Below are 144,179 nucleotides of genomic sequence, written 5' to 3' on the forward strand. Positions count from 1 at the left end.
AGCAAAGTCAACTTATAGGAGTGTTGAGAATTTGTATGATCAGGCAAGAGATGTTTACAAGCCCATTCATAGGTTCCCACACATCTTTTCTCTCATCAACTATAACTACATTATTCATTAGTTTATCTTCAGATTCTACTCATTACGTTAAAATCATTTAGGATTCCCACTGATTGTTATGATTGTTCGAGTGTGTAATGTTTTTGAAACATTCAGGTATCATTGCAAACAACCTCATCTCACTGTAGATGAATATGCCAATGAACATGTCAAAGGGGAACTTGATATAATTCTTGAGGATAAGAATATTGTTATGAGTGTAGTTTAGTTTTCAATTCATTTGAAGAATAAATGGGACTTGACGATATTCTGAATAGCTTCTAAGAATCACCTACATGCAAACACCTGTCACAAAAAAAGAGAAGCAAAAGCTATGGAGGCTCGAATTTGCAGATCCATAAATGAGACATTCCTTATGAGAAAAAAGAGAAATTGCTATTATCAAAAGTAAATTAATGTTATAATTACAAAGAGAGATCGCCTCATAAAGGAGATCAAAACCCTAATAGGTAACTAATCTAGGTTGCATGATAATAATTAATAAAAGAATTAAATATTTTATGCCCAAATTTTAGCTTAAGTAAACTAGAGATAATAAGTGACTTAATAATTAAATCAATAAGATGTAATTAATAAGAAAAAAAATTATTACTCTAATAGTTCGTAATTTATGAAAAATGTCTTTGGAGTTTACTGATTACCAATCAATAACATTGATTGGTTGTAATAGAAAACCTCAATGGAAAAATTTTTAGTGTAATTTCATTTGGAGGGAGTTGTCAATGTATCATATTTTGTTTTATGCAAAACAAATTTATCTGTCATGGTCATGGAATTTTGTGGAATTCTATTTTCCTTTCAATATCATATTTTTTTTACATTTATAAAATTTCTATTTGTGCTTCATATTTAAAAGTCAAAAAATGAAAATTTTTGAGCCATATGATCCATAATTTTAAAGATCATTGTATTCTTGACTTCTATGGGTGAGCTTGAATTTTTCAAAACCAAACAGTTTTCTCTGTATTTTTTATGCTAAGTTTTTTTTGGAAACTTCCATAATTAAATCTATTGTTCTTCCTTCTTTTGAAGGCTATGAAGAAAGGAAACCATTGTGAACATAGATTCTTTCATTGTGTACTTCTAAATATTTCTTTGAGTTGAAACTCCATTTAATGTACATACATGGTAATTTCCCATCAACATACTAAACCAAACACAAAATATTTCTCACAAAAATAAATTTATGGCCAAAATTAGTGCAACTATGGCATCTACTAAATTGCATGTGCTAATTGCATTGGTTCTCTACAGCAATATGATTTATTGTTCAACACAAGGTAATTCCTTGAGAGTTCTTACATATTAAGCTTATACTCGGGTTATAATGATTGCATCATAGGGTGTGTTCTTCTGGCTCACCATTGATGGAATTTTTCATGAAGGAGGAGTTGTTTCAACTTCCTTTCCTGTTTCTTTAGTGTGGAGTTGCATTACCCACCTCAAAGATTTCAAAAAATTATAACAACATAATAATATAATATTCTGAATTTAACAAATTATCTCCCCACGCATCTAATCTAAGTCATGAAACTTTTTTTATCTAACCAAAATTGAGGGTTGGTCGAAACATGTTTCCTGACTAATTTTGCTAGTTGTGTAAGATGATTATAGCCATGGGTTTCCCCAATGTAAAATCCTATCAACTAATTAGAGTTTATGAGCCCATATTCCAACTTTTTGTGTACAAGGATGTCAACAATAATGGCCACAATTTTGGCATTTTCATTTTCATTTTAGTCTGGACATCATCTCTCACATTTTTATTATAAATTTTAGATGTTTTTCTTAAAAGGAGGAGGATTTTTATCGATCATCTTTTAGCTTTTTCGATTGGTTATTGGTTCATTTTTGTACCACTATTAGGACATTTCATTAGAATCGCTACTAGAAATTTGCATTTTTGAGTGACTATTGGTGCAAGAACATAATGGGTATACGACGACACTATTGAAATTCTACTTTTTTACTACTTTACCTCGACAATCTCTATATAGAGAGATATGTGAATACTCAAAAGATGAAACCTTACCTTTAAACTCTCAACTCACCTATCGAGATACATCATAAAAGTTGAAGAAATCTTACTTACAATTTAAGAATTCTACATACACAAAGTTAGCTTAGGCAACTACTAGATCATCTCTCGTAAATGATGAACTCGTGAATTTTGTGGAAACTAGAAAAATTAACATGTGAACAATTGTTAAATTTTATATTTACTTATAGTAGTTCAGTCTCTATGAGAGGCAAGTCCTTTCCCATGTCCACAAAGCAAAAATAGTGAGAATCATTGGTTAGCAGGTAAATTATTGTAAGTCATCATTGGACAATAACTAAAATTTCTAAGCCTTAGAATAATCAATTTTTTTCTTTTCTTTCGTTCACTTAATGATAGAGGCATTGAGCAATATTCAATAAAGGAAAATGACATGAATAAAAATGGTGAACTCTAGTAGAGACAATTCTATGAACTTTATGTGAGCTTAACAAATCAAAAAATACTATGTACATTAACTTCGAGAAGTTTTAAAATTTGAAGGGGTGTTATGCACTTTTATAAAAGTGTTTCACGTAAGTCTTCATTGGACAACAACTAAAATTTATAAGCCTTAGAATTTTTTTTTTCTTCTTCTTTCTTTTGCTTAACAGTGGAGCCCTTCAGCAGTGTTCAATAAAGGAAATGACATGCATAAAAATGGCAACTTCTAGTAGAGCCAACTATGAACTTTATGGGAGCTTAACAAATCAAAAAATAGAATGCACATTAACTTCAAGAAGTTTATAATTTGATATTGGTTCAGGCTTATCTATCACAGTTCCCAAGTTATAATATCATGAACAGGCCTACCAATCAATCTGCACATCTAATTAGCATCAAAAGTTAGGAAATGTATTAAGAATCACTCTTGTAAATTGATCAAACAGATTCATCATAAGCTCAAATCTAGAACATGACATGTATCTAACCCTTAGAATACATCAGTGAAATAAATTTCTCATTTTGGTCAACATGGTCGAAGTTATAGTCAATCAAATTGGGCTACTGGTTAACTATCATAAAAGGCAAGTGGGTAGTTTTAAGTATTTGCAAATGGATTTGGCTTGGGAAACTTATCAAACATATTCATCATGACCTCAAATTGTAAACATAAGGTTTCATTTATGACTATAATGCAATGGTATGACCATTAATTCAAAATACTCACCATGTCATGAAATATTTACCGTCAAACAAGGCTTCCTAGATTTATATGCAAAGTGCAAAATCATGACAAAGATAAACACCCAACTTCGAGGAACTTAAAACCATATTAAAACTTATCAAAATGACTTGAAATATTAAACATAAGTTCTTTGATATACATACTAAACACTCCCCAAGTGGTGAATTATGACACTTTACAAGGTACAATAAATTCAAATGTAAAGTAGCCCTCTCAACTTTGTTTAACACTTTGGCAAAAATGCAAATTTCTCAAATGCTCAGAACAACACCTCACCAAATGACTCAAAACTTCAAACTAATGACCAAAAGCATGTGAATGTATCAAATGAAAGGAAATGAACACTTGAGACACATGATTTGACTCAAAATGACATTTAGCTACATATGCACAAAAAACATTTATAGGAGCTAATTTTAGCAAAAAAATTCAAAATGGTACTCAAAAGCCTCTTGCAAATTTGAGTCCCAACATAATGGAGTTTTTTTACAGTAAATCCATTGAAGGAATGAGGTCCATGACCACTACATTTTCATATATTTCTCTTTCACTGGCTTTTTTTTAGCATTTTTTTAGTTAATATTATGAATTATACAACTTGAAATATTACAGAAAGAAAACATGGGCTTCATGAGAACAACCTAAACTACAACCATCTTAATTTGTGTTTTTTTATTTTCTTAAGGGTCCAAATTTAGTAGAAGTTTTATTTTTCTCTCAAGAGTCTGACAATCTGAACCACAACCATCTTACTCAATTCATTCTTGAGTGGCTCAAGAGCTCAAACATTGTTAGGATGGGATCAACGAACACCATTTAGAAAGCCCTAATGCCCAATGGTAAAACCATTGTCATCAAGAAGCTCTAGAATAACCCTAAAGAAGCCCATCGATATCAAAGGGACATTCTTAAAGAGGTTGATGTGCTCAATAATGTTAGGCACAAGAACATTGTGTGTCTTCTTGGTTGTTGTTCCAATAATGAGACTTCTCTTTTGCTCTATGGGTACATGCCCAATAGGAGTTGTATAGATCTTCTCCACGGTAGAAAAATCTAATTTCATTTCCAATTTGAGGAACCAAACACATAAAAATATATCTTTACACTCATCTTCTATGTGAACCAAACGGTTCAACTAAAATCCCAAAAATCATTTTCAAGATTTGCAAATTCTTGATTTGGCTAATTCAAGATTTGTAGATATCTCAATTTCTACAATTCCACAAAACAAACAAACTCGAAAGGTTAATTTTTCTGCAAGATTGAATTTTTTATTTGTATTGTGTATTGAATGGATTTCTTGAAGTAGCCTAACATCCTTAATTACAATTTTATCATATTTTGCAAGTTAGTTTGAGATGTTGAGTTGAATTATGCATGTTGTAGGCTAAAGAAGAGCACCGTATCTTATATGTCACCTCTTGAAGATTTTTTTCTTTATGTACCTTTGTCTTCTAAAGAAAAATGGGTTGCATGGATCTTTATTTTTTTTCAAATTTATTGGGTTGTATGCACAATAGATTATTGGATTGAATTGTCTCATTTTTCTCCATCTTTGAAATCTACTCTACTCCATGATGAGAGATACAAGGTTCATTTTCATAACCAGTTTGGGGTATATGTCTCTATTTGTAGCCCTCTTTTCCTAGAGGAGAATGCAGATTTCTCTATTTGTAGCCCTCTTTTCCCAAAGGAGAATTCAAATTGATTTATGTGTCATCAAAGTTAACTAGATGGCCTTTAGTCTCTTCTAACTTGAATGATTTACAATTTAAACATGTTTCAAAAAACATGTAGTTTTGGAAGCATCTCTTGCAAGGTTAGTTATTACTATGCTTTGGAAACATGGAATGAGTTATATTTTTGTATTTTCTACAATCAATTATAAAATAAGATATTTATAAATGGCTTTGGAAGATAAATCTCGAAGAGATCTAAAGATTTATGTTGGTATTTTTTTTTGCTTTCTCCCGAGTCTTCTATACTATTAATTTGAGATTTATTTTTTTCAATTATGTAATATTTTATTATAGAAGTTTTTTTCTTGTACATTTGAGTTTTTAAAATTCAAACTCTTATATTTTTTGTTAGAATAAAAGAAAAATATGTGAAAGTTAGCCCACTACGGTTTAAGTCTTGATGAGTGTAAGGATCTAACATAAAAAAGGGATAAAGTTGAGATTGTGCCCCAAACAAATTTGGCAGAATGGATACCCCTTAGTCCTTCGCTCTTAGTTGAAGAGTATTATCTATTGGCTCATGCTTCTATATCAAGTAGCTAAAAAGATTTCATGGAGGACCTCCATAAAAAAATTGTGGAAATTTATTCTTGTGATCAAAACCTCATTATTATTATGTCCACTTTCCTTCCCCATCTTCAACATTTTCTTCGTAGTACAAAACATACCACTCCTATCAACTTACTATATGTACAAAAACACTCAACTACTAGTTAATTTTAAATTTTTAACTAAATAATACTTACCGTGGAGGCATTTACTAGAAGAGATAGAAGGGCTAAATTTATAGATCTAGGGTAACTAGCATCACAGAAGTGTGGACGACCATCGGAAGCTTGGGCATCATCCGATCATGAAGTCCATGTATTTTTTTCCTCATTTCAACATTGCCTTTCTTTTTGTACTTATTTATTTATTGCACGTGTCAACATGTGCAAAAAGTCTGAGAGAAGTAAACATGTACATTATGTGGTTAGAAACACATGTTTGAATAATGGGTAAATGTGTAAAATAAATGGAGAAGTGCACAATGAAAATTCATGGAAGATAGAGCTCCACCGAGCCATTATACAAAAGATTGAGAGATTTCAACTCACACGTCAAATATTAGGTGACTGGGAATTATTTCATTTAACATATTTGTTCTTCCTCAACACAATAACTTCATGAATCTTGATAAAATGAGTCGCATGAAAAGACACAAGAATAAATCTCTTCTTTTGTAGTTTCAGATATGTCGAGCTCAAGAAATTTAGTATGAAAACCATATCATATATGTACTTTGGAACATCCTCTGCACATACAACATCCATTCTTGCAATATATAGTCTATGAATCTCACTTGGAAAATCTTGCATGAGAAGATTGTCTAACATGCAACACTCTAGCATTCCATTTCCCTCAATTTTTTTGCTTCTATCCTTTCTTTCCCATGTTCTTTATTACTATAAACCTTACAACATTCTTCACTCTTTCCTTATCTAGAATCCCATCTGAGTGCCCACACAATTGGACTCCAATACCCAACTTTATAGCCAATTTAGAATTAATATGTTGATCTACAATAATGAGTAACATATCAATGTGACACCCAAATTAGTGATACTTTTGCCTTTGAATCTCAGAAGATGTGGAGGAGTGGAAGAAGCAGAGATGTTTCCTTAAACATCTCACCCACTGCTTCAGTCCTTTTGTCTAGTTTCCAATAAAAGCTAAAGAATCCTATCTATTTTTTGTGTCGTAACTCCTCAGTTCTTCATATTTATGGAAAATAAAACACCTGTCTGCTCAAAATATATGTTGCAGGAAACACTCATTAATGTCTAATCCAAACATGGATTGAATGTACCTATATTGAAAAGGGGTAATAGAAACAAGGGATTGACATGAAGCAAAGTCAACTTATAGGAGTGTTGAGAAATTATATGATCAGGCAAGAGATGTTTGCAAGCCCATTCACAGGCTCCCACCCCTCTTTGCTCTCATCAACTGCAACTACATTATTCATTAGTTTATCTTCAAATTCTACTTGTTACATCAAACTCATTTAGGATTCCCACCAATTGTTATGATTGTTTGAGTGCGTAATATTTTTGAAACATTCAGGTATCATTGCAAACAACCTCATCTCAGTATAGATGAATATGCCAATCAAACATACGACAATGAACATGTCAAAGGGGAACTTGATATAATTCTCAAGGATAAGACTAGCAATCACACCTTAGTGTGCAATAGGTATGTTGTAGATGTATGAAAGATCATTTAAGTATTTATTCCTTTGCATGTATCTTCCTCTCATCCTTTTTATATCCTATTATCTCTGTATCGATATATCTTACCATCTATATCTCCTCCTCGTTATCTCTCCCTCTCTATGTCACCCTCTACATCTCCCTAAATCTCTTTCTATCTTTACCTCTTAATGTATCTCTATATCTCTATATGAACATCTATCACTCTATATTCATCTTTATCTTTTTCTCAAGAGTCTAAAAATTTGAACCAAAACCATCTTACTAGAGTCATTCTTGAGTGGGTCAAGAGCTCAAACATCATCGAGATGGGATCATCAAACACCATTTAGAAAGCCCTGATGCCCAATGGTGAAACCATTGTCATCAAGAAGCTCTGGACTAACCCTAAAGAACCACCAACATCAAAGGGGCATTCTTACAGAGGTTGATGTGCTTGCTAATGTTAGGCACAAGAACATTGTGCGTCTTCTTGGTTGCTATTCCAATAATGAGACTTCTCTTTTGCTCTATGAGTACCTGCCCAATAAGAGTCATATAGATTTTTTTCATGGCAGAAAAATCTAATTTCATTTCCAATTTGAGGAACCAAATGCATAAAAATATATCTTCCCTCTCATCTTCTGTGTGAACCAAATGGTTCAACTAAAATCCCAAAAATTATTTTCAAGATTTGCAAATTCGACATTTGGCTAATTTGAGATTTGTAGATATCTCAATTTTTACAGTTCCATGAACCAAACAAACCCTAAGGGTTAATTTTTATGCAAGATTGAATGTTTGGTTTGTATTGTGTATTGAATAGATTTGTGATATTGCTATTAGGATTTAGCCCTGTGATTTTGAGTCAAACTCATTGACCCATGTTTCATGAGTAGTGATTCAATATGAATCCATCTCTCTTGAGAATAAATGGAAAACTTAGCACTTATTGGATCTAGGTGATGCTCACAGGAGTGAAGCACCAGGACTTCCCGGGAGGTCACCCATCCCAGTACTACTCCAGCCTGAGCGTGCTTATCTACGGAGTAGCCTAACATCCTTAACTATAATTTTATCATATTCTGCAAGTTAGTTTGAGATGTTGAGTTGAATTCTACATGTTGCGGGCTAAAGAAGATTATCATATCTTATATGTCACCTCTTGAAGATTTTTTTTTATGTACCTTAATCTTCTAAAGAAAAATGGATTGCATGGATCTTGATTTTTTTTCAAATTTGTTGTGTTGTATGCACAATAGAGTATTGGATTGAATTGTCTCATTTTTCTCTAATCTTTGAAGTCTACTTTACTACATGATGGGAGATACAAGGTCCATTTTCATAACCAGCTTGGGGCATATGTTTCTATCTATAGCCCCCTTTTCCCAAAGAAGAATGTAGATTGATTTATGTGTCATCCAAGTTAACTGGATGGCTTTTAGTGTCTTCTAACTTGAATGATTTGCAATTTAAACATGTTTTTAGAAGCATCTCATGCAAGTTTATTTATTAGTATGCTTTGGCAACATGGAATGAGTTATATTTTTGCATTTTCTACAATCAATTCTAAAATAAGATTGTTATAAATGGCTTTGGAAGATAAATCTAGAAGAGATCTAAAGATTTGTGTTGGATTAATTTTGCTTTCTCTTGAGTCTTCTATACTATTAATTTGAGATTTTTTTTTTTCAATTATGTAATATTGTATTATAGAAGTTTTGTTCTTGCACATTTGGGTTTTTAAAAATTCAAACTATTATATTTTTGTCAGAATAAAAGAAAAATATGTGAAAGTTAGCCCACTGTGGATCAAGTCTTGATGAGTGTAAGTATCCAAAATAAAAAAGGGATAAAGCCAAGATCATGCCTAGATGAATTTGGAAGAATGGATACCCCTTAGTCCTTGGCTCTTAGTTGAAGAGTATTATCTGTTGGCTCATGCTCCTATATCAAGTAGCTAAAAATATTTCATGGAGGATCTCCATTTAAAAAATTGTGGAAATTTATTCTTCTGATAAAAAACCTCATTATTATTAAGTATTCCTTTGATCAAAACCTCATATTATTATGTCCACTTTCCTTCCTCATCTTCAGCATTTTCTTTGTAGTACAAAACATACCGCTCCTATCAACTTAATATACGTACAAGAGAACACAACTGCAAGTTAATTTTAATTTTAAAAATAAATAATAATTACTGTGAAGGAATTTACTATATGAGATGGAAGGGCTAGATTTATAGATCTATGGTCAATAGCATTACAAGAGTGTGGATGACCATCAAAATCTTGGGCATCATCTGATCATGAAGTCCATGTAATTTTTTTCCTCATTTTAACACTGCCTTTCTTTTTGTACTTATTTATTTATCGCACGTGTCAACATATGCAAAGAGTCTAAGAGAAGTAAACATGTAGATTATGTGGTTAGAAACACACATTTGAATAATGGGTAAGTGTATAAAATAAATGGAGAAGCGCACAACGAAAAATCATGGAAGATAGAGCTCCACCGAGCCATAACTAGCTTATATATACCTATATATATTAAGCCAATAGTAATCATTCTCGAGGCACCTATTTTTATTTAATACCAAGGTTATTTTAATCAAAGTTGGGATTTATGAAAATAAAAATAGGTGCCTCAAGAACGATTACTCTCAGCATAATATATATACATATATATAAGCTAGTGGCAGTTGCGGCGCAATAGGAAAAACATTTACTTTTATTTATATTTTGATAAGGTTATTATAAAATTGTTAATTAATTTTTAATTAGAGTTGTATAAAGTTACTATAAAATTATGCTTCAAAACAATTTTTTTAATTTAATATATGGAGTTTAATTTAGATAAATAATAATAATTTTATTTTTGGGATATTGTAATGTAAAATGTTATAGTCAAACATAGATATATGGTTAGGGACAAAATTACCATTAAAGTTAACATTAACCTTAGGGATAGAATTAGGGTTAGGGTTTGATGGAATGTTCAAAATGGGAAGAGTGCTTCTGAGAGGGGGGGTGAATCAGAAGTACCATACTTTTCACCTTTTTTAATCCTTTAAATCAAATAACTAAAAATAAATTGCATGCATGTAAACATATTAAATGAACATAAAGTAAACACATGCAAGTAAACACATGACACCAAATTTGGTAACCCAAAAATCCTCCAGGAATAAGAAGGTAAAACTAGGGTGGGGATGATACCCACAAAAATTATTGCAGCAATAATTGTTTGACCACTTCTAATGGTCTACCCTATTAAAGGCTTTACACTGTATCAATAGTGACCTAGTTAGAGGATCTACAAACACTTTACATGAAGTGTTACCCTGTTAAAGGATTTACAATAGGTTGTTAAACCCACCTAATACAATAGGATTTTCAATCACCTTCTCCAAAGGTTCTCCCACCTAGCTGTTAAGCTAACCTATCAATGTAGGATTTTCAACATCTAATACAATAGCAAGAAAGTATTAGAAACCTTTGACCTAATTGTTCACAATCTCCAATTGTTGATTTCAAGTACTTGATCTGCTCCTTCTAATCTTGATCCTTTGAGATCTGATATCTGATCTTGTCCATTGTCCCTTGTACTATTTTGATCAACTGGATATGTAATTGTTGCTCTGTTCCTCTAAGTCTTTTACTTTTCACATTGAATTTCGCTATAGTTTCCCCATACATTGTTCTCATCCACATTCATAATGGGGTTTTCAACCTCTTTTTAAAGATTGTGAAGACTTAGGGTTAGGTATGGATCTACGATCCATATTGAATCTTAAGTTCTCGCTCATTCCTTGCATTTTTCTTATTGGTTGCATGCCTTCTCCATTTTTCTGATTGGTTGCATGTTGATCGCATAGGAAATGTAAAAGATTCGATCTTATCCTTGTTCACCTTCGAAATCCTTCTATTTTGGCTCCAAAAATGGTTTACATTTGAGTTTGTGAGGGCACAAACTCATATGCTAATTCTGTGTTACTCGACACATACTGGACTACTGGTGCTCAACACATATACTATCCTAGTTTGCTCGACACCTATTACATTCTGTCTTGCTTGACACATGTATAGTTTTGGCTCACTCAGCATATGAAGCATTCTAACTTGCTCGATATCAACTGTGACTCAGCACCTATATATCACTCGACGTCTATTGCTTATTCGACACCTAAAGTCACTCGACACCTGTTGAAATTCTGACTCGACACCAACTATGGCTCAACATACATAGTGTACTTGGCATCTATAGTGAAATTGGTTAAGAGTGTTGACACTCAAATGTCAAAACTATTCTAAGACTAACAATCTCCCCCTTTGACATGAGTATCAAAAACACTTGACATTTATTCATCTGTCCTTATGAGTACCTTATCCACAAAATTTCAAAATTTATTCAAAATACCTTGTTACTCCCCCTAAGCTAATTGTGCCTTGACATTCTTTGCAACCAAAATTCTGTGTTGATGTGCCTGATACTCTTTGTCTTTTGCCCTGTTCCTATATTATGTACCTGTGATCTATATCTTCCATATGATTGCCAAAAAAATTGTATCTCCCCCTCACTTTGTCTTTTGCTTATCTCCCCATTTTTGCTATCAAAAAATTATAGTATTTTCCCCCTTAGTTATATCAAACTATTATATCTCCCCTAAAATGTATATTTCCCCCTTTTTGATACTAATGTCAAAGGGTTCTAAGGAGTAATACCATACTTAGCCAAAAAAATATTATTTACCTCCATTATTGTTTTCAGAGCTGCATCCCAATTATCCAAAGCTATGTCAAGTGACTTTTGTTGGATGGCAGTCTCTACAACAAGGTGTACAAGTCCATCCAATGTAGAAAGATTTGGATCTTTCTTTAGAACTATTTCTGCATAGACTTGTTCCTTGTGGAGGACTTCCAAATGTGGGGTGATAGAGGATTGAATTTGCATTAATTTAGCCCTTATATTGGCTTCCTCTATTGTGAGTACATCTAACTCCCTTTGAGTGTGAAGCGATTGTGAAAAATGCTTCTCACTTTGAGTTGGATCCTTTGGCAGTTGCATGCTAGAAATTTTCAAATTTATTTCCAAGCTCATTATTCTATGAGTTGTTTCATGTGTGAAGTTGGAAAAATCACACAGTTTTATGTATAATGAGAAAATGTTCTCAAGTACAAATTTGACCTTGTTTATTTTCTTGGCCAACTCAACTTGTTCAAGTGTTATACCACTTGATATCTTTTTATTTACCTTTCCTTGAAATTTTCTTTCTGACCATTCCATGAGTTTAGCATTAGTATCCTGGTCTTCATTGGTCACCTGGTCAACTATATTTGATAGTTGCACCACTATGGGCTTTGATTCATTTGGTGACTGCAAGTTGAAGGCATCCATAAAGAGTCCTTAATGTCGTGTAGTGATTGCTTGTGTTTGAACTCTTTCTTGAGTATTTCCTGCCTCATCCTTTTGTCTAATGCATTTTGCATCTCATTGATTTGTGCCATTGTGATGGTCTTGGAATCATATGAGGGTATTACAATATCTTTATCTAATTCAGGGTCTCCATAGTGAAGTACCCTCGCCACTCTGGTTGACCTCAAGCCTAGAGTTGAGATTTGTAAAGGTGTGACTTTAGTGCTTGGCTTGTGAAGGGTCTTTGTAGGAGTGCCAGTTTTTGGTAGTTCTACCAATGTTTGAATGGTGGCCTGCTCCTTTTCTTTTGAGGTATCCTCCTTCTCATCTGACTTTCTTTCGACTAGACTCGGCTTCTACAATGTATCTCCTACTGTTGGAGGTGGTGGAAGCATCAAAATTTTAGTGCTAGTAGCTTTATAAGTGAAAGGTGGTTCTTGTGTTTTCACCTTTTCTCTTTGTGGTGTTGCTACTGCCTTCTGTAGCTCATCAACACTCACCAATATAGGGCTTGTACATAACTGTGCCTAAAGAGTAGATTGGTGAAGGATCTTGGAGAAATCCTCTGCAGTTAGGGGACTAATATTCTGAGCTGATTTATTAAGAACATCCTCAATAGTTATTGTATCTGCAGGTGTGATGGTTATATGAGGTGGACTAGGAGGTGGCATTTGTGTGTCTTGCACACTCTGTTCCTCTTCTTGTTGTTGTTCAGTTGTTGCCATAGTTTCTTCCTTTTGTGTTTCTTCCTCCTCACCCTTTTCTTTATCCTCCTCAACTGTCTTATCTTCCTCTTCTTTCTTCTTTTCTTCTTCAGCTCTTGTTGTTGCTTCCTCCTCCTCCTCTTGCTTCTCTTCCTCTCCTTTCTTCTCTTCTGTTTTTTTTTTCCTCTATCTTTTCTTTGGCACTGGTTTCTACCTTATTTGCTTCCTCTACCTTGTCATCAGTTATCTTATAAATTGTTTTCCACAATTGTGTGGATTTCTTTACTACATCCTCAATCTTGTTTTGAAGGATGTTGAAAGCTCTATACTTAGGTGCAAATTTTCCACCATGTTTCTTATTTGCCTTTTTTATTTGACCCTTTGTTATGCTAGGCTTTACTTGAGCCAAGGTAGATTCTCTAATCTCCTTTTCCATTTTTAGACAATAATGTCATTTATTCTCAACTATCTCATATAGTTCCTTGGGCATGGTATTGTCAAGCTCTAGAGGTGTGTTTTTGAATTCTGCCATCATGGCATGCACAGATTCCTCTATTTTATTTTGCTTTTCCCTATTAAGCTTATTAAAATCAAGAGTCTTTAAATCATTTAAATCTGCATTCTTAACTTTTTCACAGAGTTTATCAATTGCAGACTTTGGAGGATGACTTACCACTCTAAATTGGTTTTGGTCCTCTGATTCTATTCTCTCTTCATCATCTGTATTTGGCTATGCCACATACTTTTTTCTTTTCTTTCGCTCTTCAGTAGGCTATTCACTGGCCTTCTTCTTCTCATTTGATTTTGCCTTGGCCTTTTGTGTGGAGGCCCTTGTAGTAGCCCTTGTTGCTGGAGCTGGCTTGGGTTGAGCTGGCTTAGTGACCTTCTTGGGTTTGGGCTGAGCTGGAGGTTGTGTTTTTGCCTTTCTCTTCTTTTTCTCGGTAGGTGTAGGTGCTTCCTCAACTTCTTCTTCCTCAACACCTTCCTCCTTATCTTCTCCTAAACCCTGGGTCAACTCTATTGGGTCTTGCCCTTGATCTTCTTCTTCTTCACCACCACCTGCTTCTCCTTCAATGCTTGCTCCAAATTTCTTCTTTATTTTCTTTACTATTTTATCTTTCTTCTTGATAATAGAAGTTGTCTTTAAGTCTATCTCAACCTTTGATTTGACAACATCATATGTGCCAAAATGAGGAGCCTTCTTGTCTATCTCTTCTGCAAGCAATGTTGTGATTTTTGTTGAGGCTTCATCTATATCAAGCTCATATCCAAATGGCCTTAGCCATCTTACTCTTGGTATTGCTACCTGGATGTAGGTGTTATCAATGTCAACCAAGAAGCATATGTCATTCATGTGCTTTTCCACTAGGGAAACTAGTATTATAACCCTTTGCTTCATGGATTTCTTAAAATCTTTAGAGTAACTTGTCATTTGTGCCTCAAAATTGTCACCCATCTAATCAATAAACTCATTGATTTGTGTAATTGCAGTTTTGTTGGGGTTCCAATTCACCTTTCCTAGAGAAGGAAACTCTTCCATAACATAAAAGAATATACACATGAGAACTGAACCAAATTTACATTGAACACCTTTTGATCTCCTTATTGCTCCTAGGTTTTCATTAATTTGTTGCAACATAAGTTTAGATAGGTCATATGTGTGATCTTTCCTTACTAGCTTATAGGCTACATCAACTGTTATACATGACACACTGTTCAATCTGTTGGATTGGTAGAATTTATGAAAAATTAATCTCACAACAAAGTCTAGAAGAGGATTGGTAACAGTGTCAATAGTCATACCCCTCTTATTCCATTTAGCACATGTATTCCTCTCAATGATCTCTTTGGAATCATTGCACAGGGTCTTAGGCCAATCTAGGGTTGGAAAACCCATAACCCTATGCACTATCCTTTTTGTGATCTTTATCGATCCTATTTCTAGCCATAAACATTCATTGTGAATTCTACTCAAAACAATCTGTATCCATTCAATTTTGAAACCTGTAGGATAAACTAGGGCATTGGTCAAACCCTTCTTCTCAACTATTTGGAATTTGTCCTTCAAAATCTTGTTCTTGCATAGTTTACCATAGGCTTGGAATATTTCTAGGTCACCTATTCCACCTATCTTTCAATTATAACATTTTCTCACATCTTGAACCATTACAACTTTAGGTGGTATGACAGACAATGCACCAGCTGGGTCATTTCTATAGGTGACTTCAGGGATTGGCCTAAATTCAGATTGTTTGACCTTGTTGCTAACTAATTGAACCTCATAACCTTCCTTTCCTTTGGAGTTTCTTGAGCTAGAAGTCATTTTACCGAACTAAGGTTTAAATGTATTAAAAACTTTAATTTTGTGTAGCTTGGCATTTGGTAAATACCTTTAAATCGACGAATCTATGCTGAATTGTTGTTGAAATCTGTGCAAATGGCTTCAAGGTTGTTGTTTGATCACTTCTTCACTCTTCTTGTCTTTTCTTTGTGTTTGAATGGCATGAAAATGATCAAAATTTGACCTTATACCTATCAAAACCTAGCATTAAATGCTTCGTGCATATAGTTGTAAACTCGACACTTAAAGGTTTCACCATGACTCGGATCCCATTATATTTCATTTATTCAGCTTCCACTAGATTTCTATTTTACTCGACTTCCATTGGCATATTTCAACTCAGTATCAACCATCAACTCGGTCGCTATTAAAAATTCGGCATCCATCGGAGCTTTACTCGGCATCTGAGGATAGTTCAATAGCATTTGCAAAAAATTCAAATTTTGTCTTGGCATCTTTTGCTCATGCAGATTTCTTCTTTGTAGTATTCCTTTGTTCTTTGGGACTGATGTATGATATAACTTTGTATATCAGTCCCATACACTCTACTTTTGCTTAGTTGGATGAAGTGTGATCACTTGACTTTTTGGGTTAAGTGATCCCTCCATTTGATTTGTCGCACTCATCTTTCTTCTTCCAAGTCTTGTTCATTTGCCCTCTTATTTGTTCAACATCAACCTTCTCTTTTCCTTTGTTGACTTTAGTCTTGGGTGCTTTTGACCTTGTTGGGTAGTTCCTACTGATATGTCTGGTCTTCAAGCAACTGAAACATGTGGTTTGACTTAACCATCTACTATAATTCCCTCTAAAATGTGTCCTTATGCAATTTTCAGGAATGTGTCCATACTCCTAACAATAGTGATAGCTATACCTGGTGTTGTAATCCTAGTTGTAATGATGACCATGGTTGTTTCCCTTTGCAAGCTGATTAGGTGTCCACATAGGCTTTGATCTGCATTCAAACACTCTATGTCCATTATTTTTGTAGTTGTAGCAATGACCTTCAAATCTTGGTGTCCTCATGGTCTTGATTCTGCATTCATGTGTTTGACGTCCTTGTTTCTTGCACTTGTAAAAAAAGCTTGCATTAGTAGGCTTATCATGCTGAAGACTATTCTTGCTCCTCCACACATAAGAGGTATGTCCCTTTTTACCACAGAAATGACAAGTAGGTTTAGTATTTTTACCTTTGTTACTCCTTTCTTCTGCAGTCTTGGATGATTCTCCTTGCTCAGTGCTGGTGTAACCAAGTCTTGAAGTATCATTACTAGCTCTTGGTGATTTTACTAGTTGCTCAAAGTACTTTATAGCTTCATTAGGTTTGTTGAAGCTTTATGCTATCTCCTTCTATCTTTTTAATTAATTCTACAATTGATCATTTTGTATCTTCAATGTATTGATCTCAATGTCTTTCATATTTAGCTCATGATGAGCATTCATCATCTGGTTTAAGGTGTCAAACTTCATGTTTGAGATTCTTTCAAACTCAATTGTCTTCTCCTCCAATCTATTGGTAAGATTTCTCTTGTCATCTTCTATCATGGCCTTGTCTTCAATGGCTCTCTTCTTTTGTTCAATCACTTCACAAAGCATTATGGCTTGTGGTTCTTGTTCAAGCTTGAGTATTCTAATTTCTTCAGCTTGTGCTCTATTTTTCTCCATCAGTTCTGCTATTGATGCATCAAATTCCTTGGAATCTCCATTTGAAAATACTTGTGTGGTATCAATCTCTTTGTAGTGTATGTCATTTTCATCTATGGCTATCTCCTTCCTTCTTTTTAAGAACTTTCTCAATTCTTCTCTAGCTTCTTCCACTTTTTGTAGAGCGAGATGTACATCAATCACCTAATTGTCTATGATCTTCCCAAGTTTGAAGACTTCCATCTTCAAACCTTTTTTCTAAGTTGTTATGCTTCTCCTTATGAGAACTAAGCTCTGATACCAATTGTTAGAATGTTCAAAATGGGAAGAGTACTTCTAAGAGGGGGGGTGAATCAGAAGTACCACACTTTTCACCTTTTCTAATCTTTTAAATCAAATAACTGAAAATAAACTGCATGTATGTAAACATATTAAATGAACATAAAGTAAACACATGACACCAGATTTGGTAACCTAGAAACCCTCTAGGAATAAGAAGGTAAAACTGGGGTGGGGATAATACCCACAAAAATTGCTACAACAATAATTGTTTTACCACTTCTGATGGTCTACCTTGTGAAAGGCCTACCCTGTTAAAGGCTTTACACTGTATCAATAGTGACCTAGTTAGAGGATTTACAAACACTTTACATGAAGTGTTACCCTATTAAAGGATTTACAATAGGTTGTTAAACCCACCTAATACAATAGGATTTTCAATCACCTTCTCCAAAGGTTCTCCCACCTAGCTGTTAAGCTAACCTATCAATGTAGGATTTTCAACATCTAATACAATAGCAAGAAAGTATTAGAAACCTTTGACCTGATTGTTCACAATATCCAATTGTTGATTTCAGGTACTTGATCTACTCCTTCTGATCTTGATCCTCTGAGATCTTATATTTGATCATGTCCCTTGTCCCTTGTACTATTCTAATCAACTAGATATGTAATTGTTGCTTTATTCCTCTAAGTCTTTTACTTTTCACACTAAATTTCACTATAGTTTCCCCATACACTATTCTCATCCACATTCATAATGGGGTTTTCAACCTGCTTTTAAAGATTGTGAAGACTTAGGGTTAGGTATGGATCTACGATCCATATTGAATCTTAAGTTCCTGCTCATTCCTTGCATATTTCTTATTGGTTGCATTCCTTATCCATTTTTTTAATTAGTTGCATGTTGATCACATAGGAAATGTAAAAAATTTGATCTTATCCTTGTTCACCTTCGAAATCCTTCTATGTCGGCTCCAAAAATAGTTTACATCTGAGTTTGTGAGGGCACAAACTCATATGCTAATTCTGTGTTACTTGGCACATACTGGACTATTGGTGCTCGACACATATACTGTCTTGGTTTGCTCAACACCTATTACATTTTGTCTTGCTTGGCACATGTATAGTTTTGGTTCACTCAACATATGAAGCATTCTAACTTGCTCGGCATCAATTGTGACTCAGCACCTATATATCACTCGACATCTATTGCTTACTTGGCACTTGAAGTCACAAGGCACCTGTTGAAATTTTGACTCAGCACCAACTGTGGCTCGGCATACATAGTGTACTCGGCATCTATAGTGAAATTGGTTAAGAGTGTTGACACTCAAATGTCAAAACTATTATGAGACTAACAGGGTTAGCATCAGGGTTAGGGTTAGGTTTTGAGTTATGGTTAAGGTTAGGTTTAGAGTTATGGTTATGGTTATTGTTAGAGTTGTGGTTAAGGTTCGGATTAGAGTTATGTTTATGGTTAAGGTTAGGGTTATAGTTATGGTAATGGTTAAGGTTAGGGTTAGAGTTATGGTTAGGGTTAGGGTTAAGGTTATAGTAAGGCTAGGGTTAGGGTTCAAGTTAGTGCTAAGGTTAGAATTAGGGTTAAGGTTTGAGTCAAGATTAAAGTTAGGGTTACGGTTAGGGTTAGAGTCTAATTATGGTAGAGTTGGATTTAGGGTTAGAGTTAGGGGTAGAGTTATGTTTATGGTTAAGGTTAGGATTAGAGTTATGCTCGTGGTTGAGGTTAGGGTTAGTGTTATGGTTATAATTAGGGTTAGGGTTAGGGTTATTGTAGGGCTAGGGTTAGGGTCAGGGTTAGGGTTTGAGTCAGGGTTAAGGTTAGAGTTAGGATTAGGGTTAGGGTTTGAGTCAAGATTAAAGTTAGGGTTAGGGTTAGGGTTTGAGTTAGGGTTAAGGTTAGAGTTATGATTAGGGTTAGTTTTTGAGCTAAGATTAAAGTTAGGGTTATGGTTGGTTAGAGTCCAATTATGGTAGAGTTAGAATTAGGATTAGAGTTAGGGGTAGATTAATGTTTATGGTTAAGATTAGGGTTAGGATTTGAGTTAGAGTTAAGGTCAAGGTTAAGGTTAGAATTAGGGTCAGGGTTAGTGTTAAGGTTAGGGTTAGGGTTAGAGTTAGATTTAGGGTTAGCATTAGGATTAAAATTAGGGTGAGGGATAGGGTTTGAATTAGAGTTAGGGTTAGATTTAGGGTTATTATTAGGGTTAGGTTTACAATTAGAGCCAGAGTTAGGGTTAGGGTTAGAATTATAGTTAGGGTTAGGGCTAGGGTTAGGGTTAGGTTTAGAATTAGAGTTAGAATTAGGATTAGGGTTAGGTTTAGAATTAGGGTTACAAATATAGTTAGGATTAGAGTTAGAGTTAGGATTAGGGTAAGGGTAAGAATTAGGGTGAGGGTTAGAATTAGGGTTACCAATACAGTTAGGGTTAGGGTTAGGGTTAGAATAAGAGTTAGGGTTAGAGTTAGAGTTAGAGTTAGAGTTAGAGTTAGAGTTAGAGTTAGAGTTAGAGTTAGAGTTAGAGTTAGAATTAGAGTTAGAATAAGGGTTAGAGTTAGAGTTAGAGTTAGAGTTAGAGTTAGAGTTAGAGTTAGAGTTAGAGTTAGAGTTAGGGTTAGAATTAAGGTTAGGATTAGAATTGGGGTTAGAGTTAGGATTAGGGTTAGGGTTAAAGTTAGCATTAGGGTTAGGGTTACAATTAGAGTTAGAGTTAAAATTAGAGGTAGTGTTAGTCTTAGTCTTAGTGTTAGTATTAGTGTTAGTATAAGAGTTAGAGTTAGAATTAGACTTAGAGTTAGTGTTTGAATTGGGGATAGGATTAGGGTTAGGGTTAGGGTTAAAGTTACCTAGTTAGATTTAGGGTTAGGGTTAGAGTTAGGATTGGGATTAGGATTAGAATTAGAGCTAGGGTTAGAGTTAGAGTTATAGTTATATATATAGTGTTAGGGTTAGGATTAGGATTGGGGGTAGGTTTATAGTTAGAGTTAGGCTTAGGGTTAATGTTAGGGTTAGGGTTACAATTAGAGTTAGAGTTAGAGTTATAGTTAGGGTTAGAATTGGGGGTAGGGCTAGAATTAGGGATAAAGTTAGAGTGGGTTAGAGTTAGAGTTAGAGTTAGAGTTATAGTTAGATTTAGGGTTAGAATTAGGGTTAGAATTAGAATTGGCATTAGAGTTAGAGTTAGGGTTAGAATTAGTGTTAGGGTTAGGGTTAGGGTTAGGGTGAGAACTAAAGTTAGAGTTAGAGTTAGGATTAGAGTTATAGTTAGGGTTAGAATTAGGTTAGGGTTAGGGCTAGAATTGGGGTAAGGGTTAGAACTAGGGTTAGAGATATCTAGGTTAGGGTTGGGGTTAGGGGTAGAATTTGAGTTACAATTAGAGTTAGAGTTAGGATTAGGGTTAGGGTTAGAATTAGGGTTACAAATATAATTAGGGTTACATATTGAGTTAGAGTTAGGGTAAGGGTAAGGGGAATAATTAGGGTTTGGGTTGGGGTTAGAGTTAGGGTTTGAGCTAGAGTTAGAGTTAGAGTTAGAACAAGCGTTAGAGTTAAAGTTAGGGTAAGAATTAGGGTTAGGGTTAGGGTTAGCACAAAGGTTTCAGTTAGAGTTAGGGTTACAATTAGTGTTAGTGTTAGTGCTAGTGTTAGTGTCAGTGTCAATGTCAATCTCAGTGTCAGTGTTAGTGTTATGGTTAGAATTGGGGCTAGAATTGAGGCTAGGGTTAGGGTTAGGATTAGGGTTAGAATTAGAGTTAGAGTTAGGGATCAAGTTAGAGTTAAAAATGGAGATAGAGTTGGGGTTAGGGTTAGATTTAGGGTTTGGGTTGGAGCTTGGGTTAGATTTAGGGTTAGAATTAGGACTATAATTAGGGTCAGGGTTAGGACTATAATTAGGGCTAGGATTAGAGTTAGAGTTACATATAGTGTTAGGGTTAGGATTAGTGTTATATATAGTGTTAGGGTTAGGATTAGTGTTATATAGAGTGTTAGGGTTAGGGGTAGGGTTAGGGTTAGAGTTAGGGTTAGTGTTAGGGTTAGGATTACAATTAGAGTTAGAGTTATGGTTATAGTTAGGATTAGAGTTAGAGTTAGGGTTAAGGTTAGGGTTAAGGTTAGAGATAGAGTTGGAGTTAGAGTTAGGGTTAGAGTTAGAATATGGGTTAAAATAAGGGTTAGGTTTAGTGTTATAATTAGCATTAGAGTTAGAATTAGAGTTAGGATTAGAGTTATAGTAAGGCTTAGGGTTAGGGCTAGATTTAGGGTTAGGGTTAGAATTAGGATTAGAGTTAGGGTTATAAAGGGTTAAGGTTAAGGTTAGGGGTAGAATTAGAGTTAGAGTCAGAGTTAGAGTTAGGGTTAGGGTTAGGGTTAGAATTAGAAATAGGATTAGGGTTAGAGTTAGAGTAGTTAGAGTTCAAGCTAGAGTTAGAGTTCAAGTTAGAATTAGAGTTAGAGTTAGGGTTTGTGTTATTATTACGGTTAAGGTTATTTTTGGGTTACAAATCATATTAAAGATGATGTTAGTGTTATTATTACACTTTACCTTTTTTTGGTCGATAATAAGTTTTTTTAATATTAATATAGCAGTATTACAAAAATACTTACAAGATTTTCTCAGCTTTCGACATCACATACTTCCTAACTACCAAATTCAAAGCCCTTTACATATCTATTTACTCGTTTACAAAAAAAAATAAACTTTCCTATACATAATTACTTTATCGAATCCCTCAGACTGACAGTAATTGATGATCATTGGCGATCAACTTTGTCTATAGCCATGCTTGTAGATATATCTTCTTCTTCATCGATGGCACCATAAAATCCTTCCCATCTCAAAACTTGCATAACTTTATCATTGTTTGGCTTTCTTCATCACCTTCGCAACTTCCTTACTTTGTTGCCTTTGGTCATTCACCACCAAAACACCAAAAACTATCTCAATATTGCCCAGCTATTTCACATCTTCATTCATCTTCCACCCTAATCCAAAATATTTCCCCTACCCTCCCCCCCCCACCCCTTATTCTTCTTGCTCCAGCGCTCCTCTTCTTCTTCGGGTAATTTATGAAGAAGCCTTTAATTTGCTATCTAGTCTCCCCCAAAAATAGTTCAATTTCCTTCTTCAAAGTAGCCCAAGCTTGTTTTGCTTTCTCCTTATACATTTCCTTTTCTACACAGTCGGCCACCATAAAAAGCCATATCTTCCTTTCTGTCGGCCTTCCTCATAGTCTTCAAAGCACTCACTATAATCAAACCCCTTGCCTAGCCAAACCCATTCCAAAAGGAATTCCATCCCTACAATTAGATCATCCTGGAACAAATTTCTCATCACCCATTCAACTTCCTCAATCGGCCTCTCAATTTCCAACCCCCACACCATAACGATGGTTGCAATGTCAACATTAATTTTCTAATGATGCTTTGAATTCTAGAAAAGTTCTCCCACTGTCTCTTTTATCATCGCTATTAATCCAGGCGTTGGGCACTTCAAAAGTAGTTTTAACAGCTTGTCCTACACCAGCCGAAATAAAGCCTTCTACTGGTGGCTAGTCTGAAAGGTAAATGTCGCTTCCATATTCTCAGATTTTTATTCCTTACCCACCTGTCACAATTACTATTTTTGGTGTTTTACTGATTTATAATTTTTTACTACCCACTTCCTCAAACGACTGAACCATCATTACTTCACACATTCTGACTTGACATTTTTGCATCATTTCTCTTTATGATTGTCATCCTTAGGTGATTCTCACAATCTTTCTCCTCATTTTTTGATAGTCCTATTAATTACTTTCACCCGCCGTCACTTCTATCTTTCACACAAGTTTCTCATCTGCCCTGTTACTTGCATTATATTTATTATTAATTTTTCAAAAACCACCAACCATTACTTCAAACAATTGTCTCCTCAAAAAACCCAACGGCTACAAAATTCATAAATAGGGTTGCCATCCTCTTTTAAGCTGGTTACCCATTTTGATAAGACATTTGCTTCCCTATTAGCTTCCCTAAACACATGATAGATTTTGAACTCCTCAAAAGTCTTTAACTCCTCTATGATTGATTCCAAAAAAATTAGATGCCATGCCTGGATTAAATTTTTACTAACTACTCACTACCATGGAATCACCCTCTAAAATAATCTTCCTCCCTTCACATTTTTTCACACATTTTAGGGCTAGCATAGCAACTTGAAACTCTGCATCATTATTTGTGCCATCCTTTAATTTTAGTGCTCCATAAGCCACTATATTCCCCAGACTATCTCTGACAATACACCCCGCTCCCGAACTTCCCCTGTTCCCTTTTGAAGCTCCATCAAAATTGACTTTTAGCCATCCTCCCTTAGGGACTTTCCATCTTGCTTCCACTCTTTTCCTAGCCATGGGATTTGTCTATCTTATATCTCTTGCTCTGCCCATTTTTATCCCTAGCCATTTATTCTAGATTACCATATCCACTTTCATAAACACACAATTTGACGGATTTTTACTAAAGATAGCTGCATTCACCACTTCTTCAATAAAGTGATCAATTCTTCTTATCAGTTGTTCTAAAGTATCTGCTTTATCTTGAAAGATTCACCTATTTCTCTCCTTCCACACCTCCCATATCACTATTAAAGGACTTATTCTCCATATACATTCTAGACAATTCTTCTTTCCTCCCCTTGGCCATGAAATAAAAAAGGCCTTTAAAGAGGGACTCCATGGTCCTTCCCAACCTAATTTCCCTTGAAGATGACTCCAACATTGTTTTGCCATCTCACAATTTAGCAATAAGTGATCCACATTTTCTTCCTCCCTTCCACACATAATTTTTTTTGTAGGTCCTTGAAAACCAAATCTCCTTCTCCTTTCCCCTATTAATATTCTCCCTTGGATTGCTAACCACGTGAATATTCCTGCCTTTGGCAGAATTTCCTTACTACAACAGAAGTCTCCTGCCTCAAAGCTATCATCTGTCCTTGAATCTAAAATTTCATAGTCCACTTTAATTGAATATTTACCCATGGCTATTGCACACTAGCTAATCCTATCCTCCTTACTTAAAATGCACACCTTCCTTCCTTTGAAAATCTCTTTCAAAGTAAGTTGTCGTCTTTCAAAAATCCCTTCCACTCTCTAGTCTCTCCATTACCATCTTTTCCCAAATACACCATCCACTTCAAACATACAATCTCTCACATTACTCCCCCATTTGCCACATAAGAGTTTCTTTAGATCTTCATCACCAAATTCCTCCTCTATTGATTTATACCCATTCCATGAATCTTCCCAAAATTTTGCCTTATTGCTATTCCCCACTATCCAAGAGATGTGATCAATGATGACATGTCGACAAAAAATTCCAAATTACTGAGCCTTTTATTGGATTTTGAATAGTTAGGATCCTTTGATTCTCATTATAATCGAAATATTTCACCTTTAGTAATCTCATCCATAATTGATCTTTATCATTTTCCGATTGCCACACCAATTTAGCCCCTAATGCTAAATTCATTGTACTCCAATCTGTTATACCTGCCCCTCCAAATTTCTTAGGTTTACAATTTTTTTCCCATTTCAGTAAGGGTCATTTTTAATCCTCCCCTACCCCACTCCAAAAAAAATTCATTTTCTTTTCTACTAAGTTAATCACCTTCTTTGGAATCTTTAAACACATCATTGAAAAAATAGGGACTGCTAAAACTACTGATTTTAACATTAGAATCATTCCTGCTGAGATTAGCCATTTACCTTTCCATCCTTCCATTCTTCTAAAGCATTTCTCCACTAATTCCTTCCACGCTTCTCCTTTACTTTGTCCATGGAATAAGGGGATCCCTAGATATTTTCTTAGGAGAGCTCCTTGCCTTATTCCTAAAATCCTTCCAATATCTCTTCTCTTTGAGAAAGTGGTATTAAAGAAAAATATTTCAGATTTTGCCCAATTAATCTTCTGTCTAGTTATAGCCCCATAAATTTCTAAAATTATTTTCATGACTCTTGCTTCTCTTTCTGAAGCATCACCTATGAGGAAAGTGTCATCCATAAATAATAAGTGTGAGATTAGGCCCACTCCCCTTGCCACCTTCACCCCCTTCCATTGACCCTTGGATCTTCTTTCTGTAATCAGTCTACCTAAAACCTTAGCTAGAATTATAAATAGAAAAGGGGATAAGGGATCTCCTTGTCTTATCCCTTTCCCTAATTCAAAAAATCTTGTGGGCTTCCATTAACTAACACCGAGAACCTAACTGAGTTTAAACATCCTTTAACCCAATGAATCCATTCATCCTTAAAGCCAAATTGTTTTAGGACCTTATATAAAAAAACTCTATTTACCTCATCATAGGCTCATTTAATATCCAACTTTACCATCATTTTTTTACTCAATTTTTTTTTTCTCTAACCGAGTGAATCATTTCATGAGCAATTATCACACCTTCACAAATTGATCTCCCTGGAGCAAAACCACTTTGTTCTTCTAAGATTACACAATTTAGCACCACCTTTAATCGATTTGCCACCACCTTTAAAATAATCTTATACACTATGTTGCATAATGAAATTGGTCTAAAATCCTCAAAGGATTTATAGTCCTCCTTTTTAGGAACTAGAGCAATGAAGGTGTTATTTAAGTCTTTAAGAACAAACCCCCCTTTTCTAGATTCCTCAACCATTTCCCATATTTCATCCTTAATACATTCCCATATTAGCCTAAAGAAACTCCCTATGAAACCATCAGGTCCTAGGCTCTTATCCTTCCCTAAACTCCATAATGCATTTTTCACTTCTTCTTTTGAAACTTCAGCATATAGCCTTGCCTTTTGTTCTTCGGTAATATATTTTTGAATACTACCCAAAACCTCTTCCTCAATCTCCTCATTCCCCTCCTCCATTTGGCCTCTATCCTTGAAGAAATTAACAACTTCTTTTTTTATCTGAATTGGATCATTTATCATTTCACCATCCACATTCTTTATTGAGAAAATTTTGTTGTGAATCTTTCTAATTTTAATAAAGTTATGGAAGAACTTTGTATTCTTGTCCCCTTCCTTCAACCACATTTCCCTAGATTTTTGCCTCCAAAACAATTCTTCCCTTAACAGAATCTCCCCATACTCCAACATTAGTCTCTTTTCCATCACAAAACCATCCTCCATCATTCCATCTTGAATTATCTTCTCATTTAATAATTTCAGATCCACTTCCAATTCCTCTTTTCTTTTGAAAATATTATTGAAAGACTCTTGGTTCCACACCTTCAATTTTCCTTTGATAAATTGAAGCTTCTTTAAAATCTTAAAAGCCATATTTCCCTCTCTTTTAGGGGTTTCCTTCCACCAACATTCCACCATTTCTTTGAAACCATCTACTCTTAGCCACATTGCTTCAAACTTGAAAGGACATCTATCTAGGGATACTTCCTCTTGTAACCTCAAACTAATAGGAAAGTGATCAGAACCATGAACAGGTAATAACTCAACTCCATAGACCAATCAACTTTTGTCCAATCACCTCCCAAGAGGAACCTATCCAATTTCTCTACAATATTGACAAAACCTTATTGTTTATTATTCCAAGTGAAATCACCCTGCCTAAAATGCACATTAATCAGTCCATTGTCCATGACAAAGGATGAGAAGTCCATTTGCAACTCAGACCTTCATCCTCTTCCCCCTTTTTTCTCCTCTGGGTATAAAATTGCATTGAAATCACCCCCTATAATAGTTATTTCCCCTTGTAAAATTTTCAACATATCAGTAAGAGTTTTCCATAATTTCTTCTTATCTCTACTTTGAGTTGGACCATACACATTGATAATATTAAATTCATATCCCAACTATTTTGAGAACATTTTCAACCATTACCAATTTTTTTTTGGCTTGCATCAGAATTCCCCTTATTGTTTCTTTGTCCCAAAGAATACGCAGTCCTCTCGATGCTCCCACAGTAGCTTCCCATATGCTATCCCATTTTCTAAACTTATTTCTCCAAACCTCCACATCCTCCATCTTAACTTTTGTTTCTTGCAAAACATTATATTTGGTTTAGCTTGGTCCAGACCTCTTCTGACCAAGCGGATTTTGTCAGGGGCATTGCAGCACTCGACATTCCACGAGAGGATCTTCATCCCTTCCAAGAGGGGTTCTTACCCCTTCCCAATTTCAATTTGCTCTGCCCTCTTGCACTTCCAGCTATCTGTAACAAAGCATTTATTATTCTTCTCCCCCTTTTTGGCTTTCTCTAAATGAAGCTTTATGTTTTTTACTTTTTGTTTTCTCAATAGTTCTCTTTTCTTTAAGGATCATGTTTTCCTCCATTCCAAAAAAATCCTCATCATCCTCTTCCTCCCCTACATCCTCCATCCCGTTCAAACTCTCCTCAAAACTAGATTCCCTTGATTTTCCTTGTAGATTTCTTATAGGAGATATTTCAATGTCCCTAAATCCCTCCTCTATCTCCCCATCCACGTTTCCTTTGTAACCAGTTAAATATCCTTCACTCACCTCCCATTCTCTATTTATTTCAGCTCTTTTCTCTGGTATTTCTATTAACCTATCTTCCCTATCTTGGGGTTCCAAATTCACTTCCATTTCCTTATTAAACACCTCCACATTTCTGTCCCCCAAACTTTCCACCATCCTCTCATCACATCTATCCCTACATCCCTCAGCCAATCCACCCTCCCTTACTAACCCATCCTGTTCTGCCTAACTCTTTAATAAATCCTCTATGTTTCCCTTATCCCTTTCCTTTTTTTCATAAGTTTTTCCCCCAACCTCCCATTGCATTTGAGCTACAAATGTAAACTCACCTTCCCCCCCCAACATTTTCTTGACAATTGTTTGCCCTTGGTTTTTCCATCATGATGTTTTCTATCTTTGCTATATCTTTTTTCCATTGGGATTCCTTCACCCCTTTTTGCATCTTCAAGTCTTTTTCCATCTCACTTGCCCTTCTAAAAAGCCTTTCTTCTAGCTTTTCCTTATCGTGTCCTTCTTGTTTGCACTCTTTTGATTCATGTTCCTCACACAAACAAAACTCACACACCTTTAATCCTTCCTCTATTGAAATCGGTTGTCTCCATACAGCCCCCTCCACATAGATTTCAATCATTTCTAGAATTGGGTGACAATCTCTCTACAATATGCAAATCCTAGGGAACATTTGTAGAGTTACCTTATCCACCATTTCTACTACTTTGATATAAGCTCCCAGTTTATTACCTATCATTCTGTAGTAGTGTTCTTGCCAATATTCCTAAGGCAAGTTTCTAAGTCCTATCCATATTGGGAATTCCTTTATGGTCTCCTTGGTTGGGTCAAAAAAATTTACCCATTTTTTCAAGTAGAATCCATATCCATCCATGAAATAAGGGCCACTATTCATTATCCAATCTCTATCCCGTGCAATATTAATTGTAACCATGCAGAACCCATTTTCTAGAGTTTTGAACTCTTTCACTTCATCCCATTTCTTATCACACCAATCCTTTATCTTTTCTATTTCTAACCCTGGCCCTCCCCATTTGAGAAATAGAGCATCTATTTCCAGAAACTCACCTTTTGCCTTAATTGTGCTCTCATCCAAAATAATCTTCTCCACCGTGCAGCATGTCCATTACTAATCTCTCATTGTTTCTTGCTCTTGGTTTAATTCCACCACTTGCGGTCTTCTTAGTTTAGATGCTATATTTTCAAAATCCACTTTCCTGCCTAAATTCATTGATGTAAATCTTTGCACCGAGTGCATCCCTTCACCATTCCTATTTAACTTGGTGTTCACCTTGTGCCAATTCTCTTCTCTATTCTAGTCCAATCTTCTCCATTGACGACTATCTCTGAGACTACCATAACAATTTTGCCATCTTCCATTCTTATTTCCCCAATAAAACCTCCCTTCATGCTGCCTGAAAGGTTCCCAACCTCTTCTTCCTCCAGCAGACCAACCAACATTCCCCATCCTATTTTGAAAACCTCTCTGGTCTCCCACCTGCCATTGCTTCTCCATTCAAGCTCCCACTCCCTTATTACAGTTTACCTTAGTGTTAGGATAACTGACAGGTTAAATTTTAATGTGGGTTAGTTCTATTATAGTGCCCATGATTAGTATTATTGTGATACAAGTTATTAACCTTTTTAATAATGTAATCTCTCTCTCTCTCTCTCTCTCTCTCTCTCTCTCTCTCTCTCTCTCTCTCTCTCTCTCTCTCTAAACCCATTAATATATCCCCCCCCACTATCTAAATACACCCTCTAATCTCTCTCTAGTCTTTAGATACACCCCCTAATCCCTCTCTCTAATCTCTAGATACACCCCCTTATCTCTCTCACCCTACTCTCTAGATATCCTCCTAATCTCTCTCTCCCTCTATGCTCTCTAGATACACCCCTAATCTCTCTCCCCCCCCCTCTCTCCTAGCTCTCTAGATACACCTCCTAATCTCTCTCTCTCTCTCTCTCTCTCTCTCTCTCTCTCTCTCTCTCTCTCTCTCTCTCTCTCTCTCTCTCTCTCTCTCTCTCGATAAACCCCCTAATCTATCTATCTCTAGATACACCATCATATGAAAATCTATTTCCTTATCTTTAATATCTCTCTCTACAGAAAACATGTCTCTATAAGAAACATAATATGAGCTCTCTCTTGTCTACAGATATTCTCTCTCTCTCTCTCTCTCTCTACATATATGTATGTATGTATGTATGTATATTATCACTTATAAAAAACATAATATTAATTCTAATTACTAGTACAAATAGGGCTACGTTAAGGTATATAATTTACTAAATGATTAGTACAATCATATATAGAGGAAGAGTTAGAGTTAGGATCCAAGGTTTGCAATTTCATTTATATGACACTCAAGGTGTTATGGTTAGGGTTAATAAGTGGCTAGATGTTACACTAAAATAAGGGACATGGTTAAGGGAAGTATGAGGTTTAGGTGTAGTGTTGGAGTATTTGGAGTACAACTATGGTCAAATTTGGGATATATGTTATACAAATGACTCGAATAGTGGAAAAATTTTAATTCATGAAAGGGAAATTATAAGTTTAAATACAACAATTTAGATGATGTAAAAAGTGTGAAAGATTATATAAGAATCAATTTTATGGAAATTATTTCTCCATGATGATGTGAGAACATTATATATTGTTCAATTTTTAATAATGCTAATGCAATTTTTATTACAATGATTATGAATTGTAATCAATAAATATGCCTATCATTAAGGACGTCTATTTAGACTTATGATTTTCTTTCTTAATTAACATATTTAGTAGCCACATCTATTAAAGAAATGTTTTGTACAACAATAAATTTATTTTGTCTTGTTCTCTTCTTCATGAAAGTTACATAGAACAATGGGGAAACAAAACTACCAATACAACTAATTAGAAGTAAAATTTTGAAATCGGATACAAGAATGAACTATATACAAAAAAAAATTCTCTATAATGGTGTAAACACGTGTCACATTCTTCAATGATTAGGATTCTTTTGCAACCTTTATTCGAACAATGATTGTGAAAGACTTCTTTCATCATCGAAGGAAACCCATCCACTTTTGTAGATGTGTCACACATGAATTTTTATGCATCTTCCATATGCATTACTTCCATTTCCTCAAAATATTCAATTAGAAATATTGTGTTCTCCACAACTTTAATTATAGTTGTGCACATCTCTTTAATTATTTGTAGGCATTTGTCAAACTTGGTCTCAAAGAAATCTTTTGAGGTCATTGAAGTAGTCAGGCAAGTATCAAGTAATGTTTGATTCTTTGTTCGAGGCATCCATAACTCAAATAGTAACCTGCAAACTTATAAAAAAAACATCAACATGTAGAAATAATCAGAATGCAAAAGTATTAATAGTTAACATAAATTCTTTCAAATGAATAATGTTCAAAATAACATAAATATAAATCAAAACTATTTTTAAAAAAATAGTTAGATTGTAATGTTTTAAATATGGTAGCATTGCCTTCCACTTTTCAAACATTACAAACATTAATATTTATAAAAATCTATATATACTATGAAAAATATTTAATAAAACACATACATATTCTAATTATATAATACCAAAATATAAACTAAATATATAATTCATTTATTTTAAACTAATCATTAACTTTAATAAAATGCAAATTTTATTGATAAGGCGACCTTGCCATCCACATTAATGATAAAATATAATTATGAAACATAAAAAAATATAAATATTTTGAAACATGCAAATATAAAACTATTATGAAACATACAAATCTAAAACATGTAAACCAAAAGCATTTTGAAAAATGCATATGTAAAACTAATATGAAACATGGAAATATAAAATTAAATTAAAACGTGCACATTAAAAATCTGCAAATGAAATGTAACATCAAATATCTATATCAAATAGATTTTGAATCAATTTTAATTCTAAATCTAAATCAAACATACAAGGCTAAACTATATGAAACTTATTGAAAATGAATTTTAAATCAAAGGAGAATATTACAACTAATTTTGAAACTAAATCTACATTTTTTTATTTTATGAATAGACCTTTTCCATTAAATTAAAAATTTAAAGATACATATTCATAAAAAAAGGGTCGAGGGATACAGGATCACCTTGCGAGTTCATATGGCCCAAGGCCAGAGATCAACCATTCATCAAAAAAAATATAAAAATAGAAATATAAAACTTTAGGCTACAAGAGCAGTGCCAGTCGAAGGAGGGTCTTTGTCATCAAAACCCTATAAATCCTTGGGGTTAGTGGTTGGCTTAGGGGGAGCCTAACCATCAGCAATAGCAACAACATCTTTATCTTTATCTTTATCTTCCTCGGCCCTAGGAGGAGAAATGGCTAAATCCAGCCGGGGGAACACCCACTTGGGGTCATGGGGAGCATACGGCCAACCCGCATTAGCGGTAGCAGGGGGAGCCACCAGGGACCAACCTAAGCCTAACCTCCAAGGAGGTGAGGTTGAGTGATGATGGCCATGAAAGCCTCCATTAGGAGAGCAACGATGAGGTTGCGACCTGGGGGTCTACGAGCAGAACCGCTCCAGCCTCTTCAATGACTGCGAGGAGTAAATACATAACTAAATCTAAATCTAAATACAAAACTAAAAATAAAAATAAAAATAAAAATAAAAAATAGAAATCTCACATGCAAAAAATTACTCCAAAACTTTAATCTACTCCTCAAAAACTCTAATCTGCTCCAATAATCTCCATCTCTTCCTCCCTGTAAAAACACAAAATGAAAATGAAATAAGGAGCATTTGTTTTATAACCTATGAGAGACTCCTCATATCCCCCAATAGATGCCTTTTGACATTCCATGAATTTGTTTCAAATTCCCCCACTCCCCACAAAAAAAAGCATATTGAATGTGCATGTAAAAATATATTTAACAAAAAATAAAATGTTTTATATTTAAAAATTTAACAAAATTATTTCAGCCATATTTTTTTGGGTTCAATTTTTTTGGCCTTATTTTTTCGGGTCCTAAATTTTGGCCCTAATTTTTGGGTCTTATTTTTTGGCCCCTTTTTTGGGCCCTATTATTTCAGAATCCATTTGGCTTAGTATTATTTTGGCCAACTATTATTTTGAGATTTTTAAAAAAATTTATAATTCAATAATCATAAAATATATACTAAATATATGATTCATCTACTTTAAATAAATCATTAACTTTAATAAAATACAAATAGTATTGATATGGTGGCATTGTCATCCACATTAATGATAAAATTATACTTTGAAATATGAAAATATAAATACTTTGAAACATGCAAATATAAAACTATTATGAAACATTCAAATCTAAAACATGCAAACCAAAACTATTTTAAAATATGCAAATCTAAAACTAATATGAAACATGCAAATCTAAAACTAATTTGAAACATGCACTTTTAAAATATGCAAATGAAAAGTATTATAAAATATATAAATCAAATAGATTTTGAATGCAAATCTAAATCTAAATCAAACATGCAAGACTAAACTATTAAATGCAAGCCTAACCAATTTTGAATAGAATTCTAAATATAAATGAAACTAATTAAAATTGAAATCTAAATCAAAGTAGAATATTATAACTAATTTTGAATCTCAATTTACATCTAGATCTAAATCTAAATGACAATCTAAATAAAAAATAGAATCCTCACCTGCAAAAAAATTACTCCAAAACTTCAATCTACTCCTGTTCAAAAACTCCAATAATCTCCATCTCTTCCTTCCTGCAAAAACATAAAATGAAAATGAAATGAGGAATCTTTGTTTTATAACTTGTGAGAGGCTCCTCATATCCCCTAATGGATGTCTCTTCAGATTCCACAAATTTGTTTCAAATTCCCCCACTCCCCACAAAAAAAAGCATGAATGTGCATGTAAAATTATATTTAACAACAAAAAGATTATATTGAAATTATTTCGGTCCCTTTTTTTTAGGCCCTATTTTTTTCGGGGCATATTTTTCGTTCCCTATTTGTTCGGGCCCTATTTTTTTGGGCCTATTATTTCGGCCAACTATTATTTTGGAAATACTTTTTTATTTTATGAATTAATAAGTTAATATTTAATTTAGAAGTTTGTAATTACTCCCTTTTCTTTTTTATTGACAAGAAATCTTGACATATTCTTGTGCTAGGCATTAGTGCTACCATTGTGTAGAATGCCTCTTGGCATAGTTAGAATAACTTAGAATCAATATATTGATTTGTAGTAATGGGCTATATATAAATGTGATGCCCAAATTAGTGATACTTTTGCCTTTGAATTTCAGGAGATGTGGAGAAGTGGAAGAAGTGGAGACATTTCCTTAAACATCTCACCCACTGCTTCATTCCTTTTGTGTGCTTTCCAATAAAAGCTAAAGAATCCTATCTATTTTTTTTTGTCATAACTCATCAGTTCTTCATATTCACAAAAATAAAACACCTAGCTACTCAAAATATATGCCACAAGAAACGCTCATTAATGTCTAATCCAAACATGGACTAAATCTACCTGTATTGAAAAGGGGTAACAGAAACAGGGGATTTACGTGTAGCAAAGTCAACTTATAGGAGTGTTGAGAAATTGTATGATCAGGCAAGAGATGTTTGCAAGCCCATTCACAGGCTCCCAGCCCTTGTTTCTCTCATCAACTGTAACTACGTTATTCATTAGTTTATCTTCATATTCTACTTGTCACATCAAAGTTGTTTAGGATTCCCACTGATTGTTATGATTGTTTGAGTGCATAATATTTTTGAAACATTGTGGTATCATTGCAAACAACCTCATCTCAGTGTAGATGAACATGCCAATCAAACATATGCCAATGAACATGTCAAAGGAGAACTTGATATAATTTGCAAGGATAAGAATATTATTATGAGGGTGGTTTAGTTTTCGATTCATTTGAAGAATCAATGGGACTTGATGGTATTCCGAATTAGCTTTCATTTTGGTAAATAATTTTAAAAGAACTTATCTAACAAAATGTTTTGTGTTGATGGACATGGATAATTGGTTTTTATTGGGATTTTGTATTAATGGAGTTTTTAAAATTCTAATCATGTACAACATGTTTTTCTATATTTTTTGTTTACGTATATGGATAATGATTCTTTATTAGTGCTTGCTGGTAGGTTAAGTACTTAAAGAGATCAAATTTCCACAATCCATTGTATTGTACTAATATGTTTCTAGATTCGATTGTGTTAAGATTTTTATCATCAATGTTTTGAATCGCACTATGTGATCCATCATCAGGATGAAGAGCAAGAGATGCAAAACAAAGTAGGTTGCAGATAATGGCTAACCCAAAAGATAAAGGGACCAAGGCATGAAAGATAGAACACACTCGAGGTTGAAGAATGAAAAAAAAGAAAAAGAAAAAAAGAGAGACAATAATAGAGTAGATAGAAGGACAAGGGGCCAAAAGGAACACATTCCAAGGACAAACCTGGAAAAGAAATAGAAACTAAAAAAGAATCAATTGAATAAAGTGTTGATTAACAAACGAAGATATCAAAATTGTAAAAGAACATGTAAAATGAGATAAAACAATGAGTGTGCCTTAAATTATAGATTGAAGAAAGATAACAAGAATGTATCATATATACATAGGCAAAAGACGTGAAAAGGACAAAGATGATAAATACATGCTTGTATATATGTATGTATATATATACATATACATGTGTGTGTGTGTGTGTGTGTGTAATTTGAACTTATGCATTACATGAAGTTATAGGAACAAGTTATATCAAGTACTCAAAAATAAAGATCAATGTAAAACTAATAATAAATCTATTTAAAATAAGAAATTAAAAATAATTAATAGATTGTGATAATTAATATTGATGAGGTGGAAGATAAAATGATTGAAAAAATAAAATCTTATCAACTTGTCATAAATGTGGAAAAGATAAAGTTGTAATTAATACATTCATTAATGCAAGATGAAGTTGTTAGAAAATATTTGTATTTTTTGTTGAAGAAAATTAATTTTCTCCCCCGCCAAAAATAGTATGGACCAATAGAATGGATGAAAAATGTGATTTATAAAATAATGTAATATTAGAAAAAGATATAAAAATTTAAAATCTCATATAATCTTGTAAATTCTTTGATTTGATTGGTTAGTGTTAATGTCATATTTGCATTGACATGAATGCATAAGTAGAACTAATAATAATAATAATAATAATAATAATAATAGAACTATTAAAATTTGCACTAATCATCCTAAAGGGAAGGGTGGTGCTGCCTTGCTTATTAATCCCTACTGCGGAAGATATATTAATTCCGTTGGAAGCTTCCCTTGTAACCATGTGGCTTGGGTTGTAATTGAATTCAATGGCACATCTTTTGGAGTTTGCTCCATATACACTCCCAATGAGGTTAAAGAGAGAACCATTCTTTGGGATTAGCTTCATAATCTAGCCAACATACCCTGGATTCTGGCTAGAGACTTTAACATGGTTGAGAATCAAGATGATAAGTCTGGTGGTCTTCCTTTTGCTTGGAAACATCAAGAGAAGTTCTATTGGGATCGTTGTAAACATAAACTTAATCTATTTGATCCTATGGAAGGGCGTAGAAGGGATACTTCTGGCCTGTGGTTTACATGGTGTAACTTTCAACAGGGGTCTAAAAGGATTTACTCCAGGCTTGATAGATTTTATGTTAAATCCCGACTTTTTTTCATTCTCTCCTAACCAACAACAATCCCCTGTTTTTGCTTCTTCCTCTACTCTCTCTGATCACCTTCCTATAGTTGCTCTTATTAACATAAGGAATGCTCTAGCTCCTAGCGCTCATCATAATGAAGAGTTTATTCTTAACATATCCTTGCTTAATGATCAGGATACTAATATTGTTGTTAAGATGGTTAGGTCATTCAATCTTATTAATAATTTCTCTTCTCAAGTTGATAGATGGAATAGAAATGTCTCCTCGTGGAGGAAAATATTTCAAACCTTAGGTCAAAGAAGGGCTAAAAATTACAGAAGAGTGGAAAATGAATTGAATGATCGCCTTCAATTTGCTGAATTAGATGCCCAAGCTAATCCCTCCTCTATATCACATATTGAACGTGTCTTTGCTGCTAGAGATTCTCTGAGGAAGCATCAACATATTAAAACCATTGGAGCCTCTATTAGAAGCTGTCAACAATGGTTGAAATATGGGGATAAAGGCTCCAAATTCTTCTTTAATTACCTTAAGCAAAAATAGAGAAAAGAGAAAATTGATACAATTGTTATGGATAATCAGGAGCTTAGTGATATCAATGACATTGCTGCTGTCTTTGAGCAGTTTTACAAAGCTCTTTTCAATTCTGAAGAGAACAGTAATGCCAAAGATCTTAGGAATAAATGCAAGGATCTCATTCCTAAAAAAATTGTTGAGGGTGATGTCTCCATCCTTAGGGCTAGGATATCAGTTTAGGAGATCTCTAATGCTATATCTGCTCTTAAAAAGGATAAAGCTCCTGGGTCAGATGGCCTCCCTACTGAATTTTACAAATCCAATATTGATTGGATTGCCAAGGATCTATTTGATTTATATTCAGAAGCTTATGATCGTGGCACTCTTGGTAATTCTATCAATATGGGGACTATTAAGCTCATCCCTAAAGATGGAGACAAATCTCTAATCAAGAATTGGCGGCCGATTACTTTGCTTAACCTTTCATACAAAATTCTGGCCAAAGCCTTGGCCTCTTGGCTTGTTAATATTCTGCCCAACTTCATTTGTCCCACCCAGACTGGTTTCATCAAGGGACGCTATATTCTAGAAAACCTTGTCACCAGCTGGGAGTTAATGGAGTGGGCTAAGTCCTCAAATCAGAATTCTGCTATGTTTCTTTTAGATATTGAGAAAGCTTATGATCGAGTCAAATGGGATTTCATCCTTTCTATCCTTCAGGCCTTTGGATTCCCTGATGAATTTGCTATATATATTCAAGTGTTGTTTAAGGATTCCTCTACTAGAATTGAAATTAATAGTTTTTTATCTAATCCTATACCCCTGTCTCGATCCATTCGACAGGGATGTCCTCTTGCTCCTGCTCTCTTTGTTATTGCTTCTGATGCCTTGTATTATATCCTCAGAGATGATACTATCTCTCCCAAAGTTAATGGGATTTCCCTCCCTAACAACTCAGCTTCTTAATATCCAATTTGCGGATGATACCTCGCTCTTCCTTGAATTATCTTGTCTTAATATTCAGCGTCTTAATCTGAAACTCGAGTTGTTTGAAACCATCTCAGGTGCTCGTATATCTAAGCCCAAATCTATCATGCTTGGATGGAAAGAGGAACCTCCAGATTGGTTTCTCCAATTTGGTTACTCATGGGGCAGACCTCATAAGATTGTTAGATATTTGGGGGTTCCTTTTTCAATCTCCCCTTCTCTCAAAGACATGTGGAATTGGGTTAAGGATATAATTATGAAGAAACTCTACAAGTGAGATAATAGGGTGCTTTCGCTTGCTGGTAGAGTGTAGGTGTGCCAAAAAATCTTGTCATCCTATAGTATATACTTTTCTTCTGTCTGGATGTTTAGTAATTACCAACTGTTTGAAATTCAGAAGGCCATTGGGAGATTCTGATGGTTTGATGGTAAAGGTAATAGGAAGAAACATGTTGTTAGATGGAGTTGGTGTCACATTGATAAGAAGTCAGGTGGTTTAGGCCTTAAAGACCTTAGGATTCAAGGGGTTTCTCTTGCTGCTAAGTGGATTTTTTAGGCTCTTGATGGTCATGAGCCTTGGAAAATTCTTCTTAGAAATAATATTCAATCTAGATTTCCTAAGCAAGCTAAATATTGGAAGAACCTTCCCTTTGCTAATCTTGTTGCTGGGATGTTCCCTGTCTCTGTTCAAGGCTCCATGGTTTTTAAGTCTATCTGGAAGGCTTGGGAGTTGGTGAGGGGCTTTATTTATAATTCTAACTTCGATAGCAATAATTCTATCCACGGTGAATGTTCTATCTGGTGGAATCTGAAACATAATGGCAAGCCTCTTGCCATGACTCAAGGGTGTTCTGCTAAACATTGGAACAATCATGGTATCAAGAGCTTTATTGATATTTTGGAGAATGACAACCTTGCCAGTTGGCAAGATATTAGGCTTAAGTTCAATCTTCCTGACTCTCATAAACGTACCTATAATATGATAGCTAATGCTTGTCGCCCTCTCAATCTTCCTCGTAGATGTGATGTGGATTCCCAATATTCTTATATTTCCGTTGGGATGATGGATCCCTCTTACATAAAATCAAAGCTAAAGATATATATAAGGTGCTTAATAAAGATCACTCTATTTTATCACACCTGAATACCACCTGATATATGAATTTAGACTCTCTTGAATGGCACAAAATCCTTGACAGATTCTGGAAGTCTCGTATTCCTCCCAAAATCTTACATTTTAAATGGCAACTTCTTCTTGATAGACTTCTTATTGAAAATCAAACTGGTGATACTGACTCTTGTTCTATTTGCAGGGTTCCTGAAAATTTAAGACATATTTTCTTTACTTGTCATTTTGCCAGGATTATATGAAATTTTTTTGGAATATCTATAACTGATCATGTCTCTGTGCTGGATACTATTCTTGGAAACATATCCAGTCTTAAGAAGGATGCTAACTTTTTTTGGAATATTCTCTCTTCTTATATTCTTTGGTTTATTTGGAAAAGTAGAAATGAGGACAAATTCCAATATGTTGGTAGATCCCTTACTTTGTTTCATTTGAAACTCATACGCTTTAAGATTGTCTCGCGGGTGTGCTGCATTATGAAACTTGAAAAAGACAAACTGAAAAGATTTCTCTGTGATGGGCACGCTACGATGTTCATCTACGAAATGAAGCATGGGCTGGAATGGGCCAACATTATTGATGACCAGGCTGCTTTTGAAGAAGTCCTTAAGCGACTGATTAAGGAGATGCGATATACTAGAGGCCCTTTTTCTGATAGACTTGATTTTTTTGCTCATATTCTTGAACGAAAGAAAGCTGTTTGGATGGAAGGAGAGCTAGGATGGACAACATGGATTGATGATCGTGATGATACTCTGGATTAGCTTATCTAATTTTCTTTTTTGTAATCTCGCTGAAATTGTTACATATTGTGCTAGTTGATTGATCATGGATTACCAGTTGAACAAGTAGGTTGAGGTTCGCCTCCCCTCTCTTGATTTTGTACCTATCTTTTTGAACTATCGATTATTTAATTTAATAATAATTTATATATCTTTTAGAATTGAATTATTTTTTTTTTGTAGTTATTTTCTATACTACTTTTTTGATGTAAAATATAATTATTAATTTAATATTAAAATATATATTTAAATTTTAAATATATTTAAACTAAATGATAAATTGTCTAAATAAAAAATATTACTAATAATAAATGATATAATTTATAAATTGTAACACTTATCATTTATACATATTACAAGCACTATTATAAAATATAATTAAAAAATAATAATGTTTAATTTATTTTTATAAAAGTAAAATAATAGTAATAATTTATTTACTTTTATTAAAAAATCAAAGTTTTAAAAAAATTAGAAATTCAAATACAAAGATATAATATATTGAAATTATATTGCCATCGAGAATTAATATTGATTATACATATTGTCTGAGGTAGAAGATAAAATGATTGATTTTTTTTTTAATTAACTTGTCATGAAAAAGATAAAGTTGTAATTAATGATGTATTTATAATTAGAAAATATTTGTATTTTTGTTGAAGAAAATTAATTTTTTCCTCCTCCAAAATAGTACGAACCAATAGAATAAATAAAAGTATTCGTGCCCAATAAAGGCACATTTTCGTTGGACAGACGTTGCCGTTTTGATTCACACGATAGCCTGCCTATATTCGAACCGAAAACAATTAATTGTGGATACCTAGTAGCGGGAAGAATTTTATGTGTTTTGATTAACTACTAGAAGTGCAGTTGTGGAGTTAATGGCACTCTGTCCTGTTACTCCTGTTACTCTTCCCCTAGTCAATGTAAATATTTCTACTCCAAAACCCCAAAAACTTAGCGGCAGTTTGTCTCCAGGGACAATTCGTTCATTTCTGAAATGCGGACGCCTGGCAGTTTCATCTACGCCGCGAGCTCTCCTTGTAAGTTCCTCGTTTTCAAGCTTCCAATTAAGCAGTCTGTTGGCTGCAATCTTCTAGTGCAAAAAGAAAGAGAGACTCAGGTTTAAAGATAGCAACATTGTGTAAGCGAAAGAAATAATCTCCGTTTAAACAGTACAATGCAGTTTAATTAAGAGAAAAAGAATAGTAATGAAGGTTGGAGTTGTAGGGAGAAGCCGGGCGGAGAGAGTACACATCTGTGTTGATTGTACCAACGGGAGTGGGGGCTACCATTGGGGGCTTTGCAGGGGATGCTCTTCCTGTTGCTCGAGCCATGGCGTCGGTTGTCGACTGCCTTATTTCACATCCCAACGTAATATTTTCTTGCCACTGTCTTTCATTTATAATCTTGGAATCAAATACCTGGTCTTGCTTAAGGGAATTTAAAATTATCTGTATCCGGTTTTCTGTTTTTAGCTATTTGTAGATTGGATTATTGTGTTATTTGCGAACGCGATTAATGCCTTAAATCTGCTGAACTGCTCTACATTAGGTTTTCATGGATGGGTTGGTTTAATTTCATGAAATTTATTTTATACTTCTAAGTTCCTAATGTACTGTTCATTCTCTTGCGAGATATGTTCTTGCTCATGAAACATGGCTCAATGAGTCGAGTAAAAAACTATACTGTTAAGTTAAATTCTGATAGTAATATCATAATTTGACTTATTTGGGAAATATCATAATTTGACTTATTTGGGAAATATCTCTTACTTATTAGTTGCTGAGCTAAAAGGCTCTATAGTGAATGGTACACAAAGCACAAGACTCGCCGAAGGTTTTGTCAATGGGGTAACAAAAAAAGTGGGCTTAACATTGGAGGAAACTCCATTACTAAGCATGCTTGAGTAGAGTACTAGTGGATGGGTGACCTCTTAAGAAGGCCTAATGCTTCACCTCTGTGAGCATTGTGAAGGTGCAATGAGTGCTAAGTGTACTATTTGTTCGCATGAGAGATGAGTTCTTGTGAACCACTACTACTCATGAAACATGAGCCAATGTTTTTGACTCAAAAATGACATGGTTGAATCTTGATAGCAATATCATAATGTAATGACATCCATATTCGTTTCTTTATATTTCTTGCACTGTCCTTTTGGTACTATTGTTCTTCCTAGGAAATGTCTCCATGGGGCATGGACATGATGGAGAAGTATACTTTTTTGAAATAGGGTATGTGAGCAAATGAATAAGGGACTATGTTAAAATATAGTCATGCTCGTAGTTTTTGTTTGGCCTAAAGTGGAGAAACATGGGGCAAACCTACAATTTTTTTGAATTTTTTAGGCAACTCAAGGACCTATTAAAGTGGGCCTTATTTTGGCCCTTACCTTCATAACTAGGACACAAAGGCTATCAAGGGTTCTCCCAACAATGTTCTCCTGAAATTAGTGTACACATCTTTGAGGGTCCTTATAACTATGTTTTCATGAAATGAGTATACACATCTTGTTGAACTTGTTTGCTTTGACAAAAAGATTGTCAGACTCACTCCATAACTTTGCCAAACCTTAAAAGATGTCTTTGAAGATGCCTTTTTGTTTATCTATTTCCTTATCATTGAAGAGTGGAAGAAGATGCAACCATGCCTTTGCACTCTGTATGTGCTATTAGTTTATTTTCTATTGTAGTGAAATAAGGAGAGTGACACCAAAAGGCTGTAGTGCAATTGGTTGAGCATTTTGGTGAGGGTGATGGTACATTCCTTGAATACACCTCCCACTATGGTTCACAACATTGAAAGTATGATTTGAGGAATGAGGTTGGCATTGTGCCCAAATAACTTTGTGGATTGGATACCCTACAATCCTCAACTCTTAGTCAAAGATATGTCAGCATATGCTTGTGATCTCATATTGGGTATAAAAAATGGGCATGTGGATTATATAAAATCCTCCAAAAAAAAAGAAAAGAAAACGAAGGGGCTATTTGTTCAAGAAAATAAAGTAATATAAAAATACAAAATACAAGATTAGAGATAAAAATAAATTTAACAAAGACAAATTAAATGTAGTCATTTTTTCCTAATTGATGGTAGTAAACCAATAGTCAAAATTATAATGTAATTATCATTTTTTGCATATACCTCCTTTAATAGATTAGTGGAGGAAGTGTATTTCACACCTTAGCTTACTTCCCTTTGATAGTAAAGCATGATCAACTCAAGTGCTAGGTGTTAGGACCAGGTTTTTCAATCTAATCTTATTTGAGTGGGAGTTTGTGTAGAAGGAGATCTTTTAGCAAGAAAACTCAAACACATTGAGCATAAAAATGGAGAGGTTCATTAACACTAACTTTAATTTGTGAGCTCAATATTGAGGATATGCTTGTAGACAAATATATGGATTGCCACATCCGGATCCAAACTAACTGTAATGTCATGGGCCAATTAGGATTTGTTGCATAGAAAAGAAAAGGGCATTACTAGACTTTGTTTGACACATTTAATGTTCTTGAATATACTTGAAGAACCCACCACCTAAGGTCTTATTGTGACCTTTGCACACCATCACCCCATTGCAAATGGGGATCCCTTCTTTTTGTTGTGTTAGTTTTATGGTTTTGACAATAGAATGTCCGTTTGATCTCCATAAGCTCCTGTTTTACATTGAGAAGTGGGTAGGCTTCCAAGTCTCCAAAGTTGCAAATATGGATAAGTCGTAATGTTTTGTGATCATTAGGGTCAAGCTATAAGGTTGGCTAGGATTTGGGTAAATCTTCCTAAGTATCAAAATGTTTGGATAGTCAATTGTTTTTCAATATATATTAATGCCATATTTTACTTGTAAATTTGGGCTAAATGATCAAGTCATGCAAGAAAAGTGCAAATTGCTTATGGGGATTATTTTTCCATCAAATTTGGACTATTAGTCCCTACGGAAATCGTCTTTCTGTTAAGTCTTGATGAAAAGTTCTTATTGATGTAGGTACACTCTGATACCACTAATGTAGGTATGCTCTGATACCACTGACGAAGGGCCACACCACCCTTACCAACTCACAACCAATAATGCAACAATATAAAGACAATTTTATTATACCTGAAAATTCAATAGCAATTACAATAACATTTTTCCAAGATCTCTCAAGATCCAATCCAAACCCAAGCTAGTCCAGATCCACACTCTGGTAGAAACCTCCAAGATCTCAACTTGTGCTCGCAAGCCACCAAGCAATCTCCTTGTTTCTAAACCGCAACCACTAGCTCTTCTCACAAACTTAATCCAAGATCCAAGTGTAAACTGCCTCACATTCGGCACTCGGTCTACACACTCACAACTCCACCATAATCCTGCTGTAAACTGCCTCACATTCGGCGCTCTGTCCACAGACTCAGGAAAACTCACTCTTCACTTCCTCCTTCTCTCTCACACCTTGAAGCCTTCACACTTTCTAGCTTCTACTTCTCAAACTTCCCCTTGAGCTTGATTTAGAAATGCTCATATGCCTTGCTTAAATAGGCACTTACCACCCCATGCATGACTTATCCACAACCTTCTAGAATTCCTCCACAACCTTCTACAACTTCCACAACCTTCTACAACTTCCAAAACTTTCTACAATATTCATAACTTTCTAGAATTCTACCCACTCACCCCGATAAATGGAATGACAACCATTTATTTATTTATTTTTTTCTATTATGCCACCTATGCACCTCGAAAATAGAAATCACCTTTTCCTTTCTTTTCTCCTTTTTCCCTTTTTTTTATTTTTTTATTATTTCTCCTCTAATTTCCGTCACTTTCTCTCACCTCCACAAATTTTTTTTTTTTTCAATTTTTTTTTTTTTTTTTTTTTTCCATGCAAGATGCTCCTGCATCAGACTCCCCCAGTAAATAGAAAAGTGTGTCCCACACTTTGATGCCAAAAAGAAAGATCTACCACCATCTTCATTTTCACCAAAGGTTTCCACCTCAATAGGGACAACAAAACCACCATGCAAATCTTCCACATCTGCATCACTCTATCAAACACCAGAATCTCAACCATCCAATCAGCGTGCTCACTCCCAGAAACAAACTGAACATAATTCTTCATCAACAAACCCTCATTCACATTAGTAACTAGTGAATTCACACCCATAGCAACAAACCCCGCATCAACAACAACAAACTCCATATCAGCACCAACATGTAGATCACCATCAATACATGCCAAACTCTCAACACCAGAAACCTCATTGCTCACAACAAGATGCTCTGCAATACATAACTCACCTCCAACAACCAGATCATCCATGACCAAGTGCTCTGCAACATTCAAGTCACCACCAACATCAACTAGATCATCCATGACCAAATGCTCTACAGTCTCCATGTCAGACTCAACCAACTGATCATGAAAACGAACCTCTGTCCCAACATCAACAACATTAGGAATATCTTCAGCAACAACCTCTAGTTGCTCAGCAGGTTCTGCATCAGACTCCACAAACTGATCAGCAAAACCATCCTCTTCCACCTTGACCTTCTTAGCTTTAGCATCCAACCGAGCAAACATCTTAGAAAAATTCCTCTCCACTATATCATGGATTTTCGCAATCATCTTAGGGTCCAATCCTCTCGGAGCCATCTCCCAAGATCTTCGTAAACCCTCTGCAACAAATCCTTCCCATGCTCCTTGTGACAACCAAATTGTTTGCAAGTCAGATCGCAACCTGCCACCTCGCACGAACAATCAGGAACCACATCACAAGTCTAGGACAACAGATTTGCAATCCACCAGCTTTGATAAACTTCACCCAACCAAGGTCCTGGTACAAACTGCCTCACTCCTCGGCGATCTGCTTGTACACTCAAGATCTCCTGCTCTGATACCACTGATGTAGGTACGATCTGATACTACTAACGAAGGGCCACACCACCCTTACCAACTCACAACCAATAATGCAACAATATAAAGACAATTTTATTATACCTGAAAATTCAATAGCAATTACAATAACATTTTTCCAAGATCTCTCAAGATCCAATCCAAACCCAAGCTAGTCCAGATCCACACTCTGGTAGAAACCTCCAAGATCTCAACTTGTGCTCGCAAGCCACCAAGCAATCTCCTTGTTTCTAAACCGCAGCCACTAGCTCTTCTCACAAACTTAATCCAAGATCCAAGTGTAAACTGCCTCACATTCGGCACTCGGTCTACACACTCACAACTCCACCATAATCTTGCTGTAAACTGCCTCACATTCGGCGCTCTGTCCACAGACTCAGGAAAACTCACTCTTCACTTCCTCCTTCTCTCTCACACCTTGAAGCCTTCACGCTTTCTAGCTTCTACTTCTCAAACTTCCCCTTGAGCTTGATTTAGAAATGCTCATATGCCTTGCTTAAATAGGCACTTACCACCCCATGCATGACTTATCCACAACCTTCTAGAATTCCTCCACAACCTTCTACAACTTCCACAACCTTCTACAACTTCCAAAACTTTCTACAATATTCATAACTTTCTAGAATTCTACCCACTCACCTCGATAAATGGAATGACAACCATTTATTTTTTTATTTTTTTCTATTATGCCACCTATGCACCTCGAAAATAGAAATCACCTTTTCCTTTCTTTTCTCCTTTTTCCCTTTTTTTAATTTTTTTATTATTTCTCCTCTAATTTTCGTCACTTTCTCTCTCCTCCACAAATTTTTTTTTTTTTTTTTTCCATGCAAGATGCTCCTGCATCACTTATGGGGGTCCATTTTCCATTCCTAGAAGACAAGAACAAGTAAAGTCCAAGTTCAAGTGGCTATTAATTCCAACAGGGCTTGAATTTCCACTTGTGGGAGACAAAAGCAAGTGAAATCATGTTGAAAGAGTCATTAGTCCCTATGAAGGTCAAGTTTCCACTCCAGGGCATGAGAAACAAGGTCAAAAGCCAAAAGTCCTTATAGGGGTCATTTTTCCACCAAAGTTCAACTTGACTCATAGAACATTTTTTGGAAAGATTGGAAGTGGAAAGTTCCTATGGACAAGGAATTTCCACTTTGTCCCTATGAAGGCCATTTCTCCACTAGGTAGCCATTGAGATTTTTTTTTGGAGTTAAAAAGGGGAAAGTCCTAATGGACATGGAATTTCTACCAATCCCCATGACCATTGAATTTCCACTTTGTCCTTATAGAACCAAATTTTCCACTTGAAAGAACTAAGGATGTAATTTGTCCCTGTGGAGAAGGAATTTTGACTTGTCTTTATGCTTGTTGAATTTCCACTTGTCCCCATAGTGGTTGGTCTTCCCCTTGAGGATTGAGATGAATGAATGAGGACAAGATGTGTTGGGATTAAGATTGTCCTTATAGAGGTTGAATTTCCCCTTTGGTGAGTGAATGAATAAATGAAGTAGAATTTCAGCGGGACTTGAGGTATTTTTAGTGGCTAATATTCGTAAATTGGCTAAATTTAGAAAAATTTTGCTAGTAATTTAAGATTTAATGCAACCTAAATCGCCACATTTTCTATTAAATTTAGCTCTAAAATATTTTAAATCGCTCAATAATTTATTTTATTAAAAAAATCAAACTCAAAGATTCGCCACAATATTCGATAATGATTAGATTTGATTCACCTAAATATTATATATTATCAAAGACATAAAAATTAATTCACCAATAGTTATCATAATTATTAGTTACTTTAGGGATATATCACCAATATTTAGTTTTCACTATTGATTTAAAATATAATGTAATTATCCTCATAATTTCCATGAGATAAAACATGTTCAAATTTGATTTGTAATATTCCATGATGATTGGTGGACTTCCTATTATTATTGAGATTCGCAAATACTTTCTACTGAAAAATTATGATTCCAAAATAATCACCAATGTAAAATAATATTTAAAAAAAAAAAAAATGAGAGATTCGCCGATAAAAATAATTTGGTTTTTCAAAATAATGAAAGATTCACCAATATTTTACATCTTTTTTTGGAGGGGGGTTTCTGAAAGTTTACCCTGGCGGGACTACTTTGTCCCTATGAGGATTGAATCCCTAGTGGGGAACAAGTGAAATAGGAACAAGGAAATGTCCTTAATGGCATCGAATAACCCTTTACGGGTGTGATAAAGGTCTCAAGTTAATTTCAAATGCAAGTGTGGGAGAGTATCTATATAGATCGATCCTCCACTAAGTGCAAAATGCAGGGAAATAGTCAAGTCCAAATACAACTAAATTGATAAGTAGGAGATATTTTCCACAGTAGGTCAAATTGTGATATTGTTATTAGGATTTAACTATGTAGCTTTTGAGTCAAACTCATCGACCCATGTTTCATGAGTAGTGATTCACAAGAATCTATCTCTCATGAGAATAATTGGAACACTTAGCACCCATTAGATCTAGGTGATGCTCATAGAGGTGAAACATCGAGACTTCCCGGGAGGTCACCCATCCCAGTACTACTCCGTCTTGAGTGTGCTTAACTATGGAGTTTCCTCCATGGTTAAACCCACTCTGCTTGTAACCTCATTTGCAAAACCTTCACCAAGTGTTGTGCCTTATGAACCCATTCATTAGAAAGCCCCTTAAACTCATCAGTTGATAAGTAGGAGATATATGCCACAGTAAGTCAAATTGTGATATTGTTATGAGGATTTAACTGTGTAGCTTTTGAGTCAAACTCATTGACCCATGTTTCATGAGTAGTGATTCACAAGAATCCATCTCGCATGAGAATAAATGGAACACTTAGCACTCATTGGATCTAGGTGATGCTCACAAAGGTGAAGCATTGGGACTTCTCGGGAGCTCACTCATTCCAGTACTGCTCTAGCTTAAGCGCGCTTAACTACTTAATTTCCTCCATGGTTAAACTCACTCTGCTTGCAACCCCATTTGCAAAACCTTCACCAAGTGTTGTGCTTTATGAACAATGCATTAGAAAGCCCCTTAAGCTCATCAATTGATAAGTAGGAGATATTTTCCATAGTAAGTCAAATTGTGATATTGTTATCAAGATTTAACTGTGTAGCTTTTGAGTCAAACTCATTGACCCATGTTTTATGAGTAGTGATTCACAAGAATCCACCTCTCATTAGAATAAATGTAACGCTTAGCACTCACTGGATCTAGGTGATGCTCACAGAGGTGAAACAACGGGACTTCCTAGGAGGTCACTCATCCCAGTACTACTCCAGCTTAAGCTTGCTTAACTACGGAGTTTCCTCTATGGTTAAACCCACTTTGCTTGCAACCCCATTTGCAAAACCTTCACCAAGTGTTGTGCTTTATGAACCATTCATTAGAAAGCCCCTTAAGCTCATCAATTGATAAGTAGGAGATATTTTCCATAGTAAGTCAAATTGTGATATTGTTATCAGGATTTTATTGGGTAGCTTTTGATTCAAACTCATTGACCAATGTTTTATGAGTAGTGATTCACAAGAGTCCATCTCTCATGAGAATAAATGGAACACTTAGCACTCATTGGATCTAGGTGATGCTTTTGAGTCAAACTCATTGACAGGGGTGAAGCACTGGGACTTGCCCAGAGGTCACCCATCCCAGTACTACTCCAGCTTGAGCGTGCTTAACTACGGAGTTTCCTCCATGGTTAAACTATTAAGATAATATCTTATACTTTCTATAATAGTCAACTACTTGTCTGTAGTCCGTCTTTCAGTCTAGATAGGAATGTTTCCTATCCTGTCTCTTTTGTTTTCAGTCTAGATAGGAATGTTTCCTATCCTGTCTCTAGTTTTGTTTCTAATTCCGTCTTCAGTCTACGTTGTTTCTTTTAGAAACAATGTCCTTGTAATTCTTTATAAGGAACACTTTTGTTCCTTTGTTAATCAATCAATCATCCGGAAATCCGTTAATCTGCCAACTCTTCTTGAATCTTGTAACATGGTATCAGAGCCAATACTTGAATTTCTTTGAAAAATTTATAATTTCATTCGAAATTATTTGCTAAAATTTTTCAAACTAATTTTTGAGTGTTTTCTAAAACAACCCATCTAGGGTTTTTTGTTTTAAAAATTCATCTGTGAAAAATCTCAGTTTCGGCTAGGTTTTTTCTTTTGAGAATTGCGGGGAGATTTTGGAGTTTTTTCACGTTCAAATCGCGAGCAGATTCTTGGCATTTTTTTTTACAAACCCTACCGCGGCTCAGTCTGAAAATCGCGAGCTTCGTTTCAATTTGTAACGCGTGATTCACGTTTCTGCTGCTCGCATTTGTTTTCTGCCAACAAAAATGTCTCACGTTTTCTGCAAACAAAAATGTCTCACGTTTTTTGCAAATCGTTTTTTTGGAGCCGAAAAATGCTTGAAAAAACTGGTATTTCGTCTACTATAATCATTGCTGAAGGGTCGTTTTTGTCTATCTAGCCCTTTTGCCTATCTTTGCCAGCATTTCGGGTGTTCCTTTATCCAAATCCGCCATTTTTTTCTGCAAATCCGACCTCCCTGGCCGCCGACTGTTATTTTTCTCGAAACCCTAGTTTTTTGACCTCTGAATTTTTTGTTTGTTTTCAAATTCTTGGTGGGTTTTTCGAGACCTCATCTGGGTCTTCGTCAGAATTTTCTGGGCACCTTCTTTTCTGTGCCTCGATTTTTGAGCCGACAGATTTGAAATCCGACTTCAGATTCCTTCTAGGTTTTTCGTCTACTCTTCTGGGTACTTGTCAATTTTTTCTGGGTCAGCCTCAACATTGCCTCGAACTTCATGCATATGGCATCTTTGACTAATCTGATGGAGGGCAGTCTACGATTCAATGGCCACAATTATAACCACTGGAAGTAGCGCATGTTAACCATCTTCGAGTATCGTCGTTTGGATGAGCTTGTTCTAGGCAAAAAGACTCATTCGACCTCCGACCAAGCAGAACAGGACAAGTTTGATGATCGCAATCGAGAGGCTATTATGCTTTTCAAGCTCTCTGTTATCGATGATCAGCTACCGTAGATTCCTTCCGGCAAGTCAGCTGCAGAAATTTGGAAATATCTGAAGGAGCTGCATGAAACAACAGCACAAGTTGTCGAGCTTCCTGATCAAGGTGAAGCTGCATTTTTCGCCTTTTGAATCTATTTCTGTTTTATTCTGGGTTTGTTGATTTTCTCCTCAAAAATCATTTCAAGTTGTCTATAATACGCAAGGTTGCGTGAGATTCTGGGTTTTACCGTTTTTTCCACAAAAACAAAGTTTTGTAATTGCAACTTATTTTGAGTCATAGCACTCTTCTGGCAAAGCTTCTTGGTTTCAACATTCTGTAGATCTAGGGAGGGTCTCAGTTATCCCAGAATGTTCCGACATTCGTACGTTGACCATTAAGGGAGGGTATTAAGATAATATCTTATACTTTCTATAATAGTCAACTACTTGTCTGTAGTCCGTCTTTCAGTTTAGATAGGAATGTTTCCTATCCTGTCTCTAGTTTTGTTTCTAATTTCGTCTTCAGTCTACGTTGTTTCTTTTAGAAACAACGTCCTTGTAATTCTTTATAAGGAACACATTTGTTCCTCTGTTAATCAATCAATCATCCGGAAATCCGTTAATCTGCCAACTCTTCTTGAATCTTGTAACATAAACCCACTCCGCTTGCAACCCCATTTGCAAAACCTTCACCAAGTGTTGTACCTTATGAACCATTCATTACAAAGCCCCTTAAGCTCATCAATTGATAAGTAGGAGATATTTTCCACAATAAGTCAAATTGTGATATTGTTATCAAGATTTAATTGTGTAGCTTTTGAGTCAAAATCATTGACCCATGTTTTATGAGTAGTGATTCACAAGAATCCGAAGCATCGGAACTTCCCGGGAGGTCACCCATCCCACTACTACTCCAGCTTGAGCGCGCTTAACTACGGAGTATCCTCCATGGTTAAACCCACATTGCTTGCAACCACATTTGCAAAAACTTCACCAAGTGTTGTGCCATATGAACCATTCATTAGAAAGCCCCTTAAGCTCATCAATTGATAAGTAGGAAATATTTTCCACAGTTAGTCAAATTGTGATATTGTTATCAGGATTTAATTGTGTAGCTTTTGAGTCAAACTTATTCCTCATGCTGGCTGATCCTCCGCTAGTTGGGTGAAGCGTGAAGTAAATTAAGAATGCAACCAGATTTTGGTCCCTACAAGTATTGAATATCCACTTGGATGATTAAATGAAACTTTGATGGCAAAATTTAAAGGAAATTAATGAAAATCTATTTGCATGAAGTTTGTTGTTTCAAGAGGCAAAACTCTATTAATCTCACATTCGTTATGGAGATGTTCAACAAAGTTCAAAACATTTTAAAAGACCACCAGGTAGAAGGATGGAGTACAATGCAAGAGATCTAAGGTCAAAGGGAAACAGATGGAAGCTGATGGATTAAGGGGAAATCCATTAGCAAACAGTGATTCAAAAAAGCATTGAAGATGAGCAAAGTGGGATACTGGTGAAAGAAGGGCAGGGATTTAAAAGTCTGACATAAACAGAAAACCTGATGCACCAGTCTGGGAATACTGTTTACAAAGGGCTGCCAATTTCAAATAGTGATTGAATTATTACAATGATTATAGAATTTCTATTGTTCAGTTATTGGATTCAAATTGCATTTCTTTACTCTCTTGTTCCTATCTACTTGTTATGTTCTACCTTCTTCTACTCTTATTTTTCCCTCCAATGACAACCGCTTCCAGATGCACAGTTGTTATTATCAATTCTTTGACCTCTCTGTTCAATCCCTGACCCTTTCTTATGGAAACCTTTGTAATTCACTTCCTGTCTCTCTCTCTGCTTTCCCAATTTCCATCTTCTGTAGAACTTCTACTTATTCCTTTTCCAGCTGTTGAATTCTGCTTTTTATGGAGGGAAGATCAACTGTCAACCGTCGCATTGGAAGGATGATGGATGGACAGAGGCCCAAAACAAATTATCAACTATCAGGAAGAGACTTTTTAAGTCTTCTCGATCCCCAATGAAGATATATCAGAGAGACTTGCCTTTATTGGGGAGAGTTGAGAAGTCTCCAATCCAAAAACAGAGAACACATCAGTGTGACGTGAGTGCATTGAACAGAGATCTCCCAAGTCTTTCTGATTTGACCAAGTGCACGACCAAAAGGCATTGAAAGAACCATTGATAGACAATATTATCTCCTTAACATAATCTTTAGTGATTATACTCAACACGCTGTCTGCGTCTTCTATCACCTTACCTTTAGTATGGAAACAGATCATACTATGCTGGTGACTGATTTTAATTAGGAATAGGTAACATCTAATATAATTAGTATATGCAGATCAATGTTTGTTGTGATACTATCTTAGTTGGATGTAATCAAGTTCTTTTATGGAAACATCGATAAGATGATTGCTCAATATTGTATTATTTGATTTCTGTTGAGAATCAATTCTTTTCACTTGTCAGCCCTTTCCATCTGTTAGTGTAACAGACTGTATGTGTAATACTATTCTGATTCGTTCTCCAAGATAAGAATCTGATTTTGAGTTCTTTCAAATAACAGTAGCACAGTGATAGAACCAGATTATATAACGGTATGATGATCAAGAATGCAGGAATACATTTAAGTAATCAATACTGATATGCACTGGAAGACTGAATTACATGTGTTCGCTGTGTCTAATAATCAGCGGAGATAGCATATTAATAGATGGGAGGGTTGACCATGTGTCACGCCCGATAGACATGACTCATACTTGAGTCATGTCTATTGGGCACGACTCAATAGTCACCCTCGATAACCTTTCCAATATCGACGGGAGAATTATAAACTCGGTTTAATAGGGCAGTTGAGAACATAGGAAAAACTTCATTAATTTATTCATATACATTTTGTAATATATCTGCATATATATATGAGTATATTTAGATATCCTAAACGTATAAGAGTAACATAAATATCAACACGAGTTATTAATGAATCTTCATAATTTATGTTCAACTAGTCTATACATTAACACTCCCTCTTAGATTAGTAGGATAAACACACAGAAGACTTTGATCAGAAGACTTCTTTATACAATGTCAGATAAATGTTGATTCATCAATGATAGGATATTCACTAACTTATATTTGACATTATGTAACATGAGTGTTGGCCTATCAGAATATTAATCACATGATATTCACCAAGCACTCTTGAGTAATGGCCTATCAGAACATCAACTGAATGATGTTCACCAAGTACTCAGTGTGGTATTGGCCTATGAGAATATCAGGGCAAGATATTCACCAAGTATCGGAAATATATCTATACAAGCAACTTGTAGATAATCAATTTTAATGATATCTAACGCCTAGTTGTTGATTTATAAGATAAAGCCTTTACATGAAACAATTGCACCAAGCACTCTTGAGTAATGGCCTATCAGAACATCAACTGAATGATGTTCACCAAGTACTCAGTGTGGTATTGGCCTATGAGAATATCAGGGCAAGATATTCACCAAGTATCGGAAATATATCTATACAAGCAACTTGTAGATAATCAATTTTAATGATATCTAACGCCTAGTTGTTGATTTATAAGATAAAGCCTTTACATGAAACAATTGCACAAAATGAATCATGCTACAAGTTATTGTAAGGACGTCACTTTACAACAACTTCTCCCAATGCAAGTGAAATCATTTTGAAGTCATCACTTCTTAATGATTAACACATGTTTCATAAATTAGTATAATATATGTAATGTACAATAATCAGTTTCTCTGAGACATTTCCTTAGATTTTACAATCATACCAAGTTCTTTATGAAAGTGCTCCACCTTTGTTTTAGCAAGTGGTTTGGTAAGAGTGTCTGCAATTTGATCCTCTGTACTAATATATTTCAACTTGATTACATCCTTCTTAACCATGTCTTGAACATAGTGGTATGGTATCTTGATGTGTTTTGATTTGCTATGAAACACTAGATTAAGAGATAGTTTAATGCAGCTCTGGTTATCACAATAAATAGTAGTAGGCAGAAGAGGCTTTCCAAATAATCCAAATAGAAGCTTTCTCAACCATACAACTTCTCTTGCTCCCATGGATGCAGCTATGTACTTGGCTTTTATAGAACTTTGTGCTATTGAAGATTGCTTCCGACTAAACCAAGATATCATTGCTGAACCCAAAGTAAAACAACATTCCTGAAGTGCTCTTATGATTCTTTGAATTTCCTGCCCAATTAGAATCTGTATATCCACTTAGATTTAGTTCAGTTTTAGTTTATTTGAGACCATATCCAATTGTACCACTAAGATACCTGAGAGTGTGTTTTGCTGCTACTAAATGAGTTTGCTTAGGTTCACATGAACTGACTAAGAACATTTACAACATATCAGATGTCAGGTCTTGTGTTTACCAAATACATTAAAGAACCAATTATCTGTCAATATAGAGTAGGATCAACATTCTTAGAATCTTCTATTGCTTCTTTTAGTTTCTTGAGGTTTGTCTCCATAGGAGTCTTCATTGCCTTGTTGTCCAACATGCCAAATCCTTTGAGTAGGTCTAGAGTATACTTCCCTTGATTTAAGAAGATTCCATTTGAATGCTGCCATACTTCTAGTCCCAAGAAATAGTGCAGTATTCCTAAGTCCTTCATTTCAAATTCAGATATAAGATCTTGTTTACATTTGTCAATAAGATTATCTTCCCCTGTAATCAAAAGATCATCAACATATAAAACCATAATCAACATATCCCCCTGTATTACCTTGTAATATAAATTAGGATCTGCAATGTTTTTAGAGAAACCAAGTTTAGTTAGGTGATGATCTATTCGTTCATACCAAGCTCGGGGAGCTTGTTTAAATCCATATAAAGCCTTTTTTAATTTGCATACATGAGATTGTTTATTGTGTAATTCAAATCCTTCAGGTTGTTCAAGATAAACTTCCTCTTCTATAACGCCATTCAAAAATGCAGTCTTTACATCCATTTGATGAATTTTCCATCCCTTGGATGCAACAATGGCTAAAACAGTTCTGACAGAGGTATATCTGGCTACTGTAGCAAAAGTTTCCTCATAGTCTATTTCTTCGTTTTGAGAAAACACTCTTGCTACAAACCTTGCTTTGTACTTGTCGATACTTCCATCTGCAACATGTTTAATTTTAAATAGCCATTTTGAGGAGACAACTAATTTATTTTTGTGTCTAGGAACAATATACCAAACATCATTTTTAAGTATGGAATTATATTCTTCTGTCATGGCGTCTTTCCAATTTTGATGTTTTATTGCTTTTTTTACATCAGATGGTTCAAATGTAGAGATTTTACTCATTAATGCAATGTAACTAGAGTATATGTTAGGACATTTTTTTTCCCTAATGAAATATGAGGGAATGGAATTGTTCTCTTCAATTAGCTTTCTGGCCCATAGTGGTCTTTTCTTTTCCTCAGAAGTGTGAGTAATGTCCATAGGTTTAGCAGAGTTATCTTCCTCCATTAGAAACTCCCTCTCATTATCAGAGTTTTGTTCTTCTAGTGTCTTTTGAATTTGATTTAGTTTCATCCTTAGATCTTTTGAAGCTGAATCTTCATCAAATATTACGTCTCAACTTAGTTCAATATTTCTTTGTCCAGGGATATAGATATGATAAGCTTTGGAAGTTTCACTGTATCCTACAAAGATTCCCTTCTTTCCCGAGGGATCTAGTTTTGTTCTCTTCTCCTTAGGAATGTGCACATAGACAGGGCAACCAAAAATTCTTAGGTATTTAAAATCAGGTTTCTTCTTGGAAAATGCCTCTTTAGGGGTCTTGTATTCAAGATGAGAGTGGACATTTATTTTGAAGGAAAACAGCAGTATTTGAGGCTTCTCCCCAAAGAAAAGTTTCAAGATTTTGATCATGAAGCATGCTTTAGCAGCTTCAACTATGGTTCTATTCTTTTTCTCAACTATTCCGTCTTGTTGAGGATTATAGGGAACAAAACACTCCCTCTTGATCCCAGTAGTTTTACAGTAATTTATAAAGATCTAAGAAATGTACTCTTTACCATTGTCTATTCTCAAAACGTTTATTTTCTTTCCAAATAGATTTTCTACAAGGGCTTTAAACTCTTTAAATTTTGTCAGGATTTTTTCAGACTCTTTACTTTTAAGAAAATAGATCCAAGTCTTCCTAGAGAAATCATCCACAAATATGATATAGTATAGGAAATCCCCTAGTGAAGGAATCGACATAGGACCACATAAATTTGAGTAAATAAGTTCTATATCTTCTTTGGACTTGCTTTGACTATTTAGAAATGTAGTCTTAATATTTTGCCCTAGAGCACAACCTTTACGGGTTCCTTTATGGTACAGATGAAGTTTAGGTAGACTTGTTACCATTTTTTCCTAGTGAAGGTAATCCTCGAAAATGAAGATGACCGAGTCTCCTGTGCCAAATTTCATTTTCTTTGAAAGAATCATGAAGTAGAGCTGAATGAGTGTGTGTGTTAATTTGGTAAAGACATCCATGTTTGGTGCCAATCTTGTACGCATTTTTTATGTTAGAATTCTTAGGCCAAGCTAAGACCTTTCCTTCCATAAATGTAACTCTGAATCCTTCATCTTCAAGAGCAGAGATGGAAAGCAAGTTTCTTTTTAAACCAGGTACATATAGTACCTTAGTAAATTTAATTGTTTTGCCTGATTTCAGATGAATAGTATATGTCCCTATTCCCATTACGGGATAGCTTGTAGCATCTCCAATAGTTACTTAATCAACATGGTCTTTCTTGATAGAGTGCAACTGTTTTTTAAAACCTGTAATATGTCGAGAGGCTCCACTATCAATTACCCAAGTACTTGATCTGGTTGGTGCTTCACTGGAGAGAGCTGTATAGACAACATTATGTTCAAAATTTCCATTTGAGTTTTGAGTGGTTGCAAATGATGTTTTTTGCTTAATTCTATCAGGAAATTTAGATGCTGGATGCCCAATTTTATCACATCTAAAACATTGCATTTTGGAGAAGTCAGGTTGCTTTCTCTTCTTATTTACTTGTGTAGAGAGAACTTGTAAATCTTCTTTTGAGGAGGAGACATTTTGGCCTTGGGCTACTTGCATACACTCTTCTTGTATGCAATCAACTTTAAGTCTTTCAAATTTAGGAAGTTTAGAACGAGAGCATACCCCTTGTTTGAAGGTATCCCATGATGATGGAAGGACTTTTAGAGCCATTATTGTTAATTCCTTTCCATCACAGATGTGTCCTATTGAAGAGAGTTGATTTTGAAGTTCAGTTATTCTCATAAAGTACGAGGAAAGTTTCTCTCCCTTATTCATTTTAAAATTTGAAATTTTGTCCCTTAATGTGATAGCCCGAACAACATTATTTATCTCAAACATATTTCCAAGAGCATTGTACCTCTCACGTGCAGTGTCTAGTTTTGAGATTACAGGAAGTAGATGAGTTTTCACACCATCCACAATGAGCTTCATGGCTTTATTGTTGTCATCCTCCCATTTTTCTAGTTCATCATTTCCTTTGGGTGGTGGGTCAGAATTTTCAATGAACTTATTTAGGCCATGTTCTTTCAATATGAGTTTTAACCATAGTTTACAGCCTGCAAAATCTGAATCACCTTCTAACATGTCTTCTAGCCTCATGTCGTTCACCATTTTAGAATAATATTTGAATAAAATCTGATTTCGGATTGCTTCATTAAACCTGCTCTAATACCATGTTAGTGTAACAGACTGTATGTGTAATACTATTCTGATTTGTTCTCCAAGATAAGAATCTGATTATGAGTTCTTTCAAATAACAGTAACACAGTGATAGAACCAGATTATATAACGGTATGATGATCAAGAATGCAGGAATACATTTAAGTAATCAACGCTGATATGCACTGGAAGACTGAATTACACGTGTTCGCCGTGTCTAATTATCAGCGGAGATAGCATATTAATAGATGGGAGGGTTGACCATGAGTCACGACCGATAGGCGTGACTCAATAGTCACCCTTGATAAACTTTCCAAAATCGATGGGTGTCGTCGGTAGAAATTGTGTATCGGCCGACGGGTCCCTTCGGGAAAGTTCTTGTTATGTAGCCAACGGTGAATAGTTTGTAGCGGACATGATGTATCTGGCCGACGGATACCTTCGGGAAGGTTCGTTGGAAAGTATTTATAACCCCTTCGGGAAGCATTGTATTGATCATATCATATGATAGGAGAAAAGCATAATGTACTGTTGGCATATGCGAATAATAATAATAGTTCTGCTATTGCTGTTAGGTGCTCGTGTCTATTTCCTGTGTGCGTTGCTTAATTAATCCATACGGTAAACATTTGGCGCCGTTGCCCGATGGATCTGGCACGCAGGCAGGCGGAGATGAATTAAATGCCGAATCAGTTGAACAAAGACAAGAGTAAGCTGAAGGAAAAAGATGACATACGCGTTGCACAGGAAAAGTTAATTTTGGCTCAGCAGATAGAGCGTCGAAGGAGGTTTCAGAAGATTTCCGACGGAAGCAAGAGCACGGAAGGATTGTTGAAGGAGACTCGACAACGGCTTGATTTGGTGGAAGAAGCGAGGGAGGAGTTTCTGAACCTGCATATGCCACAGGAAGAGAATCTTGACGGAAGTAGATCGACTCGCACAGCTCAGAGTGCAGAAGGAGCACGAGCGTGGAGTGACCTTTTCGTCTGAAATATACTTCTGGAACGGACAGCTACGGTTGACAAACCCTCTTCTTCACCAAACAGCGCGGAAGTCCAAAACTGCGCGGAAGTGGAAAACTGCGCGAGTGTTGAAAACAGCGTGGAAGTAGAAAACAACGCGGAAGTAGAAAACAACGCGGGTGTCCAGAACAGCGCGGGTGTGCAAAACAGCGCGGGTGTTCAGAACAGCGCGGGTGCTCAAAATAGCGCGGGAGTGCAAAACAGCGCAGGTACACAACAAAACCCTCAACATATAGTAATAATGGCAGGTCCGAAGGAAAAATTGCCTAAATTTGATGGTGATGAAGCAGCTGATCCCATTCGACATTGTAAAACATGTGAAACGATCTGGAGGGCGAATGGCATAACAGATACAAACGAATGGATCCGACAATTTCCCGCAACCCTACGGGGTGTTGCCATTGATTGGTTTACTGATGCTGATCCACAGAAATTGAATAGTTGGGATAACATTAAGGAGTTCATCGTAGAATTTCAACTTTTGCGTGATGACAATGAAATTGTCGCAGAGATATTCAATACCAAGCAAAAGAAGAATGAAACTGTACGGGTCTTTGCCAGGAGGTTGAAGGACTTAATCAGTAAGATGGAGAATAAGCCAGCTGACGGGTTACAGAAACGATGGTTCATTGAAGGCCTTCACCCAAAGCTGCGGAAGAAGATGAAGATTGTGCCACCATCGACATACATTGAAGCTTACGACAAAGCAATGAACCTCGAAAGTGACCAGAAGACAAAGAAGAAGAAGAAGACCAACTCGTCGAATTCAGATGACGATGAGCCTTCAGGAGAAGATAGCAACAACGATGACGAAGGAAGCAACAAGAAAGTCCGTGCTCTCCAGAAGGACATGATGCGGATGATGAAAGAATTCAAAAACATGAATAAGGAAACTAAGGGCAGTGACCTATGGTGCACAGAATGTAAGAAAGAAGGCCATACAAAGGGATCCTGCCCGAAAGATCAATTTTGTGAAATCTGTCAGATCCTGGGCACTCGGTAAAGGAGTGCCCTTTCAATTTAAAAACAAGGACACCGCAGCAAGTGTTCCTGACACAGGAGGCCTCCCCGTCCGGAGGGAACAGGAACACCAGTACGGAAGGTGCCACATCGGGTGGATACAGAAACAACCGGCACGGTCAAAATAACAACAATACCAGTAACAACAATAATGGCGGAAGGAGTCGAATTCAGTATGATGCGAATGGTCGGCCGATAGGTCAATGCTGCGCATGCAATCTGTGGGGTCACTTCGCCCGAGAGTGTACAACAGCGAACACACCAAAGTTGTTATGCAGATGGTGTGGACCCGGTGATCATGAAGATGCTAGGTGTCCGAAGTCAGGAGTAAACTTGATCACCGTCGGGACGAACGAAGAAGAGGTTTTGGCCATCACACGGAAGCAAGCAAAAGTGTACCTCGACCCGGCGGAAGAAAAGAAGAGACTGGAAGAAGCACGAGTAGAGATCCAGAAAGCAACACGGGCAGAAACGGCACACCTGAAGGACACGCCGAGTACTTCCGTACGGAACTACGCAGAACAGAACATTGTCCGGCAAATTTTGCAAGCCGAGATACCTGTCAGGATAAGTGATCTGTTGCTCACTATGCCTCAGCTCCGATCGGCACTCACAAACATTGTTCCCGCTGCTCAACTACCAGGAGAATATGGAAGGAAGCAAGAAAGTGGAGCAAGTACAGTGCACAAAAAGGAGAAGGAAAGTGGCGCAAGTGCAGAAGATCCGATGTTGTTAGCCCTCTCATCCGGACGCCATCCAGCAATCGTCGAAATGGGAATTCTCGGGACTGTATTGACAGAAACAATTGTGGACGGAGGGTCCGGTGTCAATGAGTTGCCTGAAGACACTTGGAAAAAGTTGGGACAGCCGACATTATGGCCGCCTACATTCTAGCTGCTAACGGCCGATCAACATGGAATCAAGCCATTGGGAGTCCTGACAGCACAACCAGTGACGATTGGAACACAACCGTTTCTGTTGGACTTTGTCGTGATCCCACTGAAGCGGAGAGGATATGATGCCATTCTGGGCCGGGGGTGGTTGATACAAGCCAAGGTAAAACACGATTGGAAGAAAAATACTTTATCACTTGAAAGCAAAGGCCGGAAGTATGTTATTGATCTACACACTCAGATGGTTGGAGAAGAAGCTCTATCGTCGGATTCGGAAGGAGAAGATGATGAGAGGAGGCAGAGTATGGAACTCGATCAGGAGGGAGTCCTACGATTGGAAGGAGATGATGATCTGGATTCAGTAAATGGTCTTTACCACTAGCAGATAGAGGATTATGAGCTCTTTCCAAGTTGTAATATGCTAAGGATTGACGAAGGTAAGAAAGAAGAAGGAAATGAATGTCCGAAGGAACACAGAGAAGTCGAAGGAGGAAATGACTGTCCGAAGAAACACAGAGAAGCCGACGGAAGAAATGAATGTCTGAAGGAACAGAAGAAGCCGAAGGAAAAAATGAATGTTCGAAGCAACATAGAGAAGCTAAAGAAGGAAATGCGCGCATGACTGAAGCTGAAGGATAGAATATACAGTATGAACCCAAAAGAAGGAAAGTTTCTACTGTACGACTGCGCAAGAAGAAAGTATTATGTCGAACCACAGATATAGCAGAAAGGTACTAGTGGCAAGGACGACACACGATACGGTTTGCACAGGCAACAAAGAGGAAGGGTTCAATAAAAGTCGGAGCATTACAGAGTGAATGTGTTATTGACAGACAGAAAGGGCAGCTGACGGAGTCCATGATAGCGAGCTTCGGGAACAAACTGGGCAATATGGAGATGACACAGAATAGGCGTAGCAGGTTTCAACTCGGACAGTGGGTATTGAAGTACGACGGCTGGAAGGAGATCAAATCGGGCAAGTTCAAGGTTAAGTGGGTCGGGCCGTATCAGATTCGGGAAGTAGGGGACAATGGAGCAATCAAATTATGGACTTTGGATGGACACGAAGTACCTCAGGCGGTGAATGGGTCGAAGTTGAAGATATATCACAAGCGGAAGACTTTTGCGTTAGAAAATGGCCTTTGGGAGACCCCTTCGTCACTGCAGACCGACGGTGACGACGGTCAAAGGTAAACTGACTTTGCTATTTTGAAAAAAAAAAAAAAAAAAAAAAAAATTTAAAAAGAAAAAAAAAAAAGAAAAAAAGAAAAAAAGAAAAAAAGTAAAGAAAAGCACTGTACGGATTTTGTATGCTCACCGTACGGTTTTCCCTTGGTTTTTGAGTTGTACGGTTTTTGGAGATGGTGTACGGTTTTTTTTAAGTTGGGAGCTGGTGTAAGCATCGTACAGATTTTGGAGGAAGTGTACAGTTTTGCAGATTGTAAAGTCTGAGATGTACGGCTTTCTCATGTACGGATTTCCAACAAAGGTACGGTTTTCTTTTGGTGTACGGGTTTCAATATTTGAAGATAGTGTATGGGTTTCAGGAGCTGCATATTGTAACATCAATTTGAAAGTCCACCGTACGGTTTCCTGAAGGCTGATGCACCGTACGAATTTCAGCTCGTACGTTCTTTTAAAGTTAATTTTTGAGAGGTTGTACGGCTTTTGTCGTGCGTCTTTATTAAAACATGAGTAATGTACAGATTTTAATATATGTCACCGTACAGATTTTTGGGCACATCACCGTACGGCTTTTAATGGTCATTAACCGTACGGGTTTCAAGTTCATTTGCAAAGTGGCATACAGAAATTGCACTAAAGGCTACAATGTACGGATTGCAAGTTAGCGTACGGAATTTGGCAATCACTTTACCGTACGGATTTTGGTGACAAAGCTTGTTCACTATGGAATACGGATTTGGTATTAGCTTCTTGTCAATCATGCACTGCACCGTACGGGTTCTTCTTCTCAGTTCAGCGTATGGATTTCAAGCTTGGTGTGCGGTTAAGCTTTCCAGATTTGTGTACGGTTTTCTCATGCTTGTACGGACTTTAAGCTGTACGGATTTCTAGTATATATTTGGCCATACAGATTTCAACCACAATTTGGCGTACGGAGTGTAAAATTTAAATTATATGTTTGAAAGATTAATGCATGGAGTAGCCGATATTTTGCATCTTTGTCAAGGGTTGGAGAAATTGTGGAAGGAGGTTTTGTATACAAAAAAAAAAAAAAAGGAAAAAAGAAAAAAAAAAACGTCGACAAATCAAGAATGCTCAGAATGAGTATTAGATGATACCATAGGGAAGGGGAAGAATCAGCGATTGCCAGAAAGAGTGTAGAATCGGCAGAAAATGACAGAAATGGTGTGTTCTATACAGCTTTGTGTGGGTTTCAGAGTGCTAAATTGGTGTTGGTGGCGAGGGGCGCTGCCCCTCGACCCCGCCGGGGGTGTTGCCCCCTGGACCCCCAGTCGTTGCGGATATCAGTCGTGGGAGTCTGACCAGTTGAGAAGAATTGAAGTTGCTGCAGGCATGGACTTTCTGTGTACCAGAGGCAGTGGGAGCAGGTGTTGGTTGTGAGGCTATCTTGGTGGATGCGTAGAGAGCTCGGGAGGAGCTGATCATCCAGTTGGAGGCAGTGCAGCGACACTTGGCTTAGGGTACTGAGGAGTTGGAAGCAGAGAAAACAACACAGGTGGCTATCAAGGTCAGCTTGAAGAGTCAGTATTTTGTTAGCAAAGGCTATAGATGCAACGGGATGAATGTGAAAGTAATATGGCAGATCAATATTGTTGTAAGTTTTGTTTTTAAAGGAGACGACTTTTCTTTTTTGGGGGGAATGATGTCGTCGGTAGAAATTGTGTATCGGCCGACGGGTCCCTTCAGAAAGGAAATTGTGTATCGGCCGATGGGTCCCTTCGGGAAAGTTCTTGTTATGTAGCCGATGGTGAATAGTTTGTAGCGGACATGATGTATTTGGCCGAAAGATACCTTCGGGAAGGTTCGTTGGAAAGTATTTATAACCCCTTCGGGAAACATTGTATTGATCATATCATATGATAGGAGAAAAGCATAATGTACTGTTGGCATATGCGAATAATAATAATAGTTCTGCTATTGCTGTTCGGTGCTCGTGTCTATTTCCTGTGTGCGTTGCTTAATTAATCCATATGGTAAACAATGGGATAATTACAAACTCGGTTTAATAAGGTAGTTGATAACATAGGAAAAACTTCATTAATTTATTCATATACATTTTGTAATATATTTGCATATATACATACATACATATATACATATATATACATACATATATATATCCTAAACATATAAGAATAACATAAATATCAACATGAGTTATTAATAAATCTTCATAATTTATGTTCAAGTAATCTATACATTAACACCATCGATGCTGTGTCATTGTCATGATCATTGATATATATAAAGAGTTTGGAGGCAATGAAAATTAACATCTATGATATGCTTATAGTTTCAGACAAGGGTGAAGGGACATTAAGTCCTTAACATATTTGTTTGACATTATTTATGTTTTTTCTGATATATATATATATATATATTCACTAACGTAAATATTATTTATATATTTGTTTGAAACATTATATAATAACATTTATTAATTTGTAACACATTTATATAGATGACTAATGTATTTTCATATACAAAATTATATTCATAAAGTATGAATATTTTGAATTATATGTGTATTTTCATTGTACATCAATTTTGGCTTATGACAGTTCACCCCTCCCAAATTTTGTTGTCCTCAAGCAATTATATGTTTGCTTCTTAAGGTTTGATAGTAGAATTTTGCACTTAACTTAAAACAAGTCTTCTCTCATCCTCCCTAAAATTGATTTTGAGTTATCTCATGATGGTGCCTATTAAATTCACACAATCAAATTTTGTATGATAGCATGCATCACATTTGTATGGTTCATCCTTAGTTATTCATGTCATTTTAGATCAATAAAAAAATAGAACTACACATGGAACATACATTTGAAAATCTGGAATATATGAATATATGAAGACATAAAGCATGCACAAAAAATACATATTAATGTACGAAGTCATATATTCATACATGAATTATACACACAATACATTCATTGCGATGCTATTTTCTATTGATCAGAAAACAAGAATGTTAATTGTGTCCATTGTAACCAATCAAGGTTTAGCTTGGTAGGAAAGCCTCGAGAGGGTGCTCGTAAATTGCTCAACACAACTAAGCCCAAGAGCACCCAATGTCCTCCTATGACAACTCACGTCTTGGTCCACGAGAGGCAAGAACATTCCACCATGACAATTCCATGCTTTGGGGTGCCTACTTAGCTTGGGAGAACTTGTAAACAGCAATTCCCTAACTTATTTCCCCCAGTCATCCTAATTGATTACGAGGTAAGGTAGATACATGTATAAAAGTAGAATGATTCATTGTTTCATCTTTTCCCTGTAGGATGGCAGGATCATGCTCTGATACCAATTGTAACATCCCCTCCTAGGTTTAGGTCTCTTATCACCATAATTGTCCCATATTTAGTATACTTAAGGCTTAAACTGAATTGATCAAGACATATTGATTCCACCTACGCTATTCTATTGTTCAAAGTAAGGAAAGTTATGCATTCACCAAACATATTAAGCAATCTTATTATTTATGATCTTTAATGTCCATGCTACCCTTATAACCATTTTAGTTCGAGAAGAAGAAGATTAGAATGTAACCAAGTTGCTTAGATACCGATCACAATAGGTTCTCTTAAAGTTTACAGATCCAAGCTCTTATCCAGTCTTGGGACTATGCTTTCAAGGTTTTAAAGGGACACTGATCCCTACCCTATTTGGGGAGTCAACCTATTGGCATCAATTTAGATGATCATCAAAGAATAAGGATTATAAAATATAATTGGTACTCTTCACAAGGAAGAGATAAGAAAGAATAAGATAATGGTATAAAATAATGGATACTCTAAATAAGTTTTTGACTATGCTGTAAGCAATTGTAATAGCAAATAAGGCTGAATGTAACTGAATTGAATACTGAATTACAGAATTCAATGTAATATGCTATTAAGGATAAACAGCCATCATATGGTCTTATAAATATATGTATACATGAAGTAATATATAAATATATATCTATGTATGCATTTATGTATGTATGCTATATTTCATAAGTGAATACACATATACATAATACACAAGGTATATAGCTATATATATATTCCTATAAGGGATAAAGAACCTTTATATAGTCTTATATATCTATTATAAGGATGAAATTAGCATAGTTGGAAAACTCGCCAAATGCAAAAACTCGCCAATTGGAAAAAACTCGGCGATTTAAAAAAAAAACTCGGGAACCTAAAAAACCGCTGAAATTTAATTAAAAATACATTTATTCTGCAAAATTTAATGAGAAGATGAATCTAATAAGTTAATTAAAGACAATACAAAAGAAAGAAACAAAGTTTAGATATATATAAATGCAAAATGCGTACAAAATTGCATTCTCATGCACAATGCTCATGGTAGGAAGCAAAATAGTAAATTACTAAATAGTTTCAATCTGTCAAACTAGAAGTGAATACTAAAAGTCTAAATACATCAATACAATGTCAATCACATCTTCCTCTTTCCACTTGCACTAGCAGGAAAGCGAGGGGGTCTAGTCCTAGGAGAAGTGCCCCGCACTGGGATAGGGCGTGAGCTGCGTGACTGTGAACTCTGTGGCTGTGCCCTCTCGCTCGACGTCCCTGCTGACTGGCTCGGCGTCCTAGAAGAGGATGCATCTCCTCCTAATGGTAATGCCTGATCCTCGCCTGAATCATCATCATCCTCGTCCTCATCCTCAATGTCATCCATAGTGAATTGAAAATCAGTGTTAGCCTCCCCCTCCATGGCCTGCCTCTCCAAATCAGCGATCTCATCTGGTGTAAACAATGGACTTGGCTCCTGTGCTGTCCAATCAGAATAAGGATCTATCTCATCTAGATCAAGCGGACCAGGTAGTTCTAAGAGCTGTGCCTTTTTTATGCGCAACTTAAGATAATAGTGCACATAAACAAGATCATTAAGCCGTTTTTGAGTCATTCTGTTTCTTTTCTTTGTATGGATGGACTCAAATAAGCTCCAATTGCGCTCACAATGGGATGAGCTACAAGGTTGGGATAGGACTCTGAGAGCAAATTTCCTTAAATTGGGGGTATTGCCACCCCAACTTGCCCACCAAGCATTTGCAAAACAAAATTTAAAAAGTTATAAAGCAATAAAAAAAAAAATCAGAAGCACAACTTATCAATTAGCAAAAGTTTTAAAGTTTGATGCTTTACCTGGTGCTTGAGTAGATCTTGCTCTCTTTGCTAGCATAGAAGAGAACAAAGGACCCCTTGATTCCACATAGATTTGTTGTTCGGTCACAATAAGGTCTCTCTCCTCTTCACTTGATATCATTCTCTCAATGCATTTAGAGAGACCTTCCATGACCTCTCCATTAGAATCTGAGTAGGAATCATTAGCCTTAAAACAAATAGAAAATGATATCAACTCTTACTACACAACCTTAAAATGTAAAGTAAAATAAAGACTTATTAAAATCCCAACTTCAAGGACAATCAATTATCATAGTACCTGAATTTGGGATTGAGAAAGTAGCTTGCTGCATGAATAGGTTGGTGGAGCATATTGTTCCACCTCCTATCAATTATTTCCCAAATGGGGTCAAATCTGAGACTGTTCCCGTGATAGCAACTTCTAATAGCCTCTTTCGCCCTATCCATGGCCTCATAAAGACCTCCCATTAGGGATTGCTGCCCATCACATGTGCGCAAGACTAGAACCAGGGGCAGAGACATCTACATTTGAAATTTGAAAAATACAAATTAGTTAATAACATAGTAAGTTATGAATTGATAATGAAACTTGAATAAACTAAAAATATAATGAAGTTACCTCCACAATCTCCTTAGCCTTTGCAAAAAAGCTATCATCAAAGACTATTCGTGCCACAGCCTCTCCTTCGGGCTTCTTTGAGTAAGGTGAAGCAACCCAATCAGCACACACAAACATTTGCTTCAAAGCCAATATGTGGTCAAGAATACTTTGCAACATCAAGAAGACCGTTGTAAACCTTGTCATAGCAGGTCTCATCAAATCTTTGCCTTTAGTGGCTTTTCTCATCAAACTGAGAACCCATGGGTGATTATAGATATATTTCGTGACTCGCCTAGCATCTTCCACAACTGGACTCACCCAATCAAGTTTTCCTATGTCCTCCAAAAGAAGGTCAAGGACATGTGCTGCACAAGGTGACCAAAAAAGTGTGGGATGCCTCTCTTGGAGGATTCTACCTATAAAAGATTAGCAAAAAATCAATAATCAGTAACAAACTTTCCATATTTAGTATTTACAAATTACATCAAATCTAAATTGAATAATACCATTGCATTACATTCATGATTCATATTGATTCAAATATAAAAAATTAAATCTACTTGCTGCCACATATGCTGCTGCATTATCTGTGATTATTTGCACCACATTCTCTATTCCCACCTCCATGACAACATTCTCCAACATTAAAGCCAATGTGGTTGCATTTTTCACTTTGTTGGAGGCATCGACAGATTTCCAAAACACCACATCATCTTTGCAAGCAATCAAGAAGTTAATAATGGTTCTACTTCTTCCATCTGTCCACCCATCAGATAAAATGGTGCAGCCATACTTCTTCCACTCTTTCTTTTGGTCTTCTATCAACAATGTTGCCCTACCAACCGCTTTGTCAAGCAACCTACAAAATTTAGGTGTAATATTAAATAAAGTGTAAGTGTTAGTAAAAAATTAGGAAATAAGTTATAACAATTAAGATTTAAAATATAACAATGAACTAAAGTGAATCACAATTATTTACAATTACTAAATAGTAAAATACTAACCTTCCACTCATATCCTTGTGATTAGGCGGCTTGTACCCTTTGCCTGATATTGTCATTGCATTCACCATATTGACCCAATAGGGACTATCAGCGACATTCATTGAGATATTGTTGAAAAACCAAAAATCAGCTGCTGCAATATCAGTTTGCTCATGCACCTCCTTAAACGATGCAGTGCCCTCTAATGATGGCTGTGCTCCAGGTGTGTTCCTGGGCACAAAATAACCACCTATCCCTGATGGGGATCCGGATGGTGATGATGAAGAAGTAGGAGATGTAGAAGAAGTGGAATCGGTAAAAGAGAAATTTTGTTTGTGGATCCGTGGGCCACGAAGAGATCCTGGTATGTTCTCAAGTGCTTCTTCTTCCTCTTGCATATCAAAAGGAGCTCCTTCAGATTCAGCTATGGCTGCCCTCATAGCTAATTTTTCCCTCTCCCTATTCAATTTTTTTTCTTCAGCAGCTGCAAGTAGGGCATGGATGAATCTTTTTTCTTCATCAGTTACCTTGAGACAAGGATTTGAGTCATGTTTCTTTATGCTTGCAAGGTGGTATTTGAGGCGGTTTATGCCTCCAGAAATAATTCTCTCACAGGGAATGCATATCACATTTCCAATATCATTTGGACTTGGAGCTTCATAGGCATATCGCCATGCCTTATCTCTTGCATTTTTAGGCCGAGTGCCTATATATCCAGATGGGCATGGTGTTTGTGGCCACTCTTCTTGCGGGTTTGTCATGTTTTCTTAATGCTTGTCCGCTGCCCTACACATAAATAATTAAATTTATAGAAAAACGAATAAACAAAGTTAGAACTTAGAGTTAGAACTTAGAAGCTAGAAGTTTAGAACAACTAGGGTTTCAACTTTCAAATGATTTGAAATCATTTACAAACAACAACAAAAACAATAAAAGCTTTGCTTAAAACTATAAAAAGTTTTCAAACAATGATAAGATGAACATACCTGGAAAGAAATTTCTCTTCTAAATTCGGTTAGAATCCTCCAAAATCCACTCCAATCTGCCTTTAATCACTTGCAATCAGCTAAAACCTTCTTTGCTCCACACAAATGAAAGAAACAATGCATTTTGACCTATTTAGGCGTCATTGGCCGCGGGTTCCCTGAACTGCGAGTTTTTTACATTAACTCGCCGATTACTCGGCGAGTTTTTGGACTCACGCCGAGTTTTTTGACAGGCAAGTTTTTGGGCGATTTACTCGCCGTCCCAAAATACTCGGCGAGTGTTTAAAACTCACCGAGTAACCGGCGAGTCTTCCATCTATGGAAATTAGTATCATATAATATATAAATCTAAATGTTCTATAACATATCTTTGAATGATCTGATATTTTACATCTGTACTATATATACTCATTAGTAATAATGAAGTCATAATCATATATATATATATAGTTAGATAACTGAAGTCGGGGGGGGTAGTGAATCAGTTATATCCAATTATCATACAATCCCTTTCAAACATTTCAATACCAACTAAACATCATAAACATTTACTTCAATTACTCAGTGTAATCATCCAATTCAATACTTAACTCATTCATTCACTTCTTTATAAATTGTTCCTTGCGTTATCGATTGACAATAATATTCCAGTTATTACCTAGTGATATCTTAGTTATTACCGAGTTGCAGTAACTATAAAGACATTTAAAACAACTTGCAACACAAACAACAATCACATTTTTGACACTAATATTTTAATGCGAAAACCCTATGAAGGGAAAAACCACCTAGGACCGACAACCCAAAAATTTCACTCGTTTGAAGTAAGCTCTGCTAGGAGAAAACCTTGTTAAAGGTTATTTACACATTGTTAATGTGACCTTGTTAGAGGATTTCAATAAAAGATCATCTAGACCTTATCACTACCTGTCCTTGACTATCCTTGACTAAAAGAGTGGCCTGATTTAAAGGACTTACAAACACCACTAATTGATCTTACTATATAGGATTTCGTAGACTTGTTGGGTCCACTCGGTACATCCGAGATTTTCTGCTACAATGGTTAAATAGTAACAATATAAAGTGATCTGTTAAGATTAACAACTACCTTTGCTTGTTCAGATCTTTGCTCTTGCTCTTTCCCTGTCTTTTGCTCACTCTTGAATCTTCCTTTACTTCGTACTTTGACTTGGCTGTATAACTCCTCTTTCTCCTTTAACTGCTCGGTTTACCTGGCTCAACAATTTTCTTTTACCTTTTTCGCCTTCACGCTTTGATCTCCTCTTAGCAATATGTTCAGTAGAAAACTCAATAACATCACCCAACAACCTAAAACTATCTCCAACATCGCCTTAAATAGTTTTCTCAATGCTTCCAGATCCTTCCATCTTTTGCCATTTAATCATAACTGTCAATCTTAGGTTTACAACAAAATTCCTTCATACAATAAATTTAGACACATACAAAATATAACTTGCATAGAACTTTGTGTCCATTCTTATCATTATTCAATTTCCTTCATCAAATCCTTCTTGAATTTTCTCAGCCATAGATCTTGTAACAAACTTTGACTCATGCCTTAGACCTTCTTGAACTTTCCACTTTTCCATCAAAAGTCGGACTCAAATTCCAATCTTCCAAACTTTCTCATCCAACTGTCACTCAGTAAACATAGCATTTACTTAGGCAACATAACACCCGGTTAATATTGATTTGCTTGGGTAATACTGTGTTTTCCTTCTTCCTTTACCAATCACTCGGGCAATATTGTAGTCACTCGGTGAATACAGTCTCCCTTCATTATCCTTGTAACTTGGTTAACTTTGTGTTCTTCAATACATTGCAACAATACATGATTGTAAAACAATCAAACCAATAATACAATCTCTTTGTCCAGCTCATTCAAGTACCCATTGAATACCTTACATATCACTTCTGTCTTCATCATACTTTATTCAAATCCTCTTCATCAATCTAAATGATATGGTACTTTACTGAGTTAGCATAATGTCTAGCCAACTACGACTTTGACATCAATGACAATATAACAACTGATTTGATTCTTTTACAAACATTCATAGCATCATCAGCTTACAATCTCCCACTAGCAATTACATTATTAGTTGCGGCTAACATATATGTCCATTTTCAGGTTGGTTACTAATTAGTACCTGAAGAGGAAGGGACTGAAGTGTTTTTGAGGAGTGGCCTCTCTAAATCCAGCTAATAGGTTGATTCCCAAGATAGGGTAGGTATCAAGGCTCCTTTTAAACCTTGAGGGCATAGTCCCAAGACAGGATAAGGGCTTGGATCTATATAATGAACTGACCTTAAATTCTTGATCAATGCTATGAATACGGGAATGTTAATTTTGTCAAACAGATTGCTGACCACCTGGAGTAATCTTAAAAAAAATTCTTTGTACTGATATTTGACAAGGGAGTTTTCAGAAGTCTATGAAGGAATGCACCTAATCGTGATATAGAAACAGTTTGGAGGCAAGATCATAAGTGAACAACTAGTGATGCCCCAAAACTATACTGAGTTTAATCTCAGGACTTCCAAACTTCCACAATTTACAACAGTATTTCCCAATTTTTTGCAAATGAATGATAATCAAATGTATTCGATATTTCAGAATTAAATGAAGCAATATTAATCCGTTCAAATACAGTGCACAGGCTAGATTAAAAGAAACGCAACATTACAGACCTCTTATCAATATGGGTGTGCTGGTAATGATCTTTGCTGTATGGAGGTCGACTGTGAAAAAACCACCAAAATGCTGTGAGCCACGTCCAGTTCTGTTATTTTTCAAATTTATTCCCTACCACCCTCAACAACATGAAACTCACAGAAAACCCTCCTTTACGGCGTTAAATAACCAGACCCGCAATGATCTCCTTAACATTTTTTTTTTTCAATGGAGGTCAAGTGTCAGGAGAGCCACGCATATATCTCCAGCTACTATCGTTTAAACTCTTCGCAAAGGTTTAATCCAGCCAACTCGACACTTCACAGTAGATGAACAGATAAAATGACAACCCGGCAAACACCCAAGGTTACCACTGTCGCTGCTGACGGCTTCCAATCTTATTCGACGGTGCCCTGGTTCTGCTTGCGGCAGCCTTCTTCTCAAACCCGCGAAAGAATGGCCTTCGAAAATATAGTATGCAGGAAACTAACAACGCAACCTCAAAAAGAAAGCACTACCTTTCTGTCGACATTCAGAACTCCAACCATCTTACACGTGAAAGTTACTGCGTGATATAACCGCAATGCCTGGGAAGAAAAATGCCTGTCTGAATCGACCCACTAATTCTTGTATTGGAAAAACTAGAAGCATTTGGTGCTGCTGTGTAATCTGCCCTTTTTCATATACCTGTGAATAAATTCTGCCCCATGACTATATCTTCCATAAACAAATTCACCTATTTTGCCGATTGATGCCCAATCTCACCATCTTCAGAATCGAAAGAGCTTGGGGTATCGTCCAGCTCTTTGAAATTTCCAAACTAGAGGGTTTTCGTCCTCTAAGTTCCAGTCCAGTCACTATCGAGCAACCAGAGATTCAAATCTGAACATTCAATTCTTCATAATCTTTCTGTGTCCCAAATCGCAATGCAAACATGTGCTTAAATAGCCTCGGAAAGAGGAAGAGTACAAGGTACGAGGAATGTGGGATTAATTGACATTTTTGTCCTGTAGTCACTTAAAGCTATTAAAAGGTAAATAACTTTTAAAACATTAAAGTGACTTAACTCTGCTTATTAAATAAAAGTCTGGAATAATTTAATTTAAATTTCCTATTGTGACTGGAGAGCATCCTTCGAAAAATGATATTAATCTATCCGGATGTGGAGATAGATTAATTTTGTCGCTCAGACTAAAATTGAGAAGGGGACATGACAATCTATAAACTTTGAGGGAACCTATTGTGCTTGGTATCTAAGCAACTTGGTTACATTCTAATCTTCTTCTCAAATTTAAATGGTAAAAAGGATAGCATGGACATTAAGGATCATCAATAAATTAAGATTGCTTAGTATGTTTGGTTAGTGTATAACTTTCCTTTGAATAATGAAATAGCGTAGTTGGAATCAATATGTCTTGATCAATTCAGTTTAAGCATCAAGTATAATAAATATGGGATAATTATGGTTATAACAGTTCTAAACCTAACAAGGGACATTACATAAAATCTCAAACTAAGACAATTCATTTGCCCTGAACTAAGTTAACCAGTTCGCTGGAAATGCCTCTTGGACCAGCAAAAGTTCGAATTGGCACCCAGTCCTAGTACAGTTCGACTTTTGGTCCAAGCAGGGTTTGATTTTCAGCCACCTAGTTTGAACCGACCCATTTGCCATTTGAACCCGGGCAGAGCAGTCACTAACCCGTCGAACTGATGTTGAACTTGGTCATTTTTCCAGCTCAGGGGCAGGATGTTTTATACAAATATTATATTAAAGTATAAGAATTTTCTTATACTTAAGTTTTATTTCTATAAATACTATGAAGATGTTTGAGATAGGTTTCAACTTATAGGATTTAAAATGCAGATTCTAGCTTTTGTGGGTTTTCAAAATATTCCAGTGTTATCTCCCACAACCTGTCCAGGCTTTTTGAGGTCAAATTGAAATTCAAACATGGATTTTCCAATGATTCTAACTCATTTCCTCACAAATCACTTCATTTCAATTTTTCATTCCTATTAGACTTAGCTCAACCACTTGCTCACACCCAAGACAAACACTACTTCGAAAATTGGTCAAACTCACTCTTGGACTTAGAGACTTGAAAATTGCTACCACCTAAGACCATATGAAATCAACCAAGCGTATGACAATGGAGCAGTTCAGCTCACCAGAATTGGTCCTGTTGGGTTCATGCTGCTTGTTAATGGCCATTGGTTGAAATTGTATCACAAACCAAGCAGCAGGTGAGAATTCATGCAACAATTCTCAACAGACCAGTCAATTGAGAGTCCTGCAGCTGAAGGAGTCGGACTCGGTGTCCCACTTTCTTCTTCCTAAGAAGAATTTTTTATGCATCCATAATAAATATTTTCACATTAAGTGGAAATGCTTTCTTTGTAATAAATTTCATTCCTTCATACCATCCTCTTTCATTTCGACATCATCATCTCATTGGCACTTTTTCACAATCACTTCCAATTAATGCTATCAAGCTTGTGCAATTCATCTCACGATAACACCTGTGGCAGGTACGCATGAGGTATGCAATTATTTATTAACACATTAGTTCATTTATTTAATTTCAGTCTTACTTATATGTGTATGTGACATAGCCTGAGTCCTGTGTAGCACCAACCACAATAGGAGGACCTATCGTTTGAGTGGGGGGGGGGGGTGTCATGCTTACATGTCATGTCTTGTCATTGATTGTGTTATGTCAGTGTCTGAGTGTGCTGTGATTATTTGAATCACAATGTATTCCATTATTATTTGTTATTATGTGATGTGACATTTTACTTAAGTAAGGTGTTTTGAATTTCGAAGAGAGTTTGTCTAGCTAAATTTGCAGTTTACAACAGTTGTTCAGAACATAGTGGAGGAATAGGGGATTTGAAGTTTGGGGTTTTAGACATTGTTCCAGAATTACAACTGAAATTCTGGGTTCTGTGGCTGGTTACAAGTGTCTAGATAAGTTTGCAGTGAAGTTTGATATCTTTGAGGGAGAGTCTCATTTTTATTTCACCATGGGAGGTTTATCCATTCACCACGAGCCAATTGTTCCTGAGGACCTGCTTTAGAACCAAAGGTGTCAATCAAGTATTTCAAGATTGTGGGTAGTTGGATTATTTTTTGAAGCTTACAAGTTTTGATAATGACATCGCTCGGAAGTTTGCAAAATCTCTTAGAAATAATGTGGCAATGGTGAAGGGTTTAAGAGTAGAGGTTTCAAAAGAAATAATTAAAGAGGTGATTGATTTTCCTGCAAAAGGTGAAGGGTTTCCTGAATCCAAGGATGACCAAACGGTTCGTGCCCAATTTACCTTGCATGGTGACCCTGCTCTTGCAACAGATAAACATAGCACAAAGAGGCTATCACTGCCAGCAGAATACATTCCAATAGCCTTATATGTGATGAGATACCTCACTTGCGAGGGCTGGCTATCATATTTGCACTCTATCCATTTCAAGCTACTCAGCCATGCCAGACAGCACAATCGGAAAAAGAATGCTCCAAATGTCTTTTACAATTTACTTCTCAATAGTGCTATTGAGGTTTAAAAAGGTATGCCTAATTCTGTGTCATATCACTGTTTGATTGAGCTTTTGGTTGAAAGAGCATTAAGGATAGTTTCTATCATTTCTTGGTATGAGCTTATGGCTGTTAAAAAGTTTAAACAAGAAGATCTAGCGCCTAGGGGGATTCCATTGTTCCATAGGGTTACTACCTCTGAGGGGACTTCTAAAAATAGGGAGGACCCTTCATTCTCACAAACCCAACCTGAGGAAACCCCTGTAGCAAAGGTCCTAAAATTGAGTTTACAACTTAGGCTCAAGCCTCAAAGAGCTCTGTTGATGACATAGAGGTTGTTCCATTAAAAATTGATGTTGAGAGCACACCCCAAAGCTCTATGAGAACTATGTCTGCAAGAAAAGGAAACAGGGAAGGAGAAGGAAATTGAGCTAGAGGAAGAGGAAATAGGTATTAGTGTAGTTTTTTACTTTTCTTATTTTGATAGGTTTTTCCTACACTTTTAATAATCTCGCTTAGGTTAATAAAGCATGTCTTATTAGGTGAATGGTTGTGAGGTGTCACCTTCCTACATATGAGCATCCATTAGCTATCTTGGGAAGATACTTTGCTATTTTTAGTCCAATAGATGGTTGCTCCTCATTGGTTGGTGTTGCCACCTCCTCCCTCTTCCTAGCCTATATAAGCATGCTACCTGGCTTGTATTTGCATCTCTTGTTTTTGCATCCTCTTAATACTATTTTGCTTCCAGCATTTGCATTATTCTCTTGGAGACTAACTCTATGATGCTATTTTGATTTTGTATCATTTGCATTCATAGTTTAGATATTTATTCTTTGCACTAGTTTTCTGGGTTATTAATCTTATCAGATTCTAACATGGTATCAGAACTTTTCTATGTGCAAGAGTAGATTTTAGTTTCCTTATTTGAGAGATTCGGAGGGTAGTTTTTTGAAAAATGAAGTATGCTCTTCTCTTGCATCTTTGGATGATCTTGAGAATCAGAAAAGTTTTGACAAAAACGATTTTTCTTTGGGGTTTCAATCTCAAATCTGACAACCAACTTGCATATTTGGAGTTTTCAATCAGTTTTGCAGGTTCCAGCATGCCATTGATGGACTTAAGAAGCTGATCCAGCATTTGCATTTCATATTCTGGTTGTTGGGGTCGTTTTTTGATTTTTGGAGCCGTTTTTTACTGTTAAAGGTGTCTAATTTACACTACAACAACATTTTCTGTACATCAGCAAGAAAAACGCTTTCTGGGTTGTGTTCGCAGCCCCGAAAAACCATCTGGGTATTTTTTAGATTTTGCATGCAAGTTGTATATTTTGCAGAATCGAGCATGCAAAGCTACAGCCATACCCCTCTCCATTGGTAGTCGCAGATTTGAATGCAGTTTTCAAATGTCTCATTCTTACTCATACGGACTTCGATTTTGATGATTCTTGTTATGAACTTGGCTATTTTTTTGTGCTCTATCCACTAGTGGAGTTGTTTTTTGATTTTCATGCTTGAATTCTTCAGAAATTGCAGATTCTCAGCCGTGACTGTGCACAGTTCTTGTTTTGGAAACTTTAGAGGATCATAATTTTCTCATACGACCTCGTATTAAGGCGATTTTTTTTTTGAAAGTGCATGATTTTTCGAGTAGATCACAGTGGTGCTATTTGTTTCCTTAATTATTATGCCCAAGTTTCACTTTTAGCATATGCTCTTCATGAGGGTTTGTAATGTATTGAAATCAAGATCACTAAGTATTTCTTTTTAGTGGTAGTTGTAAATGCACTAAAATAAAGTGCCAAATCATATTTCTTTGGGGGGGTTCTTTGATTGAGTAAAAAGGGGGGGGGCATTATCGTGGCTGGGTTCACTTCTTTTTAGCATTTCTTCATCATGGATCAAACAAATATGCCTATCCTAACTCCATACAATTACTTTGGGTGGAAATCACGCATGACAATTCACTTAAGGAAAGCTGGATTAAATAGGATAACTATGGGACTTGAAACTAAACCTGCTAAAGATGAAGACAAGCCTAAGTGGTTTAACAAATGTGATGAGGCATATGAAACATTGGGTTTGTCTGTTTCTCCTGACTTGCTATTTCACATTGAGTCTTTGGATACACCAAATGAAGTATGGACAAAGCTAGAAACACTATTTGGCACACAAGATTCAATGAGGGGTCACATGTTGGAAAATGAATTAATTAGTTTGAGTCCAGACAATTTCAACACAATCCAAGATTTCTTCACCAAATTGAAATCACTAAGGCTGCAGTTAAAACAATGTGGAATTGAAAAGAAAGACGAACAACTAATTCTTAGTATTCTCTCTAAGTTCAGAATATTCTGTGTTTGTCTTTACCTTTTATGCTACTAAGAGTGCACTTGGTACTCAATTCACCATGCCATCTTTAGATGATTTTGCTGTCAATTTCACTCGAGAATAGGACAAGCTAATCCAGATGGATCAAACAAATATGCCCATCCTAACTCCATACAATTACTTTGAGTGGAAATCACGCATGACAATTCACTTAAGGAAAACTGGATTAAATAGGATAACTATGGGACTTGAAACTAAACCTGCTAAAGATGAAGACAATTTTTTTTAGCATTTCTTCATCATGGATCAAACAAATATGCCCATCCTAACTCCATACAATTACTTTGAGTGGAAATCACGCATGACAATTCACTTAAGGAAAGCTGGATTAAATAGGATAACTATGGGACTTGAAACTAAACCTGCTAAAGATGAAGACAAGCCTAAGTGGTTTAACAAATGTGATGAGGCATATGAAACATTGTGTTTGTCTGTTTCTCCTGACTTGCTATTTCACATTGAGTCTTTGGATACACCAAATGAAGTATGGACAAAGCTAGAAACACTATTTGGCACACAAGATTCAATGAGGGGTCATATGTTGGAAAATGAATTAATTAGTTTGAGTCTAAACAATTTCAACACAATCCAAGATTTCTTCACCAAATTGAAATCACTAAGGCTGCAGTTAAAACAATGTGGAATTGAAAAGAAAGACGAACAACTGATTCTTAGTATTCTCTCTAAGTTCAGAATATTCTGTGTTTGTCTCTACCTTTTATGCCTTAGCAGCCAACCAAGGCACAAAAGAACAACAAGGACAAAGTAGTAACAACAATAGTAAGGACAAAAAACAAAAGAATAGCAAGGAGAAGAAGGATCAGATATCGATTTCTTCAAAAGCAACTATTGATACATCATCTTCCAAGGGCAATAAGCCTAAGAAAGAAAAGGTCAAATGTGTCTATTGTGAAAGACCTGGTCATGATGAACATAAATGTTTGCAGAAACAACTTGATCACTTGACATACATTCTTGAGAAGAATAATATCAGTGTTCCTGAGTCTATCAAACAAAGTTCTAATGAAGGGTCTAACAAAGAAAAAGAAAACAGCAAGGGGAAAGGAAAGGGCAAGGCCCTTTTTGTAGTTGCTTCCTCACCATCCACTTGGGTTCTTGATTCGGGTACTTCACACCACATGACTTCATCTAAGGAAGAACTTGCATCCTTGGAGCCATGTACTATGCCTTCTATGTTGATGAGTGATAACACTCCTATTGAGGTGTGTGGGAGAGGGTCTGTTGATGTGGGGGATGGCACATTCCATGATGTTCCTTGTGCACCCTCATTGTCAACTAATCTCCTATCAGTAGACCAGATCACTCACACAAGTTTAGGCAAGCGGGTTGAGTTCACTCCTGATTCAGTGGAGATATGTGAGTTGCACAATGATTCTACAATTGCAGTTGGGAGAGCAGATCATCAGTCACGACTCTATATGTTTTCTCACTTTGTTCCTGATCCTCCTTTGACTGTTTTGCTCACTCACTCTAATGATGTGAGCAGATTATGGCATGACCAGTTTGGCCATCTTAACTTCCACTACTTGCATCAGCTTAACCAGCAGAGCATGGTCACAGGGTTGCCTTCTACTTTGACATTGGAGTCACTTGGAATACATGATAGATCTTCTAATGGGTCAGATTCACTTGAGCAGTCTTCTACCTCCACTTTTGATGCAGAGAGTGATTCAGAGGACTCACCTCCTTCCTCTCCTAGTCATCATTCACAGGTTGATGATTCTCCTCTAGATTCTCCATCTTTTGGTCCACTTTGGGCTAGACAGACCTTGTAGTTTGCAGGTGATTGGGTTGGGGATCCATCAGACACCAAGCAGACTCATTCACAATTCCAGGATGCTCTACATATCTTCGTTGCTACTGCCTCAAATCCACAGTCCTTTCATGAGGCTTCTGGTATTTCTGAGTGGGATACAGCTATGCAGGAAGAGTATAGTTCCTTGATGAGGAACCACACTTGGGATCTTGTCCCTTTTTCTAAGGGAAGAAAAATTGTTCGATGTAAGTGGATCTACCGGGCAAAATTTGCAAGCTATGCTAGGGGTATGGGATGCTTCATCTTTTGGGGGGGCCGCTTCCTCTCAGTTGGAGTCCTAATTTTCTTTGGGGAGCCTCTTTTTTCTCTCTTTTGGGGGAATTTTATGTATATGGGTACCTCATCAGGCTTGACTTGCCGGGACCCATTTCTACATCCACCTAAGCTTCGCTTATGGGGGGGTGTTAGTGTAGTTTTTTACTTTTCCTATTTTGATAGGTTTTTCCTACACTTTTAATAATCTCGCTTAGGTTAATAAAGCATGTCTTATTAGGTGAATGGTTGTGAGGTGTCACCTTCCTACATATGAGCATCCATTAGCTAATTTGGGAAGATACTTTGCTATCTTTAGTCCAATAGATGGTTGCTCCTCATTGGTTGGTGTTGCCACCTCCTCCCTCTTCCTAGCCTATATAAGCATGCTACCTGGCTTGTATTTGCATCTCTTGTTTTTGCATCCTTTTAATGCTATTTTGCTTCCAGCATTTGCATTACTCTCTTGGAGACTAACTCTATGATGCTATTTTGATTTTGTATCATTTGCATTCATAGTTTAGATATTTATTCTTTGCACTAGTTTTCTGGGTTATTAATCTTATCAGATTCTAACAATAGGAAAACAAGAAACTGTAAAAGTCTCTCTCCCCCTAGAAAGAGGAAAACTAATAAAAAAGACTCTTCTTTAAACATTCCTAAAAACAAGAGCCCTCCATGAAAGATTAGGAAAATAAATACTTCTGAGAACAGGAGAAAAAAATCCACTAGGAAGAGTCATAGGTTAAGGGTAAAACCTCCCAAGAAGACTCAAAAACAAGACTCAACCTCTGTCTTCATTAAGTCCTCTGAATCCATTGGTGAGAAGGAGTTAAATGCTGAGCAAAGAGAGGATGCTATGCCAGAACAAAAAAATGTCTTTATGGAGGAAAATGCTGCACAATATGACTCAGAAGTCTTAATGGAGCAGAGGGATGTTGTGCAGGAAGTTGAAGAGAAAATGTTGAGGAAAAAGTTGTTGAAGAAGAGGTTGTTAAAGATAAACATGTTCCACTAAATCAAGTTTTAGATGGTCTTGACAAATTGGCTGTTGTAGCCCAACAAATGACAAAAGAATGTTATAGTTGTATGGGCAGGGGAACAAATATTTCAATATATCCATCTGTAGATCACCAAGGACCTGATACAACCCCTAATCTTTCTACCACACTTTCTGTAGGATTAAGCCTGCACAAAGATATGTTGCTACAACAGGCTCTGTTGGAATTAGAAAAAGAGAGACTACAAAGCATAATTGATAATCAGAAAATTGAGCTGCAACATAAAGATGAGGGAATCACTCAACTCAAAAATAGAATTGCCTCCATCACAAAACCTGGTTCCTGGACTGATGCAATGTAGGCCACAAGCTAGGGTTTACACCCTCAACCTAAAGGTAGAATATCTAAATCTGAGATTGATGAGGGTAGTGAAAGGATTAATTTCATCTTTGGAAACAACTCAAGAATTTTATGATATGTATCAAACCTCTCTTGCAGCCATTAAAAGCTTATTATGTGAATTATATTTACATAATTTTGTTGTTCCACATGATACCGATTAGAACCCACTTTCTCATATTGGGGTCATCCATTTGCGAGCATTTATGTAATGGATACAAAATGAAACTAGCGGAGAACTTCAGGCTAGACCTTATAGGCAAGAAAAGGCAGTGTACCACTGGTTATCAGAGCCGAAAGTTAGGATGCTTGTACACTTTATTATGATTGGATGTGGTTGTTCACGAATAATGAGCACAGGGCAAGAATTTAGGTTTCAAGAGAAGATGCATTCTGGGAGTATGAACAAATGACTAGACATGAAGGACAGCTAGTTCTAGCATCTATTATTCAGTGGTGGAACAGTCTGTTGGAAAGTTTAAAGAGGGCCGAGCTACATTCCCCATAGAATTATGTAGTTGCAGCAAAAAGGGCATTGTGGTATGCTGAACTGGGCTGAATAAGGAAAAAGTATTGGCTCCCTCTAAAGTTTCAGCCTCCACTTTTACTTTGACTACTCGAGTATGGTCGATGATGGTAATGAATATGACATGGAAGAGGAAGTGACTAGGTGGGAAAGGTCAAGGGAGAGCAAGGGTTACTACTAGAGCTTAGCGAAAGGAGGGGCAGGTCAAAGTTCAACCATGTATTATAGGATGAATGCCAAAATCAGGAACTTTTCAGTTGTTGGAAGACCAGCAAGACCTTGAGTAGGGGAAAATGATAGGCCAAAATAATGGCCAAATTTGTCTATGTTCTTGTTTCTTTATGTTAAGACTACTATTAAGTTTTATAATGTTTTAAACCCTTTTATTATTATAGGTCTAGAAACTTTGAACAATATCTGGTAGTCATTCAGTTATGGACTTCATCTGTGTTTAGAAAAATTCTAGATGGTTTTGATTCATAGTTATCTTTATATTATTCCTTTGTGAATGATTGAAACATAATGGGTTTCTGCAGCCAAGTAGTTTATTTTCTTGTAGCCATGTGATGTATGCGTATTCATGGGATCTGAGGTTTAATGAATGAATGCAACGTGGAAATAAACGTATCTGCATGTTTTGTGCTCTTAATCCCTCACTGCAAGAACACATTAACAATGAAGAATAACCCAACAAAAATTTAATGTATCACATCAAGTTCTTGGACCAAGTCATTCAGTGTGGAGAGAGAAATAAGGACAACATTGAAGACCTAGGTGATTCGTCTACCTTTTTGGTTGGATTAGTTAGTGATGTTTTAATGAACAATAAATCTAGGGAATAGTTATCCTATTTTCTCTCATGCAGATATGATGAAGATTTATTTCTTTCTTGTTGAGAAAGTTTCTCATTTCTGTTTTAATGTAATAACTGCATCCACTCATTTTGTTGGAAGTGGTTAGTGAGCTAAGTTAGTTATAGGTTTTTAGTATAATAAGTGGCTGAGATACTCTTCGGAGGTTAGCTAAGAAGTAGAGAAGAAATCAATCTGTACTAGATTGATATTGGTCTACTTGCTCTCAACAGTATAGTTTTCAGTTTCAAGGTTCTATGTGTAAATCAAGTTCAGTCATATGAATAAAGAAATGGTTATTCTAAACATATGATATGTTAAGTATCTGGATTCACTTACTTAAGGGGGGTTCACATGGTGAGGGATCCTTTGCATTTGTTTTACTGCTTTCATAGTTGCTGTTTAGTCCTTTGTTTGTTCCTACAACCACATGGAAACAATTTCTGTGTCTGTTCCTCTAGCCAAAGCGGGCATAATAGTTCCTGCCTAGCAACCCTCAACTTACTTAGTTTTTATGATCATTTATGCTTTGATAGATAGGATTTAGATAGGTTTATTTTCACATGCTTGCTTTCTTACTACTTTCCTTTGCAAGTGATAGCTAGAATGGCTATAATGGAAACTTAGTGCATAAATTGTGCAAAACATTTAAAAGCTTACGCTCCTGGGTCGACATATTAAATGGAACTTTGCCATAGGATAAATAGCTGCTCATAATATGTCCAATCTGTGAGTATGAGAGTTGTGCCTAGTCATTAATCCTGAAAAGTTTACAAAAGGCACAGGAAGCACTAGCTGGTTCAATTGATTTGGATGATATAGATCCTTATAGTGATTGGACGATGTAGGAGCAATCTCCATTTTTTATACAGGTTGACATCACTAATTTGTAGAGGTAGGCTATGGAGGAGGAGGGGGTGGATTTGGTTTCAAATTGGATAACATTAATAAGGAGGAGGAGGAGTCGTCAGACGAGGAGTCATTGCTAGTGCTAGGAGGAGCTACATCTAGGATGGAGAGTGAGCCACGCACATCAGCTGAGATACCAAGTGAGGAGGCATAGTCACGCCCAATGCAGGGTTCTACTTCCAGGACTAGACCCTCTAGTTCCTCTCCCCTATTTGCTATTAGAGTTGGGAAGAGGAAGATGTAATTGTAATGATGTATTTACTTCTCGTTTTATAGAAACTATTTACTATTTTTCTTCCAGCCATCAACATTCCGTATAAGAATGCAATTTTGTACCCACCTTGGGTTTGTCTATATATATATATATGAACTTAGCTTGTTTCTTTTGTGTTCTCAGCAATTAACTCGTTGGACGCATCTTCTAATTGAATTTTGCAAAAAATATGCTTTTCTAATTAAGTTTAACTTTTTTTAAAAGTCCCTGAGCTTTTTCAAAAATTGGCGTAGTCTTTCCTAAAGTTTTTTCAGGGCTTGGCGAGTTTTTGCCTAGTCTGATCTTTCCAACTGTGGTTAGGATTCAAAAACTTATGAATCAGACCCATGTAAAAAAAAGTGGATGTTACAAACTGTTGAATTCCAGAGATCGCTGCATGTGTAATGGCACTGCCATTTTTGTGGTATGTGTTTTTCAAATGTAGAAATCACTTATATTTACGTAGAGAATGAGATACGAATAAACATTGGGACATGTCCGTTCATAATGACAATCATTATAATTATATAAATACACAATCATTATAATTATATAAAGACAAAGTATATATACATACAAGTATATATATACATCTCTTATATATATATATACACATCTACACTAGAAATCATCCGAAAGCTACAAAACTTCAACACTCCCTCCTCACTAGGGAGGATAAACACATGTATTACCTCAATGTAATATCAAGTTAGCAAGATTAAGAATATCTTTGATTAGAAGATATTCACCATTTAGACATCACCTCATGATATCAATAGTAATGGCCTTTTGAATGTTAAGTCACATGACATTTACCAAGTACTTAAAATATTCGTAAGGTTTGTACACATGGATTCTCAATAATGCTTACCGTATGAAAAGCCAGGGTTTATTTAAGGAACTTAATCCACCATGCAAGTAATCATCTATAGTGATCTGCTTCGACATCATAGGATGTCCATCACAATAGAAGGCCATGGACCATGTTGAATTCCAGAGATCGCTGCAAGTGTAATGGCATAGCCATTTTTGTGGTATATGTTTATCAAATGCAGAAATCTCTTATATTTATATGGAGAATGTGATACAAATATACATATCCCTTAATGTTTGGGTACAAAATTGCATTTTCATTCTCATACAGAATGGTGGACATATCTCCCCTTGGAGTACACTAGATTGCAGCTACCTTGCAGCCTAAGGGTTTCTTTTGGACAACTCTCTTGGTAACTTTGCATTGAGATTGACCACCGATCCTCTAGAGTGTCATATGATGTTTTTTTGGTTGTTCTCTTCTTGTAGGGGGTGTTTGACCTTTGTCAACAACCTTTCAAAGGTACATCTGTTAGAGGGTTTCATGCTAAATTGATTACTTCCTATTTTCAGTCCTCTTACTTAAGTAGAAAGAGATTCCCTAGCCAACCTCCAAGTTCATGTTGTAGATTTACAAGGTGTCACCAACGTAGTGATCCCCATGGCCTCACATTCATACTCACTTTTTTCGGTCTTAAATGTCAGAAATGCTACCTATGTCTTTCAAAATTTGTTTTTTTTCATGCTGTCTATAGCAGTTGATTAATGACACCCCAACCTCCCCAAAATCCTTGCAAGACCAAAAGACTTCCACAAGAGAGAATTGTCAAATAGCTTGCTTTAACAATGTAAGATTGATTAATTGAATATGAAATGTACAATTAGATTATTTACTTATAAGGACAACTAAGAGATAGAGTTCGACAACATGTTGACACGTACCTTAATCCTATACAATAAGACAATTGCCTCAATCAAATATTACATGACTTGTATAACTAGAATTAAATAAAGGTCACGAGTTTAAGATATGATGCGTCTTATCTTGACAACTAAGACTTCTAGAAATAACACCTAGGAAATATGTTAACCTAAGCCATATGAATAAGTCCCCTACTAGGAACTAGTGAAATATACTAGGTACAGTATCTTATTCAACCAATAGACTCCCTTAAGTGCAACTTAGGGAGTAGATTAGTATGCAAATGATGCAACAAGATGACATGATAGGTCTTGGCTACTAAACCATGTTAGGTGCCCATCTACAAATGCAAATTTCTCACAAACAAAGAAAGGAGAAAATCCATTGGGACAAAAACTCTTCAACAAAGGAGAGAAAAGATACAATCAGATGATGATGCATGGAGGACTAAATAATAACCCCCAAGGACTGCATCCATCATGAAAATACAATTAATGGTCGCCCCATAGAAAAGAAATAGAGAGTTTATATAGTCCCCAACAAAGTACAATTTCCTTCTGAAATGGTGAGTGCTTGAAGAAAAAACATAGTACAATGCCTACAAACAACATTTCTCCCCTTGGGAAGAAGATTAACAAGTACAAATGAAGGAATTCTTCCCATTCCACATAGGATCTGGGAGGAAATAGAGTCCAAATGTATGACGATGTCTATGAAAATTGTTCAGCTGTTGCCAAGGACTACATCCATCATGAAAATACAACTATTGGTCTTTCCATAGGAAGGAAATAGAGTATATAGCGCCCCCATAATATACAACGTTGATGTAGCGCAAGGTAGGAGAATCCCCAAAGGAGATGTTCAAACCCCCAACAAATAACCACACAACCGAAACACAACAACAAGAAACAATAATGCAAGATCTGATACCAAGTCACAACTCTTTATTCATAAAATAACTGATTACATGCAATATGCTCGGTTGTAAGGCCTTTCGGGTTAGGGCCAAATACAAACAACAATTAGAATATCAGTTCTGCAAGATCCCACAAGATCCAACTTACAATCCCAATCACAGCTAGTCTAGAACCACAACTGGATAAGAACACCAAGAAGAATCCACACTTGTACCCTTAGGTCCACCAAGCAACTTTCTGGTTCTTAAGCCACAACTTCTAGCCCTTCAAAGTTTGCATCCTCTTCTCCAAGACGGATCCCTTTATCATGCCTAAAGACTCCACAAAACCCCTTACTTATACCCAACTAGGCCATAAGTTAGCCCAGTTCATTCCAAACTAAATTAAATCCCTTACATTAAATATATGTTGAGCCACAAGTCGGCTTCAACACAAATTAAATACCCATAGATAAATTAAATGCCAAAAGTCGGCTCACAAACAACTCGGCACCAACAGGAACTAAGACCAAGCTGAGTGTTAAAAAGACTAAATTGAGCATCAACAAGTTACTAAGCATTGCCGAGCTCCCAGAGCATGCCGAGCTCGAGTCTCTGCCAAACTCCACAACTTTAAGCCAAAATCCCTCCAAACATGCAAAATTGCAAGCAAGCCCAGGATGCTCTTGCATCAGACACCCCAGGTTTGAAAAGATGTTCTCAGTAGTTGGAAGAACATCTTTTGGGATTCAACACATAATAATCCCAAATTGGTTCTTCATATACATATCCTCCAAGTCTTCAACTTGTACACTCTTTCCCTTTTTCTTATTCTCCTTCTTCACATCCATCTTGGGTGTGCTATAGGTCTGCTTTCCATATTGATCTCCAACCTTCTCAGAATTTACCAACTCAACTCGGCTGCCAATACTTAGGTTCCGCCTATCGAGCTCTTCATTTTGCAAAGGAATCAAGGAAAACTTCTTGCCAACTTCTCAACAGTAAACACATTCTTGACACAATCATGCACAACCCTGCAATCATACTGCTAAGGTTTACCAAGCAACACATGACAATTGTTCATGCCATAGTATCACACAACACTTGATCCTTATACTACCCAATTTGGAAATCAGCAAGGTATTGCTTCCTCACTTCCAAAGCATGCTCACCTTGTGACCAACCAATCCTATAAGGATAAGGGTGTTTCACTCTCTTCAAACCAAGATTCTGAACCGTCTCGTCAGCAACAAGGTTATTAGTATTACCACCACCCACAATCACTTTGCAGACTTTACCACCAGACTTACAACAAGTCTTGAACAAACTAGTCCTCTGACAAGAATCCAGTGTCCTCTGACCAATCAGTACTCGCCAAGCTAACAAACTCTCTCCTTGTTGGGGTTGGCTGTCTTGGACTGCAACCTCATTTACAACAACAACTGTCCTACCTTACGGACATTTAAAAGATCTACGCCCTTTCTGACCACATCTGAAACAATTACCTCTAAAGACACCTCTACCTATTCTCCTTTTCTAATCAACAGGTTTTGGTTCACCTTCTACACTCAGTTTAGCTTGTGCCGAGCTATTCTGCTTCTCCTTCCCTCTAGTATTACCTTGACTTTTCCTCTTCAACTTATCTTCTGCCTTCATAGCGTACTGATAAGCATCCTCAACTAAAGAAATATTCAACATACCAACCTCATCTTGAATATTGAATCTTAAACCATTAATGCCCTGAGGTACCTTCTCCTTTGACAATTCTCTATGACCAGATGGAATAGTCAACTTGTAGAACTCCTCAGTATAATCTTTCATAGTCATCTCTTTCTGCTTCAGATTTTGCAATCTCTTAAACAACTCAAGTTCATAATTAGCAGGAATGCACTTAGCTTTCAACTTAGTCACTATCAATCTCCATCTAGTGATCTTCATTTCACCTTCTTCTTTGTCTCTTTGCAATTCTTTCCATCAAAGAGTAGCATGTCCTTTCAACTTAGTTTGTGCCAACCTCACTCTGAGTGGATCCTCAATATTCTCAAGATCAAAGTAATCTTCTATTCACCAATCCAATCAATCAGGTCTTCAGAGTCAAAGTACTTGAGAAATTAGAAACCTCCATCTTATGCTTCAACTTCAACTGAGATCTAGGTCTAGCAAACTGACCAGCCCTAGTTCCAATAGGTCTCTCCACACGATCAGTTCTGTCCTCACCACTAGATCCATTAACTTCAAAGTCTTCAGCCACTAACTCGTAACCATCTTCAGTACTTGCATGCCTAGGTACACCACCTAAAGCATTCACAACTTTAGCAATCATGTCACTCTTCATCAATGCAATCTCAGATCTGAATTCTGCTCTAATCTTCTTTGAGATCCTTTCTTCTACAACATCACTAAGATCATCAATTGCCCTATGGTCCAATCTTCTTGGAGGCATCTTCCAAAATTTTCGCAAACCTTAAGCAATAGCTCCACAAATCCAGAAGATCAATCAGCTCCACAAGATCAACCTTCACCAATCCAAGATCCTGGTGCAAACTGCCTCAACTTAGGTGATCTGTCAACACACTTAGGAAAACCTTCGCTCTGATACCACTTGATGCAATGCAAGGCAAAAGAATCCCCAAATGAGATGTCCAAACCTCCAGCAAATGACCACACAACGGAAACACAAAACAAGCAACAATAATGCAAGATCTGATACCAAGTCACAACTCTTTATTCATAAAATAACTAATTACATGCAATATGCCCGACTGTAAGGCCTTCCGATTAGGGCCAAATACAAACAACAATTATAATATCAGTTCTGCAAGATCCCACAAAATCCAACTTACAATCCCAATCGCAACTAGTCCAGAACCACAATCTGGATAAGAACACCAAGAAGAATCCACACTTGTACCCTCAGGTCCACCAAGCAACCTTCTAATTCTGAAGCTGCAACTACTAGCCCTTTAAAGTTCGCATCCTCTTATCCAAGACGGATCCCTTTATCATGCCTAAAGACTCCACAAAACCCCTTACTTATACCCAACTAAGCCACAAGTCGGCCCAATTCATTACAAACTAAATTAAATCCCTTACATTAAATATATGTTGAGCCATAAGTCGACTTCAACACAAATTAAATACCCATACATAAATTAAATGCCAAAATTCGGCTCACAGACAACTCGACACCAATAGGAACTAAGACCAAACCGAGCCTTAGAAAGACTAAATTGAGCATTAGCAAGTTCCTAAGCATTGCCGAGCTCCAGAGACCATGCCGAGCTCCAGTATCTACCGAACTCCACAACTTTAAGCCAAAATCCCTTCAAACATGTAGGATTGCAAGCAAGCCCAGGATGCTCTTGCATCAAACATACTACACAAATGGTGAGTGTTTGCAGACAAAATATAGTCCAATGCCTACAAACATTTCTGCCCTTGGGAAGAAGTTTAGCCAAGTACAAACAAAGGGATCCTTCCCATTCTAGATAGGAATTGGCAGGAAAAAGAATCCAAATGTATGATGATATCTTTGAAAACTGCTGATGTGTTGCCAAGTCCTTGCATGATGAAAGATGAAGTCAGAAACCAATTATATACTTGCCCAATAGACGGTGACAAACAAGGAACACATAGAAACTGATTTTGGACAACCTCTAAAGAAAAATATGAAGTGACAACAGTTGTGCCATGATTGTTATCAAGTAAGAGAGATAACCCCTCAAATAGGTCCCTCTAAATCTGAAATATGAGACTTCACAAACAAAGAAGCAATATCTAAAAGATAGCAATCCCAATTAGGAAGACAATGTGATATATATTACAATGAAAACTAGAAGTTCTCAATGAAGCATCAACAAAAAGATGAATGTGTGATCTTAATTCAATAAGTATGAGCTGATACCATTTAGGAGTTGATTAGTGACTCCTCCACATTCCTAGGATCCCTCAAGATCAAAACACTTCTACAAGAGTGAATGTTAAGAATAGCTTGCTTCAACAATGCAAAATTGATTGAGTGGACATGAAATGAGGTGCCTTGCTTATAAAGGCAAGGTGAGAAGTAAGGTGAGATTGGATGTTGACATGTGTTTCAATCCTATATAATGAGACAACTACCTCAATCAAATATTAAATGACCTTGTTAACTAGAATTACATAAATGTCATATAGATAAGACATGCCGTGTCTATTAGGATGATAGACTGTTTCTATTATCTCTGTTTAGTATCTAATGGTTATCTATTGTTATCTTTAAATATTAGAATGTTTCTAATATTTAGTTTTCTATTTCTAGAATAGAATGTTTCTATTCTTTATGATTGTTTTTAAATGAAACATCGTTTAGTCTCTTGTATAAATTGATCTCTTGATCACTGTTAATAACAAGCAAATATTTTCCAATTACTTCATAATATGGTATCAGAGCCAATATTCTAAATCTTTTCGAAAATAATTATAATTTCTTGGTTGAAATTATTTGCCTTTCATTTTCACGATAATTTACATGCATATTTGCTTCCAACTCTCTCTATAATTCGACTAGGGTTTCCGTTTTGAGATCTATTTGTTTATCTGCACATTTCTGCCATCTTTTGTGGTTTTTTGCAGATAGGCCATTTTTGTTCAAAACCCTAATTTTATTTATTGGATCAACTTTTGTTTACAGATTCTTGGTGGGTTTTTTGAGATCTCAATTGGGTTGTCTATTTTTTCTGAGTGCCTCGATTTTCAGGCCAACCCATCCAGAAATCGACAAATTCTTTTTGGGTTTTTCGATCTCTCTTCTGGGTTACCCTTCAAATTTTTTGGGTCTCTACTTTTTGAGGGTTGCATGTATTTGCATGTTTTTTGCATGTGCTGCTTTACCATGCAAAGTCTTGTGTTTTGCCTCCCATAAACATTCTGGTGAGTTTTTATAATTTTATATTTTCCTCAAAAAATAAATTCTAATGGGTTTTCATATTTTTTCCCTTAAAGAAATCTTATGACTTTCTATAAATTTTACCTTCAAAATTTTTTATTCTGTATTTCACAAAGTTGTGTGGGATTCTTTTGTAGGTTTCTAATTTTTTTCTCAAAAATTATGTGTTGGGTTTTACTGTTTTTCCTAAAAAGCGAAGCTTTGTATTGTTAGGTTATGATTGTTTTTTCACCTCAAAAATCATGTTAGCTTTTGATTGTTTTTTCACCGCAAAAACCATGTTGGGTTTTGATTGATTTTTCGCCTCAAAAATCATGTTTGGTTTTGATTTATTTTTCACCTCAAAAATCATGTTATCATTGACATTTTGCGGTTTGTTTTGGAGCATTATCCAAAGTACCATCAGTAGTCTTCTCAACAAACATCCTCTGCTCTAGATTCAGAAGGCTCCAGAAAGAAAAACATTTAGTGCAACTATTGCCACAAGTTTGGGCACATGAAGATTGAATGTCGGAAGCGCTTAGCTGCCCTATCTAAGCAATTTGGTTTGTAGCCCACAGTGCACAGTACGAAGCCCCTTGAGCAAACAGAACCTGCCTTTTACGCTTTTTGACAGCTTTGTGGTCTGGATAGATTAACCATTAAGGGAGGGTATTATGATAATAAATAGTTTTTATTATCTCTGTTTAGTATCTAATGGTTATCTATTGTAATCTTCTGTAAGTATTAGAATGTTTCTAATATTTAGTTTTCTGTTTTTAGAATATAATGTTTCTATTCTTTACGATTGTTTCTTAAGGAAACATCATTTAGTCTTTTGTATAAATTGATCTCTTGATCACTGTTAATAACAAGCAAATATTTTCCAGTTACTTTGTAATAGTGTTTTGTATTGACAACTAAGACTCCTAGAAACAACAACTAAGACTGAAGTAAAATTAAGTCACTTGAATAATTCCCCTAGTAGGAACTAGCAAAACATGAGGTACAAGACTTTATTCACACCAACACTGTTAGTTTCCTTCATTACATTGATCACTTTTTGATCTGTATTTTATTTTTCTTGCAACATACCTTTGCATATTCCCTGTCCACGGCACTCTATATTGTATCTCTTTTAGTCCCTGGACATTAATATATAAATTAAATAATTTTTACACCAAGAAGCAATCAACTGTATATTCAACTTAATGGACAGTACTGGCCCAAAGTGATTGTGATTTAATGGTAATGGCTGGCTCTTATAAGGGTGTGGCAGTGGAAATAACAATTTTGGGTGGAGCACGTGTATTGGAGGCAGTTATTGTACACCTAATTTGTAATGGTTTATATCTGCACATAATCTAGATACTTTTTAAAAATCAATTGAACAGGTTGCTTAGACTACGATGGGCACATCTTCAAGCAGAAAATGTGTTCTGATTGCCAACATCATGTCTTAAATTATTAAGCAACCTACTTTGGGGTGCTAGGAGAAGCTAGTGCTGTTGGGATTTGAAAGCAATTTTATACATTTATAGGATCACGTGCAATGTAAATACCGTAAATCTTTTGTGATATCACATTAATAATGAACACAACCTTCAGAGAAACAGCTAGGATAGGAGTTTACAAAAGGTGCATGCCAAGCACTTTTAAGCATTACCGAAAGAAGCAGATTGAACAAACTTTAATAAAGTCTTGACTTGAATTAAGTTCTATAAATAGATTGAATGAAACAAGAATACAAATTAATATTTCTCTTAGTAGATTGTGAACAAAATTATCATGATACAACTACTAAAGTAATTCCTTCTAACATCCACCTACTATGCAGGTTTTAAATGCAGCAATGCTTTACTGGCCAATGCCTAATGCACTATATGTAGAAGGTTATGCCCTGGACAGGTTTGCTGAAGGATTATGGGGACTTCAAGCTGTTCATCAGAACAAGGTGTGCCTTCAATTTGTTCAAATTACTTTTATGATTTATCATATTAAAATCAGTATTTATTGGAACTGAGATTTTGGATTTACTATGTGTGTGTATAAATATTTCAATTAAAACAGATTGGACTAGTTCTGGATGCTGGAATTGAAGAAGATTTGCAGGTGCGACATTTGCAAGTAGCTGATGCTACTCGAGCATCTTTAGGTCTGCCTGTTATGGAATATATAACAACAGATGTTCCTTTAAAGGTATACATATGCATAACTGAATTTAGCTTATGAGTGGAAATTCTGATATGTCATCTGTTTGTGAAAACAAACAACTAGTATGATTCATGTATGCACATGTTTCCAAACTATTTTATAGAAAATCTCTTAGGAAGCTTGTCATCTTGAAATGGTTTCTCAAAATTTATTTCAAGATCAATTTTGTACATTTATTTCCAATGCATTGCATTAGACATGAGAGTGTAATTCATGCTCACATGCATGCCAATTTCTAGAAACTGGCTAGGCCAAAAGAAATTAAAAAGAAATATTATATATTTAAATTTCTTATTAGCTTAAAACTAAAATACATCAAATTCTGAAGTTATATGACATAAATATTGAACAGTGAAATGAAGGTCAGAAAGAAACTAAATACATAAAATATTTAAGCGAAATTTCACAACAAGCTGAAGATAGTGGAAATAATATTGATCATAAACCTCAGTTCTATTTGAAGTGTTGAGAGTACAAGAGTTTTGGTGTTTCATGTGTTTTGTAAATTGTTTTTTCTTTCTATTTAGATGTATAGAAAATGGGGATCTCCCTAGGAGACACTCTTGGGAAATGCAGGAGAGTCCAAATGAAGTCTGTGAGACCATGGAGAGGTCTTGATATCTGTCTTTCTTCTTTGAGATGTGTTAGTCTCAGTACTAGTGGGTGTGTCTCTTGGACTCAATGGTGTAATGCTACATTTATTTCTTAGCATCAAGTTTGTGATGGGTGACTTGAAAAACTAACTCGTTTGTTAGGTTGGTTTCAAATGAGCCACCTGGAAAACCCAGTCTGAAGAAGTGGAAGAAAAGTTTTACCTCTTAATCAGTTCACATGGCTGTTGACTCAGAATCATGACCACTTCAGACAAACTATGCTTTTAGAAACCTAGCCTCTAGCTTACATTTTTTTCTTGCTGAGAATATGACAACCTTGTGGGACAAAACAACCGTTTCTCAGCTGTCCACTATTTTTCAGCTTCAAAAGTTTGTTTTTGAACGTGTCCATTTTTCACCTTCATCTCCATCTGTTGTGGGCTGCTTCTTTAGTACACATGATATTGATAAGTAGGAGATATTTTCCACCGCAAGTCAAATTGTGATATTGCCATCAGGATTTAACTGTGTAGTTTTTGAGTCAAACTCATTGACCCATGTTTCATGAGTGGCGATTCACACGAATCCATCTCTCATGAGAATAAATGGAACATTTAGCACTCATTGGATCTTGGTGATGCTCATAGAGGTGGAGCTTTGGGACTTCTCGGGAGGTCACCCATTCTAGTACTACTCCAACTTGAGTGCGCTTAACTACGGAGTTTCCTCCACGATTAAACCCACTTTGCTTGCAACCCCATTTGCAAAACCTTCACCAAGTGTTGTGATATCATCAAGAATTTTTGTTACTGCTCACATGTTAGAGGTAAATGAGTTGTAGTAACAATTCACATTATTATGGGTATTAGAAATTAGTCTTCACATGCGTTTATTAGTATTATTACATCAATTGTGATTAGTTTTGTTATTATTAAAATATCACATGCATACGATATTATATTATTGTGATTTTTAATTGTGTGTGAGTTATTTAAACAACTCACACAAATATTTACCTAGCTTATGTAATCTCCCCTACTTAATGTGACCATCAGGTCAATAGATTGGCCTATGATAGGAGCTTCCGTAGGCTAATGAAGTGGTTAGGGAGTTCATTTGGCAATATTTTCAGGAGTCACTAACTTTAGTAAGTCAATGGGAGTCAAGTGATATGGAAATTTCAGGTGTTCAGCTTGGTAGATTTTGTCAAGCTCTTTCCGATGAGCTATCATACATGGTATTTTGAGTTCGACTCTTATGTGATTTTAATGCCGAAGTTAATTTACTTTATTATAAAGTGATAATTAAATAAAAGACTAATCAATTAAGTCACTTTATTATAAAGTTGTTTTAAAAAGGTATTTCCCATTTATTCCACATTGCTCATGCAAATGAAGTCGACTTATTGGGGGGGCTTTATATTCTCTTGGCTGGAATGAGTTGGGGCATGCTTGGATGATATTATCATTATGCTATTGGATTTTTGGGAAATCTAATTGTTGAGGTTGGAGGACGAAACCCCTCTTTGCTAGCATTCTCTTTGCTGTTGAAAGACACAGTCAGGAGGATTATTGGGTGTTTTCATTCAGGAAACATAATGGGATTTATTGGTATTTTACATATGATTTGAGAGCTCTGAAGTTCAGGTTATGCAGCCATGAATAGTGTTTTATGCGCGAATAGTGTTTTTTTGCTACAGTGCCTATGAATAGTGATTTTGCTACAATGCGTGTGAATAGTGCTTTTGCTACAGTGCATGTGAACAATGTTTTGCTGCAGCGAGTGTGAATAGTGAAATTGCTACAATGTCGTGAATAGTGCTGCTACAGTGCGTGAACACTGTTGCATTGAGTTCTCTTGCCCACTCTTGCTTGTTAAAAGTTGGGACGCTATCATTTCATCTACAGATCACTACTTCCAGTAGTTTGCAAGTCTCCTCAAAAAACAAAAAGGGGTGGTTATTACAGCTTAGTTACCCAGTTCTCCCCTTAGCCCTCAAACTTGGCGAGTTTCAAACTGGTCCTTGGTCCTCATCCTGGTTCATTTGTGGGTTCCACCTGGGTTCAAACCCAGGCAGGTTGGTTCCTTTAGGCTGAACCATGGTTGAACTGAGGCAAACCCCGACAAACCAAGTGTGAACCATGTACTGTTCCATTCAGAAGCATTCTATAGTTTAGTGTAGAAAACAATTATTACAGAATTCGACTAAAGATCTTTAACATTTCAAAACAAAAATTGTTAAAATTTAGATATTTATTACATCAAATTAAACTAGCCTTCAAGATTTCTTCTTGTGAAATTTTTGTATCGAATTGTTGTTAATGACCCCTATCCGATTAAATGGAAGCTCTCTATACTCTATAGTGATAAATCATATTTTAAACATTAAACAATATCAATAGGTAAAGGGAGTTGCAAGATACTTTTATAACATTTGTCAATTAGGATGTTAATTACAAACAAACAAGCTTTCTGTATAGGGAAAAAGTAATAAGCATTTGAGGTCTTGGAAGGAGAGAATGTTATTAGTGCAGCTGCCATTGGCACTATTTGTAAATCAACTAATGCCTCTATTGAAGAAGAAGAAGAAGATAAAGATTTAGGTTATCCATTAGGTGAAGGTTGTACTATGCTTCAATTGTCTAGTTTTTTATTACTAGGGAACCCTTGGAAATTTTTTGTACTAACAAACCCTAATGAGCCCAAACCCCATTTCAAAATTTTATTGGACCACTGAACCGGTCCTTCAAAGCCAAACTTGAACCCGGACCCAAACTGACAACTTAGAGTTTAGGAGTGCAAATAGGAGAGACAATAAAGGTGGTTGAACAACCCAACTAGATTTAGTGTGAGAAGTTAATTGAGTTGTTTAGGAGTTAGGTAACTCATCCTATATATTTTTAATATCTTGTTCATTGCGAGTGGTGTGGAATAGAAGCATAAATATTTTTTTATAGCTTCTATAATTTCTGCCTTATTTTCTCACATTGTTGCAAAGCAGGTTTGGCATCCAAATATCTCCTCTATTGTCAGTTCAATAAAATCATGAATTTCCCCCTTTCCCTTTGGCCTTATTTTCCTCATGCAAAATGAAAGGCAAATCAGATGGGTAGATCAAAGATTTGTTAAAGAAAAGAACTTTAACCTTAAGCGACTGAAATTGGGATGGTTTTTTTTATCATATTTGCTGGAAATCCTCTCTCTAGAGGATTTGCACAGTGGTAATTCTCTTGCCTTAGGATTTCCACCCAAGAACTTTGTCTTCAAGCCTCTGGCGATAACTGAGACATTGGTCATTGCAAGAAGTTAGAAAGGCTTAATCTTAAATAATAGAAATCCATTTTGTTCATTATCGATGTGATTTTATTTTCAGATTTCTTTCACGAACTTAATGAAGTTTTCTTTTTTGTTTTCCAAGGTGATAGATGAAGATGCTATCAAGGATGAGCTCAAAAATTCAAGAGGAGAACCAAGTGGATGCTACAAGAAGATGACTCAAGCCCAAGGACTCAAGTGAGAAGGAAAGATTCATGTTCAAGTTATCAACTTGCAAATTCAGATTGAAATCGAGAGGAAATTTTGAAAGGCAGAGAAAATCCATCCACATAAGGACATCTTCAAGAAGAATCAAGAATTACATCCAGCATACAAGTCCTAAGTACAAATTCAAGTTAACACCATGAGAAAGTTTCAAAGGGATGGAGGAGATTTGAGGGAAGCAATTTGAAAACATATGTCATTGCCATCATCCTCAAAGTGTCGAAAAGTTAATCCAAAAGTTACTTTCTAACAATCAAGCAAGAAATATTTGTTACAAATACCTTCTACAAGCCAACACACTCCAAACATTGGATAAGGATGATGAGGTGGCAATTGGAAGTCTCCTCTAATTAAAAAAACTTAAGTGAAAGCACAGTCAATCACAAAATGCTCGATATCTTACTTTCTCATTGGCTATCAAAATCATTGTATTTTTCTTATTGGGCCATTAATTGGTGGCCTGTTTTAAATCTTGACCCTTGATTTTGGCTCTTTGTTGTAATGGAACTACTATAAAAGGCCAAGGCCTTCTCATTTGTAATTCATTAGCTTAGAGATTGGACGTAGTAGAGAGCTAGGAGATTAAAGTAGGCTAGCTAAGGGAGAGACTTGATGAAGTTGTTGCTATAATGCTTTTCAAAGTAATTGATAATTCATTGTTGGTTCTTCATGGTGGATTAATTAATACTGCTTTGTAGTATTTGCATGGTTTCCTCAATCTTTCACTTGGAGAAGATTTATTTTCATGTTGAAGTAGTTTAGTTGAATGAAAGTTGTTGGGGATGTTTATTTGCTTGACTCAAACAAATCTAGGCCACTAACCTCTTGTCAATGGTAGGAGTGCCTTGTGCAGTAAGTTGATGATTTAATGCTCCAAACTTCAATTGATGTTGAATCTTTAGTTTGCATCCATTTGATGGGATTGGAGAGGAGATATTGATTTGAAAACCGTTTTGAGTGTTCGTTAGAAGCTTGCATTAGGTGGGTGGAGTTGCTAGCGAGATTACATCTAGTAGTCTCCAAGTTATCTAGTAGTGTCCAAGTCATCCATGATTCCTTGCATTCACAATTAGGAGTAGAAGTTAGTCAATTTAAGTTTGGGGTGAGGTGCAAAGGTTTGAAGATCATAACATTGCATGTTTAAAGCCAAATCTATTAGAGAAAGAGTTGATATCCATTGAATGAATAGGTAAGTCCCTCTGTGATAACCAACATATCGCATCATAAAATTGAGTGAAGTCCACGATTAAGAAGAAACTTTGAAGTCATTTCATGATCTTACGTTGCAAGCTTAGCATGGGAGATGACCTTATATCAAGAGAGGATTGAGTAGTCAATGTTTCATCTCAAAACATTGAGTATTTGATTTTGCATGTTGTAGTGGAACAAAACTCACATCAACATGTCTTATTTTGACAGTCTCTCGCAAAGTGTCCCCATTTGTTACATTGTCGACACTGTATGATGGGAAATCCTCTAGAGTCATATTGTATTTGATTTCACCCTCCTTGTTGAGCCCTTCTACCACTTGGTGATACATTTTGTTTAACCATGGAGGAAACTCCGTAGTTAAGTGTGCTCAAGCTGGAGTAGTACTGGGATGCGTGACCTCCTGGGAAGTCTCGATGCTTCACCCGTGTGAGCATCACCTAGATCCAATGAGCGCTAAGTGTTGCATTTATTTCATGAGAGATGGATTCATGTTGAATCACTACTCATGAAACATGGGTCAATGAGTTTCACTCAAAATCACACAGTTAAATCCTGATAGCAATATCACAATTTGACTTGCTGTGGAAATTATCTCCTACTTATCAATTGATGAGCTTAAGGGGCTTTCTAATGAATGGTTCATAAGGCACAACACTTGGTGTAGGTTTTGCAAATGGGGTTGCGAGCTTTGGGTTTAACCATGGAGGAAACTCTATAGTTAAGCGTGCTCAGGCTGGAGTAGTACTGGGATGGGTGACCTCTCGGGAAGTCTCGGTGCTTCACCCCTGTGAGCATCACCTAGATCCAATGAGTGCTAAGTGTTCCATTTATTCTCATGAGAGATGGATTCATATTGAATCACTACTCATGAAACATGGGTCAACGAGTTTGACTCAAAATCACATAGTTAAATCCTGATAGCAATATCACAATTTTAACTGGGTTCTCAAAGCCATGTCAAAACTCAATGAGGTTTTCACAACACTGTTGGACTCTGACAAGATTCTCAAAACCTTCACACTTCTAAAGAACTGCTGCTTTCAAAACTTGAAATGTTTTATGTTTTTGTTGTCAGTCATTGCAAATGGTTTTGAAACCAGTGATGGGGCTCGACAAGGTTTCCTCAACCTTGTTAGAACTCGACTCAGAACTCAAATGTGCCTCACTAGTAATGACAATCTCATCTAAATAAATGACGAGCAGAATGATCTTTGACCAATCAGCTTTCTACTTGACTTTGTACACCATTTGCAGCCTATGGTTCCTTCTTGGTGGAAGTTTTGAAAGAAACCATGTCTTATGTTTTCCCATTCAGTTTTACCTTTTGCCTTTGTAAAATCCTTGGGCTCATAAACTCACCAAAGATTGGCCATAAGGGTGAAGGAAAACTTTATTTTGCTTGCTCTTGACTCTGGATGTTTTATCCTCCATCATTTCGTCATCCTGAACATCAACAGTGGTGCTTTCCCATCACTCGGGGTCTCATTTTAGAAACCTCTCCATCTAAATCAATGTTTCCATCATGATTGGGCTGCCTATTGCTATGCCATCTAGATGTTGATCTAGGTTCTCTTTCGGAAAATCTTCTGGTACTTCTACCTTCCTAGAGAATCCACACATTTAGAATCTTCTCTTTCTTTAGTTGGAGCCAATGGAAGTCAAACACCGGAATGTTTAGCCTTTAAAGGTTGATATTCAATAACCTTGATCTGTAAAGAGAGATGAAAGGTCTTGACTCATGGTTACGGGAAGACTTGTCTCCCCCCTAAAAGACACATCTCAGAGACTTTTTGCATCTCCGGAGACCTCAAAAAAGGTTGGAGACTTCATGACGTAGTCTCCTAAAATCTCCTTGTCTGCTAATCCAAAAAGTGGTCTATTGATTAAAAAATAAATGAAAAATATAATATTAAATTATTTTGTCTATTTTAGCCGTCATTTAATATTTTTTAATGCAAAAATTAAGACCAATTACAATTTAAATGGTTAAATGACAACCTTGTGGAGTAGATGATAGTACCATCAACATACTAGTACTAGATAGATTTCTGGTTTTTGTTTACTATACTAAGCTTAAATTGTAATAGATTTCTAGAATCCATGCTATTTAATATTTATGCTTCTGGGTGCGATTGTGTGAAAGTTTAACAGCATCAACGTTTCGGATCATACTCAATGATCCATCATCAGGATGAGAGAGCTAAGAGAACATAATGATCCATTATGTTCTCTTAGCTCTCTCATCCTGATGATGGATCATTGAGTATGATCCGAAACGTTGATGCTGTTAAACTTTCACACAATCGCACCCAGAAGTAAATATTAAATGTACCAAGTTTGTTCATTTTTGATCCATTATGTTCTCTTAGCTCTCTCATCCTGATGATGGATCATTGAGTATGATCCGAAACGTTGATGCTGTTAAACTTACACACAATCGCACCCAGAAGTAAATATTAAATGTACTAAGTTTGTTTATTTTTGTTTGCATATCAGCAATTTAGTATCAAACTATACTTTTCTGAATTTAAAATTTGAATATGTAATGATAATCTCAGCGATTATCAATCTGATATGATGAATGATCATATGCAATATTCGGAAAACAAGTATGACTATGAGATACAATAATGTGATTATGTGAGCTTTGAAATATTTGACTCTATATTAATGTGAAATACTATTATTATTTATTTTAGTCATTAGTTTTACAGTATTATTATTTTGTATTTAGTATTAGACTCTTTAAACTATTAAAAAAAAATGTTGTCTCCAAGTACCCCCATCTCCTATTTTTGAAAAATTGTTGTGCCAATACCAGTACCAGTACTGAAGACCTCCAAGTCTCCCCATCTCCCATTGACCTTGGCTTGACTTGTTCTTTGATCACAACATCCTTGATGAAAGTCAAGTGGTTGGTGTGAACATCAATCAGCCTGTAGGCTGTAATGATTTTAACTGTACCTTTTAAACATCAACTTCATATTCTTTGAGTCCAACTTTGTTCTCGTTACATTTGAAATCTAGACGTATGTAGTATATTCAAAGACCTTAAGATAACTCACTCTTGATTTCCTCCCAGACCAAGCTTCCTCTAGGGTCTTTTTAATCATCCATGTTAGAGACCTATTGATAAGATAAACTACAATGTAAATTGCCTCAGCCCAGAATTTCTTGGGAGCACTCTTGTTCTCCAACATTTCATTAGTAACTGATAACTTGATCAGGATGATGGCTTCTTGATCATTGTCATCAAGCTTGTCATGGTATTTACTTACAAGTTTGCAACTACTGGCCGAGTGTCAGTGCCGAGTATGATCTTATGAAGGCATTCCTACTCAAAAAATGTGAGTATGTGTTGCTTTCAAGTGTTAATGTTTATGGTAGCTTTGAGAGAGCTCCTTCATTCCTCTGATGATTGCTTTTGTATGATGTTTAAGCTATCTGAGTACCTGTGATCGCATCTGTATTATGTCTGATACATTTGCTATGTATCTCTGCTTTTGGGAGACTTAAGTCTGTGAGTGTTCTACGTCAGCATATGAAAGCTCTTCCGGTCAATAGAATTGAAAGGTCACCATTTATTGTAGCGGCTGTGTCTTCTTTCCTTATGTAGATCTTATGTATATGTGGCAGATGGGTATCGAAGAATCCATTCCAGCATGGATCATTGATAATCAAAGGACTGTCGAGTGTTATACTCGGATAAAATTGCTGTTTGCTGGCTGTTGTCAGATTGGGGATGACATGAAGCATAACAACCATCAAGTTTCTTACCGCATGTTGCTCTTTCTCAGTATTTAATATTCTCTTGGCTGGGTCTTATTTGAATAAAAAGTTATTACTGTATGGATGTCATTGGTTGCTATGATAATCGCTATTTCCTTGTATGCTTGGGTGGAGACCCTTCAAATGCCTGGAAAGTCTATCCAAGATGAGTGGCAGAAGGAAATATACTACTGAATGGCATATCTGGTATATATATCAGGTCTTTGTGATCATGTCTAATATACTGCATATTTTGGAGGTTTTTTTAGGAGAACGATTTAGCAGATCTGCCCAAAAACTGTTAGAAGGCAGGTATCTTGATTGTTAAGAGTCAACAATCTCTGGTTATTTCATCTCCTGATAAAGCTTGTGAGCTTTGTATTGAGTCCTTTGAGTAGTAAATTAAGGATATATTTTGGGTGTGGCTGGGTTTTCCCCTTGAGTAGGAGGTTTTTCCTGGGGTAAATCTGTGTGTATATTTGTTCTTGTGTTTTGTTTAAAATATCTGCTCTTTGGTTTTGTGCAAGTGTTGTAATTTTTGCCAATGAAGCACTGACTTCCTTCCGACATGATGTTGGATAATGAAGCCATCCCTCCTGCAATATGATTTCATGGAAAATAAAGAAGTTATTATTACGCTGCTGTAGTAACTCTGTAAAATCCTTAAAAACTCAAGTTTGCAAATTGTGAATGTGTTTTGCAAATAAGATACGAACAAATATTTGATTTTTTCCCTGTCAACCCCTGTCTGTTCTACAAAAACTAGGATTTTATAGAAAAAAGTACCAGGAACAAATCCCAACAACTATGATTTTGTCTAAAAATGTCAAAAACAAACTACAGAAAAGCCACAGTTTTTCAAAAATCGATTAAAACATAATGCAGAAACTTGTTGGCTGTACCAAAGGCCCATGATTTTTTTTGGAAAAATCACCAAAAAAATTTAAAATTAGGGAAAATGTGCATGATTTGCATAAAAAGTGGTACATGATCTTAAAAAAAAACCTAGGCACGTTTTGCACATATTTTGGACAAACACATTGTGATGCTTACAGACACCAAGCACAACTTTACTGCATAACTCTTGAATTTTTTATTTTTTTGGAAAACATAGCATTATTTTATGGTAAAACTTCAAACAAAAATCTATGATTTTCCTTTGCTGATCTGTGCAATGCCATATTGTACCATAAGATGTCCTTTTGGTCCTTTTGTGTCATGTGCGTGAATCCATTTTAACAATCCGTAGAACTCACATGTTCAGTGATTGTGAGAATTTTCTGTAGATGGCTGTGATACCATATTATGAAAAATATAAAACAGAATGGTTACCATGATTTACAATGTTAAATTGAGGAGTCACAGTCTTCTTAAATTAGAATTACAAAAGATCTGTTTGTGAAGAATAAGATTGACAACTGAAAAAGCAGAGCATATGAACTAAACTAAAAGAATAGAAGAGTATTCCTTAGTCTATCCTTTAATTGACCATTATAAACTTAATATTACAATTTTACTTTAATATATTCAAGCCTCCTCTGTATAGGCATGTATCTATTTAGGAATGCCTATACACTAGACAAACTTTTCAAAAAGACACCACCTTTATATTGGGATAATGAAGGGAAGATTTGATTGACCTGAGCTGTTTTATATTGGCATGCATCAATCAACTAAAATATTTTAAACTTTTTGAGCAAGATAATTTTTGTATTGTCACGTTCTAGATTCTCGGCGCACATAGATACATTTTGAGGCAATTTTTTCATGATTTGACTCCTTTGTGAAATTTCAGTTGGTTCCGTCATTGCATGTTAGCAAATGTTCTTTTGGTGGTAGGTGAAATGATATTCCTCTCAGATGCATGCATAATTGCTGCAAAATTTGTGTGAAAAAGTCCGTCCAAAAACTTATCAAAGAAAAATCTGCTATTTTTTTAGCTGATCCATGTGATGTCGTAATGTACCACATTTTGGTCCTTTTGTGTCATGTGTATGAATTGTCACTGTAACAGTTTGTACATCTCATGCATTCACCATTCCTGAGAAATTTCTGTAGCTGGATCTGATACGATATTATAATCAATACAAGACATGGAATGATTAGCAAGATATTCAATATTAAACTGAATAGAGAGTCTCCTTAAGTAAGAGTTAAAAGATTTATCTACAAAGGATAAAATTGGGAAATAGAAAAGGGAAGGATGAGAACTTAAAAATTGTAAGGATATTTTTGAAGTCTGTCCTAAGTACTTATTATAAAAATACAATACAATAGTACTTTATTTTTAATACATTCAACCCTCCTTGTATGGGTGTCCTTATATAGGCACACCTATAGACTTGAATTTTTAAAAATGCCACCACCTTTATAGTGGTGGTAGTGAAAGGAAAATTTAATTGTACCCAAGCTGCTTTGTATTGGAATGCATTGATGCACCTACTAAATATTTGAACAAGATTCTTTTGTATCATCACATTCTAGACTCTTGGCGCACATCAATACATTTGAGGCAAATTTTTCAAGATTTTACTCCTTTGTGAAGTTACATTTGGTTCCTTCATTGCATGTTAGCAAATCTTCTTTTGGTGGTAGGTAATATGATATTCTTTTCTAAGATGCATACATGGTGTGAATGTATAAACCAAGTTCAAGTCTTTTGTTTAGCCACATGCCATTGCTGAGGCGCATGATATTACACTCATTTTAAAGATTTTTAAAGCTTTAGACTCTTTGTTTTGGCATGTCTTTGTTAAGAGGCATGCATTGATGCTCTAAGTAATATTTCCTCGAAAAATAAGCTACCTTTGTTAAGTGCATGCTGTTTTCCTACCATGCCCCTGTACATTGCCTTTTTGTCACTCTTTGCTTCAATGCATGTCCTTCTTTTGACAAATATTTTCCATTCTTTTCGGTACTTCATTTTGATGCATCTTCTTCCTTAATCCAGTTGTATTTTTATTATTTTAGAGACTTGTTGAGTTTAGGCAGGTGCCATTGCTCAGCAAATTATTGACTTTTTATTTTGTTATGTGCCAATATATTGTGAATTTTTTTGTAAGTCTTTTGGTTCTTTGTTGAGGCGTGTGTCAAAATCACTACATGGGCTGATACACCGCCTTTAGCAACGCATCCTTGAAACTCTTCCCATTCACCCTTTTGATTTATTTAGGTACATTTCTTTGCTTGGTGCATCCTGCATTCCTTTTTGCAATGATGCACTAATTTCTCCAAGTGCTTGAATTTATGATCTTTTAGGGTTGGCAAAAAGAACCAACAATATGATGTGTAGAAGATAAGATTTTGAAAGAAATCAAGGTTGTAAGTGAAGATTTCCAGTTGATAAACTTGAGTTAATACAACTTTTTTGCATGGGTACAACATCATAACAAGCTAGTTGGTCCATAATGAAACAATTCATTATTTCCCTAAAGAGAAGCAGAATGCAGGTATAATGACAACCTCATAGTGGAAATAAAGTTGTTAATTTTGGCAATAAGCTTGGAATTTTATCGGTTTAGTCATTAAGTGGGGGGATTGCAGGGGGTTTTCTGAGGTTAAACGAGTGGAATTAATAAATAAAAATAATAAAAATATGTATTTAGACATATCTATTTGCTCTTGTTTGTTCATGTTAGCTTGATAGTAGGCAACTTGTTATGCCTAACACACTTGCTGGTTAGTATTTTATTTTGTTTTACTAATTATTAGGATGCTAGCATAGGTAGTATTTTCCCATGTAATTTTACAGTCTGCACATTCACTCTACTAATAGCTCTGTTAGTGTTAATGACTCTCTAGAGGCTGTATTCACTGTTTTTGTAACAATATACCACTACCGTGTGGCCTTAATGACTTGTAGAAGGTGCTGGAATTTTGTAATATCTTACCCTTAATACAAAATTACAAATATAGGTTCTTTATATAAAAACAAATTCCAACTATACAAAGAAAGAAACCGATAAAAAACGACATTCCTTTAATAAGTGCTAAACACAGATACAAAAAGTGGTGAAGGCATTAGATTAAGGTTCATATATGTTAATAATTTTGCATGTGGTTTGCAGGTAGAAAAATGGGTTGATGGACATACTGGGCAGTCCACAGGACGGATTGGACATCCTGATTCACTGCTAAGGGCAGTTGACACTCTTATCAATTGTGCAGGTGCGAATGCTGTAGCAGTTGTCGGTCGGTTTCCAGATGATAACCTGGATGAATTGGAGGACTACCGGCAAGGAAAGGTTAGGTCTATCAAGCTCATTCAGTTGGGTTCTTCTCCTCTACAAACTCATGAAGTATATACATCATTTTTTCTTCAGAAAATCCTCAAGAATTTGTTTTCCTTGAACACAAGAGTTGTTTCTGTTTGAATATGGATTCAATAGGTTCTATGTGGAAGTCTTTTCTGTGGAAATGGTGCCGCGTTAGATGGTATATTGTGCACTGTGTTGTCCATGTTTTATCAGAAAAAAACTTATTGTCATTTTGATATAATCTTAGTTCTGTGTCTTTTACAGGGAGTGGATGTCTTGGCAGGTGTAGAGGCTATAATAAGCCACCTTGTGGTAAAGGAATTCCACATTCCTTGTGCACATGCTCCTGCATTGTTGCCTCTTCCCTTAGATTCATTGCTTTGTCCTAGGTCCGCTGCAGAAGAGGTATAATAACAACACTAAATCTTACATGCAGATGCAGAATTTAAAGGCATTGTTCACTTTCATATTTTCATTAGAATTTGAAAACTTTGGTCTTTTCTGGCTAAATGGAATGATTACTATATGGATGAGTTAGATTGGATATACCTTCTTGCCATCTGTACTAGCTGGTCTAAGCAAGGCACCCCAGTATATTGTTAAAAAGGAAGAATATCCTGGTTGTATCTCAAGGCGTGGTTGTATATGGGCAGATGCTGTAGACAGTGTTGTAGTTCCTATTGATGCTTGTGGTGGGTCTGGAACTCTTGCTTTTGGACATAAAGTAGGATCTAAGGTAAGAAGGAAAGCTTATTATTAAGTCATGTAAAAGGTCATCTTGTAATTCCATTAGTTGTTGTTTTATATATTTGTTTCTTTGTATTGAGAAAAGTATATTGTGATAACTCATTCCTTCTGTTTAATATATTCAGCCGCTGATTATTGGTGTTGAGGAGAATGAAACAGTTCTGGATGCCACTCCTGATAAACTAGGTCTTAATGTGGTAATGACATTTAATCTGTAGCCAAACTCAAGGATTTGACATATATCTACGAATTAAGTAAATTGTTATTTATTTTTGCAGAAAAATCAAATAAGACTTTGACATAATAAAAGTGTTCATGATAGAATGAATATAAGCCGAGTTCTGGTACTTCGGTTATATTTCTTGAGGATTAAATGAGAAGCCATTTTTTTACAAACTAATTATTGTTTCTGCAGTTGAAAGTTGCAAACTATTGGGAAGCATTGGGTGTCATTGCTGCCCATAAGTCAGGGATTGATCCTAAATCTCTCCGAAGAGATGGGGTGAAACACATTCAGTTCTCATCCTCTATGCTCCAACAGAATCATTTTCCAAACTCTAGACTATTAAAATCCACTGCTTTATATTGACTTAGAGTTGAAGAATGTTTTACCTTTCCAGATTTAAGTACATCTACTGTCATCAAGACTCAAGAGAGAAGGTGCATATTGCTTGTCATTTCAATGCTGAGATCGACAAGTCATTTTAGAAGTGGCCATGTTTCTAAGAAATTGGTATAGTTAAATATCACATTGTTCTGCTGCACAATTTCAACTTTGCACTTTCAACATTTCATGCTTCTGATAAGGTGTTAAGTACTCTCATGCTAGGGAGCTAAATATATAGTATATCTTTTGCCAAGGTGTAGAACATCGTTTTAATATGTTTTTTCTATATTTTCAAATTGAAGTTTTATCTGACATGGCCTGTTTTATTGAAATACAGACTACTGGAATGTCCGTACGAGTTTTATCCAAAAACATTGTAAAACATGAACTCTGCTTCTGCATGAGGAAAAAAGCTTCACGAAGTACATATGTCGCTGCAGAAGTATTATGAATTTTTTCATACTCAGACCATTACATGCTAGCTATGTATTTATGTTATCTACTGGTAAATACAACTTTATATTGTATTTGGGGAGATCATAACCTGTAGCTTCTTCAATCTTTCTAATTGAAGTGACATTGCTATTTATTATGTTGCATTGTTTAAAATTAATATTGTATTGAATCAATCATCAAAATTGTTGAGTCGCACCATGGAAATGTAATTTGAAGTTTTCTTGAAATTGTTATGCATTGACATGTTTTTGATCTAGAACTTGGACTATAGAGATCATTTTTTACTTGTTTGAATCAGGTGATGTTTCCTTTCGACAAATACAAGAAGGCTGTTGGTGGCCCTTATTCCTATATCAAAAGATAAACAAGAAGAAACTGCCAATTCAATTATAAGCTAAGTTGCTGGTTCGGGGTTGGGTTTGGATTCGTGTACGAGTTTGTGGGTTCGGGAAAAAATAAATTCCATTTGGGTTCGTGTGTGTGTGTATATATATATGTGAGAGAGAGATAAACAATATTTAGGACTAGGCTTGATTGCCAATATTTTTCCCAGATATTCAATATATATTTCAATTTGGTGTGATATTTTAAAAAATCTTTGTATCGGGTTTGGATTAATTCAATTGCTATTGATATTTAGTGTCACAATTTATTTAATTAATGGTGATACATATATATATATATATATAGTGTTTTTAACATACTTTTTGGCCTCATGGGTTGTGGGTCCTCATAGGTCCTTGAGGGTTTGCATAGGGTCTGGGAAGGGTTTGCAACGCAACCAGTGGGTCCTTGTGAATTCGTCGACCCACAAGGACCCACAATTTGTGGTGCAAGCCTTGCATAGACCCACCACAAACCAACAAGAATCTGGACTTGAGAAGGACACAAACTTGGCTGGTAGGGTCCAAACCTTGCAACCTAGATTACAAGGCATTTGGGCATAACAAATAAAAACCAAGGATGTACTCCATCCATTACCTCTAGAAAAAACAATTGTGCAATTGTGGTTGAGAAGTTTTCATCCAAATGTACTAATAACTCGAAGACAACATTGTGCTTATAGATCATAACCATTGAAGAGCATCAAGTGAACTCTTAGGGTTACATCCTAACTTATTGAGCTCTTCAAAGTGCTACTTTAAAAAAGTGATCTTCTAGAGGTTGGGCTCCTTCCATAGTCATGGTAATGAAAGAACTCATTCTAGGGGTTTGTCCAATGGTATGATGAACCTTGCCTTTTGTTCTCACTAAAGGATCAAAAAGATTACACATGATTCAATCTTGGTAGATTGCAAATGAACTTAAAACCACTTCGAAGCTGAGATTTGATCTTCATCCTCATCATCTTTGTTCTCCAACTCACCATTCCAATGTACTTGTACTTAACTAATTTTCAAGATGAAGCATGCCACTATGTGTGTGATCCACAAAGAAAGACGGTAAGTGTTTTCAAAAGCCACTAGGCATTTAATCAATCAAAAAGAGTAATAAAATGCATCAACTTCATTAAAGAATACTTGCCATTGTAAGACTACTTGAAAAAGTGTCCAAACATATGCTTGAAAAGTGTTGGAGCAAGGCATAACAAGAATTTTCATTAAGCCAAAGATTTATGTATATGGAACCATCAAAATTTAGTTATGATTGCACCATGTCACTTTAACAAAACTTGTTCCACTAGCTAGATTTATAAATAGGTGCTTACATTTAAGATTGTTGGATAAATTTGGGGAGAACTCTAACCCATCATCATGTGCTTCACATATACACCATTTATACATCTTCGTCTATCACATATGTAGTTTTATGTTGCTACCTCCTTGACAATGATGGCTAAGGATTTAGTGGGTTTGATCGCTTATTTTTGTAAATATAATTCAATTCAATGTTGGGTTTTTTTAGCTTGGAGAGGAACTTTTACACAAGTTCAACATGTATATGTAGGGAAAAGTTCAAGTGGTTCAAGTTAGTCTATTTTGAATTTCCCTTTGGAGGACAAAAGTGAAAGTCTTATATGCATTAACGATTGAGATTGATATTCCATTTCATCCTTGTAAGTGATAATAATGTTTTTTTAAGTAAATAATGTTGATTTTTGGGAGATAAGATTTTAGGTGAATTAGTATAAAGGTAAGAGCAAGATTAAGGTTTGATATATAGATTGTCATTCAAAGGAATGAATTATAATTTTTTAAATGATTGAAAAATCATATGTAAAAGAATAGTTCATGTTGATTTATGTGTAGTTGCGAGTTGTATCAGTTACAATGATCCCACATTGTATTGGTAGTTTATAACTTAATAGTTTCCTTGATGTACTTGGTCAACACCAAATCAAATATATATTTCGCAATGAACACCTTGAGTTAATTCAGAGTGGAGCCTAAACATGAGCAGTGGTCAGCAACAAAGTATGTGCTCAAATATTTTACTGACATAGTGGAATATGGCTTGAGATATCTTGGAGATGGTGAAGTAAAGTTGTAGGATATATAGGGTTTAGTTGGGTATGTAGAGAAACATATAGGAAAAGTGTCTTAGGGTGTTGCTTGAGCTTGGGTTTTAGAATGGTATCTTGGTCTGGAATGAAGTAGACTTTAGCGACACTAAGTCAAATATAGCCAAAGTATATGTCAGTTAGTACTGCTAATTGTGAGGTCATTTGCCTTCTCAAGTTACTTGCAAGGTTATTTGATCATGAGTAGGATTCCATGGTCATTTATTGTGATAATCAAAGTAATGTCAAACTCTTAGAGAATTTAGCGTTTTGAGATACGTCCAAGCATGTTGAGATAACATATCAATTCATCAAAGAATAGATTTAGAAGGGAGCAATGAAGCTCTAGTCCATCTCCTCTAATCAAGAGGTAATTGCTTGTTTGATGAAGGGTGCTCCCCTTTAATACCATACACAGAACAAAAACAAAGAAACAACAACTATGAGAACAAAATATGGACTTCTTATTTGTGCCGCAAATGCGAAAGTACATAATTCATAAGTACAATATGCTAACCCACATGGGTGCCTTTATTACAACAATCTGCAAGACTAACTTGCAAACTACCACCTAAAGCTGTCTTGTACAATGTTCGGGCCTTTCTTAAATAGGCAATTTTATGCCGCCTGAGAAGGTTCTAGACATTGAAACTTAATAGCTAGGGCCGACAGACTCTAACGATACATATAGGGTTGGCCAAATACATTCTTGACAAATATTTTAGATATTTTAGGTAGCCCAATTTTGAAAGACCATAATTCATGAACCGTTGCTCCAATTGGCTATTATAACCACTTTTTGAAAATGCCAGCTCGTGAATTACAGACTCGGTACAATGCAAGCACCCTTCCATTGAGTTTTCGGACCTCATCTGGGTGCTCTAAGGCCTCCAATGGTGAGCTTGAAGATTTTTTTGCAACTTTTTGCACCGAAAATTTGCAATAACTTCTCCAATACTTAAGCTAGAGCAATGAGATTTTTGTGGTAGGCTTATAACTCTAAAATGAACCTTCATGTAGAAAATGAGAACATTCCGAGCTTGTATGAAAAACTTACTCAAAATAGCAAGTTTTCATAAATAGTAACCTGTCTACTAGTCCTTATTAAAATAGAAAAAATTGAAATGAAAATATTTTTTGGGTGATGCAAGATTGCTCTTAACAAAAAGGAAGTTTGAGAATATTGGTGCATAACTCCTTCCTTGGTAAGAGGGAGGGTTGAGTTTTTCTCTTAGATGGGAACTTCTGCACAAGTTTAGTGTGAATGTTCAAGGAAAAAATTCAAGTGGTTTGAGTTAGTCTGCTTTGCATTTTAGTTTGAGAAAATAAAGCGAGTCTTATATTTAGCTAAATATATTTTCTAAAAATTGGTTTTATTACAAAAAAAAATCCTTTGCACACTTACATTGATGAGACTGAATTTTTAGAAAACCCTAGTCATATATTTTGCCATGCTTGGCACTTATACCATTTTTGTAGATTACAAACTTTGATTTATTGTGTCGAAACACTAGCTTAAACTTAGCAAAATCTTTTTGACATGAATGTACAAACCATTTACTCATGGGCTTGATCTTTAAAAAAATGATGTAGTTCAATCATAAAATCTATGTATGGGTTTCATAAGCTCATTAAAAAGCTTTTTAAATTTTGAAAAATTGATGCTCAAAGAGTTGGTCCTTACCCCATAAATAAAAGAAAAAAAATGACACATTTTTGGCAATTTGTTTCAAAAAATTGCACACCATTCTTACCCTTATGGTGCCGCTATTTTGAATAGAAAGTGTCCACAATTCCATAAAATAATTGCATGATTTGCCTATTAGTATTTCTCATTGATGTCAAATGAACTAATCATAGACTAAAAAAACAAAAAAAGCTTCTTACAAATCACACAACTGTTTATTTGGAGAATGTCTAAAGATTTTTATAAATATTATATCATTTTTTGTGGAGCTTTTATGGCTTACAAAGCATTCTATGCCATCTCAACTTGCAAGTCATCGGGCATTGTAAGTGTAATGTGCAATATCTATATGGTAAGAATTCCCAGGCTCATGTCTTTGAAGAAAAGAATGAATATGGCTCAACATTTTATTAAGTGGCTTGATTCTCAAATTATGTGTGAAATGGTATTTAGTTTTCATTGGATACATTAAACCATATGGGCTACTAGTAATCACTATCACCCTATGTATCACATCTGGTTTGGAATAATGAAGATGTTTTTAGTTCAAAACTTACAAAATCTGAGGTGTTGATTATTTGGTTTAAATAATAAAGAATTATTGATATCTATGATTTGAATTTTTTCAAATGATCAATGTTGGAAATAAGTTGTTGATTTGTCAGTTTGAAAATTGATAAGTTAGGCAGGTCAAATTAGGGATGGTTTGAAACTAAATTAACTGCACAACTATCTTCTATTTCGTTCCCCCACACATACACTCTCTTTGAAAGTGGGTGAGATACAATTTTTTTTACAACATTATGAGATGATGATTGTTTGGAAATAAGTTTTTGAACTTATAACAAACCAGATGTAGATTGAAAATTATTGAATGTTTATAATTCGTTTGTGTGGTGATTTTGAAGACAACATTTGAAAGACATCTTGTTGATCGAAGGTTGCAACTTGATGTTCAAGGTGACTAATTTTAAGGTATCAGGTATATTCGTGATTATGAGCTTCTTAAGTCAGTTTTAGCAGTAGTCAAGGCTACATTTAGAGAAACGTCTATCATTTATTGAAACAATAGACAAGTTTTTGATATAAACAATAGGGGTTCCTTATCTACACAAAATTATAATTGCAGATTTAGTTCAAATTGTAGGGTGTTAATGTTTATTTATACATATTGTGGAAGGATATAATATATTTGTAATCAATCGATTACCTGATTGTAATCTTTGTACTCATATATAATTTTCTTAGAGATGGTGCTCTAGAAAAATTCTATGATGATGAGTTGGTGGTCATCAAAGGGGATTTGTCGATTTCTTTGGTTGTTGTCCTAAGCATTCTAACTTTTCAATCACGAGGCTGGATTAGAATGGTAGCTCCTAGTAACATTTCTCACTCTAGTTTTCCCCATTTTGGGTTTTCACGTCAAATTTTGTACGTTGGATTTTCTTGTGGTCAATGTTGACATTTTTTGTCAAGCTTTATCCCATTATAGATAACTGATTACAGACATTGTTCATAGGCTAAATTCTGTTTGTTTTCAACTAGGAAAAGTTATGAATTTTTGGGCATTCTCAAGTGCACGAAAACATTGTGCATTTTCAAGTGTCCAAGGAGTTGGTCGAACAAATTTGCATTTCATATGAGTCATTTTTTGCTCATTCGACATTTGCAGGCCAAATTTGTGGTGCATCTTTGGGCGTCAAAGGAACTTCATGAAATGAGTTGACTTATCCAATGAATACTTTTTTGCTGATTCGAAGTTGTGATCTTGCGTAGGTTGCAATCTTGCGCTATGCGACATTGCACGTTGTACGTTATAGTGATGTTTCGTGCCACGATGTTGCATTGTGGTGCATTTTCAAGCTTGTGCACGATCTCAGGACATTTTGAAGAGATAAATTTTAGGTCGCGATCTTGCGTTGCAAAAGGTTTCTAGTTTTCACATGATTGAAAGGCAAGAAAAAGGAATTTGATGTTGTGATCTTGTGCTGGATATTTTCATGCCTTCTTGCATGATTGCAGGTCAGGTTGAAGAGAGGGAGATTCATCTTGCGATCTTGTGCTTAGTGCATTTTTTGTGTTTGCGCGACATCGTGGGTCTTTGTGGTGATGGATGTTTTCATGTTGTGATCTTGCGCAATGGTGTGTGTTTATGCCTACGCGACATCATTGGTCTTTTGTGCATGAAAGGGATATGCAGTGCGATGGTGCGTAGGCTGAAATTGTTGTGCATTTTTGTGCATGTGTTATTTTTCCCTGCTGACCGTGATGCGACTTGAGAGATAAATATTTATTATCAAATTGCATTTATTTGGCTTTTTTATGTCACGTAAAGGATTTTTCTTGTTGTGTTGCCACTTGCAAAGGGTATGGGCATGATTTTCTTGACTATAAGAGCATTTATTGGCCCATTTTACATCATTTCATGTAGTAGATACACATGGAAATCAATTTTTTTTTTCCTGATTTATTTTACTTGGGTTGTCTATTCCTTCTATAGAGTTTTTCATTTCTGGTTGTTTTCTACCATTACATGATAAAATGTACACACATAATCAAACTTTTTCCGATTTCTTTCTTGATTGCAAATCTGTAACTTAACTCCAATGTAGTTGGAGTTTGAACTCAACTGTTGTAACTGAGTTAAGCTTGATCTCTTTAAAAGGTAGCTTTGTACATATTTTCTAGGTTCTTCTCTATTGTATTTTTGCAGCAACATTATGCTCTCCAATTGTATTCCTTTTGCCTTCCATTAATGAAATACTTATTTTACCTGTTCTTTCATTTAGCTATCTTTTGTAGTTTTCTGCGTTGTGTTGGATGTTCTTTACTATGCTCTTAGTTTGCATGTTGTGTTGTGAAGTTCTTCCTTTTAGCATTTTTTTCAGTTTCTAAACTACATGTAAATCCTTTGGAGATATATTGGAGTTTAGAACTATGTAGTTTGGTATTCCATTAATGTGTAGTGCATTTGTAGGCAGAGTTAGTAACCAAATTTCAATCCGGTGCATCACCTTTCCCTTTCAAGAATTTATTTCTAGCATCTCCTTCTCCCCTTTTCCTCCAAAGTTGTAGTTTAGGTGCACCATGACTATAAGGAAGCTGACCTTCTCTAGAGTTTCAACCTCAAAGTACAAGTCCCACACTTGGAGGTTGTTTCCATGTTACACAAGGTCGCTTGAGGGTCATACCTCATGGAGGGGTGTAGACTTTTGTGTCAACAGTCACTTGGTTTTACTGTTGTTGCTTATAGTTACTTTTAGATTTCAATTGAAAGTATACAACTTTTAATTGCATTTAAGTCTTTAGAAGAATTGGAAATTTAGTTTAATATTGATTCACATCCCTAGTACTAAGGTTGTGGTCTTTAACTGGAATATGAGCCAATTACTTGGAAAATACTTAATCAATTTAAGTAGATCATGAAGTTAGAACATGTGTCTTGTCAACATAGATCTATTAAGGCATGTTTGTTTGATGGCACTAATTATGCTTTTTGGAGCATAAGAATGTAAAACTACTAGACTTCTCCAGGGTTTGATGTTTGGATGTCTACTGAAAATGGATATACTATGCCTAAGCCTTTGATATAATTGAACCTTTTGATATGAAATATTATTAAAATAATGGTGAGGTTATGAGTGCTATTTTGTGTGGGTTGTTTATCATTGAAATTCTCAAAGTTTACATTGCGAGCTCCCAAGGAGATGTGGGACACGTTAAAGAAAATATATGAGGGAGATGACAAAGTGAAGCAAGCATAGTTGCAAGCCTTGAAGGGTAAGTTCAAAAGTTTGCAAATGAAAGAGAAAGAACAAATTACACAATGTCTCCTTAGGGTTAATGAAATAGTGAGTTCTCTCCAAGGGCTTGGTGAAAAGATTTTTTTTGTTGTAGTACAAAAAGTTTTAAGATCTAAACTTCCTAAGTATAATGCCAAAAGTTCTTCTATAGAAGCATGAGATCTTAAAAGAATTACAATTGATGAATTACATGGTATTCGAACGGACTATGAAATGAATATGTGTAGTGAAGAAGATACAAACAGAGAGAGACAACATTTAAAATATCTCAAAGGAAAAAGAGGAATGTGTAGAACTAGATAATGACATGGATGAGAATTGATAATTTTGGTGAAGAATCTAAAAGGAACTCTTGACAAGTATAGATGGAAGTTACTCTTCAAGTGCTTCAATTGTAGAAGAATTTGAGCAATTTTTAGACCCCTCAATACTATTCAAAGTGAAGAAGAATTACAAGATGTTGAAGAAAGTGAGATTATTCTTGAAAGGGAGTTATGTACATTGGGAGAAATCAACAAGCTAAAGAAAGAGAATGTTGTTTAAAGTAATGCTCTCAAAAGACAACTTCAAGAAATAAAACCAAATGATTGTCAATCTAAAGATTGAGATTGAAGAAGGAAAAGAACAAGGCTACTAGCTAATCACCTCATAAAAAGTACATGCTAAGATGTATAAGGCTTACCATACATACATATGATATCCATCATGTCATACATAGATAACTGTAGTCAAAATAGAGGAAGACAAATGGTGATGAAAATAAACATTTTACATTTTAAAAAGTCCTGCCTATAAAATTTTGCCCAAAAATATTTTAAAATACTAATTTTGAATTCCTCCCGCTTTTCTGTACATTTCCATTTTTATTTTCTTCTAGGGCCCATTTGGTTGGGGAAGATGAATTTGGCTCAAAACCATATTATCTCATAATCGGGTTTTTGAAAACCTGGTTTTGCACTTTGGGAAGATAGTTGGACCATTTGGTTGACATGGAAGATGAATATACAAATTCATATTTTGCGTTTGGTTGCCAATTTAGAAATTGGAATTGGAATGAAATATGACTAGGAATATCGTTTTCTTGCATTTGATTGTTCATTTTCGAATTGGAATTGGAATTTGATGTAGATTTCTTTAATCTTGTTTTATTATGGAACACAAGTATTATAAGTAGATACCATTTTCATCTTATACGATTTGATTGATGGAATTCATCACACATGATTACATAATTTAGTTTTAAAAGACAATCCTTCCTTTATAATTATATTATTATTAAAATAAATTAATTACTATTATTTTATCTTATTATTATTTTCTCATTTTAAAATTATTTTGTAATTAAAATGCACCACATTTTTTGACATGTGAATGTCAAATGAGCAGAAAGATATTCATTTGATATTTGACTCATTTGGTGTAGCTCCTTCAACGCATGAAACTGTACAACATTGTGAGATCACAACAAGGATTCCCTTCACTTCAAATAGTCCTACGATCCTACATAGACATGAAAATGCACCACAATTTTTGACTTGCGAATGTCAAATGAGTAGAAAATCATTCATTCGATATTTGACTCATTGAATGTATCTCCTTCGACACACAAAACTATGCAACATTGCAAGATCGTTGTCAACAGTCATTTCTGGTCATTATTCACCCACTCCATGAAGAATATATTCAAATAAATGATTGTTGTAACTCCTAGCGAGAAGCATGGGTGATCCCACAATAATGGGTGCCACTTTTCGACCAATTTTGACATTGAAATCAATATTTTGAAACAAACCTCACATTCGAGTGACTATATCTCTAAAACTATGAATAATTTAAAGATGACATAAACTAGTAATTTCTAGTACTCTGTTCCTTCTCTCTAACCATATTTTTTAATTTAATTTTTTTTATTTAAGTCAAATTTATCTTCTTTTCAAACCACTGTTCACATTTTGACCTTACGGGCCATCGTTGAGGAGGCTCGCCACCGCTTGGCGAAAGTTTACTATTGTTTTGTTGACTTTCACAAAGCCTTCAACTCTGTTCCTCGGGCGACTCTCTTTCAGCGTCTTAGGGACATTAGGATCTCAGAGATTCTCCTTACAAGTATTATGAGGATATACAAGTGCGTTGCAAGCATATTTAGGACTCCATAGAGCTTCTCTGACCCTATCCAAAGCACTATCGAGGTGAAATATGGCTGCCCTCTCTCCCCCACTCTCTTTGGCATCTACATCAATGAGCTTGAGGCATTTCTTCATGATTGCTCACTCCCCAACGATGGTTGTTACCTACATCAAGTGTTGATCTCTATTCTCCTATTTGTTGATGATGTGATTCTCCTAGCACCTTCCCTCGATGTTCTTCAGTGGCTCCTTAATGGCTTGGTCCCTTTCTGCGACTCATGTGAGCTAGTTGTAAATCTGGGCAAGACTTAGGCTATGCTTTTCAATTATTTGAGGACATCACACCTCCATTTTTACTTCCAGGGTACCGGAATCGAGATCGCATCTTCATATACATACTTGTGGGTTAAGTGTTTTGGACCTCAGTTCAGCCTGAGACTAGCCATGCAACCTAGAGTTAACAAGGGGTTTGACTCCCTCGCTATTCTTGAGCGACAGTGCTTTCGACACCACTTCTAGGACACCATGGCTAAGATGTCCCTTTTAGACTCCCTAGTCAAGCCAACTATCCTCTATGGCTCTACTGTTTGGGCCCCCTCCCTCTTGGAGTCTGACTGGGCCTTTGTTGTGAGGGTCCAAACTCTTTTCCTTCAACACATTGTCAGATGTCACCGGTCCACACCACACAACATCGTTTTGCTAGAGTTTGGTGCTCACCCTTTCAGATTGGGACCATCTTTGATTTAGTTTGGATTCTTCACTAGCTTTAGAGCTTTGCTGATTCCTTTGATGTTTGTCACAAATATTCCTACTTGGCTTACTGTTCCTCTATGGAGGTTGCGGGTTTAGACTTTGGCCACAGGTCTCGTTGCTAGTACACCTAGGTCTCTGCCCTCTTGGGCTTGATTGGTATTAGTTTGGATCGTCTTCCCCCCTTTCAATTTTCTCTAGACACTCTAGCCCATCTTCTTCCACCTCAATGGGAGTTGAATGAGCATGTTAGACTTGACATCTACAGACAGTATGCTATCATGACCTAGAGGAATCCCTAGGTAGGCCGCTCGCGTATGGCCTTCTATGTTGAGCACTTCCTTGATATCTAGGATGGGATCATCTTATACCCCTGGCACGTCACTCGTCATTGGACTCACACTCTTCACATCTCCTTGGGATCTTTTAGAGTGGGATCTCACTAGCTACGTATTCAGACTAATCACTAGATCGACAGGGAGAACAAGATCTATCAGCTTTGTCACCTTGGGGACGTTGAGACCAAGTCTCACTTTATTTTTCATTGTCCCATTTACTATGAGATATGAGGGAGATTCTATTGCTTGTTCAGAGAGTGTCAGTCTCTTCCCTCATTCTTCAGATATATTGACCAACACTCTCTTGTACTCTACCTTTAGGAGACCATGTGGCTTCGCGAGCACACTATACAACTCCAACTTTGCTTGACATTGACCCCTATGTAGCTCATCACCTCTTTCTTCAGTCTTATAGTCCTTGTACGAGGATTGAAGTGGCCTCCCTGTACTATCTCGATTCACACTAGATTTATGAGACCCCATAGAGATCGCACTCGACAATGACCTTCTAGAGTACCTAATTGCTCTAATGCCCACCTTCCCATTATGGACTACTTCTCGTCTGTGAGGAGTTCTTAGTTGTTATTCCTTTTCTTGTTTTTCTTTCATTTTTTTTTCTATGGACATCGTTTGGTGCTCCCCCCTGTTGGCATTTTCCCTTTGTGTTGTTTCTAGCCCCTTATACCCTCGTTGGTCTCTTGTTAGACATTAATAAATTTATCTTATCTTATCTCCTTCGAAAAGTGGAACATATGAAAATCACAAATTTTAAAGAGTGATAGCCTGCTTAACAAGCATACATTTTTTCTGGAAATGATAATGAAGTAATTCTTTTGATGTTAGAGTTGTAACATCAATATTTAGAGGATGCATTTGGTTTGATTCAATTTGGTTAAATATTGTATAGTTCATGAAGTTTTGAAGTGACATCAATCGTAATTTAAACATATGTTCATTTTGACAAGGATAATTTGAGCTCAATTTATCATAAATCAAAATTTCTTTTTTCAATAGAAAGCTATCTCAGTAACCTATTTCCTATATATTTTTCAAAATTTTTTTGACCTAATTTACATTTTTTCCTCAAGTATCGAAGTTAGTTGATGTTCAATTGTTAATCAACCTATAATGAGTTAAACTCATATTTGAAAGTCTTAATAAATATAATATGTACTAAAATTATAGTCGTTGGAAAGCTTGCTCCAAGTAGCATAAATTGAAATTTTTTGATTTACAGTAGGAGATCATTTGATCTCAATTTTGGGGGTCAAAACAACAAATTTTAATTTTTTCCTAAGAAAACAACAACAAATGTTTGAAAATCATGTGTTCATGCGAACACAATGTTCATGTGAACATATTTAGTATGTTCGCTCGAACATGAGTCAAAACAATCTAGCCACTAGAAAATAGTTTTAATAAGTTTGCGCAAACATTCAAAAATCCATATGTTCACGCGAACATGTAGAAAAGAAAATGTCATAACTTTTGCATTTAGGACAAATGTTTGATAGTGAAGGCTAGTTTTATACAATAAATGCAATTTTTGTAAGGAAATGATTTTAAAAAAATTAATATTTTTATGATTTTTTGATGGGAAACAAGAAAGGAAGACAAAGCAAACATGCAAGAAAGAGAACTCATCAAGTGGAACAAAGAAATCTTTAGAAAACTTTGGCATGTTATCATCAAAATAAACAGGGTATATAATTATCTATATATTAATTTTTAAAATATTTTTAATGGTCTTGAATTTAATTATGTATCAATCTTTTTTTAAAATCTAATTTGATTAATTTATAAATGTGTTGCAAACAATCAACAAGGTGAAGGTGAATAAAATGTTGAAAGAGGCTCAACAAAAGTAGAAGAAGTGCATATGGGAGAAGGGTCAGGATTGCTCTCTATGGATTCTCAAACAATGAATGTTGGAGAAGGTTCAAGATCAATCCCTATAGAAGTTCAAGTAAAAGAAGTCAGATAAGGGTCAGGATCTTTCCCTGCAGATTCTCAAACAATGAATGTTGGAGAAAGCTCAAGATCGCTCCCTATAGAAATTGAAGTAACAGAAGTCAGAGAAGGGTCAGGATTAGCTGCATGAATTGGTATGGAAAAACTCATAAATATTGCTCAATATATAAAAATGAAATTTCTCATAAAAATTTAGATCATTTACTTAAAATGGATGTGAATAAATTGAGAACACTTGCAGCTACTATTCAACTATTAAGTTTATCTCAGAAAAGGTCAATGAATAAGGTGATAAGAGAAAAAATGACTAAGTTTGATAACATTGAAATACTTGAACAAGCTCAGTTTCTTTCACTTTTTCTTACACAAAAGAAGTTGCAAGAGGCATTAAAATTGTTAGATGTAGACGCAACATCAAAGAAGAGAATATTTTCTAACATGCAAACTGATGCAATTGAAAATGTTAAACAAGGTTTGAGAAACATAGGAAAGCAGTCCATAACTAGAGATAAGTCCATGGCAAGAAAAGTGATGTTGATGTCTATTGTAAATAATAATATGACCCAAAATAGACAAATATATTCAATTTTGTCTGAAATGGGTTTTAGTAGGAAAACAGTGAGAGAATATGTTAAGAGAAGATTAATTTTTGATGACAGTACTATGGAAGGCAATTGGGCAATCATGTGTAGAGCATCTCATTTTGATAAGATTGATGATGGATTCAAAAATTTAGTCATATCATTTTGAATTGATAATACTCATCCTTCATCAAACAGTAGAGATGTTATCAAGCATATGATTGTGTTTGGTCAATATGAACATCATACAAAACATTGGTTGGGTATAACACAACATGAGTTATATGTGTCATTTTGTAGTGAATATTCTAATGTAAAAATTGGGCAAACATTGTTTGATAGATTGAAGCCATACTTTGTGAGGTCAAATAAAGTGTTTGAAACATGTTGTAGTCATCATATTGAGTTTGATCTCCACTATTAGGTATTTCAAAAGTTTGTAGAAGACACATGGTTTTGACGTTGCTCCTCCTAGTAGTCAAAGTGAGTTTATATGTTTCATTTTATGTGACAAAATAGATGATCCAGTTGGTCAAATAAATTGCATCAAAAGAATATGTGAAACATGTAGTGAATTGATTCTATTTCGTTTGAAAATTGAAAATATCGATGTAACAAAAAAATTAAATTGCAAAAGTTACAAGTATGTGAAGAATGAAACAAAGTTGGAGAAAGAGACTAAAAGGTTGGAATATATTGAAGAGGAGTTACCTATTGTAACATTTATGGATAGATTTAAGAATTTGATTCAACCTTATATTCATCATGCATTTTTTGCAAAGTGGCAAGCACAACAGTTTCAAACTTTGAGAGATAATTTTCTGCTTGGAATGATTGTATCACTCATTGATTTTGTAGAGAACTATTCCTTTGGTCATCAAAAAGAAATTCAATCAGATTATTTCTTTTCTAAACAGGTCACTATTATAGTACATGTTTGTTATAGACATGTACAATTAGATTTGGATGGTGTTCAAAGTACACTTAAAAAATGATCCATTAAAAAGGAATATCACTTTTATATAAGTGATGATAAAGATCATGACATTCACTATGTAGAACATTGCTTCAATATATATATATTTAATTTGAAAGAAAGAGACACAAATGTTGATAAACATTATGTTTGGTCTGATGGATGTTTTGCACAATTCGAATTATCTAGACCATTTTATGCATTATGTAGATATCATCGTAATGAGATTATAGAACACATATGGAGTTTCTTTAAGAGTGGGCATGGAAAAGGTGAACATGATGGTGTTGGAGCTTGCATCAAATGTGCTATGCAAAAGTATCAAATGAATTACAAAGGAGTTTGCATAAATAATGCACATGTTGTTTTTGAATGGTGTAAGACACATTTTGCATCAGATGAGGTTGAGACATCATTGAGAATGAGTCAACATGTACCATATAGTCTTTTGGGAAATAACAGGTATGGATGTGTACATTTGTTTAAATTTTATGCAATTAAGTTTTAATAATGTAATTTTGATTAGTTGAAGTTTATATTTAATTTGTCCATATTATTGTAATGAACTTTAAGGTGTTAATAGAAAAAATATGCATGGTTGCAAGAGGATAAAAAAGACACATTCCTTAAATTCGGTCATGAGTACAAATAATTGCAATTGGACATTGAAGACAAGAGAATACTCATGTTTATGTGATAGTTGCATTGATGAAGACTATGAATAATGCATCAATCAAACACATGGATATACAAGGGCATAGATTTTGGTACCACTTGATGTTATCGATACAATTGATAAAGATGATGAAAATTTTGATGATATTCCATTGATTTCTAATGATTATAATCATATCTCTGGATTGGTAAAAGTGGGTAAGTATCATAAAAATTAATCTCAACTTGCCAATTAATCTCAACTTGTTATTTAATATCAATGAATTGTCTTATATAATGTAGATGTATGTATACTTGTTTTGTAGGAGATGTCTTTGCAGTGATTATTGAGCCTGGAAATCATGAAGGTGTTAGTTATTATTTATTACGATGTACTACAGAGAGGACAAAGTTATATCATCCTGAAGAAAGTGATGAAATGTTGTTCCCCATAGGTATTATACATACATGTGCACACACACACACACACACACACACACACACACACACACACACACACACACACACACACACACACACATCAAATTTTAAAATATTAAAATTTGTGGTGTAGGTTCTATTGTGATATAGGGAACATATTTGAAGCAAGAAACAATAGTCCAACATGGAATACACTTTGTTGATTATCAAACTAACAACAAGGTTTTACAATACATCCATCTGGTTGTTCTCATCAGGCTTTGTCTACATCCAGTCAAATTTAAGCATGCATGTCGCAAGTGGAGACTAGACAATGAAGATCATGAGAAGATATTACATGTTCTAAGTGTACATCATGGTTGGACTGAGCTTTGAGATGGTCTAATTTAATTTAAATTAAATTTTAGGACCTTTAAATGTAGACATTTTGTTAATATTAATTGATTTAACAATTAGAAGGGATGAATGTTATATTAATTTAATAATATTATCTTATTTATTAGTTCTTCTTAAGATTTATTTTATAATAATTTGAATTAATTTAAATTTGTTTGACTTGATATATCAAATTTCAAGACCTTTAAATGTATACATTTTAATAATACTAATAATAATTACCATGGATGAAGGTTTTTAAGAATATTATATTTTGTAATTAAAAAATAATAATAATGTATTGACTTATAGGTACTACCATATTTTTATCCACATAAAACAAATATGTATCTTTAGTTCTACTAATTGATTCAACAATTATAAGGGTTAAATGTTATATTAATTTAATAATATTATCTTATCTATTACTTCTTCTTAAGATTTATTTTATAATAATTTTAATTAATTTAAAGTTGATTGGCTTGATATATCAAATTTCAGGACCTTTAAATGTATACATTTTAATAATAATAATTACCATGGATGAAAGTTTTTAAGAATATTATATTTTGTAAAAGTTTTTCAAAATAATGTATTGGCTTACCTACTACCATATTTTTATCCACATAAAAAAAAAATGTATCTTTACTCCTACTAATTGATTTAACAATTATAAGGGATGAATGTTATATTAATTTAATAATATTATCTTATCTATTACTTCTTCTTACGATTTATTTTATAGTAATTTTAATTAATTTAAAGTTGTTTGGCTTGATATATCCAATGAAAAATAATCTAATTCATTTGGGTTAATTTAGTAGTTTTAAGAACCTATATTAGTATACTTGGCATGAAAAATAATTGAATTGCTTAGATAAAATGGGCACATAGTTTGAACATAAGCTAGTGATGATAACAATACAACATTAACTAGATGCAATTAAAAAAAAAAGTAATGAATTCAATTCAATCATGCCACACACACACACACACACACACACACACACACACACACACACACACACACATATATGAAGTATGAATTAGGTTCATAGATCAATTTTGAACTTCTTCACATTTAACTATTGAAGTAGGTAAAGATTTAAGTTAATTTGATTATTTTATAATAGTAAAAAAAATCTAAAGTTTAAAATCTAAAATCTAATTTATGAAGAATGTTCTACTAAAATACAAAAATATACATGTATGTCTCAAGAATGAACACATGTAGATCTAATATCTATACATAAATGTATGTATGCAAATTAGGCATGAACAACAAATGCATGTAATTCTTGAATAAACATGTATATGCAAAATACAAATAGTGAAATACATGTCATCCAGCTACTGAAGTACTAAATAGTAAAATAAATAGTGAAATGTACATGTCATCAAGGTACTAAAATACATGTATGTAAGTCTCCAGAATAGGTAAACATGTATACAAAATCTCGAATATATAAATGCATCAAAATATACATAAATAGATAGCACTACTAGACGGACCCCTCAAGATGCATACGAACAAAATGACCCTCTAATTGAGTCTCCTGTACATCCTCTGGCCGAGGTGCAACAACTGAGCCTTGCAAATATATATACATTAGAACTATATACATGTGTACATGAATATAAGTGCATATAGTTTGAAACATAAATGACTTTTAAAACTATTTAAAACTTGTACCTAAGCACTACTAGGTGTCTCAATAGAATCCTCTCTCTGACCTACATGTCCTAACCCAACACTAGATGCAATAATGTGCTTGGTGACCTGTGCCTACACAATTTATTATAATTTTTAATATCTATTTGAACTATTTTAAAATTTCATATATTTAAATTTAAACATATTATATATGTACCTGAGTCTCAGGAGTTGGAGGATGATCATTAGACTCCATCGTATCATCTATCGATGCACCTCTAGTACTAATGTCAACATCTCATTCGAATACACCAACAACATCTCCTAAAGCTGCAACACCTACCAAAGCACCCTCATTGCCACAATCTCCTAAAGCACCCTCAACACCACAATCTCCAAGTGCTAGAAATGACGAGTGAAATGGCGTGTGTAATTGGATGGGTTATGGTGTAGAATCAATGCTGGGTCATAATAACATGTCCATGTATGATGAAAATCTCATGCTCAAACTAGTATCAATCTCAAATGGCCTTTGTAACTGCTCACCAAAATCATCAAGGTCCTCAGCTGTAATTCGAACATCTCCAACTCGTAGGCCTGAGCCATCTATAGAGTGTCATTAGCTTGGTGTAGAATTTTGTGATCTATGCTGTGTGGCAACTATCACTGGTGTGGTTTGTGCAGATGGAACTATGGGGCTCTGATGCAGTCTAATGGTGTCCATCACTAAGTGAACTAGTATCCCTTGTGTATTAGAAATATAACTGATACCCTGAAACAGGTCCTCCAAAAAAAATAATGCTACATCCATATGTGTGTGCTGTCCACAAAGAGCACGAACATCACCTAGTACTGGTAGTCCAGAAACTCTATATGCCTCATTAGGGGAGGTGCTTGAAGTGCTACTCGATGCCTCTAAAGATGCTCGACTTGGACAATTTTGTCGACTGTGAATATACTAACCAAGAGAGTCAAATGTGATGCTGGCAGCCACAGATGCAATGTGTCCAATACTATCAATTGCTCCCCTCTGGGAAGCAATCAAAACTCTATCGACGATAGGAGCTAGTGCTGGAGTCACTGGAGGAAGTTTCAGCCCAATGAACTATCTGAGATTTGGAGGTGGCAGATGTTATGCACTGTGATACTGGTCATGATCTACGATCCGACCACTCCCCTATCTGCAATAATTTGGAATATCTAAGTAGTTGACATTGAGCCCCACACAGAACTCAACAAACAACTATTGTGCAAAATAAAGAGGGTTCTGATTGTTATTAGGATAACGACCATGTGGGTCTAAGAAATGAGGATAGATCATACTAGTGACAACAAGATCTTTGCAAAGTGTCACTCGATAGCCCCTCACCCTACCCTGGGTACCCTCATATGATGGAAACAAATCTATTTTGATGACATCTTTGGGGGCCACCCTCTTGATGTCATCAAAAGATGCATCTCTTGAAATCTTAGCTCTAAGCTCCCTAGATATGGTAGCTAATACATCAGGGGAAAATTAATAGTGTGCTCTAAATCTAGCAGTCAAATCCTATAAACTCCTACATATGGTTGCACAAATGTCTCTATATAAACCATCATAAAATGACATTATAGACTGCTCTAATCTAATAACCTCTTGTCCTACAAATGCAAATAGTCCATCAATATCAATGCATGGAGCTGTTGTAGCAGGAGCCATAGCAAAAGCCCCACCACGAGCTACAACACGAGCCCCACCATGAGTGGCACCACAAGCAGCAACAGGAACTACACCAGAAGCCACAATAGGAGTCACAACATGAGCCTCATCACCCTCAGGCTGATGAGAAGGCTGATTGTGTGAAGTCATATCTGTGCAATGATCGAGCTAATATATATTGTAAATACACGTATACATACATGTAGTCTACTACACAAATTTATTTTTAAAAGATACAAATCGTACATCATCTAATCTACACATCAATATATATATCATACATGAGAAAGAGAGCTTCTTAGGGTTAGGGTTTGACTTAGATTAGGTATAGAGTTAGGGTTAGGGGTGGAATTAGAGTTAGGGTTAGGGTTAGAGATAGAGTTAGGGTTAGTGTTAGGGTTAGATTAGGGTTAGAGTTACTTGGTTTGAGTTTGAGTTTGAGTTAGTTAGAGTTAAGGTTTGGCTTAGGGTTAGGGTTAAGAATTAGAATTAGAGTTCTAGGGTTAACAATAAGGGTATAGTTAAAGTTTAGGTTAGCAAATTAGGGTTATTATTATGTAAAATTACAACTTTATAATTAGGGTTTAGGTTAGGGTTTGAGTTTGAGTTCTAGAGCTAGAGTTAGAGTTAGGGTTATTGTTATGTAAAATTACAACTTTATAATTAGGGTTCAGGGTCAGGTTTGAGTTTGAGTTCTAGAGCTAGAGTTAGAGTTAGGGTAAATGGCTTAGGGTCAGGGTTAGGGTTAAGTGTTAGGATCAAACCATGGCTAGAAATAATAATTACATGCAAATCTAAACAATATCAGAAAATAATAGATAACACAGAAAAGCACACAAGACACCAATATTTAACATGGTTCACCCAATCCCTAGGCTACGTCCACCAAATAGAAAGTCCGATATTATTATGATCCAGTGATTACAACCTGATTATAATCTATAATCCCTTACAACTCAATACCAGTGCAAGAACCAATTTTTGCATCACCACACTGAAACAATCCCTAACCCTAGACCCTTTTATACAAGTATTTTTACCACTTTAGGGTTTTAATTAATAATTACATGTCGGCCCAAAATCCCAAATAGGGCCCAATATTTTTTTCGAAAAGAATTTATGAAGTATGTACAATACTTTCCTGATTACTCACCACAAACTAACATTAAGAATTAGAATTATAGTTCTAGGGTTAACAATAAGGGTATAGTTAAAATTTGGGTTAGCAAATAAGGTTATTGTTATGTAAAATTACAACTTTATAATTAGGGTTAGGGTTAGGGTTTGAGTTTGAGTTCTAGAGCTAGACCTAGAGTTAGGGTAAATGGCTTAGGATCAAGGTTAGGGTTAAGAATTAGAATTACAGTTCTAGGGTTAACAATAGGGGTATAGTTAAAGTTTGGGTTAGCAAATTAGGGTTATTGTTATGTAAAATTACAACTTTATAATTAGGGTTCAGGTTAGGGTTTGAGTTTGAGTTCTAGAGCTAGAGTTAGAGCTAAAGTAAATAGCTTAGGGCTAGGGTTAGGGTTAAGAATTGGAATTGTAGTTCTAGGGTTAACAATAGGGGTATAGTTAAAGTTTGGGTTAGAAAATTAGGGTTATTGTTATGTAAAATTACAACTTTCTAATTAGGGTTTGAGTTTGAGTTCTAGAGCTAGACTTAGAGTTAGGGTAAATGGCTTAGTGTTAGGGTTAGGGTTAGGGTTAAGAATTAGAATTATAGTTCTAGGGTTAACAATAGGGGTATAGTTAAAGTTTGGGTTAGCAAATTACGGTTATTGTTATGTAAAATTGCAACTTTTTAATAGGGTTAGGGTTAGAGTTAGAGTTAGAGTTCTAGAGCTAGAGTTAGAGTTAGGGTAAATGGATTAGGGTTAGGGTTAGGGTTAAGAATTAGAATTATAGTGAACTAGGGTTAACAATAGGTGTATAGTTAAAGTTTGGGTTAGTGAATTAGGGTTATTGTTATGTAAAATCACAACTTTTTAATTAGGGTTCAAGTTAGGGTTTGAGTTTGAGTTCTAGAGCTAGAGTTAGAGTTAAGATAAATGGCTTAGGGTTAGGGTTAAGAATTAGAACTATAGTGAACTAGGGTTAACAATAGGTGTATAGTTAAAGTTCAGGTTAGCAAATTAGGGTTCAAGTTAGAGTTAATGCTAGTTCTAGGATTCAAGCTATCTAGTCTGAGTTATAAAACTAAGATTATAATTAGGGTTCTAAAACTAGGGTTATAGACAACCTGTTAGGGTTAGGGTTAGGGTTATGGGTGGAATTAGAGTGGGTGGAATTAGAGTTAGGGTTAGAATCTGAGATAGAGTTAGGGTTAGGGTTAGGGTTAGGGATAGATTAAGGTTAGAGTTAGGGTTTCAGTTTGAGTCAGAGTTAGGGTTTGGCTTAGGGTTAGGGTTAAGAATTAGAATTAGAGTTCAAGGGTTAATAATAGGGGTATAGTTAAAGTTTGGGTTAGCAAATTATGGTTAGGGTTACAATTACAGTTATATAATTAGGGTTTGAGTTATCTAGTTAGAGCTAGTTAGATTTCGAGCTAGAGTTACAGTTATAATTAAGATTGGAATTAGGGAACTACAGAGCTAGGGTTATATATAGGGTTCTAGGGTTAGGGTTAGGGTTACAGGTGGAATTAGAGATAGGATTATAATTAGGGTTACGATTAGGGAGAGCTAGGACTAGGGTTAGGCTTAGAGTTAGAGTTATAATTAAAGGGTAAAATCTAGTTAGGGTTCGAGTTAGAGTTAGAATAGAGTTAGGATTAGGGTTAGAATTAGAACTTTAGGATTAGCTCATTACATGGTTAGGATACAATTAGAGTTAGGATTAGAGTTATGGTTAAAATTAGAGTTAGGGTTCGAGTTAGAGTTAGAGCCAAAGTTAGGGTTAGGGTTAGAGATAGAGTTATGATTAGGGTTAGAATTAGGATTTGGGTTAAAGTTTGAGTTTGAGTTAGAGCTAGAGTTAGAGTTAGGGTTTGGCTTAAGATTAGGGTTAAGATTAGAACAAGGGTAATATATAGGGTTAGGGTTAGTCTTTTTAACTTATTATTTTGTGTTTTCTAATGTTAAATACCAAATTTTTCTAAATTTGTTTCCTAATCTTAAATTAATAATTTTTTAATATTCTAGAATAATTTTTTAAAAACATTTTCTTATGTTTTTCTAATATTTTCAAATATTCTAGAATAATGTTTTTTTAATATTTTAAAATATTTTTCTACTATTTTCTATTATTTTTTCTAATATTTTTCTAATAACACTAATATTTTCTAAATTTGCTTCATAAATTTATTATAAGTAAATATTTTTCTAATATTAGTGATTTTTTTAATAAATATTTTGTAATGTTTTCTAATATTTTCTAATATTCTATAATAATGTTTTTTTTAATATTTTCTAATTTTCTAGACTAATATTTTTCTAATTTATTATAATTTTTTTTCTAATATTTTGTAATATTTTTTCTAATAATTTTCTAATAAGACTAATATTTTTCTAAATTTGTTTTGTAATGTTATACTAATATTTTTCTGATATTCTAGATTAAAATATTTTAAAATATTTTTCTAATATTTTCTAATATTCTATGATAATATTTTTAAAATATTTTCTAATTTTCTAGACCAATGCTTTTAAAATATTTTTTAATGTTTTTCTAATATTTTCTAATATTTTTTATAATAATTTCTAATGCTTTTTCTAATAAGACTAATATTTTTCTAAATTTGTTTCATACTGTTATAGTAATATTTTTCTAATATTCTAGATTGATGTTTTTAAAAATATTTTCTAATGTTTTTCTAATATTCTAGACTATTTTAAAAATATTTTTGTAATTTTTTTCTAATATTTTCTAATGTATTTTCCTATATTTATCCAATTTAACACTAATTTTTTTCTAGAATTGTTTCCTAATGTTAAATTAATATTTTCTTAATATTCTAGACTAATATATTTTTTTTAAATCTAATATTTTTCTAATATTTTCTAATAACAAAAAAAAAAACAAATACAAAAAATTATAAATGAAAAATTCATATAATTAACTAAAATTAATAAGAAATAAAAATATTAAATTAACATGAAAATGTTCTTTGAAAACATTAAAAATATTCAAATAATGACATATAAACATACCCAAAATAACATAAAGACAAGAATCTGGAGGAAGATGACGAAAAGTGACACAACTTGATGACTACTTAGATACATTCGCTCCAACATCCAAAACAAAATTTACATGCCGTAAAAATGAGGAGTGAAAACAAAAAATGAGCTTTTTAAGTCGTAAATTGTTGATTTCGTATGTTCGCACGAACATATGATGCTTTTATGTTCACACAAACGTATCTAATTTTAAACAACTACATTCGTGCGAACATAAGAGTATTATGTGCTCGAGCACGAACATATGGAAAATGGAAGTTTCATTTTTCAAACATTTCATGAATTTCTTCTTGCCACTAAAGTGACACCCACCATTGTGGGATCACACATGTACACACCATCGATCGCTTTATCTCATTATTTTTAATAATGATCTATTACATTTTTCACTTTTATCACTATAGAAACAATGATAACCCTAGCACTCATTGCCATATCCATTTTCCTGTCAAAGAGATCCATGATCAAATTGCCTTATTGCTATAATCTATAGCAATCCTTGTTATATCCATACCGCTTTGTCATCATAACACACAGAAATATATGTCTCTTCATCGCTTATTGTTGTGTCATCTTTACACCAAACATGATGTATAATCCTTTTGACCTATCGCTATAATATGTAGTGACCTATACTGCTTTGTTGTCATAACACATAGTGATATACGTGTCTTTTTCGCTTATCGCTATGTCATGTTTACTCCAAATGTGACACATGATCCTTTTAACCCATCGCTATAATATATAGAGACCTATACTGTTTTATCATCATAACACATAGCGATACAATGTCTTCATCGCTTATTGCTATGTCATGTTTACTCCAAATGTGATGCGCAATCCTTTTGACCCATTACTATTATATAACGATCTTTTGAGAGATCATATTGCCATCGCGATAAGTTACAAAGATCATGTATTTTCTCGCTGATCACCACAACACAATCCTCCGCCTTTTGATCACCGAAAATACTTATCACTGAAACATATAGCAATATAATATCTTTATCGCTCATTGCCAAGATGACTATATTTCATTTCTACTTGTTGATAATTGCAAGGTATTATGGCTAATGTCGAATGAGTAGAAAGATATTCTTTATATATTTGACTCATTCGATGTATCTCCTTCGATGTACAAAACTACTCAACATTGCAATATCACAATAAGGAGTCCTTTCGCTTCAAATAGTCTTGCGATCCTGCACAGGCACAAAAATACACCACAGTTTTTTACCTGCAAATTTTGAACGAGTAGAAAGAAATTCATTTGATAGACTCATTCAATGTATCTCCTTCAACACATGAAACTGCATAACATTGCAAGATTGCATCAAGGAGTCTTTTCGCTTCAAACAATCCTGCAATCTTGTGCAAGCACAAAAATGCACCACAGTTTTTGACCTGCGAATGTCAAATGGGTAGAAAGATATTCATTCGATAGAATCATTTGATGTATCTCCTTTGACGCACGAAACTACACAACATCTGTAGATTGCAACAAGGGGTCCTTTAGCTTCAAACAGTCTTGCGATCCTATGTAAGCACAAAAAATGCACCATAGTTTTTGACTTGTGAATGTCGAATGAGTAGAAAGATATTCATTTGATATTTGACTCATTTGATGCAGCTCCTTCGATGCATGAAACTGCACAATGTTTTCATGCACCGAAGAATTCTTGAAACTGTACAATTGTATATGGCTGAAAATATGCCAATTTTTTTTTTTTCCAGATAAGTGTTCTCATTTGAGGTATTTGTTATGCTAATATGTTTTCACATGTTGTAGATAGAGAAAACCTTGATATACATTTATTTAAATAATTGTTCTTAATGTATTATTAATATTAAAAATAAAAAACATTTAACATGTTCAATCATACACAAATTTGAAAGAATCTTATTTATTTTTAAAAATATAAAACGAAAAATTTGAAATTATTTGTAAAGAATAAGAGATAGACAAGTTCACAGTATCCATAAAAGAAGAATACTGATTTAACATTATATTGAATTTGTTATTGACATCACATAACTTCTCACAAATATATTAAAGAACGTAAAGAACCTTGTAAAACATAGTTCCAATTTGTTAACAAAATAAGATAGGTAAAAATCGTGTTAAAATAATCTATAGTAAAAACATAATTTCCCTCCAACCAAAAGAGTCGCCTTAATTTTTTAAACATCCCTTTTAATTTAGAATCTTTATCATAAAAAAAAAACAAATGACTCTATTCATTACAATTGAACCTTAATCATTTTGAACTGGATTAAAATGACATAAATTGGTTGAATCCATAACAAACTATAATCGATTCATTTTATAAGAAAATTGTTAGCAGAGAGATTTTTCATACAGGTTAATTTTGTTATCATTTGCATAAGTTGATTTAAATCCACACTTAGTAATTTTGTTACAAGATCTTATGCTTTTGTTTTTGTCTTTCTTAGAATTTTGTGCATTCCTTATAAGCTATAGAGAAAACCAATATATATATATATATATATATATATATTCCTTTACTTCTTTGTAACCTACAATAAAATAAAAAATCTTTATAAATTCAATCAAATTTATTTATTTTTAAAAAGCTATCATAATATTATGTTAATAAAACATAGACGAGAAAAACAGACAAGAACTCTCCATTTTTCAATCATCAATAACCATTTTTCCTATAAACTCTTTATTTTATGACCTCGTAAACTATTCATTGATCTAACATAATTGATATAGTTGTACATTTCATTACTATTGGTACACATAATTCAAAGTAACATATGTAGCATGAGATAGAAAATGGAAAAAACAATATCCATGAACTGATGGGAAAGAACAATATTCATGATTAGATGGGAAAGAACAATATCCATGATCTGAATGGTAGTGTGAAAACACACCATTATTTATCAAAATGCAGGGAAACCCACATTCTACACAAACAATATCCATGAACTAATGGGAAAGAAAAATATATGTGATATAAAAGGTGGTGTGAAAACATACCGTTAAATATAAAAATGCAAGGAAATCCACACTCTACACCCTTATGCCCCACATTTGATGAGCAACCCTCTCATATGCTGCTCAATCTTCTCATTATTGTTTGTATTGTTAGATGGAAAATCCTGCAAATACAAACTAAACATGCTTGAAAAAGTAAAACCTGATTATTTTCTAATGGAATGCACCAAGGAGTAGCATCAGAAATATTCACCATTTACAAACATGTATAGTAAATAATCATCAAATAGCTCATTTTTATTAGCGTTTTTCATCTCACAATATCAACAAATCAGGACCACTCATAAAAACACAAAAGAAAGACACTTTATCAATATCGTTGGCAATCCTATCAGGAAGCACATACATAGGAAACCAAATAGGGAAAGAAAAGAAAAGAAAAAAAAAACATCCAAGCAAATTAGGAATATACATATAACATGGTATATAATCATGAACTGTACAATCATCTACCAAAATACATTTTTATCAACATATGCTCTCAAGTTCTACAATTGAGCATTCATCATTTGCTACTCCTTGGTGTATTCCACGTAAGTATAGTTCAACTGTATCTCTAAATAAAAATGAAATGAACAACTATACCAAATGTTTATGAGGTCATAAACTATGTATAGATCAAGTATGTATAGATCCATGCCAATCTTGGCTCTGATCTATACATAGTTCATCTACACATAATAGTTTATGATGTCGTAAACTATGTATAGATCAATACTTCCATGTCATTACCTCTGATTACATGTATATATCATAGTTCAAGCTCTGATTATCTATACCAATAGCAATGAAATGTACAACTATATCAATAGTTTATGAGGTCATAATATCCATATAGATCAAGAATGTATAGATCTATGCAATACCATTAAATAGGGGTAGCTCATAAAATGGAATTACTTCATATGCCAATCATGCCAATGCCAATGAAATGAACAACTAAACTATGTAACAGTTAATGTATGAGATAAACTATGTATAGAAACAAAAAGCAAATGAAGTAACACTCAAAGTAACAGTCAATCGATATGATCAAAGTAACAATCAAAATAAATCAAGAAACTCTGAAAGTAGCAGTCACTAGCTGAAATAACTAAATTGCACCAAATGTCATTGCAATCTAGTCCACTCTCTCTGCCTAATCCATCATCAAGAACCCTTTGTCTCTTTCGCGTTGAAGCACGAAGGTGTCATGTGCTTTCAGGAAAACACCTTGACTCATTTCAGGGATGGCTTTGAGAGTGGTATACATGACACTCAAAACATTATCCTCTTCAAATTCAGCCATTTTTACAATCTGAGGCTTACTGAGGCCATCTTTGAGTTCCTTCATAGTTTCACATATCACGTCCAATGATGCAGCTGATGTTGTCTTCTTCCTCTTTCCCCTCCTTGATGATGATGGTGGAGGAGTCCCTCTACCACTTGCACTTGATTGATTGGAATGATATAACTCTTCATCCAAATTCGGTTAGCTGTGAAGAGGTGTACCACAATTGGTATCATCTTCATCAAGCAGGTGCAATGCATCGTTCATAGGGTGCCCTTCTTCAGCATCAAGGGGCGTTGTAGCTGCATACCCTTCAACAACTTCATTTCCAACAATTACAACCAACTCATTGAAATATTGGAAGGGTGACCTCTTATACATTTTTGCATTTTTGAATTCTCTCCTCTACATGTAAGCATAAATAAATGGATTAGGTTGTTAGTCTTTCATTATTAAAATAAGAAGGCAATATTTCTTCAATCAAAAGAGCACAAAGATCATCCTACCTTCAAAAGGTCATCCCATACAAAGTCCTTAGCATCCACAGTTTGAGTTGCTTCATTCCAAGAAAACCCACTTGTATTTCTCAAGGCCTTCATTATTCTATATCCTAATTTCCATGTTTTCAACTTATTCTTAAAATTATCCCATGATAGATTCAAGGTCATCTCAGTATTGAATGTCCTCTTTATGGCGGTCCATGCTTCTTTTTGAAAACCACCTTCACCTTTTCGTCTGAGATGAACTTGTTCGAGGAGAAAAACTATAAACTTGTGTTTCATCTGTTTTGTCCACAATATCTTCTTTGAAGAAGAAGAAGATATGCATCCATCTCACTCAAACTAATGGGATAATCCATCTAGCTCACACTAATGGGTTCATCCATGCTCATCATGAGCTCAGTATATGGCACACTCTGCAATATCTGTTCGTAAATTATATATTGTTGTCATTGCTTTAAACATATTACAATTTAAATTAATCATATGATTGAAATTAAAAGTTAATGCTCTTTAAATTTAAATGGAATACAACAAGGACTAACATTAGAAAAATAGGATTTTCAATGAATTCGTTGTTCTCTTGTTAATAGTCAGCTTATAATCTTCATCATTTGGTACTCCTTTTTGTATTTCATTTAAAATTGAAGATGATAAACTCTAAATTTCAATTTTTAATACATCCTAATGCAACAAGGCTAACATATTCAATAGGTATAAACATATTACAATTTAAACTAATAATATTATTGAAATTATAAGTTATTTCTCTTTAAATTTAATTGGAATACAGGAAGCACTAACATCAGAAAAAGGAAATCATCCATCACTATATATACATACATCAATTTAATCAAATAAAACACATTGTCCCATAAAAGTTCAATTATTCTCGGGATCTATAATCTTCCCACATCCTACTTGCTATATCTTCTTGAAATTGTGCCCACTCATTTCTATCCTCCTGAGACAACCCATATGTCTCAAGCACTGGTACCTCTATCCCATCACGATCATCTTCCTCTTCAATAGCTACTTTCGATGGAAGCCATCATCTATCGTAATGAAATTGTGAAGTATACAACATGCTAAAAAAATATAGGATTGTGTCATGATACCATAAGACATTGTATGTTTTAGGATTGGAAAACACTGCTTTAGAATACCAAACATACATTCTACTGCATTTCTAAGAGAGGAGTGTTGGTGGTTGAACAAATCATGTGCATAGTTTATTGGGTCTTCTCTTGACCACTCTTTCAAGTGGTAGCGTGTACATTGATAAGAGGCAAGAAATCCAGGTGCATTTGGATATCCAACATGCACTAGAAAATATTTTCCTGCATAAATAAGGTATATTGTCAATACTTGAAACATTTAGCATACCCTTGAGTATATTAAAATGTGATTTGGATTACTAGGGGGAACTACAAGTGGATCTGCTCTGGACAAAGTTGAAGCTAGAACATGACTATCTACAACAAAGGCTTCCCAGCCAGTAAGGCAATGCTAAAACTTACAATCAAAGGAGCAGACACCCATAACATTTTGTGACAGGTTCCCTTTTCTATCACGATATTTACCTTGTATGTCAACATCGACAGTGACTAGAATATGGGTTACATCGATGGCTCCAATGCAATCCTATGAGATATGATACATTGATCAAATGTATTCTCAAGCAATAATAAGATAAGGATAACAATCTAGACAATAAACTTGTGACAGTGCACTATTTACCTTGAAGAACAAGTCAAAATGGTCTTTCCCACTAATTTTGAGAGGAGCACCTAGACCAAGAGGTATGAATTAATCCCTATGAAGGGCTAAGAAATTCGTCAACACCTTGTGGAGGTATTGATTGAGTAGTTGTTCCTCTAATTTAAAGTGGATCGTATCTCTCAAGCTTCTTTTCAGCCTAAGAATATGAGCTAGATGAAAGAAGGCTGCCCTACTCATCTGGATCTGATCATGACAATCCACCTCATTGGAATGAATAATGTCTCTACAAAAATAATTTCCTCTTCTTAGTTGTTTACCCATTTGACTGCCTTCTCAGGCTACTAGTACTTTGGCTACAACAATGAAAGAAAAAAGAATTATGAGAATACACGTGTATGTGGTCTTCCTAACTATGCACCCTTGAACCTCTATATTGTCCATAAGATCCATCAGTGGCCTAAAGTGTGGACAAATTATACATTATTAGTTACAAGATCAGCTCATTCTTTTACAAGTTGTTTGCATTGATGTATTTGTATCAACAGGTTTTAATGTACCTAGGCTTCAAGGATTGATTTCAAATAACATTCAAACTATTATAACTTATAGATGACTATTTTAAGATGTAAAATGGATCTTAGTTTTTAAGAAATTTTGTGAATATGATTTATGGGGATCCATTAACTTCAAGATTTTAATTTGATAGTAGGCCTACTATTTGTGGTTATGTTTTGTAAAGATTTAGATGTGCTAGTTACCATTTTTTACAAACTATACAGAGTTGGGCCACCAAGTTTCGATTATTAGGTGGGCACTTATTTAAATACATGTATGACATACTAGTATAGGGTCTGTAATTTTATATTAGGATCAAGTTTGAAGCCCTATAGGGAATATCATTTTGAACTGATCTATGTCTTGAATATAAAGAAAAATTTAGTTGAATCTATGTTTCTATGGAATTAGATGCATTGTTAGCCTTAGATTGAATAAAAGAGGCTTTTGGATTATATCAGGTAAAACAAGGAACTTAATGTACACATAATTAATTAATAACACCTAAGTAGGTGTGTGAAATATGCCAATTCACTATATTTTTTTTAGAACTCCAGACTCTCCCCTTTTTAGCAATGGTCTACTAATTTATGGTTTTTATCAAGCATGTGAAGGTTTATATAAATCCTATAATGCTATCTTTTTTCAAACTTTTAGACAATAATGGGAAGTGGAAAGAGAATATTTTGTCTAGACAGAGTGGAATGCCATAATATTATGTCCAAACACACAACAAAAACCCAAAATGCAAAGATTGGTGGGAGAAGAGAATTGTGCACATGGAGATGAGTCCAAAGCCATCATTCAAAGCCGCCACTATTGTCATCCAAAGCAGAGAGAAATAGAGCTGCAGAAGAACCTTATTACCAAATGCACAACCATCGTTGATGCAGGGAAACCCTATGCAACCATCGCCAGAGAACAATGTTGATCGAGAAACCCTATTCCCAAATGCCTTTTTCATCTTCTAAAAACCTAACCATGGTTTTGGTGGACTTGATGGTATTATTAAAACATGTTCATAAAAACCCAAATTCAGGTTAAAATTTGGAATTCCACCTATTTCGTTGGAAGATGCACCTTCCAATTTTGGTCAAAAAATGGAAGATGAAAGTGACAATCAAGTTATTGGTTTAATGAACCAAACACTCATTTTTAGCTCCAAAACCTGATTTTGGCCCTCATATCCCTATTCCACCCCTAATCTTCCAACAACTAAACATGCCCTTAGTGATCTGTCATTCTTTCCCCTCTTTATGGAATTTCAGATGATAGTAGAGCTTGGACTATAGTTTGCAAACATCATGTTACCCCTTCTCTCCATCTTTTTTGTATTGAGAAAGAGAAGTTCTCACTCTAGTGTCAAGCTTGTTATTTTGTGTTGGTTCTTCGCCTTAGTCAAAAGCTTTCTCTATTTAGATTAGTTTTCTATGTGAGGTTCATCCTTGTCTTGATGGGTATTATATGTACCATGTTTATGTCCTCCTCACTTTAGAAAAGTCAATTAACAAAACTGGCAAAACTATATTTTCTTATGCACTTTTCCTTAAAATTGTAATTATCTAAAGAAAATGTGTTTTGATAAGAGGCATGTCTCACTAATGCACTCTTGAGATTGGATCCTCACTCCATTCAATATACCCAACATTATGGTTGTTTGCACCATAATAGCCATATCCATTAGAATCAACACCCAACAAAAGGATTTTTAAAACTCCATCAATTTGATGCATCCTTAAAAAATTTGTTTAAGGATAATGTTTCATCTTCCAAATCTATTTGTAATAGCCAATTCAAAGTTGTTGGTTATTATTGGTTACAACTTAAACTAAAATACATGTGAAACCCTAATATGAGCCATTAATATCCTATTTGGAAAATGATTAATTATGTATTTTCAATCATGTATTACTCTAGATAGTTAGTCATGCCATTAGATTCTTACATATTTCATTTTTCCATTGAAAAGACTACAATGTATTTGATCAAAGGATTGTACCAGTTCTTTCTATGTGGTTCTCCCTATATACCTTATAACTTTATTTGTACAAGATTGTGGTGATTTATCCTCATTATCAAACTCAAATGAGGAAAATTATTGTTCTTTGATTTATTTAATGTTAATTTCACCTTGATTTGTCTTCATAATCAACCTTTTGGGGATACAATCAACCTAGGTTTGAATTTTTGCATTTGATAGGTTAATCACATTTCTCAAACTTAATTAAGACGATGATGTTATTTTCCTTCAATGATACTTACACCTTATCCTCATTTCTTATTGGTTTTGTTTACATGCATCAGCCTAAGCTCGTAGTGCTTAGCTTTGTTGGGTGGATATTTAGCAACCAATAATTTTGGGTACAATCCTATCACAAAATAGGATGACCAGCCACAACGTGTGAGACTGACTCTCTCCTACCTTGAAGGGAAGGCTCCCCCTTCTCACCATTCCTTGGATCAACTCAAGGTAAGCAAGAAGTTGAGATATTTTGTAAAGGGATGTTACCAATATTCTTTCCTCTTAACTTTCAAACAAGAATCCAATTATCCATGGAGCAAATAATGGGCATGGTGGAATCTCTAACTAGACTTCCATCTAAAAGCTTAAAACAATGATACTGATAAATCAACACTAACTTAACAGTTAGCTAAAAGTGTACCAATTTGGCTCTAAGTCCAATCGTAATTCTATATGAATAAGATTTACTATTGAGGCACAAAGACTTCTAGAAGTAAAGATATCCTAATTATTTTGTGAATCAAGAAAGAGATATAAGCTACAGACAAAGCTTCTAGTCTATATATCTCTACAATTGCTCCTAGTGAAAGCTTCAGCTTCAATTGCTTCTTAACTCATTTTACACTCAATTATCAAGAACACAAGATCACATGAACCAAAGATAACATATGAAAATCACAGACAAAGCTTCTAATTCA

The 144,179-nt window shown here is 35.2% G+C and overlaps 2 protein-coding genes across 4 annotated transcripts; one reads left to right on the forward strand and one right to left on the reverse strand.

The window, feature by feature from the left end:
• Positions 1-41,077: 41,077 nt before the first annotated feature.
• On the forward strand, positions 41,078-110,655 carry LOC149571312 (uncharacterized). Of its 3 annotated transcripts, none has more exons than XM_089812861.1 (10): positions 41,078-41,366; positions 41,554-41,697; positions 94,873-94,989; positions 95,106-95,234; positions 108,430-108,606; positions 108,883-109,023; positions 109,157-109,354; positions 109,491-109,562; positions 109,781-110,098; positions 110,310-110,655. In XM_089812861.1, the coding sequence occupies exons 1-9, from the start codon at positions 41,205-41,207 to the stop codon at positions 109,952-109,954; spliced, it is 1,314 nt and encodes a 437-aa protein (XP_089668987.1). In that variant the 5' UTR covers positions 41,078-41,204; the 3' UTR covers positions 109,955-110,098; positions 110,310-110,655. The 3 variants fall into 3 exon arrangements, with proteins under 3 accessions (XP_089668987.1, XP_089668988.1, XP_089668989.1); XM_089812862.1 differs by having other exon boundaries at positions 109,781-110,025; positions 110,310-110,373; XM_089812863.1 differs by lacking the exon at positions 41,554-41,697.
• Positions 62,729-69,296, reverse strand: LOC149571313 (uncharacterized). The gene is made up of 4 exons (XM_089812280.1): positions 68,906-69,296; positions 68,716-68,808; positions 62,994-63,125; positions 62,729-62,803 (listed from the first exon to the last, which is right to left on the reverse strand). Exons 1-4 carry the CDS (start codon positions 69,131-69,133, stop codon positions 62,729-62,731), a joined length of 528 nt encoding a protein of 175 aa, XP_089668406.1. The 5' UTR covers positions 69,134-69,296.
• Positions 110,656-144,179: the final 33,524 nt, after the last annotated feature.

This window comes from Cupressus sempervirens, chromosome 2 (assembly GCF_028749045.1).
Source record: "Cupressus sempervirens isolate cs-2001-9-10 chromosome 2, ASM2874904v1, whole genome shotgun sequence".
In the NCBI taxonomy this organism is placed as follows: domain Eukaryota; kingdom Viridiplantae; phylum Streptophyta; class Pinopsida; order Cupressales; family Cupressaceae; genus Cupressus; species Cupressus sempervirens.

Coding starts and splice junctions, on each gene's coding strand:
- LOC149571312 (XM_089812861.1), top strand. CDS start 41,205: ATGGCACTCTGTCCTGTTACTCCTGTTACTCTTCCCCTAGTCAATGTA. Junction 41,698..94,872: donor GCCTTATTTCACATCCCAAC/GTAATATTTTCT, acceptor CCTACTATGCAG/GTTTTAAATGCAGCAATGCT. Junction 94,990..95,105: donor AAGCTGTTCATCAGAACAAG/GTGTGCCTTCAA, acceptor CAATTAAAACAG/ATTGGACTAGTTCTGGATGC.
- LOC149571313 (XM_089812280.1), bottom strand. CDS start 69,133: ATGAGAAAAGCCACTAAAGGCAAAGATTTGATGAGACCTGCTATGACA. Junction 63,126..68,715: donor CCATGGATAGGGCGAAAGAG/GCTATTAGAAGT, acceptor TTTTCAAAATAG/CAAAGTCAGTTTACCTTTGA. Junction 62,804..62,993: donor CGACCCATTCACCGCCTGAG/GTACTTCGTGTC, acceptor CATATTGCCCAG/TTTGTTCCCGAAGCTCGCTA.